General features: G+C 41.2%; 9 protein-coding genes and 1 long non-coding RNA gene across 13 annotated transcripts; 2 read left to right on the forward strand and 8 right to left on the reverse strand.

Annotated features, from left to right (window-relative positions):
• Positions 1-11564: 11564 nt before the first annotated feature.
• Positions 11565-29067, reverse strand: LOC135492128 (ethanolamine kinase 1-like). Of its 3 annotated transcripts, none has more exons than XM_064778328.1 (8): positions 28907-29067; positions 25063-25319; positions 23303-23449; positions 22157-22299; positions 20839-20922; positions 15021-15181; positions 13816-13889; positions 11565-12053 (listed from the first exon to the last, which is right to left on the reverse strand). In XM_064778328.1, the coding sequence occupies exons 1-8, from the start codon at positions 29018-29020 to the stop codon at positions 11981-11983; spliced, it is 1053 nt and encodes a 350-aa protein (XP_064634398.1). In that variant the 5' UTR covers positions 29021-29067; the 3' UTR covers positions 11565-11980. The 3 variants fall into 3 exon arrangements, with proteins under 3 accessions (XP_064634398.1, XP_064634400.1, XP_064634399.1); XM_064778330.1 differs by lacking the exon at positions 28907-29067 and adding an exon at positions 27743-28694; XM_064778329.1 differs by lacking the exon at positions 28907-29067 and adding an exon at positions 28232-28693.
• Positions 29068-31967: 2900 nt separating this feature from the next.
• On the reverse strand, positions 31968-44731 carry LOC135492110 (tetraspanin-9-like). 2 transcript variants are annotated; one of them, XM_064778299.1, is made up of 9 exons: positions 44632-44731; positions 43423-43528; positions 42731-42922; positions 41706-41780; positions 38865-38969; positions 38117-38201; positions 37415-37563; positions 36927-37010; positions 31968-36044 (listed from the first exon to the last, which is right to left on the reverse strand). In XM_064778299.1, exons 2-9 carry the CDS (start codon positions 43510-43512, stop codon positions 36000-36002), a joined length of 825 nt encoding a protein of 274 aa, XP_064634369.1. In that variant the 5' UTR covers positions 43513-43528; positions 44632-44731; the 3' UTR covers positions 31968-35999. The 2 variants fall into 2 exon arrangements, with proteins under 2 accessions (XP_064634369.1, XP_064634370.1); XM_064778300.1 differs by having other exon boundaries at positions 44625-44725.
• Positions 44732-44841: 110 nt separating this feature from the next.
• On the forward strand, positions 44842-76541 carry LOC135492739 (uncharacterized). The gene is made up of 5 exons (XM_064779357.1): positions 44842-45634; positions 66771-66908; positions 68434-68563; positions 75105-75359; positions 75859-76541. Exons 1-5 carry the CDS (start codon positions 44967-44969, stop codon positions 76075-76077), a joined length of 1410 nt encoding a protein of 469 aa, XP_064635427.1. The 5' UTR covers positions 44842-44966; the 3' UTR covers positions 76078-76541.
• Positions 76542-83349: 6808 nt separating this feature from the next.
• LOC135492945 (uncharacterized) lies at positions 83350-86101 on the reverse strand. The gene is made up of 2 exons (XM_064779692.1): positions 83506-86101; positions 83350-83360 (listed from the first exon to the last, which is right to left on the reverse strand). The coding sequence occupies exons 1-2, from the start codon at positions 86099-86101 to the stop codon at positions 83350-83352; spliced, it is 2607 nt and encodes an 868-aa protein (XP_064635762.1).
• Positions 86102-97517: 11416 nt separating this feature from the next.
• LOC135492946 (piggyBac transposable element-derived protein 4-like) lies at positions 97518-98783 on the reverse strand. Its single transcript, XM_064779693.1, has one exon. It carries the CDS (start codon positions 98781-98783, stop codon positions 97743-97745), a length of 1041 nt encoding a protein of 346 aa, XP_064635763.1. The 3' UTR covers positions 97518-97742.
• Positions 98784-99984: 1201 nt separating this feature from the next.
• Positions 99985-102270, reverse strand: LOC135492947 (uncharacterized protein K02A2.6-like). Its single transcript, XM_064779694.1, has one exon. The coding sequence runs from the start codon at positions 102268-102270 to the stop codon at positions 99985-99987; it is 2286 nt and encodes a 761-aa protein (XP_064635764.1).
• A 2054-nt stretch (positions 102271-104324) lies between these two features.
• On the forward strand, positions 104325-105305 carry LOC135492949 (putative nuclease HARBI1). The gene has a single exon (XM_064779695.1). It carries the CDS (start codon positions 104325-104327, stop codon positions 105303-105305), a length of 981 nt encoding a protein of 326 aa, XP_064635765.1.
• A 6701-nt stretch (positions 105306-112006) lies between these two features.
• On the reverse strand, positions 112007-114526 carry LOC135492950 (arginine and glutamate-rich protein 1-like). Its single transcript, XM_064779696.1, has 4 exons — positions 114394-114526; positions 112761-113012; positions 112403-112578; positions 112007-112173 (listed from the first exon to the last, which is right to left on the reverse strand). The coding sequence occupies exons 2-4, from the start codon at positions 113006-113008 to the stop codon at positions 112007-112009; spliced, it is 591 nt and encodes a 196-aa protein (XP_064635766.1). The 5' UTR covers positions 113009-113012; positions 114394-114526.
• Positions 114527-116321: 1795 nt separating this feature from the next.
• Positions 116322-120989, reverse strand: LOC135492951 (uncharacterized). Its single transcript, XM_064779698.1, has 4 exons — positions 120596-120989; positions 119507-120493; positions 118950-119117; positions 116322-117136 (listed from the first exon to the last, which is right to left on the reverse strand). Exons 1-4 carry the CDS (start codon positions 120987-120989, stop codon positions 116322-116324), a joined length of 2364 nt encoding a protein of 787 aa, XP_064635768.1.
• Positions 120990-124096: 3107 nt separating this feature from the next.
• LOC135492843 (uncharacterized) lies at positions 124097-142052 on the reverse strand. Its single transcript, XR_010448133.1, has 3 exons — positions 141787-142052; positions 141352-141408; positions 124097-124184 (listed from the first exon to the last, which is right to left on the reverse strand). It is a non-coding gene; the product is annotated as an uncharacterized LOC135492843 (long non-coding RNA).
• Between the last annotated feature and the right edge of the window lie 2127 nt (positions 142053-144179).

Raw genomic sequence — 144179 nt, forward strand, 5'->3', positions numbered from 1 at the left:
CACGAATCCACCTGGGTTCTCCAATCACTAATGATATACATAGTGCATTGCATACACCGTAGTCACATGGAACGGGGTTATAAATTGGGGGAATTTGCCTAGCTAAACCAAGAGTCTCCTTTCAACCCTACATACGTAGGTTGACGGAGACTAATGAAGTTCCCATTCTGCATCACAGCCTAGCTGATGACACTGCAGTCACATACCTAAACTGGGTCAGCGAGAAAAATGACAATGGTTCAACGATAGGGGAGGTTCGCCTAATTTGGACCACCCCCTAAATTGGACCACCATCAATTCTCAGCATTCATTTACACCAGTGAGCTGTGGAGCCATCTAGGGGATGAGTTTCACACTAAAATGGAAATGGCTGCAATGTAGAAAGTTTCTTGGCGGAAATTTTTGAATAAAGGTAAGAATTAGTTTTATGCTCCTCAACTAATAGTTTGCAACCTGGTTTCAGGGAGGGCCACAGCGCCAGGAAACAAGAGAACTGAATCTCTCTGTGATAAATACATTAGTTAGTAGCCTATACACAATTATAAAGCATGGCCTGGAAAATAACTCTTTGCCCCCTGGAATGCATGCAGGAATACACCCACCTGCACGCATGCCCTAATATGGACCAGCAAGCGTGCCCTAAATTGGACCAGTGGTCCAATTTAGGGAAAGGGTGGTCCAAATTAGGGCAACATATTGGAACATCTCAAATTACACAAAGGCTTATTATTTCAGGAAAAGCCCGGCTTAGGCCCCCTTACAGACAGCACGCAGTTGCCATGGCCACCGAAAACGAGGAAACGGGGCCCAACAAGCCAAAAAGGTAAGGCTAAAGCCTACGAGAAGCAGATGATGATAAATGATGAACCTACAGCACTTGATAGACCAATAAGCATGTTTTCCAGCACTTTTAAACAATTGAAAGCCAGAAAACACATCCATCACCTGGGAACATTATCCGATGACCCCAAAGACTTCATTACTGCTCCCCTGAGCAATAAATATTGAATTTGTTTTCAACACAATAGAAAAAAGTACAGATTCTGAAACTGATATAGAACAGCTGTCCTTCTCATTCTGACCCGTAAGACACATTTATTCTTCATCTTTCAGGCAATTTATACTCATTTTAAGTAGATTCCAGCATCGTATGTCAAAAAGTTCTATTTTTGGGAATATTCTTCATAAACTTTGTGCTTTTTTCTTGGCAAGATATTACTGATTCTCACTCCAAAATGGCAGGAAAAGGAAAACGCATTTTCTGACCAAAAATTTTCAGATTTTTCCAGGGGGAAGGCCCCCACTCAAATGCGCCTTCGGTGCCCTGTTTCACTGCTCCCACTCTTGGGAAACAAATTAAATATGACCCTGAATGTTACTCGATTCTTTCAACAATTCAGTTGTGATGTTTGATTTTTATTTTCAGGGGGAAATATGGGAAATGGACCAAAGAAGACATGGAGCGAGCAATCATGTCCTACAACAATGGTGATGCCGGGATCAACGCCATCAGCCGTACATATGGGGTTCCTAAAGCTACATTGAAAAGGCACATGGAGGATAAAAACAAATATGCCAATGGAACAGTGAAAGTTTTGGGGCGTCCCTGTGCTCTGCCAACTGAAGTGGAGGACATGTTGGTGGACTATGCGTTGCAGCTGGAAAACATGCTTATTGGTCTATCAAGAAAATCAATTATGGAAATGGCTTACCAATTAGCAGAGGCTAATGGACTAAAACACTGTTTTAATGTAGAGAAGGAATCAGCTGGGCACCACTGGTATGAAATGTTGATGAAGAGACACCCGACGCTGTCCCTACGCCAATCAGAGGGAACTTCCACTGCGAGAGCCGAAGGATTTAATCGGGAAAGCGTGGGAGAATTTTATGAAAAACTAGCCTCGTTGATTGACCGGTACAGTTTCCTTCCTGAGAACATACATAACATGGATGAGTCGGGGATAACCAACGTCCAGAGGCCGGGCAAAGTCATCGCAAAACGGGGAAAAAAGCAAGTTGGGTCTCTCACGAGTGGTGAAAGAGGGACCACCACAACCATTGTCTGCTGCATGAGTGCTGCAGGTAATTTTACTCCACCAATGATAATATTCAAAAGCAAACGAGAAGTGAAGGGCTACTATAAGCGTGGGGCACCCGCAGGGAGTATAATTGAGAATAGCGAGTCGGGTTGGATCAACAGTGAACTGTTCTTGAAATGGCTGCAGCACTTCGTGGCACATGTCGGATGTACGAAGGCTAAGCCTGCATTAGTGATACTGGATGGACACTATTCCCATACGAAAAATGTCCAGGCCATTCAGTTTGCACGTGATAACGGTGTCGTGATGTTGTCTCTGCCACCCCACACCACGCATCGCCTGCAACCATTAGACAGAGTTTTCTACAAAGCCCTCATGACCCGCTATAATGAAGAGTGTGACAAGTGGATGAGGACAGAGAAGACGAGAGTTGCAGTTGCCAATGTATGCCAGATCTTTGGACAGGCGTATATCAGAGCGGTGTCAATGGAGACGGCGGTCAATGGCTTCAAGTGCACAGGTATCTGGCCATGTGATAAAACCATATGGTCGGATGATGACTTCGCTGCAGCTGATCGACTCCAGGCAGCCTACAGTGCAATCGACCTGGAGCAGGAGGTGCCACAAAGTGAAGCTACCGGTACTGGTGATAAAGACCATGAAAACAGCATCAACCAAAATCCCCCCTTGGCTCCTGATGAGGATCCACAACCAATTTCGAGAGAGTCTGTTGATCATGTTAATTGTGACAGACCAACCAGCCCGCCAACCAGTAGCAAACAAGATAAGGGTAGGCCTACCCGTAGACCTAACTTTGGATGCATCCCAACCAACTCAGATGGTCGATGTTTCTTCCGAGCTGTTGTGATCTGCCAAAATAAAGCTTTGCAGTCAGGAGAAAGAGACGTTGACGGCAATTTGACTGATCTGAAATTAAAGATAATGGAGCAAGCAGCTGCAGATGCCCTGAGATCAGAAGTGGTCACCCACATGCTTGATAACTTTGAGCAATATCAACACTTGGACAAAGGACTCATAAATGCAGACATACCTCAAAGAATCCACTACGATTCGATGGAAGATAGAATTGCATCCATGGCAAATCCCACTGAGATGGTAGGAGAGCTGGAAATCCGTGCAACTGCTGAGCACCTGCAACGACAGCTATCCATCCGTATCGGCGATTCAGAGGATACTAGGCCTATACAGTTTGGGACAGAATTTGAGCAGCATCCTCCGATATCAATAGCATACACAGCCCATGCTGAAGATGTGGGCCATTATGAAGCTTTAGTGCCTTCTGCTTGTAGATCAGTTGACCAGGGACCCATTGTTCATGTTACCCCTGAAATGTTGAGGCATTCCGCTGGTAGATCGGTTGACCGGGGACCCATAGTTACCCCTGAAATGTTGAGGCCTGTCCCAAAACCCAAAGTTGCGAGAGTGAGGAAGCGTCAAACTACAAGAGCTGAGGTAATAACATCAAGCCCTTATCATAAGCAACTTCAGGCACAACAGGGAAAGAAAAAGCAAACGAAGAAAACTATGAAAGGAAAGGTGACAAAGAAAGGAAAGGAGAATACTATGAGTAGGCCTATTACTAGTAAGAAGGGGAAGAAACCCCAAAAGAAAGCTAACCGCAAGCTATTTCATGCAAATGACGACGACTCTGATTGTGGTGATTGGTACTGTGTCTTGTGCGAGGAAGCAAGAAAGGAAACAATGGTCAGATGTACAAAATGTTTCACATGGATTCACCAGACATGTGCAGGTGGTGTACCCCCACATTATAAGTGCGACCTATGTTAGAGACACTGAATAATTCGATGGCTCTGGTTCTGCATAGTGGCTGAAGGTCATTAATTCGGTGATTGTTTATGTTGTGTTTTTAATCGTTACAAAAGTGATTTGTTACTTTTTTGTATTTTGGACAAAGCAGACTGTCCATCAATTTGCATCAGGTTCATTTGTAATGTTCAGTGACATTAAATATTGATGTTTTTTTACGGCAGATTTATTTATTCTTGCAGACAGGGAGTTCTCTCTGTGAATACTATTATTAGTACTAGGAAGAAATGATGACCTAGTAAGGGACCATAACAAAAGACAAAAGAAACGAAATTTAAAATAAAAATAAATAAACGGTTTGAATTAACCACTAGACCTGGAGTTGTAAAATGTTTGTAGCATAGTGTGTAACAATGACACACACTTAGGCTACTACAAGCCAGAGTTTGCAGGGAGATTCCCATTACCTCAGTCAGTAGAATGTTTGTAGAGATCCCCTTGAGAACAAAATTCTTTCCTCACCTTACAAGTGCACTGAAGAAGGCTCTTTAATTATGCATCAACCTTATTCCATCTAAACTCTATAAACAAGAGGGCAAAATGTGTAGAATACCCGATATTGGACCACCCTGCCCTAAATTGGACCACTTGGTTCAATTTAGGGACAGGGGTGGTCCAATTTTAGGATGCTTACCCTAAATTGGACCATTTTGGCAAAAGTTTGTTTTTGCCCTCTTGTGAAAAGTATGAAATGCTACAACTTTATATTTAGCCTGTGCGAAGACCTTCAGGTGCTTCAACATATAAGCTTAATTGATTGTCACAGCAAGCTAAATTAGCAGAGATAATCAGCCATGAAAAAAGTGGTCCAAATTAGGCGAACTTCCCCTAATGAAAAAGCAGTTGATTAACTCAACTATGTCAGTTGCTATTGAAGTACTTCAGGATAGTATCAAGCTGTTCAAAAGACACGTCTTCAACATTAGGAATCAATTCAGGGAATACAGACGAATAAGACAGAATATGCAGGAAAATGAATGCTTGATCCACATAGATTTCTCTGAAAATTACACCAATCAGTATGCCGATGAAGTACAAACAATGCATTTCGGAGGTTCTCACGAGCAGACCACTCTTCACACGGGCTGCCTCTATGTAGGTCAAAATGTCACCAAGGCATTCTGCACCATCTCTGATTCAAGACAAAAAGATCCAGCTGCAATTTGGACCTACCTAGAACCGGTCTTTGAATGGGTCAACAAGGACTATCCACTGGTAGACACGGTCCATTTCTTCAGTGATGGGCCCACAACACAATACCGTCAGAAGAAAAACTTCTACCTGTTCAGCACGAGGCTAGAGAAATTTGTTGGAGCAACTTGGCACTTTTTCGAGGCCTCCCATGGAAAAGGTGCCCCAGATGGAGTAGGAGGAGTACTAAAAAGAACAGGAGACAGACTACTGAAAGAAGGAAAAGATGTGCAAAGCCCACGCATATTTTATAATTTAATGAAGGAAGCTACCACTGTGAAGTTGTTCTTTGTAGAGGCGAGTAGAGTACAGGAGGCTTCAAAGATGTTACAGCCAATAGAGAAGCATCTGAAAAGTTTGCCAGGTAAGCTCATCTATGCTGTGTGGAAAAGTGTAATATTTCATTTCAATGGTATTCTAGTACATCCCATTTGGTACATTTGCTTTTCTGAGATGATAAATGATAGGGACACTCATCTGTGATCATCTTTTCCAGGAACTATGACTATGCACCAGATTGTGAGATTGTCACATGCATCAATTTTCTACAGAGATGCAACTTGTATGTGCAGCATGGGATTTTGTGAGTGCATGACCGGAAAGACGGCAACATTCCCAGACATGCCAAATGTTAACAACAACACTCTGGATGAATCGGTTGAAGAGCATCAAGTGTTGTCTGTTACAGCCAATACTAGTACTCAGTCTAAGGTAAGTTGCCAGAATGAACTAGGATACATTGTATAGAAATAATTCACACATGTGTGCTAACATTCCCTCTCGTAGTCTTAAAAGGCTAGGCCTAACTGTTTTTTCCAAATCTGATTTCTAGACCCCTGCCTTGCTGCAAGAAGGTGAAAGTGTGCCAGGTACCAGTGAGTCTGAGGTAAGTAATGCTGGAATGAAAAGTACTATTAGCATCTCCCCTCACAGTATTGCCAATAATGTTGTTTATCATATGGCTGAAACTTGCAACAGACAATACTGTAGGCTTACGTAGATTTATTTCATTCATTTTACAGGTACCTGTACCCATCACTACATCTGCTTCAAATAGTACGGCTTTGCAGGAGGGGCCAGGACCATTGCAAAGACATCTTAATCCCTGTCACTTCAAGTGATGACCATCTCCTCAATGCGTGGTGCATTGTCATCTACCATTTTGATGGTAAACCATACCCAGGGGTTATCAAGGCCTATGACGAAATTGGTGTGGAGGTCAAATGCATGTCAAAAATTGGCAAAAACCGCTTCTTCTCGTCCGGTACTCCTATGACGACATCATTACCCTCATCAGCGAACCAAGGAAAATAACGGAGAGGCGAGATCATTTCATGGTCAATCCTGTTGTGTGGGAACTTGTTGCGGACTACATTGACAGTGAATGACACTTTGCCATAAACATGAAGTTTGAGAAGTGATCAATGGGCAAGAATAAGGTTTTTGCTGTTCCGAGGGCTATTTTTCCTGTTTTGTAGGCAGTGCCCAAGTAGTTGATTCAATTTAGCATACCGTAATCTACATTTTTTTGGGGTATTGGTAAACAGAGAACTCAACAAATGAAGAACTGGAGAACTCAAATTATCGATTAGTTTTGCCTAAAATGGTACTTACTATACTTAAGAACAACTTGTAAATATTTAACTTATTGTCCTTTCTTTTTGGAGTCCCAATGATACAGAGTCCCTTCACCATTATGATTGGTGTGTAAGGAGATGTAGTCCCAGTGAAGCAGAGTCCCTTCACTATCATGATCGGTGTATAGGCTAAATAGCGTTGTAGTTCCAAAATAGTAGAATATACATGTATATTGTAACTTCAGTAAAATTATTCATTTGGAAGTAAAGATATGAATATAGAAAAGTATCAGTATGCACCATTTCAATCAAATTCACATACATGTATTCACAAAACTTTCTACAGTGTCAGATCAAAGGCATTGAGCTTACACACCGATCATGATAGTGAAGGAACTGTGCTTCACTTGGACTACAAAAGGAAAGGACAACAAGTAAAAAATTTACGAGTTGTTCTTATGTATAGTATAATAGCAGCAGTGTTCATCTTGCCTACTTGCTGCTATAGCCACATGCATCCATATTAGCTGCAAAACTATTGCCAAATGTTACATAAATCTACCTGAGCAGGCCCAGCTTAATACACTGCTGATAATAGTAAGTACCATTTTAGGCAAAACTAATCGATCATTTGAGTTCTCTAGTTCTTCGTTTGTTGAGTTCTCTGTTTACCAATACCCTTTTTTTGTGGTATGACTGGTAGTGGTAGAGATTGGGTGTTGATGTTATAGAGTTATTGTGTTGGAAATTTGGAGCCATGATGTTTTGGCCATGTTTTATGGCCATTGTTAAGTTTGAGGTTTGTACAAGTTAAATAATTAGTCATTACTGTTACCGGTTGTCATTACCGTTACCTCTGTGTCATTACTGTTACCAAGGTATTTGGGTGATTTCTCGCAAAATGAATCAAAATTCTGCAGGTTTTATGACATTGTTATTTTCATCCATTACTATGGTAAATATTTCTAATTGTATTTTTTCTTTTATTTTGGAAGCCTCTGTAAGAAGCTCAATAGAACAAAGTCCATTGTACACCATTGTGTAGCATTTGTGCAATAAAACTGTTTTTGAGACAAATCGGCTGGCTTCTTTTTTGATAACCGCCTTATTCTTTTAATAGGGACAATATTCCAACATTAATCAGTGATGATGATTCTCCTAAACTGTCTACATAATATTTATTGTGAAGGCGACTTGTCCAGTAACAGGAATGACTGCATAAACCTTAGTACAAGGTAAAAATGAACCAAAAAATAATAAGTACTATTACAAACTCCACTGCTGGACCATTTATTAGTCTCCGCCATCGGCTGAGACTTTTGTATTAGGGTATTATTCTCCTCAAGTTATTCTCCTCAAGAAATTATTCCAGCAAACTCTCGTCTCCAGGTGAAAGCTTCATATGTACATGAACACGGCAATGCATTGCAAAACATCGATAAAACGAGGGTGTCCATGAACTAAGAAGTCAATCTGGGTTTCAGCCGCGAAAGTGCTATGGGCATGCATAGCGCAATACATGTAAATTTTTAACCAATAAACCTCGCCATACCGGCACGATGACTGGTGCCCCGCGTTATGTGTATTACATATTGGCTGCACATATGGAGGAACATAATGGATAAAGACCAGGGACGAGTCTACACCATCGAAGCATCTATATCATAATACTATAAGGCGGCTCGCTAAAGTGCCATTTGGGGGTCGTGTTTCGTCTCGAAATTTTGCACGTTTGCAGGTGATATGTTATCCTGATGCAACGTCATGTTTATTTTCGGAAATTTACTTCAGCGGAGCAGTAATGAGGGATTTTTAATCGGACACGGTCAATTCTCCTTATCACTCACGGAAGCCAAGCCATTGCTTTTCAGTTATGCAGGGGATTAATGAATCACCTGCACTCCCTGTGGGGTGACTAACACTACCTGTTGAACGGCTGGCTGTAGGGGGATGATTGGAACAGCCTGTACACGTGTTGACCTGCTGAACCAAGGTTAATGTTATTTTCAATCCACGATTGTAGGTCACCTGATCTTCGAGATTTCGCGGGAAAGAAATTGTAAACAAACGCATGTGTGCAGTTCAAATGTAAACAAAAATGTATTTTGATACTTTTGGTTGCTGGACTTGGGTTTTCCCGCAGTAAGGAGCTGGGGTCAAATTGATGGTCTATCGTATATTGGTACTGTATTAGCCAGAGCTAGCCCTTGATTATGAAGGGATTTTCAAATTAAGGTTACAATGGTATGTTTATGTCCTCACCACAGCTTTCAAAACTTGATGTATCTGAAGAGGCACTCTGAACTTGGCATAGCCTTATCAAGGAGCTGCTCACGGTGCTGAACTTCTAGCTTGCCTGTCGACTAAGTACCTTGCCCGAGATCATGCTACATGTAGGAGGAGCACGCATTTTAAAGTTTTAGTAGTGAAAGTGCAATTGGTCCGAGCCATTTGGAGGCCGACATGTGAAGGCCTATCTGGGTTCTCCTTCATCTCCGTATAAAAAGGGGCATATTGCTGACTAAAGAACGAGGTATATTCACATTGCCTAATCATCTCATTCCGACCAATTGATTTACTTTTATATGCACGCATACAGCACGCCACAGGGTCCGAGTCTGTGGACAAATGGTTGGTTTAATTTGTCTCTTCGATATTGCTCCTTTGATATTGCATTATATTTTCATTGCAATTCAATCTATTCAAGGTATAGCCCATTTGAACCTGCCTGCGCCACGGGTACAATGCTAGTTTTTCTATAATACCGGTATAAAATATAATATAATATTTGGAGTTTATGGGCTATGAAATAAGAAAAAACGGCAGTGAATTAAAGCGGCTGAGTTTCAAGAATGTGTTCTTCACTTCTGGACACTTTATGTTGCCTTGATCAGTCGTATTTCGCACATAAACCATCGCTCCGCTGAAGTGAAAGTGCGATGTTTTTGTTTTGTTTTTGTCAACATGCATGGCTGTGTGCATTCACGGCTGATCATCCATGCACTGGATTTTGGTCGGAGAGCATTTTTAGTTCCTGGACGTATAGTTAGTCCACGTTATTCGGTGAAAATGTGCTGTAGGCCTACCGACGTGGATCTATAGCACTTTCCACAGTATGTGGCTCATATCTTTATTTACCTCTTGCAGTAACCATGTCATCGCCGCCATCATCATCATCATCATCAGCTTCACCCTTGAAGATAACGTACTCCACAACCACAAATTACACCACCCCTTCAAAGTAAACTTCATCACCAACTTCAATGACATCATCCCCATCACCCTTGAAGAGATCGTCCACAAGCTCAAATCACACTACCCCTTCGAAGAAAACGTCGTCGTCGTCATCGTCACCAGCCACGCCAAGCAAACAGGATGTTGTCGTTGGAACGCAGCATAACAACAAACGGGCCATTTCAACCAAATGGCAATAAAAACAATAAAAGCCACCCAAACATTTTCGGGATGAGTATAGGCCTACTGCAAACCTAATCGCAATCATAACTATTGTCAATGATATATATTGCTTGAAATACACCAGCAATCAATAAACCAAATTAATATTATTCATTTATATTTATTCATTCATTCCTTCCATTCATACGAAGCGCACATTCAACTGCGGCTTCACATCCCTTCCTCAAGGGCTCATCTCAAAATGTCCTTATGAAAAAGACGACATAATTCGGTCTCCCCCTTCACCCCTCCCCGCTCTTGCAACCAAACTAAACAAATGTCCCATAATTCTTCAGAACATAAATTTATATCACTCTCAACCCCCTCCCTACCACTAAGACCACATTATTTCGTCTTTTTCCCCTCCAATCAACCGAATCGATCGTCTTATCCCAACATCCACTCTCACCCAGACAATTTCTCAATCCCCCTTCCATTCACAATGCGAACAATACCCCTACAATGAGGCGGAGACTCCAGAGTCTGCTAAGACTCAACTGACAATTCTAGTTAATATTTCTGTAACCACATCTTTACAACCAAACTTTGTTTTGCATACCCCAGTGTAATGACATGGCTCTGACTGACCATTGACAAAGTGGTCAATTACTGTGAAATGACCCATGTATCGTCAATCGTAGTCGTAGGACTTGGCCTGTATTCGAGATTCAAGTAATAAAGAGAGGATTAGATGAACAAAGACGCTTGATTTCGATACTACGCATTGATGAAGCCCGACATCCCCAATTACCCCCGGTCATTACACTGACAATGACAGGAACTGTGATCAAATTTCATTACAGTCGGTTGGTACTATTGTTAGTCAAGCATGGGATGCGGTGGCCCTGAATCCACGGCCAGGGCTTTTCAGGTGGCCGGATTAAAAACCTGAGACCGACTGACATTACCATGATGCACACGGACATGACTTACTTTTGGGTTAGACGAACTGTCCGACGATGAAATGGCGAAATGTTAATTTTGAAGAAAATTTGGTGTAGTAGAAGCACGGTTTCGTTATGCTTGAAACATCTCAAAAAGAACCAATCTTGTTGAAAATGTTAGTTGTGTTGTTACATTTCTATAGGCTCACCCCGAACAAGGAGTGTTTACCTTTCTCACTGCTTTGAAAAGTGATCTTAGTCGGTTGTGGCAATTGCACACATTCAAAAAAAGAGCCAAGAATTTTTAACAAAATCACACCATTATGAGTAACTAGACTGGTGTCAAATTCCATGTCTTTTGTGGAAGTTTTTGAATTGACTGGCTCTGCAGAACTTTACCGGACTCCCAAAAGAACCTCAAATCCATAATATAATAACTTCCCGCTGAACTGGTTCACCACCGATTTATGGAGTACTGCAGCTTGAAATTTAACTTGAAGGCAGGTTATAGGCAGGATCAAGGGGGAGGCTTCCTATTGGGGGGGGGGGGGGGGGGGGGGGGGTCTGGATGTTATTATAATCAATGACTATAATCAACATGCACTGTTAGCGAACTGAATCTAGTTTGAATAAGTGATCAAAATACAATTCCTTATACACAAGTTAATAGTTAGAATAGACTATAAGACAGTGGAGACACTCATTGGTGACTTTTTGTACCTTTATCTTGTCTACCTGACTCCTGCCTACAGTCTATCAAATTGGGCTGCAAGCAGCAAATGAGAAACACTTTGACTGGAGTCAATATGAGGTTCATCTTATTTGCTATAAACATGAAAACACTTTTGTCCCCCAAATTTACCTAAATTCCCTCAGGTAGTAACCATATATTTTGCAACAGACCACCACCAGTTCATTATTATCCTACAAATAAGGCGAAATTTCACCTAAGTATATGGCATAATCGTGTCAAGCCTGAATCGAATCACTCTGGCATCTTTAACGATAAGAACTTGTCCTTGCACCGGAAGTACTCATTCATTCGAACAATTGCATAGCTGTAAGTAGAAGAGGAGAAATCAATAATCAAATGATAACTGATTTTTGAAATGTAGAGTAATGGTCATGGATTTCAAACAGTTAAAAGTCTGTAACTTGGAACTAAATTTTAAACTCCGCATTGAGTTAAATCCACAAACTTAACGACAACGGAACTTAACCCTTTTGCTGCGGGTGACATGCATAGCACGTCATGTACATGATCCCATATAGTGCTTATGACATGCATGGCACGTCATTCCCTCCTAAACGTTTCGTCACCAACACTTCAATTGGTTGCACCCCCTCTTAACATGAAAAACACACTCGGGATGATTAAATATATAAGTTAGCTTCCGGATAGTATAGATGGCGACATTTTTGAATAGTTTTGACCGTTCCGATTAAAGTAAACTCCACTGTTCATTACTGGTATCGACTGTCAGTTGACTTGTTACTCAATTTGAAGACTGCTCACTAGCAAGAAGACAATGTGAGGTAACTTGGTTGATATGTGGATTTTTTTCGATCTTTGCTATATCAGGGCATCCCGAGGAAATCAGGATTTAATGCTTGCTTTTAGGTCACTTTTACACATTGAGATAATTGACCAATTCTAAATGATTATGCCACTTGATGAAGTATTAATGTTAGCCTAATCGGCAAACCATTTGGGTTTTTAGAGGTTTGACTTTTCTTTTCAAATTCACCGCATTTTCGACACGATGTAGCCCCAATAACTTCCATTTCATCAATTAATCACAACTATGTGAAGAATGCTATCAAATTGCAATCATTACCGGTTAAAGGACCATCGGGATTATTATTGCAGTATGTTTGTTCTTCTGTTGGTTTATCAGTAAACTATTTTTCTGAACGTGTTCGATGCTTTTTCAATTTTGTTTCAGCTCTTAGATATAGTAGAAAACGTGTCTTTTGTTATTTTCAGTACGCGCAAGTCCTGGCGCGAAACACCTATCCCACCCACCTGAGTGCACACCGATATCCGAGTTCATGTCGACCCGCTATTAAGACGAGATATCATTTTAACGTATCGTCGCAAATGCGGGGTAATCCAGCGCCAACAACATGATGTCGGAAAAATCAAGGGGTAGATCCTAACTCCAGGAAATGCCTCACAGGTGCATCATTCCACGTGGAAAGAGTCGATGTATGGAGAGCTAACTCAGGTCAAATTGGAGTCAAAATCGAAAGAGCATGATAATTCAGTCCGATTATGAATTTTTCCTTTTTTGTGCAATTTGTTGATGGAAACTACTTATGTAGAATAGGAGGTGACTGGGCAGCCGACAGCTGGGTAATATTGCCCTTAATATTAATAATGCCAATGGTCCCTTAAGACGGAGTTAGGCATAAATTTGATAGCCTGTCGGAAAACCCATTGACAAAAGCAGATCTGATCTTGCACAAGGGATTTCTTCACATGATTCTAAGATGGAATTCCCGCTACCTTTCATCCAATCAGCATTCAGAAATATGAAGACATGATCTCAAATTTGCATAGTTCATTACGGAAACCCACTGCAGACTGTATAGATATTCATTGGACAAATCGTGCTGGTTAAGGAACATACTATAGTATATAGCCGAATGGAAAAGTCTCGGCATCTAGACATAAAAATTTTCTGAGGGAGAACCCCCTCCTAAATATTGTACAAGTAACCTGTGATACACTGCAACTAGTGGACCTCCCCTGAGAACATTCCTGGATGCGCCTACTAGTAATACTTACTTAAGTAATCAAAGTTGATTAATACTCACTCTAAGTAATCAAAGTTGATTGTCGAATACCTGGCTTGAACCAGACCCCAGATACCCCAGAATAGATGAGAGGCCTGCAAATAAGAATGAGTCTCCATGAGATGTTAATGTGACCGAAATCAATCGAAGAGATTTTGCAAAATAAAGATCACCCTCACATGATCTCATATACAATGAAATGAAAATAACCCAAGTCATTTTTCCATTTTTTTTCAATTTGACACACTGCAAATGCAACACAGTAGACCCAAGCTACTAAACGTGCTGATTTACATCTTACGTGATTTGATTGTGAGCCAATTTATCATACCCGGGTCAATTATCGGAGATTCAACTGAAAGAATGAGTTGGAACTCATCCCGAAGAATGTGAATTCACAAGCTGCATCATCCTGATTGTGGCTGTTTCAGAACTTAAATGCCTTGCTGACAAGTCAAATAAACATTCCCGAGTAAGGCCGAAGCCGAGCACTTTGGAATGTTGGTGATGTGAATTTGGAACTTCTACCCATTACCCCCAGTGCGGCCATCCATAGCGGCCATCCGTAGCACACCTGGCTTTTTCTTGCGTTCAAACGGGGCGACACGCGTCGAAAATCAAACATGTTAGATATTTGGCGTTTAGTTGCGGCAACTGGCGTCAAGTCGCGTTCGCCGACGCCGTTCGTAGCAGACTAGGGATTTTTCAGGCGTTCAGGACTCTTGCGGCAAAAAAATGCCTGTGAACTCCGAAGTTGGCGGCTAGTGTGCTGCGGGCTTTAGTGCCTTCCAAAATGGTCATCATGCCCTCTAAAATATTCTCTCATATTTTTCAATACCCAAGGATGAAACGGTTCTAAAATGAATGTTCCAATAGTTTTCAAATTCAAGGCTTGCTCTTATGCTGTGAATTAGGATGTAACTTATGTCATTGATGGCATGATTGCCATACTCTACACAACTTTTTTTGGGCAGAAATAGCAAAATAAAAGAATCAGTGCTAGTGGGGTTTGGCAGACCACACAACTGATTGATCGTTGGCCAGGAAACCCAAGAGACCGCAGGCTATTACTATGATATTCAACCCTTAGGCCAAGGTAAATCAGCTGCCCATCGTGTGTCCACTTTTATGCAGTATCCATCTATTTCTGTAGGGCTCCTGTATGTATGCCGATTTCACACAAAATTAACTGATCCAAATCCAAGGGAAGAAAGCCTTTAACCTACCAATGCTAGCTGATTTGTTTGTACATATAATGTCTGAACATCTTTCTCTGTGACCACATCCTGTCGTTTGACATGTTGGAATTTATACTCGAGAAAACGTCGCAGCCATTTTTTCTGGTACTCTTCATCTGGGTACAATTCATAGTTAACCTCATCAATACCTAAATAAAGATAAAACAAAATGCAATCATAACATCGAACTGCTGTGCCCAATGTACAGGCTGTTAAATAACTCCAGATCAGAGCTCTGAGCTAAATAATGTACAAGACTACCAGTAATCCACAACGGTACTACTGTACTCACTTAAATTGCTTTGGATGTGAAGTGTTGATGAACATCAGTTTATGCATTTTCAGCAAGATGGCCCTCATTTTCATGGATGATAGTACGATAGTGTGAGAAACTGAATCGGTTTGCCATTTTCATAGGGTTGTTACCAAATGCATCATGATTACGATGAAGTTCAGTTATGTCTTCATAACAAAATTAACTTTTTGCAAAAAGTAAACAAAATTCATGGTCCAGAATGATTTAGGAGCTGATATCAATACGAGCAAGATATATTAATACCGCAGTCTGGACCTTTGCATCAAATCCGTTGAAGTTCAGCTTGAGACAAACCAGTCCATTAGATGTATGGTTACGATCAGCCTCCATGTCCCTGCTTTCTTGGGAACCAAGAAAATGTGGCTGTAAAAGCCGGGGGAACATGGATTTTGAAGGACCTGGATAGCTTGCTTCTCCAGTAATGTCGCGACCTCTGCTTGGAGGGCAGAGGCCTTGACTGGGTCCTTCGATGGCTGAACTTGGGTTGGATATATGGTAGTCGGGGGGGGGGGGGGGTACGGTTGAAATCTAGTTTCACTCCATACCTCAACATGTTTGGGACTGGGGACCCCTTGCAGGTGGCCCCGACTACCGGAGTCGGCTCCTTTTTGCGTCGGGAGGAGAAAGGAGGGGGGAGTCACTTCTTCCGACCTGCACCCCTTGGACGAAAGGAGTGCCTGGTCGGACTGGATTCACCCTGGTTAGAGGAAGTATTTTTCCTCTTCCAAGTCCGGCGACCCTCCGCTTCCCGTCGGAAGGATCCAGCAGGAGCAGGCTGACTAGGCGGGGTAGGCCTAGGCAGGACCTGCCTGGCGTACGGGATTGAACCCGATGCCTGCTGGGGCCTCTCTATCTTTCTAGCGTTAGGTAGAGAGGTCTTGGCCCTCTGAGTCGCAGTGGGGGCATATAATTTGTCCCAATCTTTCTGTACTTGAGCCGCCTCTTGTACAGAATCTGCGAACAGGAAAGAACCGTCCATAGGAGCGGTTCTTAAAGGCCCCTTCTAGCTGGGGGGGATCTGATGACATTGAGAGAGCCCAGGGCGGCGTCTCTACGGAGTAGGACGCTATTTGCTGCGGTCTTGGCGGACAGAGCAATAGCGTGCCTAATCGAATGTCACAAGCGATTTTGTGTCATCAGATAGTGACTCATTATCATTTAGGGATCTGGCTAGGGCCAGGTCAGTGTGCTCCGCATAGGAGAGCACCACTAACGTGTCTTTGGCCAGACCCTCTTGTGCTCTAAGTTCTCGGTAAGCCGAGGAGGAGGTCACCTTAGGCACAAGTTGGTCCAGCTGTACATCGTCCTTTAACGTGGAAGTCGATGCTGCAGCTGGACAGCCGGCCAAGCTGACTCGGTAATAGTCAGCGCGGTACTGCCTAACGGGAGGAAGTTGTGCCGTGAACAACTTCCCCCGTTTACACCAAGCTTCCGGTCTGGCTGCCGGAAGGACAGGGACGGAAGTACGTTGGTGGGCGCCATGGGAGTCTTTGATTGTACGCTCCAATAGTTCAGCGACTGCTACCACCGAAGGGGAGGGAGGAAGGAATTCAAGGGCCCGAGTGGAGGCTTGAGACACCTGTGGATTGGGATCCACTTCCTGTCCCTAAAGTAAAAAGGTCGGTGCCGATAAGGCTGGCAGTTCCGGCGGGGTAGGGCACAGATCCTGCAGGAGGTACGCTCTGATCAAGGATCGGAGTGTCCTCATATCCGACAGGATACTGGCCTCCTCTGGTGACAACTCCTCCTGATTGGGGGGAGCGGTAGCCTGGCTGAGAACTCTAGTTCTCAGAAAATTCCTCTAAAATAGAGGAGTCGGATGGTGGTATCCGATGGGACCAGGCGCACCAGAGGAACCGGAACCCTGCTCCAGATGGCTGAGTCTATCAGTAAGACCCGCTACCATCTGGATGAGCTGGGACAGTTGCTGTCCCGACTCGGGTTCAGGGCCCGACGTGCGGCTTCTCTCAACGACGGGCGGTTGAGGAGAGGGTGGGCGCATAGGCGAACCCTTGAAGCCGTATGTACGGCCGAATGGGTCTTCCGGAAGCGGAAGTTGCCCATATCCTGAACAAGAGTTCAGATGTCCCCTCTGCGTAGCTTGTTCCATGGGAACGACGCCTCTGCTACGAGGAGGGGGTGGCACTTCCAGTTGGCTCCACCTAAGAGGTTGGCCAACGTAGGGAGGTGCCTGCATTTCCGGCAGGACGAAGTCCAAAACCTGAAATGCCCATAACTCCTTCGCCGGTATGGAGCTACCAGTTGCCCTTTTAGGAGGAGGTACGGGGGGCGGAAACGCTGTTACCGAAGACGCAGGGCGTTTCGGAGTTGGCATTTTGAGGTCCGTCCCTTCTCTACTGTGTCCGTGAGGACTGGGGTTATTTCGCAGTAAAGACTGAGAAAAACCCCCAGTAGGGTCTTCGGTTACTGATACGCGGGAACCCGCGTCAGCAAACAAACTGCAATCGGCGGACCGGAAGCAGGGTGCTCCCGCGGGTACAAAGGGCTTGTACACGGGGGAGCGGACGACGGAGAAACCGGAAGGTTCCCTGAGGTCCGGGGTATAGTAAACCCTTGGGACCACAGACATTGATAATGTCAGATCCCGCATCCTTCGCAGCCGCGGCCAGAACCGGAACTCGGCTGACGGAAGGGGTGGTGGCGGAAGGTCTGGTAGACCTCCGGGTTTTCTGCCGGAAACGGAACCGGAAGAGGCTTAAGGCGTCTTTGCGGCCCGTTTCCCGCCACCAGACGAAGTCCTTTGTGGTGAGACAAAGGACGCCATCGGAGGGGTACGCCATATAAAAAATGGTACCAATGCCAATAAAAACACTGGGAACCCCAAGTAGGCCAGAAAGGACGCAATTATCAAGGGAAACGAAAACATGCCTACTTGAATTAATCACTATTGCAATGGATCTGATTCTTGTTCATTACAATAGAGAGGAGAATAGCCTACGTAAATCTACCCTACCAAGATCAAAATAATGGAGCCGGGTCGACAAAGCTAGCTAAGAGCGGTCTATAATTAAATAGACTGGACAATACTAATGCCAAGATTAGTTTGGCGGTCTACTCCGTAGGTGAATGAACCCAAAGACCGTCTCGACTTGGCTGGTTGAATTTGGAAAATCGAATTCACGGCAGCTTTGAAAAAACGATGTGCGGCCGAGCTGTTAACTCAGTTCTCCCTTTATAAAATTAAAGGGATACACTTGTGTTTGAGCCCAAATTGAGTAACATGCAAAAGTGTTCCATAGGTCAGTTTGAATGACACAAAATGAGATATTGCACTTTTTCAATTTTGGCTCCCTGGTGGCCAAGTTGAGATTCATATTGGACCGAAATCCAGTGTCAGAGGTTATCTGACCTAGTGGGTCATGCGTACCAAGTTTCAAGTTGTTAGCTTTAGCGGTTAAGAAACGTGTTATTGTTACACTTAAATGGTCAATTTCAGCCATTTGACCTCTTTGACCTTGAAAAGTAGGTCAAATTAAAAACTCAATGGACATGTGATGTATCCTTGCTTGGAGTACCTACCATAAGCGAGATATTGCACTTTTTTGGTTTTGGTTTGGCCTCCTGGTGGCCAAGTCAAGAATCAGTTTTAATCGAAATTCAGTGTCCGAGGTCACATGACGTAGAGAGTCATGTGTACCAAATTTCAAATTCATAGCTTTAGCGGTTAAGAAACATGCCATAGTTACACTCAAACGGCCAATTTATGCCATTTGACCTCTGTGACCTTGAAAAGTAGGTCAAATCAAAAACCCTGTATGATATGTGATGTATCCTTGCTTGGAGAACCTACCAGAAAAATGTTATCACAAATGGGTCACTCATAAGAGAGATATCACACTTTTTAGGTTTTCACTTCTGGCCCCCTGGCAGCCAAGTCAAGAATCAGATCGGACTGAAATTTGGTGCCAGAAGTTATATGACGTAGGGAGTCATGGGTACTAAATTCTAAGTTCATAGCTTTATCGGTTAGGAAACGTGCCATATTTACACTCAAACGGACAATTTACGCTATTTGACATCTTCCGCCTTGAAAATCAGGTCAAATCAAAAACCGGTACGATACGTAATGTATTCATGCTAGGAGAACCTACTATGAAAATTTTGTCGCAAACGAGTCGCTTATAAGAGACATATAACACTTTTTGAGCTTTCCACTTTTGGCCCCTGGTGGCGAGGTCAAGAATCAGATCAGACCGAAATATAGTGTCAGAGGTCACCTGACCTAAGGGGGTCCTGTGCACAAAGTTTCAAGTTCATAGACCTACATTGTATAGGTTAAGAAACCTGGCACTGTTTTTGAAACAGGATAAAGACGACGGACGACGACGACGATGGAGCCACACCCTACAGTGAGCCGTCGGTACTGGGGATTGAACCTAAGACCTTTGGATTGATACAGTCACTCTAGAAGCAGCCAATGGCTTTGAGATGGCAACAATATTACATGTATTTCCAAGATGGCAGCCTTCCAAATTTAAAAAAAATCAAGACAATGTAAGATACATGTACAAGAGTAAAAATAAAAACAAATTCTTTTTAATTTCACCGTCAGTATCAGGGATCACACAACCTTTTCGGGTTCATAAAATACAAAAAAACACAAAAAGGGCAATTGCGGCCATATTTGAATTCCGATTTAGCTGAAATTTAGCGTACACATGTAGGGTACTTATATTCATCCCTACACCAAATTTGAACCTTCGACATAACAACGACATAACAGCACCTGACGATGTCATATGCATCCTCATTGCATGTATCTATGATAAAAATGTGATGATGGAGTCCTTAGTTAGGGAGAAATAGCACTTTTTGTGCTTTTGGTTTTAGCCATCTGGTGGCAAAATCAAGAATCAAACCGGATCGAAATTTGGTCTACCAGGTGTCATTGCATCTATGGGAAACATATTTATGAAGTTACAAGTTGATAGCTCCAGTAGTTACAAAAAGTGCCTTGCTAACAGATGACGACGACGATTGACACCACGTCATAAGATAAGCACACCTCTCTGGAGGTGAGCTAAAAAGCCTGGGCCGACTGAATTGAAACTCCGATAGTGCTGACAGGACATAATAGAGTATAGTGTAATGGTTAAATGCTTTACACTATTCTCTGTTAGGCCCTGTTAGCGCTATTGCCATTGGTGTTTCGATTCGGTCGGCCCTGGGTTTTAGCCAAATTGGTGCCACACTCAAAAGGGAGACCTGCCACTTGTTAGGCAGACACAATAACCATTAGGCCATTGCCTCAGAAATGCATGACACATTGCATGTTGTGAGGTCATAGGTCATTGGAGTCCGTGTACACAATGGGCGATATGAATCAAGGCTAGCAAATGCTTTTATCTACATGTAAGATTTTATGTAAATTTACAAAGGGCCTTTCTTTAGAAAATTGAAATAAAAGCATCTGCTACCTGTAGTCTTTATTTATATCACCTATTGACTGCAACATTTCTAAACACTCACCAGCATATTCACAGAAATGATTTGATATATCATAGGCCTCGGGATTCACGCCACCGTATTCATAGTCTATGAAATAGGCCCGGTCTGAAAATAGAAAGCATGATCTGTCATGTCTGTGAAATACACCCACCATCTGATGGCGGAAGCTAGGAAAGCACGATGGCACAATGGAAGAGCACCTGACTTGTGAGAGGATCGTCGTGGGTTCGAGGCTTTGCCCGAGTCACTCAGTATACTTTAAAGTGTGGCCTGAAATGGTCAAGTGAGTACTCGGGCACTTTGCCCAACATCAAATTTATGTCTGCAAATCAAAGATTTTATGTTGGGCACCCAATGTAAATTTGACATAAACTTACACACCGAATTTGAGCTGGAAGTAATATTTCATTTTGGGTAGCTCCAACATAAGGTCTATGTTGGGCATATTGGGCAACCCTAAAATAAATTAATGTTTGAAAGCTTTTAAAAATCCAAAATAGGTTTTTTCAAAATTGGATAAAAATGAATGATTCAGGGACCATTTGCTCACTTATCTGCATAATGTTTGTTGGATCACATATCACAGATAACAGAAGACACTGACCTTTGACCGTCCAACACTTTGACCCTGTGACCTTGAAATGTAGGTCAAATCAAAAAGCTGGAGGATATGTGATGTATCGTTGCTTGAAGTACCAATCATTTACAAACTTTTCGGACCAGTATAGAAATATTATGATTACAGGAGTTAATGCATATTTTCATGTTATGTTTGGCCCCCTGGTGCCCATGCATGAATCATATAAAGCTGTGATTCGGTCACCCAGGGGTAAGTTTGAGTTCAGTAGCTTTAGCAGTAATGAAACGTGTCACCCATGTCTGGCAGTTTGGCACCAACAGACGCCGGATGCTGCGCCATTGTAAAGGCTCATAGGTGAGCCAAAAATTATAATAATGTGTTTCTGACCGGCAGGCAATAGAAATTCATTATGGAATACATGCAAAAATGCTTTTTACATTATAATTAATTGGCAACCTTTAACATGTTTACGAGAAAAAATCCAACATAGAATCATGTTGCTCAAACGTAAACTCCCATCCTCTCAACGTAAATTTTACGTTCGGTCTCCAATACAGGATTTCCGTAGAGCTGGGTAGAAGCTTTGTTTATTCATGTCATTGGGCATGTATAAAAAATTATGTTGTGTAAGATTTTCATAAAATTTGGGCATATTTGCCAGTGACGTACAGTTTATGCACTAATTGGTTTCTAAACAAAGCTTTCTGGAGTCAACTGGCAATGTAGCAATTCTTATTAGCTGTTACAAATGTAACTCACCATTTTCTTCTGTGATGATGATATTTTTCAACAACAGATCATTGTGAGAGAAGACCAGTGGGGAATTAACATATTCTGCTGCTTTCTCCAGAGTCTCTATCTCCACCAGAAGGCGCTTGCTGTCGGGAACTTCCATTTTTAACCTGAAATCAATGATTTATTATTGAAGGAATGACTGGCTTTTTACTGCAGTATGTTTGTTCTTTTGGTTCATCAGTAAACTACTTTTCTGAACGCTTTTGATCGGGTCAAATCAGAGTCAACAACGAAAAAGCGTGATAATTCAGTCAGATTTTGAATTTTTCCTTTTTTGTGCAATTCGTTGACGTAAACTACTCATGTAGAAAAGAAGATGACTGGGCAGCTGACAGCCCTTAATAAACCAATGGTCTTTTAACCCTTTGAGGGCCAAAACTGCCATTCAATGTTTTTAGAAACCCAACCGTTGAGTGCCAAAACCGTCATTTGATGTTTTGACACGTCTTTAAGATAACGTAAGATGGAGGTATATAGGCTTATGCAAGGCTGGCACCGAAAAGGTTTACAGGAATATTCTGCTGGTGTTTTTGATTCTATGTTTTTTGAGACTAGCAAAATTGAAGAAACGCAATGTAAAAGTAGATTGAGATGAAATTGCTTGAATCAAAGTTTTCTATCAAAAAACGCTACACCAAAGTCGCAGTTTCACAGAACAGCGAAATACATATTAGACGCGAACATTCCCTGGTTAACAGTAATTTATCCAACAACTTCAGGGTGAAGGAATCACCTGAAAATATGAGTTCTGACTATAGATCCAAGCACTTGATTGGGAAGAATGTTTACGAAGACGTCGCGTCACGTCACGTCACAGTACGTCATGTAAAAATGCATCGTGACATGACGACAGGCAACACTATGTTATGTAAACGTTGTTCCCAATCAAGTGCATGGATCTATAGTTCAGAGCAAATTACAATGTAATAGTAACCCCAACTCACAGTTTGTTGAGAAACAAATGATACGTAAAAATAAGAAGCAATGAATTACAAGAACACTGTACATCTGCAGGGAGACCCACACTGTAGTCTGTCAAAACATCAAGACCACTCAACTCTAAACTCTTTATTTGACTTTCAAATTTAAAAGGTATAAATTAAACCATACCGTTCATTTCTCTCTGGCTCAGGAAATTCGGCAGGGATGACTTTCAACCATTTCCTCATGGTGCGAAATACTGTCGGCGTAATGTTGGAATCTTTTAATTCTGGAACTTGCAATGCATGGAAGTTGACCATTTCTTTTGCAATTAAACTGGAGAAGAAAATAATTTGGTTGTCATGATGAGACCTACCGAAATCTCTCATCTCAAGGCATAAAGGCATACGACATCACATTCTTTTCATTTCAATTTTTGTGAAAAACAATGGCAACACATAGCTTTCGCGCTTTAACGGTCTCAGACAAGTTGCTGTCCTTCGAGCATGATGAAAAATCTCTATTTTGTTATATTTTTAAGGACTTGACACTGAACTGGGCTGGGGTTTTCAAATACACATAAGCTTAACTGAGCCATCAGTTTGTAAGAAATTTTCATGGGATTCAAAGAAAGATAAAACTTCTACACAACTATGGTTTATGGTACTGTCTTTAACTGTAGTGGTCTAACCACAAGCAGCAATTCCCTGCCGTTAACGGTGGAAAACACTGACCCCAACAAGCTCAACTACATGTAGTCAAGCTTCAGTCTGATTAAACCAGAGGACAATAAGGCCCAAACATGCTAAAATAACATACTGTAGAACAGAAAAATGTTGCGTTCAGGATATTTTCATGTACATGTATTTCATGAGTAGGTCCTGCTCGCAGAAAAAATATTCTGCCGCAAAAAAACTTGCTTTGTCACTTTTCAGCAAGAATTCCCTATAATTGTTGCCAAGTTTCTGTATAGGCCTACCCTCTTGTGCATCATATAAATTACACTCCACAAACACAAATTCCACACCTCTTCAATGACTTATGCCTTATTAATGCTCATCTTTGTGTTCTATAGCCTTAAATTTCTCCACACAGTGAGACCTGTCAGTGGATATGAGTAAACATCGAGGTTTTGCAAAAAACCATCTCAAAATCATATCCGATACAAATTATGGCAGAAAATCATACCAAACTCTAGATCTTTTGATGATCTTTCGGTTGAACACCATTAGCACCGATTTCAGACTTGGCAAGACAACTTTATTTGATTGTTTCTGTGCGTTGTCAAGCATGGCACCCAGCCATGTGATATTTTCCTCGATCAAATGGTTGTAACGCATGGGTGACCTCTGTGATGTGGTAGAGAGTCGATGTGATTTGACGTCACGCGTCATTGTTGAGGGCTGGACAACGTATCTGTATCACGTGTTGTGGTGAGCCAATTAGAAGGCTGCTTCCAAAATGGTGATTTTTCATGAAAGAGTCATATTTATTCTCGCCACCAGTCTTGGCATGCTGTCCATATACACTTTCGACACAGCGTTTTTGAACGCAGAAGACTTGAAGCTAGGTTGTTTAGATCATGAAAGTGCGCTCTTGGTACAGGCCTTCTGATTGGTTAATATTTGTGACTTTTCTTTATCGAGTAACTTTTTGTATAAATCACGCGTTTTCAATCATAGGCCGTTAACACTGGCAATAAATAGTTCAAAAATTAAGAAGACATATTAAAGTAATTATGAGTTGGAAATTGATATCAATCACAATAGTCTGAAACGTATGATATTAATTGACATGCTAGAAACAGCGGGAGACTTCCGAAAACAAGATCGGCGGTAGCGTGCCATCTAGTGAGGAATAACAGAACCAACTTATACAGGAAGATGGTTGGTGTCCGGGTCGGCGAAGTGGATTCAAGGCTTGAGAGTCAAGATGACAAAATACTGCACCTTCCAATATGGTCTTCTCGCACAGATTTCTCATCAAGGGTCCGTCCAGGAATAAAGCCATATGCTAGACCATTCTTGAAGGCACAGTACAGTGATTTAGCACAGCCATGTTGCTCAAGGAGCTTCATATTCCTTTTCTCCACATCTCTGTCAATGATGATCTCTGTCTTCTCCCCATAGATTCGCACCAGGACGACATCTTTAAAGTCACCGAGATGGCAACCAACCAACACGTTAGTGATGCCTTCAGTGAAAACCTGGAAATAAAGAGGGACCCAGTGTGAGAATAACATTCTCTGAGAGACATGGCTCTAAAAAAGTGTGCAGAAAGAGAGCGAATTCCGATATCAAGGATGTGACGGTGTCCAGAGCGAGAAAAGGAAACACTTTCAAAGTCAAACAGTTCTCCTTAGATTTAGAACTGGTCTTACTTGTTCCACGGAAAACTAAAGGCATAAATGTACATGTATTTTGGTTTTGAAATGGCCAGGGGTCATGTGCTCACCTGTGGTCAATAACAAGAATATGGTTACCATTATGGCTACAGAGAATTTGACCCGAGAGTGACCTCGAAAAATATGTTTACGTTACGTCATGAAGGTACGACGTTATATTTCAACACATCACTACGCATTGTGGTGCATAATTGCAAGTATGCGCCATCCTCCTGGTTGGAAAACAGATTTTTTAAAGCCATTTCCAGTTGCTTTGGGATCCACAATTGGCTTGATGAAACTGGCTGAAAATTTTATGGAACAAAGAATTCGGGCAGTGATATTTTAAATTCGCAATGAAGTTTGGGCAATCCAAAGCAAATACATGTAAGTTTTAAAAAGAACGCATTCTTCCAACCAGCCCGAGTGTGGGTATTGGAAAACTATGGATTACAAAACTATGGATTGGACTTGGAAAGTCTGGACTGACAGTCATCACTCTCCACCGCCTGGAATGAACTGAAGTCCTGTCCCAGCTCATTTCCCAATACCCCATCAGTTGACAAAGTTGTTGAAACAGGAGCATCATGAAGTCAGAAAAAGTGGCAGAATTTCAAGAACAAGAACTCTGTGAACAATGATACGCAACCCCTTTTTAAAGGGACAATATAGGCAGCAGCTAGGCAGGCAAGATAAAGTTACACAAAGTCGCCAATAGGGGTCTTTTACATCTCACAGTACGTCGAAATGATTCATGCTTGTTCGAGGAATATATTTAGCGCTGAATCTGACATGACCCAGGGCCCTTACAGTGGATATTAGTCACCTGAAGATGGCCAAATTAGCCCCTCTGCTCCTGCCTTTAATCCCCCATTTTAAAGGGACTCTATTGGCAGTAGCTAGGTAGGCAAGTTAAAGTTTAACAAAGTCGCCAATAGAGATATCTGCTATCTCAAAGTACGTCAAAACAATTCACACTTGGACGAGAAATATACTTAGTGGTGAATCAAACATGACCCAGTGGCCTTACTCCGCATGCGTCACCCGAAGATGGCCAATTCAACCCCGCTGCTCCTGCTGCCTATGGTCCCCCTTTAATAGCACCATCGATCGAGCCTGAGAAATGATTACGCAATGCCAAAATCCCATATGGCTGCCAATTTGCCCCCTTGTTCTTTTATAGCTTTTAACATACCTTCTTGTTTCTTGTCTTGACAAAAGCTGACCAACACCTCACCACATTTCGTGACCATTCTGCCTAGTGCCTTGCCCTGAACATACACCTCACACTGTGCGACCCTTCTGCATGCCAAGTGCCGTACCCAAGGACCCACACCAAATATTTTGTGACCCTTCTGCCAAGTGTCTTGTCCAAGGACCCACACCTCAGACATAGTGACCCTTTTGAATGCCAAGTGTCTTGCCCAAGGACCCACACCTCTACCTTCGTGACCTGTCTGCCAGTGTCTTGCCCTAGGACCAAAACCTCACACTCAGTGCATGCAGTGACCGTTCTGCATGCCAAGTGCCTTACCCAAGGACCCACTCCCCAACTACCAACATTAGCACATGTTCTCAGCTCCCAATTACCATTTGGATATATCATAATGTTGACAGCACTCAGGCGGTGGAGAGCGATGACTGTCGGTCCAGAATTTCCCAGTCCAATCCATAGTTTTGTAATCAATAGTTTTAAGACAAAGGGAGCCTGCTAAAATGGGGAATCGGGAATGATTGCATCCTTGCTTTACCAGTTCAGTTGGCAGATTCTGCATTCCAGCACTCCCCCATAGACCATATGCCAACTACGCCGGTACCACCTCACTAGGGCGGGACCAACAAACCATCTTTACAATAGGTCTTCACGGTCAATGATGCCAGACAATGCCCCTCGAGCCTGCCATTGTCTGGCGTCTTTTACAGTGAAGATCTATTGTAAAGATGGTTTGTTGGTCCGACCCTGGGTGGTTCCGGCGTATCTGGCAATCGGCCTAGATTGTCTAAACTTCCAGACCAACTTCTTAAAGTGTCATATTAAAATTTATGTGTTCATCATCACATGCTAGCTAATGAGAAAATGAGATGCGATAGCGAGTGATGTAATCAACATTTATGTAAATTGTCATTAACTTATCAGAGCCTTTATTTTTATATGCATCAAGCCCGGATTAATAAGAGGACCACGGGAAGTGGGGAGCTTATTGACCGGACCCCCGTATTGATGAGGCGAGATTGGATCCACCTACCTGCTGAGCATGGGAAGAATGCTCGGCCATTGAGCCACGGCGGCAGCTCTGCCGGCCGTGGAAATTTTGTGTGTATTATCCACTAAGTAATCCTACACTATAGTACATGTAGTATAGGCCTATAGTGCGGCTAAAATTTACAATCCCCGATCGGAAATGACGTAGTTTGATTGCAATCAAATATAAATCTGTGGAACTGAGGTGCTTCTATTATAGTCAACCGATGACCTTTTTCGGCCATGTTCGGGGATTGTTCAGAACCGAGGGCGAGGCTGGGCCGGGGATCCAAATATCCAAGAGAAGACCGAGGAAGCATGCCCAAACCTGGCTTAGACTTAAGTCAATGTAATCACGCGCACGTATGAATACAGTTTAATCCGCTTGCGCTTATGAATACATAGCTATCAGTATCACAGTTCCCCCCTATATTATGGTAACCGGAAAAACGCCGACCGACCGACCGACCGACCGACTGACCTGCCAACCTACCGTCATATGCAGTATCCCTTTCGCTTCTCTATAGCACATGTATCTGTGTAGTGCCCAGCGCAATGGACATGATGGAGTCCGACGTGTCGGACAGCAGCAGGTCATGTGAAATGAAATTGTAAACAAGCGCACGTGCGCTGTTCAAATGACAACAAATGCATATTGCGCGTTGCAGTTCATGCATTGCATCGGTCGAGACACTCGAGTAGAAAAACTACAGTGCATCATGGAGGTATTATTAATAATACCTCCATGAGTGCATAGATTAGGCCCAAATCATGTTTTTATATCCACCGACCATGTAGACAAAGCATATCTTTAGAGTATCGTTATCAGTTCCTTACCGCGTGGGCTCGTTTTCCCGGTATAATTGACTGGAGATGCTGCTGTCAGACACGTCGGACTCCATCACGTCCATTGCGCTGGGCACTACACAGATACATGTGCTATAGAAAGCGAAAGGGATACTGCATATGACGGTTGGTTCGAAGATCAGTCGGTCAGTCGGTCGGTCGGTCGGTCGGCGTTTTTCCGGTTACCCTATATTATAGTGCCAGGAAGTAAAAGGTGTATCTCTGCAGACTGCTCAGCTCTATAGGGCCTAGAGCTGCACAAGTGCCACGTTCTATAGTCTGGAAATAGAGGTTGGTTTATCATTGATTTTTAATTTTATACCTTAAATTTGATATTTTCCTCAGTCCAATCGGGCCTAACATGTTTTAAGACCTCAAAACAACCATGCTTAAAGTTGTCACCATCAACAGTTGTCGATAATGTCACCAAATCCATGCTTTTGTTGCAGTTTATCGTGCCAAATTTGACAGAAACTATTTGATTTTTACCCTGTCTTTCCTGTTACACAGTATGATCAATTCCATGTGAACCGTGATCGGCCCTCGAGCTTTAGAATTATTCACCCGTATTCTTTCACTTCTGTCATGACCCCCCCCCCCCCCCCCATCCTCATAAACCACTGGCCTTCAATATATTCAGGGAAAATGATGTAGGATTTGAATCTTAGGATGCCCCCGCCCCGCCCGGTGGTTGGTGATATGCAAGGTGGAAGCCCTAGCGAACTCGCACAACTGTTTCAGTGAAATGGGGAGCCCCCCCCCAAACCCCTGTCCTTCTGACATGTTTTAGCCATTGCATTTTGATTTTGATGATATTGCCAACCCCAACAATTACGGCCCAGCCTTTTCATGCTATAGCTAACCTCAACCGTCCATGACCCTTCCTTCTTATACTATAGCTAACGCAACCATGACCTTTGATTTTTAAGCTGGTGCTAATTATTATTATTATTATTAAAAACATTTTTATAGCGCTTAACGTTGTTAAAACTTCTAAGCGCTTTACAATTTATAATAAAACATAACATTAATACATGATAGAATAAAAGTCATTACTAAAGAAAACGTGCAAAGGATTCAAAAGAATTTCTTAAAAATATGAGTTTTTAGTGCAGTTTTTAAAACGACCCAGGGTACTCTGGCCACGAACACTATTTGGAAGCTCATTCCATAGCTTTGGTCCCGCCACTGCGAATGCAGAGGAGCCTATCACCCGGTTTGTGCGGATTTCCTTACACAGACCCATTGTACTTGACCGCAGGGAGCGTGAGGGTTTGTAAACTTCCAAGCAGTCTGCGAGATATTTTGGTGCGTAATCATGTAGACATTTGTAGACCATTAGATTAACCTTGTACTCGAGCCTTGCTTTCAAAGGAAGCCAGTGGAGTGCGCACAGAACCGGAGTGATATGATCCCCTCTGGACACCCTAGTGACGAGACGAGCTGCCGAGTTTTGAACCAGTTGAAGCTTACGCACATTGGCCTCAGAGATGTTATATAGCAGACTATTTGCGTAGTCCAACCGCGAGACAACTAAGGTCCGCACTGCACTTGTTGCTGCTGATTTACTGAGCAAAGATCTTATCTTGCTTATACGATAGAGATGGAAATTTGCCGCACGGCATACATTGTTAACATGCGTTTTCATGGACATTTCTCTGTCGAATGTTACACCAAGAATCTTGATGGTATCACTCAGCTCAATTTCAGTATCGCCAATTTTCAATTTCAGATCAGACACATACTTATTCCAACCTTTAACCATCCTTTTCATGCTGAAGCTAACTCCAACCACCATTTTCACGCTATTGCTAATCTCAACCATGTCCCTTCCTTCTCATATGCTGTAACTACTATTACCGAACCATGACCTTTAATTATGATGCTATTGCTAACCCCAGCAATTACCCACCCTTTTCATGCTTAGTTGACCCCAACCATGACCCTTCCTTTTCGTGCTATTACTCACCTCAGCAATGACCTTTCCTTCTCATATGCTATATAGCTACACCAGCCATGACCTTTGATTATGATGCTATAGCTAACCCCAACCATGACCCTACCTTTTCATGCTATTGCAAACCTCAACCATGACCCTTCCTTCTGATAATGCTATAGCTTCCCCAACCATGACCTTTGATTTTGATGCTATCGCTAACCCAAAGGATTACCCAGTCTTTTCATGCTATAGCCAACCCCAACCATGACACTTCCTTTTCATATGCTGCAGCTACCGCAACAGTCCATGACCTTTGATTTGGATTGCAACATGCAACTCCGACAATTACCCAGGCTTTGCATGCTATAGCTAAACCCCACCCATGGCCCTTCCCTAATCATGTGCTACATGTATAGCTAACCTCAACCATGACCTTAGATTTTGATGCTATTGCAATAAGTCATATTTTATTCCTTCTGTCATTTAATTGACACTTATATTGTTCTTTTTTGGTATTAGCCACGTTTTTCCTATTGCGGGCCGGGGAGGAGGATTGCTCCTTACAAGAAGTGTGGTGTGAGAACAAGAAATTCCGCACATGCGTCCCATGCATTCCAAATTTCAGCCGATGAGAGCATGTTTCAGATACAGTGATTGTTTTCAACAGAGTTTCTAAGAAAGATGTAAGGGTTGTTTTTATTGGGCGGTGTAGATTTTGCCCGCCTCGTCCCGCGAATAACCATCAGTTTATTCCAGGGTCAGTAATGTGTAGGGGAGGACATGACTGACTCTAGATTTTCGAGGAATGACTAACTATCCGCACCGCATTATGGTGGTGGCAGCCTGCCAATTTGTTGTGGTCGTCAGTACAAAACCTCTTGTAGTGGCAAGGGCGAGGGACGAAGCCGGTTCACTCCGCCCAGAATGTACCCGAGGCGAGCGCGTGGTTGAAACACAATCCACCATGTTTATTGAGGGAAAGGGCCACCCTCTAAATATTTCAAAGCGTATATAATTTTAGGAATTACCTTTTGGAGAGGAGAAAATGGGGCGTTTTTATGAATTTATAGGAATTTCTTGGGTTCTCAATAAAAGCAGAAAAATGTAGGAATTTTAGGGTCACCAACATGCCTGGGATTCTCCTTGTTTGTAGATTGCTTCTCGTATTACCCTCTGAACCACCTAGCCTCTTTCCTCTATCATTAATTACGAGATTGGACATGAACAAAGTCAGTCCTGAATGAATCGTTGCGGACAATGGTGGAAGTGTAGACCATCTCCAGTGAATTTTAATCCAGTGAGCAGATTGAACTTCATTGTGTTATTGTTAATTGCCTGGATGACTGAAAATATGTTTCATGTTTCACGAGGAAGTTGGCCTAAATGTGTCCTCTTTTTTTCATTGGATGACCCTAAAACAAATATGCACAAATCTCACCAGCAATCATTTTTGGTATGGTAAATTTATTATAATATTCCAGTTACTATCAAAATACATTGTATGAAACATGAATTTACACTTTTGTACAAATATTTCATGGGCGGATCAAAGTTTCTGGAATGAATACAAGTAGGAATGCTTTTTCTTTGATACAATGTAGGTGGCATACTAGTTGATAAAGTAGCAGATGCTAAGTAGTAATTCTCCCAACCATGACACATGAAAAAACAAAAGAAGACTTTGTAGTCTTTAACATGTACATTTGAAGCTAGAACTTGGTTGGTATCAAATGCTCAAAAAGTCAAAACACCCTGGGGAGGTACACTTTGCATTGCGGGTCACAAATATACATCATGTCATCTGTAAACCTGAAAATACACATTAGGTTCCAGTTTGATAAATTTTTAGTTCAAAGCATGAACAACTGATGGCAAGATCGCTGGCCCCCAGTCTGATACTTCATTTGCCTAATATCATTGAGGAGAATCTTTTGGCTATAGTATAGTTTCAGATGGCTGCTTTCAACGTCTAATGATCTGTTATGTCAAGTTGACCAAGCTTTGAAGGATGAAAAGGTTTGCAACCAATCACAGGGCAGCCCAACACCATGTGACCTTTTGCAAACAAAATGTTTTCAAATGTTTAAACATAGACAAGTCTTCATACAGGTGGAGAGCCTAGACAAAATAACTACTGTTATTCTCAAATCATCGATGAAGAAGACAGCTGTGTTGAGACAACTTAAAACAGGTTCCCACTAAGGCCACATAAAAAAATGTGCTTGATTCTCATCAGCGGCTGGGTAAATTTTTCGGCACCGGGTCAATTTTCTAAATATTTTCTATACAAATTATAAAACCTCTGGGTGCCATATTTGCCAGTAACAATGTTAAATTTATATTTTGTAATGCTTAATACCAACATCGAAAAACAGTGAGAACTGTATTCTCTGAATGATGATGGCGATGCTGATCGATTCTTTTTCAAACATTTTCGTCGAGTCTGCTATTCCCCAGAATCAGTATCCCTCAGAAGCCACTTCAGAAGCCACTCGGCATTCCTCAGAGATGCATGGCACAAACTCGCACAGTGACGAAATTTAATAGTGTCAAGATTGACTGGAGTTTTTCATTTTTGTAGCGGATTTTTTATTTTATTCTTCCAAGAGAATCCACTATACCCCAAAAATATGATATATAAATTATAAAATATAAATTGCCTTCGTCGTAAGAATTTTCATCCATGTTCTGATGAGAATCGAGCAATTTTTTTATATGGCCTAATGTTGAGCGATATGTTTTATTGGGTAGAACCAGATACAATCTGCTCCAAGCAAATCCTTTGGTTAATCATCATGTATGTTATTTTGACATTCACAAGAGCCAGAGCGCTCAGTTGCAAGCAAATATTTCTTCTTTACACTGCAGCAAGCACACTATGAATCATCATTAATGCTCATTCTACTTATTACACTAATATCATACTATTACTTTCAATAAGGCAAAGAATTCTACTGATATGTTTTGTACAATGTACCTTCAATGGCAATCAATAATAAATTATACACCAACAGTAACTCAAACCTTCAGCTTGTTGTTATCAAGGCACAGATCAAAATGTGATAGACCACATTTAGGTCTACTGCGATGTATTTTCAATAGCTTGTTTTTTCACTATAGGCCAGGTGGGTTTTAAGTGCCTAGGATTTCACTAAGCACTCATCAGCTATTGGTACATGTATTTCACCCCAAACGCATTAATATTTATTTTGTATTGTTATATTCCCCCAGTCTATTATTTCAGGGAAAAGGTCCCGCTCCACTGGCTAAAGAGACAACGCCTGGCACTGGGTATACTGGAGCTGTCATGCAATCTTGCCACTGCCCGGGAAATGTTTGAGAAGCAAAGGTTTATTTCTGGAATGTATATGAAATGATTAAAGCATGATTGTTTGGTTTTACCAAGTATAGATTCCATTCTTATCTATACTTGGTTTTCCCGACTTTGTTTTGAACATCTATCTGCATATACAGTGTACACGTAGTCAGTACTAAACAGATATTATTACATAAAGATTGGACGAATGATTAATCTGGCCCACTGTCCCACATACAGTGTATAGCAAACAGTATATCGTGGCTTAGACTTACGATCCAGAACAGATCTCCAAATATTGCAGTTATGATAAAAGTGACCCAGAAATATTTTGAAGCAAGCCAAACCCAGTTGACCACAGTCCTTTGAATGAGACTTAAAACCGACTGAGGTTCGTTGTATCTGGTGTCTGCCAGGGAAGCTTAAAGACCCAACCAAGTGAGAAACATGATTAGCTTGCGTGGACTCCCCCGCCTAGGCTGAATGTCCTGGACATAATAGTCAATACAACTGCATTCCAGTAAAAAGGAAGAAGATGCACAGGACATGGTGACCAATATCTTGGTTACTGATAGAGCCAACACTAGGAGCGTTCTGGCAGGCAACACTAGTTGTAAACACATATATCGTGGTCATCCAAATTGGAGACAGTCTGTTCTGACTCTCAGCCTATGATATGTACAGAAAAACTTGTGGAAAAAGACTGGAATGTACAATTTACACATAAGACTACATGATAAGAATAAGATTACATCATTTCACAGCATATACAAAGGCTAAAAATGACTATATTATAGTATAAAAGACATATTTACAATCTCATTTGATGTACATGTATGTTTAAAAATTAAGCGGTTACTCCTTATTTTTTATTCTTAAAGAATACTTTTGATACGTTTATAGAGGAATCAGCCGTATACATGCTTCTCTGATATGTAAAGTTTCAGTATACTAATACCAGTACTAATATTTTTTTAACTCGTGGAAATTGCACTTCACAAAAAAATTGTATTGGGTAAAATTTCAAATTTATAGTCAAAAAGGCTTTAACCTGCTCAAGCAACAAAAACACTGCATACCAAAAAGTGCAATTCTGCCTGGAATAATGGAGTTCTTGCTGCTTAAAGACCATCATTCAAGTGATACTACCATCATCCATATTCTGTGGTAAAGTACAACACTTTTTTTCTTCTTCTTGGCTACCCAATATTTCAGTTAAGTAAGTTTTACAATAAATTTCAGCTTAAGACACATGCATTTTGTATGAAAAAATGAACAAAAGGACCTACAGGCCAAGTCTTTCATTTTCACAACCTTTGGTAAACACTGTGTCTCAATGTGAAGTGAATGATTTGAGAATGATTTCATCCAAAAAGGCTTGCTGACTTGACCTTTTTTATTACAAGACGTCTTCAGAAACAAAAGCATATTCAAATTTGAAATTTTTCAGTTGTTTTCACAACCTAAAAGATATTCCTACCATCACACAGGAAACACTTAGGGAAAGTTGTTGATGTGTACAAAGTTTGATGTCAATAGACATGAATTTCCAGTTGCAAACACAGAAGAATTGCCAGTGATAAATCAATGCAGCAAGTGTTTTATACACTCAAGGGATTGACACATTTTCATTTTGATACCAATACTTAAGAGTCCAGCATCGACACAATATTATTAAAGTGCCAAAACAAGTTGTCAAAACAGTGAACCCTCGCGAAGGAACCATTACATCGCCTCAAATATACAAATTAACCTAAATGGAAGATATCTAGAAATTCAGTAAACAACATTTTCAAGTCTATGTCTGATATTGCTGTCTTTACCTGGAACTGACACCCTCTGATGTGAAAGGCCTGCAATTACAGATTAAGTATGAAAATATGGGAACAGGCGGCACTGTGTTCAGTTCCTTAAAGCATAGATACTTTTAAATGTTCCCATATTTTTATACCCTGCAATTACAGATTAACCCATAAATGGATCAACATGCAAAGGTTGTGAATAAGATGCCCGACTACCTCTCAAGGCTGAGGGTATTAGACACACCTTGATATGTATTGTTACTGCCATGATTACAAACGTCAGCAAAGTTTTCATTGAAATAACTTATGGCACACTTCTTGTCAGTGAAGCAAACAGGATTATCCTCAGGCTGGTCCTCTAGATATATCGTAGAAGTATAGCAGAAAAGATGATGCCCAGCAACTGAAGAAAAAAGAAAAGTTTCATTATAGATACCATGTAAAACACGAGGCAAAACACTGATGAGAAATAACCATCAAATTCAACATAATAACATGCTTAACCCTTTAGATCCTGGACTATTTTTATGTGCTCCCTGTATTTCCATGGAGCAGCAATTTCTACCAAAATGACTCCTCAAAGCACCCCTGTACAAGTCAGTCACTTAATGTCTAAATTACTTCATCAATATATCCCTAAGGCCGAAAACCGGCCTTTGTTTCAGAGCTTAAACATAGATGGCGACGGTGTCGCTCGAGAATAGGTACGTACTGGCGGCCGGTTAGGAGCCGTTGAAGGATATATAGAAGAAAGTCTGTGGTCGGATATCGGCCGGTTAGGATCTAAAGGAATTAACACACAGGACAAAACATCGATGATCTCACCTGCGGAGAGACTTCACTTTCATACAGAAGAGTCTGCATGCAAACCTACCACAATCGCATTTATCAAGATACAGAACCTTGCGGAAGATAGTTTCCAGCATGTTTTGTGTGAACAACTCGTTGAATTCTAGGTGTAATAGAATTGATGCCCAACTGTTGGGTCTTTGTCGGACGAAACTCAAAGCCCACCCTTAACCTTGGACCAAAGGGCCTCACGTTTGGGCCTACACGTACACTCCACCCTCCTGGTCTCCATTTTAGTACAGAGAGCAGCGAGTGCGGTATTTATTCCTTAACCGTATCATAAATAAAACATGGTCAATGAACTCATCTTTCCCTTTAACAAAACTTGTTTACTGGTATTGTCCAGAGTGATGCTGCCCTCTGAGACAGTTATTACTCACTCAAGATTGTGGTAGTTGGCCTACTGAGCATGATGATAAACATGAGGAGGACTTACCAAGATCAGTGCTACCCCAAAGCCAAGACCGAGTAGAATAGCAGCATGTTTTGCCAAGAATTCATAACCTTTGTCATAACAACCCTAAAACAGAGAAATAAACTTGATAATCAATGTCAGAAGGCCAAGGAACAATTCAGGAATGTACAAATGATAGTGGGGGCCTTTCTACAGATTTTTAATTTTGAGATTAATTTTGGTTTCTATTAAAAATTTTCATGTTAATAGATGTACAATTCTACACTAAGGCACTTGTCCGAGCTACCACATGTACCAGGTGTGGCATAGTGTAAAATGTTTCAAATTTCTCAAAAATGTGTAATGATAGGCAGCTGTGTTTACAACCGAACTTCAAATAAAAATATTAAGAAAGGGATTATATGAGCACAAGCAAGAGAGCAATTGATTCACTGTCTATTAAACTATGAGCATTGTGCTCAGATCTTTCAAGAAACTAGGTGAATACTGAATGGGTGCACAGTACTTACATCATAGTATAAAGCATCATTGAACCCTCCTATCATAGTCCCAGGTGGCATCAGTCGCGTAGTTTGACACTGGTTGAGATCAACATAGTTGCCACGATAGTCTCGTTTACAACAGGAAGCAGGAACAAACTTATAACCTGGACTCACACCTGTAAATATTAAGAAAACACCTTTTACTTTTAGAGTCTCTCAGAGGATTAGAGCAGAGCTAGGGGAATGATGAGAACTGCCATTTTAGGAAGCCCAATCATGCTCACCTGTGGTCAAGAGTACCCTTCCAATTATAGCTCAGTCAACTGTTAAAGTGATTATATTCAAGGTTGGTGGTCAACCATTACTTCTCCTCATTGTCATGTTTGTTGTGTCTACTCTTTGCATAGGATTACATTCCTCTCTTCACATTACTACTTTGCATACAGCACCTCCATTACTAGAAGTGGGTCAAGTCAAAACAAAAGCTCATTAAAATTTCAGCTAGTTATTCAATCAGCTTAAATGTCCTACATTATTCTAGTAATACACCAATAACCATGGACAATCATTGCAGAATCTCCCTCTCCCTCAGCCATGTCAGCATATCGTAAGAGATTCTTACAGGAAGCAGGAATTTGGTTGATTATGTTTTTTGTGTTCCCGGACCTTCTTCAAAACGCGCTGTAAACTATGTCTGTGAAATGCCTAGCTATATGTAGGACTACTCACTGTTGAGCCCTGGGTTTGCATCTTTGACCCACTTGGTCTGGTTGTAGAGACCCCATCCTTCCTTGTCCACTCCACAACAGAACAGCTGCAAATTGTAGAACCAGGATGCATATAAATATAAGTGATGACCACTCAAAGCAGAAAGCCAGATGCGGCAGAAGACTTTCACCTACGCTCATGACCAATTCAAGCTCTGCGTTAATGAGTAATGAAATATGTTGCATGGTCCATGGACCATGTCATTCCATTCCTTTGTCATTCTATCTATGCAATACCCCAATATTTAAATTTTCACCATTGATCGATGTGACTATGAAAAATGTGTCTAATCAGGAACCTGTATTATGTGCCCTCTCTGGATTAAACATGCCATAAAAATTTGGTGATATTCGGACCAATCATCAAAGAGCTGCACTACAGCATTTTTGTTTTTTCATTTTTTGCTCCTTCATTGTCCTTGGAGGCCAACCCAAGAATCAGATCGGACCCGCAACGAAATCTAGCCTAGAACTTAAAATACCCACATGTAACATAACATTTAAGTACAAAGTTTTTAAAAGTTCAAGTTCATAGTCTCATTGGTAACGAAATGTTGATTTCAAGGTACTATATACTTCCAAGCTCTTCACAGTCTTTTGAATTCGTTTTAAAAGCCTTAGTTAAAAAACCTTAAAGCTACAGTACATGTACCTTACCCTGAGAGTAATAAGTTTGGACAGACCAGTCAATGAGAATGACCACAACTTACCCTGCTCTGAGCCAGATCCCACGCATCTGTCACAACCTGCGAGTAATCATCACCATACCAGTCAACCAGTGTCCGCTTCATTCCAGACTTCATGGTTTCACCCATCTGAAATAATAACCACTCATGAAGTAAGAAAGGATATTGCTAGAGTGAATCAGTGAAAACAAATCAAGGCACTTTTGACACAGTACCCCAAAGCAGCATATTGTCCTTTGCCAAGCTCCGCCATTAACCACCTGCAGGAAACTTTGGTGGACTTGTTCAAAAATACTTCATTATCAACTGACAACTTCAAGATACGGACTATGACTATTCCCAGGCATTATCTTACAACCACATCATCAAAGCTGTCCATTGAAGCATATCGCAAGGCCAGGAACAACAGGTCTAAAAGCTCAACAAGTGCTAGCTTATTCAAATTATAAAGCACAATTTTTGAGACGCCAGTGTCGAGGTTGACCATCATCAGTGGCAGTGCAGGTACATCTTAGACTTCTTCCACAAAAAACACTACAACTTAAAAGAATTGAGAGCAGTAGTCTCAGCCATTGCTAATTTCATAACTGGTTGCATTTTAATGAAATCAGAATGAGGACTTTATAATTATAACCCTCTTGCTAACGAGCCAAATCCAATACATAATCTCTGCCCCTAAACCCGGACTTTTCCGTCTTATGCAGGTGTTGAGAAATGTCAACCTCAAATTGTCTAAATGTCTGCAGGAACATGACTATAGTCTATACGAAGGAATATAGCACATCAATTCAAAACAATGAGTCTTGCACAGCGCACATAAGAAGAACAATGTAAAGCCAATTGGCAAGTGTGGTAGCAAGAGGGTTAAATACATAGAAAAGAAAGGGGTACATCTAGTCAACACACAAAGCACTGAAAAATATGTCATGCACACGACAACGACCAGAAATATTTTCATGCTAACCAGATCGACAGTGTTCTCCAACTTCATCTATCTCTTGATACTCACAACAACCTACTATAAGTGCAGTTCTTTTGATGAGAAAATGTTATGAAATGAGAGCTATCATTTTTTATCAATATTTCAAGAGCTCAAGAATTGTTGACTTAGAATACCAATACCATCATACTAATCCTTTCAAACTGGTGGTTTTTTAAATACTGAATAAATTTTCTGAGTTTTCTGAAAAGAGCCTTCGGGTATGTATTCAATTCAACAAACAAACAATGCCAAAGTGAATCTTGTGTAAAGATATGATGGACCCATAATGACTGATAATTCCAAAATCTGTTGAAATTTACAACCCCCAGTTGCAAATAATGTAGTTTGATCGCATTCCAAATAAAAATCCATTGAACAATTACACTTATTATTTGGGGGCCGTAATCGGGCAAGCTGTAAACTCGTTGCCCTTATTCCTACGGCATACTGAAACTCTAGTCTAAGCAACAAATTCAAGCTTAACGTTTTGAAAGCATATTGAACACTTCATGCAGCACATAATCAGTGTCGGCAGACAAAAGCTAAACAAAATCAGCAAACAAGAAACAAATAACAGGGTTCTGTCATTGGTAGCCTGGTAGCTAAGAGTTAGATTATGTCACACAAAGTCACTGATAGGGGTCACTCCTACTGTACTATTATATCCCATATATTCACACTTGATTGTATGACGAACATAATTATTGCTGTCTGTGCATACTAGTCACCCCAACACTACCAATTTCAACCCAGGTCATGCCTACAACTCCCCTTTTACGAGACCAAAACTATTGGCTGAAAACAATGATTCCTTTGTTTTGGGAATGCGTGGAACTGCTGGGATTACATGGTACATCTACATGTACATGGTGTGTGGTATCTTTTTGCTATATTTAAGGTTATGGATCAGGATAAGTTTATCAGCTGAAAGATCTTCGCAGGGCTGGTTGGCAGAGCATCTTGTTGTTTTTTTGCCCCAACATTTTTTTCACAGATTGCGAACGCATTTCTAACAGCAGGGTGCTGCTTCAGACTGAGCCTTGCTTTTTCAGATTGCTAGCTGAAACAATGAGGATAATGATTTTTTTCCACAGCACGAGTTCCAAGAGGACTTGGGACCCTGGCACGAGGACCCATGCTTTCCTTTGAAGTGTGACTCAAATAACTAAAACTCTTTGGAGTTGGATTGGGTTAAAACGGTTGCACTTGCAGGGTGGGAGGGAATAGGTTTGATTCCTGAAGGAGTCTTGTGTCCTTATCCAATCCTAATGGAGGGACAGAACCCCGAGGCAAAAGTATCTAAAAACACAGAAATGATAAAAACCTAAGTAACCCTACCATCTGGTGTGAACAGAAAATGCAGAAAAATTAATATTCTAGAGTGATTGTATAAAAGTAAATGAAATCATGAAGAGCAATAATGTCCCTACCATAAGCTGATAGTTAAAATGGAAAGAAAACATTTGAAATTGTGTTACAAATTCAACAGGCAAGTTTGTTAAAATACCACCTATAAAAATATTACACTTGTCCATGCTGTCAGTCATGGTACTTTTAAATCAATGACTTCAAAATAACTGAAATTCTAATTGTTCATTTTTGGAACTTGTTGTAGTCAATCGAAGAGTATCTAAGGCCATTTCACTTGTAGTTGTAAGTAGAGGATTACTATCTTACGTGCCTCACTGCGTGATTAAAAAGTCAAGTAAAAAAATGCTTCTTCTCACACTATCGATGCATCAAACTATTTCTACAACATAATCTTTTCAATAGTTTCAAAAATGACAATTATTCTGAAAATATTTTTGACTTGACCAAAGTTTAGACTTGTAATAGCATGTTGCTGGAGTGTAAGCTCCTGCCAAAGGCCACATCCTACATACCTGATCCCTGAATGCGACTGCAACCGCACCGGCCACCACTAGTGCTAGGAAGAGGAAGATTAAGAAGAGCAAAAACTGAAATAGAAAATACACCAGGGATATAAGTCAACGAGATACAACTCAATTACATAGAATAACATGTCAGTAGTAAACAAGGAAATCATAATTGGTCATTGTTTCATGAAATTGCAACTTTGGATGATATTTTTTTTATTTCAGTGTTTTGACAACCTGGCATTTCAATTTTTTCCTGCCATATATATACGAAATCTTAAAAAGGAAGATAATAGTATCACACTTCTTAGGCTTTCACTATCGACCCATTGTTGCAAAGTTAAGAGTCAGATTTGACCAAAATTCAGTGTCCGAGGTCACCTGACTGAGAGTGAGAGGGTCCTGTATTCTGATTTGAACTTTTATAGTCCTAGTGGTCAAGACTAAGAGCCAGTTTTAATAAGAATCAGGCGGATTTCTATTCGAGGGTGATATGTTGCCTGAAAATGTTTTTGGTAAAAGGCCTTGTATAGAAAAATTCCAAAATTCCAGGTCCCTATTAGGGCCTCTAGAATGATCACTGTTTTGAGGGTCAAAATCAAGTTGAAAATCTCAATGAGCCAGTCACTGCCCAGCTCCTTCAGCCATATAGACTGACATCAATCAATAACAAGCTGGGCAGTCACTGGTGCATTGAGGTATTTCAACTTCAAAAGGTATTTTTAAAGAAGGCCAATTTTGACCTTCAAAATAGTGATAATTCTCGAGAAAAAAAATGTTGGTTTTAGAGACCTGGAATTTCGAGATTTTGCTATATACCCATAGGCCTTTCATCCAAAACAATTTCAGCCAAATTTGAGACGGTCATATATCACCCTCCCCCCCGTCTGAATCTTATACAATAACTGGCCCGAAACATGCCACTGTTGAAATAGGATAGAAACACTGCAGTACTGGAGACTCCCCTACGGTGTCGTGAGCCAACAATAATCTTTGGTTTCGAATCCGATATCATTAAAAAGAATACCTACCACAACAACTAGGCATTTATTTTCAGTTCTGGCTCCACAACATCCAAAGAATGCAATGACGATGATGATGATTCCAGAGCCAATACAAAGATAAGCAGCTGAGGCAAACAACTCGGCACGGAGCAGACTTGATAGGAAGTTTCTGTCGACGGATATCCAGATTCCTACGCCAAGCAGAGTCAGACCACATAACTGAAAAGAAAAGGATGAATTTGGTAAATTAAGATTTTTCAAAATCTGACCTGCAGTTGCACCGATTTACCAGCAGTCAATTCTGACATTCCAACATTTTGAAGTTTAGAAAGTAGAACATTGTCACCCAACATTTATGTTTCCAGCAACAACTGGTGCTACTGCTATGCGTTGGAAACATACAGCCATTTGTGTAGCTTAGCAAATCCACACTTATTCTGCTTGATCATGAACATGTTAGCTGTCGTAGTTACTGCAGCCAATCAATCAGATTCTTTCAAACCTTGCAAATATATCAGTTGTAACTATTGAAGAAAATAGATACCATGTTGATGTTCTCCATGTTGTGGCTTTACAACCCTACTTGGGGTCGCAATGTCGTCAGATCGTCGCCGAACACAAAAGTTACGACTTGTGACGGGTCAGTACGTCGCATTGATTTCAAATCTGTCAACTCGACGTGAAGGTAGATGACATGGTCCAGTAATGTTGATACTTACAACAAAAAACAGATTAAAGATGAACACGGCCCATTTAGTGAAGAAGCCACATCCTTCTTCAGTCTCACTCTTGCCCTTTTCTGTCGCCATGTTCTTTTTCTTGTTTCTAAAATGTATAAAAATAGCATTGCAGTATATGTAGGTCAAATGACGCCATGATGACTTTCTGCCATGATACCCAACTCATGAGTAATAATGAGAAATTCATTTCAACTTTCATTTTTAGACAATGGGCGATATGAATAAAGACTAGCAAATGCTTTTACTTCAATTCTGTACAGAAAGGCCTAGTGTAAATGTACATAAAGTTTTAGATAAAAGCATTTGCTAGTCTTTATTCATATCACCCACTGGCCCTGCTTGGCCTCTTGCCTGTCTCATCGTTCGGTGGTGCATTTAGTAGTTGAGTATTCTAAAACACCTGGATTTAGAATGAACGGCACTTTACAACATATGCACTGTGCAGACAAAGCCTCGTGTTGAATTCAGCGGTTATGGTTTGGCAAACATAACTGCTTGGCCAAAAGATGTGGTGCAAAATGTGGAAGCAGTCAACAAGCTTTTTTTGAAGACCACATTGTTCGTCATTTGATTTGAAGTTGAAATGTTAAAGAATAGAAATTGATAGGCCTACCTCACTGTCGGTATTGATGGTCTCACCAAAACCTCACCCCAGGTGGAGCTAAAATGTTGTTCAAAACCTTTGCGATTCAATATTTGTATTTGACCATAACAGTTGACAGCATTACCCACGAGCTCGCACCCAGGTGGAAGGTGAATGAAATGGAACACTGGTTGGTATGATAGAATTATGCCATCAGCCTGTAGATGAGATCCTTTGACTTTGTTGATGTGACCTGTATCATCGAAAACTACAAGTCACAAGCGAGATAGGCCTATTGGCATTGCCCAGGGCCAGGGGAAAAAAAAGAACTGAATTCACTTCATAATCATACCACACCCCACACTGTACTGTATACCATACATTAACAACTACACTACAGCATGACAGTCAACATGGTCTACGCAGTGTAAACATGATTCAGTACGGGTACTAATACTATACGGAATACAAATGCATTGGATTCACTCATTGCATGACCTAGTTAGTTTGTCAACTTCAGCAAGCCAATTTATGAGGTAAAACTACCATTTAAAAGAAATATCATAAGAGTTGTCATAACTTAATTATTTGAACAAACCATTTACCAATTTCAGTATCAGAAATATTGCTTGAGTAGATGGATAATTTGAAAAACAATTACAACTTTCCAACCAAACCGGTTCAGGTGTGGCGTCGAGAAAATTGTGTGTATTGTAACGAAGGTGCTGATTGGTTCATTGGCTATCGAGGCTTCAACAAATTGGTTTCCCACGCCACCGCTGAGACAAGGCGGTGTTGGTCCATGTGGTCGTGTCACGAATGTTGGTACAGCTGTAACCGCCATAAAACGTAAATATACCGGTAATAGGCGTGGCGTAGGGGCCTATGTCAGTTCGCATACTGTTCTTTGGTCAAATTGAATGAAAATCACAAATCATTTATGGCAGCCCAGTTCTGTGAGGAGCAAAAACAGTTTGATGCACATGATGTAGAACCCGAACTGGCTGAAGGACTGGCAGTGGGGAATAGGCCTAGGCCTACCCCTCCAATCAGTCCAACTCCAAAGCCTTTGAGATTGGAACTAAGGCATAGCAGTTCATGGGAGGGTACGGATGCTGAAAACATTGGTATATATTACCATGGTCCAATGGATCGTGTGGAGTGGCAAGCGATACTGAAGCAAAAAATCATGTTGACTGGTTATTGGGCCGAGTTCTATGATGATACTTGGCAGTCGGTGGTCGAAACTTACTGCGACATGATGGATGACATGTACTGTCATGAACATTCATCTGTTGAGCAAATACTGGGGATTTTGGCAAGTAAACCACCTAAACTCCAACTTGTCCCGGGTTCAGACTCCGTCACAACAAAGACACTGCGAGATGACGAGGATGATGATGATGATGATGATGATGAAGGGGATGTCGATGGTGGCAGCAGACTTTACTACAGGATAGCAAAAAAGATGAAAAAGGAACTGGACTCGGACATCAATCTTGACAAAGAGAAGACATCCTTAATCAAGAAACAGTGTGATGCGCTGAAAAAATCCATTTCAAAACTGACAATTAAAAAGGCACACGTCAAAAACCATAAAGTAGATATGTAAGTAGCCTACAGTCATCAGTCGTGGACGTCAGTCGTCACTATTTCTGAAGAAGAGGCTTTCCGTAGGGGCTCGGCCGATTTTGTGGGGTCTTCTGCTCGATTGAAAAAGGGCAGAACTGAGCATGTGTCACTGTCAGTGTGGGGGGGGGGGGGGGATCTTAAATTGGTAGTCTATAGTAATTTATCAGCTATAGCCTAGGATGTGTTATGCAAGACAATAACCTGTGTGGGGATACCTTTGGTTTATTGGGGAAATTTCAATTTTTTCAGGAAAAAAATCATTTTTACTTAGGTGGGGGCAGTGCCAGTGGGGGCTATGGCACGCCAAAGCGGAATTATTTCAACCCTGAAAAAATATTAGCAACTGCAAATTTCTTGGCAACAGAGAAGAAATACTATTTAAACTTACAAAAATATACCCGACAATCTTTTAAAAAAGATAAATTTTTTTAGACTCATGTCAACATTTTGAAAAAACAAGCCAACAATTTTTTTTTCGTGATACTTCGAAAAATTCGTTTACATTTTTTTCTTCTCTTAAAAATATTTTCCACGCAATTTTTTAAAAAAAATCTTGACAAAATTTTACTGCAACATTTATTTTCGTTCAAGATTTTTTTCTTGGCAACTTTTTTTTCGTTCAACATTTTTTCCGTTCAACAACGAGCGCCACCTATGAACTGCTAATAGAACTCGCACGCAGGGACGAGGTAAAGCTGGGAAGATCTCCGCAGTTCTCTCAGCAAATCTTCGAAATCGCTAGCATTCGCTAGCAAATTTAAATTGTTTGTCATGATTGTAGGGGTTTAACTTATGTAATTTAATGACAGTAAAAATCTGACACTGACACATTCATGACGAGTGACAACCACGTGCGTAAGATATTCGTGTAAAGAAACATGCCAGAAGTACCCCGTAGCTAAACCTCGTCTCGAGGGGATATAGTTCAATTAGTTGTTCACAGGTGGCGCTCGTTGTTGGACGAAAAAATTGTTGACGAAAAAAAATGTTGCAAGAAAAAAATCTTGAACAAAAATAAATGTTGCTGTAAAATTTTGTCAACATTTAAAAAAAAATGTTGGCTTGTTTTCTCAAAATGTCTGATCTTTTTTTAAAATAATGCTTATATTTTGTACAGGGTTGAAATAATTCCGCTAATGTTGGCTTGTTTTCTGAAAATGTTGGATCGTTTTTAAAATGTTGCAGGGTTGAAATAATTCCGCTTTGGCGTGCCATAGGGGGCAGTGGGTAATAATGTAAATTTTGTTCTGGTTTCCAATTGTTTACCAACTGATTGCGTTTTCTATCATTCAAATACATCCAGAATACAGCATGCAAAAGAAAAATTGCACGAGGCCAAAAAAGTTAATGTTATGTTTCTCGGTTCCGCCCGCGTCAATTCCAACCCGCACGTCAGTATCTTTTTATTTTCCTATTCAGTAGCCAAGCAGACGATATCCTACACCTGAGGCTGAGGGCTACATGGCGTTTATTTGAACTACCACATATTATACGCATATACTCATCATTGGAATTTCCCACAGGCGTGCATTGATTTGTATTGTATACACTGTTCAGCATTGTTTGGCCACACGCCGCTATGGGTGTAAGTAGGGACACGCCACGTGAGCATTTCATTGTATTGATACGACAATGTCACGGCAGCTAATTTCTGTTGCCATATCGTTTGGTACCCAAAATTCTCCTACCGTATGGAATGGTATTGTGGATATCGCCAAAGTAGCTTACTAAAAGTGATAAAAATTATCACTGAAAAAAAACCCCTGCATGACCGCATCCATTTTCAGTTGACCATGAAACCAGAAACATAACATAAACTTTTTTCGGCCTTATATACTAATTTGTTTACAAAAATCCAATTTTCCTCTTTTAAAATTTTTTTTTGTTCTGAAATATGCACAATTACCATAGCAATCAATATGTTTTTGACCATTTACCTAATGGTAATTGCCCCGTTGGAGGTTTTCTTTGAATAAATCACTTGAAATAGAGTCACAGAATATGTTAATTATGTCACATGACCTAATTTGCATAAATTTGCATATGTATTTTCCTAATTAGAAATCAAAGTTTAGTTAATTGGTTATTAGTTGCAACTGATTAACTTGTCTTTATCTCATCTGCTTACGGAGCACCAGACTTGAGAAAAAAAGCTCCAAAAATCCCTTAATTTTGCTCTACACTAGGACTGGCACATAGCTGCAGTTACGAAAGGGTTAAGAAGTCCAGTTTTGAGTGAAATTTGACTCTCCAAAACAGTGACTATTCCAACCATGCCAAAAGGCCATAGCAAAAATACTGTTTGGATTAGGCAAAAAAGGTAATTACTAATGTCATGTTTCTGGTTTCTGCCCGCTTCAATACCAACCCCCACGCGTCAGTATCTTTTTATTTTCCCATTCAGTAGCCAGCAGCCTGTACCTGAGTGCCACGTGGTGTTTATTTGAACTACCCTATTGCATGACTCATCGTTGGAATTTCCCTCAGGCGTGCATTGTTTTTAGCTCACCTAGAATAGATGGGGAGCTTAAGTGGCGTCCGCCGTCGTCCGTTAGCAGAGCATGTTTCGTCACCGCTCAGGCTAGAGAGCTAAAACTTTGTGTGATGGTAGCTTTGGGCAACATGCTCAGACATATTTTTAGCTCAGCTGACAAAGTCAGCGGAGCTAGTCAAATAGCTAATTGATTGGTGTTTGTCCTTCCATCCTGCCATCCATCTAGCCATGTTGGGCATTTTGTAACCGTACAGCCGAGGCACTTCAAATATGGTTTTGTATATAAACACCGCAGAAAATGTTGCTTACAGAAAAAAATTTGGGCGATTCGACTCAAATTCAGCTCCCCAGGGGGCAAAAGGCGTAAATGAAAAAACAATTTTTTGACGCTCTATTCGAGCAGATAAAAGCTTGAAATAAAGTTGAAAAGGTCTTCATGATACAGAAGTTTTGATATAAAATAGATTAGTGTGGATTTATATCACCAGTTGGCGGTAGTGAGCAAAACTGTTGTTTGACCCCAGATGACCCCGCTTTAAATTTCCCGCTGCGAACTGACATGAAAACCTCGAACCAGGGAATACCGGACTGCTGGTATTGCCAGTGCATCCACTGTATGAACGGCTCGTCTGGGGTAAATTGACGAGGCGGCTCGACCCTCCACTGCGTGGTCGAGGTTACCTGGAGTACTATCATCAAGAAAATGGCGGTGACCTTTTTATTTCTACCGGAGCGATGATTTTGGAAGTGACAAATTTTCTTATTTAAGCCTTTACGGAAATGTATTTTGGTACGAATCTTCACACGTTTATAGAAAAGATCAACGAGAATGTGTTCAAATGCCCTCATAACGATGAGTTCAACGGAATTTGGTCAAAACAACCTTCGAATGGAGTCAACTTCCTTTGCGAAATTGAAGCGACGACCTCATTATTTATCGTAATTTATGCAGATCTGAGTCCAGCTGATGGGCAAAATTAGCGATGGTTTCAAAACAGTCTCCCAGACATGGGGCAATCTCTTCATTATCATAATGGGATTTGGAGGCATGTTTACAGATTTTACAAGTTCGAGACCTGTAGGACCTAAAACTCGCATAGATCCCCATAGATCCCCTCTATTTGTCGAGTAATAGCGCCCCTGTAAAATCATGCATTTTCGGACACTAGAACGAAATCTTTCTGCGGATATCGCGGTTTCGGTGATGATTTAAGGAGAAATTGACTGTTCTTAGAGTTGTAGGGACAGAAATGAGTTCATACTTCATGAATACATGAATATATTATGATATGGGCGGGCTTCTAAGTCAAAACAATAACAAACTCAACTGCATCTCTACGGTGTATCGCGTAGTGCATTGCCTAGTGCATGTAGTGTATTTCTTAGTGTATTTTTATAGCCGAGACATTATTTCCACACTTTGGCCACGCCAAACGTCTTTTTTATTCGTGAAAGTTAATCTGCTCTGTAAATTTTATTTTACACAGGAAGAATCCATACAAGGTATTGCAATATTTCATGTCTATTGGGTGTATTTGTGTACAGGAGCGCACCAGACAGTGAGACGTGGAGATGTGTTCAGTGCTGGTGCTGTCAGTAGACTGAATCTGATTGGCCATAGCGATCAGTAATATGGGTCGTGATCACGTGATGTGACGTCACCGCGGTATCCTCCTTGGCTGATGGGTGATGTTCTGAGTTGTGTTCAAACTATTGGAAACTTCGGAAATTAGTTCTATTAGTTCTACTATTCTGCAGGAGTATATTATTATTATAGCCATTGATGCTGACAGCTAAAAGCACGAAAACTTTGTTTATTTATCAAACTGTATCGAGTGTTATCGAATCGAATGGATGTGTCGATCGTCGGGGCGGATTGATATGTGGTTGTGCGTCCAAGGCGATTAGGTCATTCAGTTAGTTTGAGAAAGATCATGATCATGAAGATGCGTGTTGTGTTATCATAACCGGAAAATAATTTGAAGTTATTAGTGGTGTTGTCATTGCCATTTTTTGCATGGAATGATAGTTCGAGAGCTCTCATCGACGTATTCAGCATTGACGGAAAGTAGGTCCGGATTTAGCAAACACTGTACAATCACTTTCCATCTTGACGTCTTGTAAATGTAATAATCTTTGCCAAATCAGTGATTCTTATATAATTTACTCCATGATTGCAATCAGCCTTTGTTAAATTCCAATCACCTGCAGGTCAGGTCAATCTTTTAACAATAAAGTTAATTTTCTTAAGCACCTCTTCATCTTACTTCTTCACATACAGGGCATCCCAAACACCTTGCTAAATCCACTAACCCCCCCCCCCCCATTTCAAGTTGGTATTGCACCAGACCCAAATCATGTAAGTGTCCAAATACCTTTTCAGGACATACTAGTATGAGGACATCAATTTTGATACCAGAAGGAAAACCAATCCTGTCTGTGTGTCACTGTGACATAGATCCTGGCTCTATTGGAAATGTCGCACTCGCACTGCATTACTTCATGTGATGTCACTAATACATCTTTCACTGTTGAGTTGACAAATTGAAGCATCCATGGTTATTGTAACTATATATAGTCCTTGCCAAATCTATCTAAAAGTATCAGTAAAACTGCTAAACTATGAATTGTATCTGCTTACTCAGCTGAGCGCCAGGCCCTTGGGCCTCTTGTTCTTTTTCGTGATATGACCTACTTTCTGGCCTCCAGGTGGCCATCTTGGAAATTGTTTTTTTGCCTTTTTGAAGCTAATTGTTGTACTTAGGGTGACGACATTTTTATGGTGGGTGTATCTAATAAGGTTAAATGACATATCACCCGGGTTGTTGATTTGACCTACTTTTCAAGGTCACAAAGGTCAAAGTTAACTAAATCACCGATAGGTGGCACGTTTCGTTTCTATATTTGAGCCAGAAGGTTCTAAACTTTTGAGGACATGTATCTAGGGACCCTCTATCCTACCCCAAAAATGTGTCCTGCTCGGACTTCAAATTATGGCTGCCAGGGGGCCATCTTGAAAATTAAACAAAGTCGAATTGCAACCAAATTTCATGTGATTGTATCTACTATGTACTCTCTACAACATCCCTGACTTTCAGTCATAATCAATCTACCAATATGGCCACCAGGTGACCATCTAGAAAATTAAACAAAGTCCTCTACTCCGCAACTAACGATCAGATTGCAACCAAACTTCATGTGATTATGTATCTATGTACTCTTATCAATATCCCTAATTTTCAGTCAAATCACATGACAAATATGGCCACCTGGCCGCCATCTTGAAAATCGAAAAAAGTCATCCTGAACTGTTGAACAGATGTCAAGCAATTCCATGTGACATGTGAGGGGTTCAGGTGCAAAACCCAGTAAGTCCACAATACCCCTATTGTTTTAAAACAAGAATTTTTGTTTGGGAGTAGGTTCATTGGTTACTGGTTTACTCTCATTGTAATCAAATAGTTTTTTGGTTGGTAAACAAAAGGCCAGAATTACAAAAATTAACCTTTATTATGAAAACTAGTTATCAAGCAATTTTGATTGATATTGGCGGCAAAACTCTGTAAGTCCAAATGCGTTATTTTTGCAAAATTCAGTAAGTCCAAAAAATCTGTGTTTGCAAAACCTATCACTGGAAAAATATGCATGAAAATGTAACAGAACACAACACAGTTAGCAATGTACTCAAATTGGATTAATAAAAGAGCAAATTCCAGTCTGTGAATAGTTTTGAATGTTAGTGTTTTTTGCCAGGAGTCTGTAGACCAGAAACTACCGACTGTCGTCACTTGGGAGGCCAAGCCATCCTGCTGTGATAAGTGAATGAAATCAGTACTGGGTACCACAATTTAATTAAATGCCTCCCATAAAGCCAAACTTTTAAAATCCAATTTATTCATCTTAATTTTGCGTAAATTCAGCAGAAATTGACAAAAAAAACGCTATTCTACAGCGAAAGCCTTGCGAACGTGGGCGCCGCCATTTTGTGCGTCATGTGACATGCAGTTCATTAGTGATTGGCTTACAGGGACCTACGTGTTTCTGCACCAATATGGTGGTGGCGTTTACTGGGTTTTGCAAACAAACTGGGTTTAAGGTAGGCATTTACAATGGGACTTACGGGATTTTGCAACAATATGATTTGACTAACGTCATCTACATGCCAAAAGCTGTACATTGGTACAGCTATCTCATTTTTCATAGGAATGGCGTTTACGGGGTTTTGCGCCTGAACCCCTCATGTGCACTCTTTAGTAACCCTGAAATTCAGTCAACTTTATAACCAAAATGCTATACTTAGATGGTACCGGTAATTTTCTTTGGTGCCATTGAGCCGAGAAGCACATGGTCCCTGGACCATTTCATTATGTCACGGCAGCCAATTTTCATTCTTTGTGAATCTGTGCTGTTTTTACCTCTGTTTTAGTTGATTGGATATCGCCAAATTAGCTTTAAAAATTAATAAAAATTATCACAGACAAAAAACAAAACCCGCATGACTACATCCATTTTCAGTTGACCATGAAACCAGAAACATAACATTAACTTTTTTTGGCAATCTGGCAAGCCTCGCTATGTATTATTATCAGGATAGTCTCTTCAAAAATGGCGGGCGTCAGCGACTGGTCATACATGTCCGTGTAAATCCCTTGCTTATATTTTACAATGACTAATAATGTACATAAAAGGCAGGTAAATGGGTCCGGTTGTTCAAAAGCACAAAAGTCGTCTTACCCCTAACGGTTCCGTCAGGTATCCTCAAGGACGTTATCTCTTTCAGTTAAACCCACTGAAATTTTCATGTTAAAAGACTTTACGTCTCCATTAATGCTGACGTTGTTTTGAACAACACAGTCCTGATTTTTAGCTCAGCTGAGGAAAGTCAGCTGAACTAGTCTACAAATTTGTCCAATAGCTATTCGAGTTGTGTCCATCCTTCATCCAGATGATCCATCCGTCCATCTGTCCTTGGACACTTGGGGCATTTTGTAACCATAAGGCCTGCATGTAGGCACAAATTTTCAAATCTGGCCGTTGTAAAGGACAGGCCCAGAATTGCTGCTGACAGAAGATTTAGCATGACTTGATTCGAATTCTGCTCACTAGGGGGCTAAAGGCGTAAATTTTAAAATTACAAAATTAGACATTTTTTGTCGCTTTATTCCAGTAGATAGAGACCTGAAACAAAGTTGAAGAGGTCTGCATGTATGTAGATTTTGATAAAATAGATTAGTAATTTCGTAGGCGGCCATCTTGCAAATCGTTTTTTGCTCACCTATCAGGGGAGCTTATACGACACCGAGGTGTCCGTCGTCCGTCATTAACTTTGGAGTAAAGAGTGGCACGTTTCTTAACCACTTCACCTAGAATGTTGGTGTGTGGGTGCCCTGAGGCAAGACCTTCTTTCAAAATGAGAGTTAGTGCAATTGACTGCTTGTCTGCCATATAGGTGGCACTCTTTGAAAAAAAAATTTATGAATGGTGCTAGCTAGAATCATGAATTTTCTTTTTTCCATATAATGGTACTTGAAATGAACCCAGGTTTTTCATTTTACCTAGTTTTCAAGGTCACAGAGGTCAATCAAAGCTCGCTATCGGCATCGCCGTTAGGCCAATGACCTCAGAGACTAAATTTCGATGTGATTTGATTCATCAATTGGCCACCAGGGGGCCCAAGCCCGAAACACAAAATTGCTATCTCTCCTAAACTTAAGGCTGGATCATTTCCAAATATTTATCATAGGTACATCTAAAGGATACATGACAGAATACCTGGATTTTTTATTTTGACATACTTTCAAGGTCACAGCTTAGGTCAACTTTGATAATTTCAACAAACACGGCACGTTTTCTTACTATGCCCAAACACCCAAATACAGTCCGGATTCGATTACAAATGTGGCCACCAAGGGGCAAAGTTAAAAAATCATGTAAGTCTATTTTTGTCAAATGTGGAGCTCTGATGTTGATCATATGTATGTGGTGTGAATGTAGCCACATGCATCGGATCTCCCTTCCATGTGACAGCTGAGCACAATGGCCCTGGCCGTTTCATTGCAATTTTAAAAGCATTTGGCAATAGCTGGAGTGTCTAAATTTTTATGGTTGGTGTTAGTCTCCATTACATATCAGTATCACTGAGGTTTTCAATCTGACCTACTTTTCAACAAGGTCATATGGCTCAAGCTCTTAAATTTCACTGATAAGTGGCATGTTTTATCATTACTTGTCCAACTCCAATAGTCTTTTTGCTTTCAGTTTGGTATCGCGTGATAGGCATAACATTGTTAACAAAATCAAGGTTGAAAGAGACCTACCTACCTGCCTACTTTCCATTGTATCCATGTATTTCAACTGAGCACCAGGCCCTTGGGCCTCTTGTTGGCTCACCGGTACGGTGAGTCTTAACAACACTGCAGTGTCCGGCGTCCGTCGTTGTCATCGTCGTAGTCGTCCGTTGCCGCCAGTCGTATCCTATTTCAAAAACAGTGGCACGTTCTTAACCCCTAGGGCTATGGACTCAAAACTTTGTACGCATGACCCCTTTGCTCAGATGACCTTTGACACTGAATTTTGGTCTGATTCTTGACTTGGCCACCAGGGGGCCAAAACTGAAAACATAAATAGTGTGATATCTCACTTATTAGTGATTTGTTTTTGATGAAATTTTTATGGTAGGTACTCCTAGCAAGGATATATCGCATATCTTACGTGTTTTTGATTTGACCTACTTTTCAAGGTCAGAGTGGTCAAATGACATTTCTTAATCAATGAAGCTATGAACTTGAAATTTGGTACACATGACTCCCTACATCATATAACCTCTGCCACCGAATTTCGGTCTGATCAGATTCTCGACTTGGCCACCAGGTGGCCAAAACTAAAAAAGGTAAAAAGTGCAGTATCTCGCTTAATAGTGACTTGTTTTCAATTCTATTTTTATGGTAGGTACTCAGAGCAAGGATACATTATATATCATACGGGTTTTTGATTTGACCTAATTTTCAAGGTCACAGAGGTCAAATGGTGTGAATTGGCCGTTTGTGTGTAACTATGGCACGTTTCTTAACCACTAAAGCTTTGAATTTTAAACTTGGTACACATGGCCCCCTAGGTCAGATGACCTTTGACACTGATTTCGGTCCGGTCTGATTCTTAACTTGGCCACACGGGGGCCAAAACCAAAAATTTGAATAGTGCCATATCTCGCTTATTAGTAATTCATTTTCAATAACATTTTTATGATAGGTTCTCCTACTCCTAGCAAGGATACATCACATATCATATAAGTTTTTGATTTGACCTGCTTTCCAAGGTCACAAAGGTCAAATGGCGTCAATTGGCGTAAACTATGGCACGTTTCTTAACTACTATTTAAGCTATGAACTTGAAATTTGGTACACATGACTCCCTACGTCATGTAACCTTGGACACCGAATTTCGATCTGATCTGGTTCTCAACTTGGCCACCAGGAGACCGAAACTAAAATAGGTAAAAAGTGCAATATCTCGTTTATTAGTGACTTGTTTTTGATGATATTCTTATGGTACTTACTCCAAGCAACGATACATCACATGTCATACCGACTTTGGTTTGACCTACTTACTCTAAATGTACACTGTTTCTTAAAACCAGGATTCCAAAGCACCAAATATCTATACGGTGAACACAATGGCCCCTGGCCGTTTCATTGATCAATCTTGGCAAATGGCACAGTGAGACATGTACCTTTACACGGCCTGTACGAACATCATACCGACAACATCAATGGGTAAGTTCAATTCCTGGCAAGTGGCAATTGGCAATTGGCAATGTATCAAATGGAAGTTGGATAAGCTGCAGGCCAGATTTGAGACATCCTTCAGGGAAATTCTGTTGGATAGATTGATGGACTCTACCATGTCTACACTACAGTAATGAGATAGTAGTGATGTGGAACAGCTCCTGTGGGACAATAAAATATGAGATTCCCAAAGACCGTTAATTTACTTAAATTCGAATCAGTCAGGCGGCATTCCAACAGTGAAACATTCCCCATGTACACACACGATCTATCATAGTGCCTTTGGCGGGAGTGCTAGCATCGAAAATAAGCACCACCCATACATGTACATCCAATCAGAGCCGATCATGTATACAATCAACAGATTGCATGGTTGGGTTTGCCGAGTGGTGAGAGTTGGCGGGGATCTTTGCCGGGATTTGAACGATTATCTTGGGGTGAATGGAATGGTGTATTGTAGATTATAACCTACATTTAGAAGTGGTCAGGCTGCCGAGGTAAGGCACTAGTCCGTCGTGCTAGTTCCTGAAAGATTTTATGCACTTCCTGCTAGCTCAAGTTAAAAAGTGGCTCGTCCCAGGCTTCGGACTAGTCGATTTTTCAACCCCTGATCATTTTAATCCAGCCCTCCAATCGAGTCTTAGATAGGTTATCAAAGTCTGTTAAGATATCGCAACCATCGATTTTCCAGCGAGTAGAAAGAAATGTCTTTGGTGTCTGCAGTATACAGCCATCACAGTATAACCATAAAGGCGCGGTTTGAAATTATTTTCCAAAAACCTGATACCATTAGGCCCTGTGTGGTGGCGCTGAGGCGGCCGCTGTAATGTAATCAAGAGAGTGCTTGAGTCACTCTAATATTTCAATGACATTGATTGACTGAATGAATCTGTGTCACCACATTGTCAATGCGGCTAGAACTAACATGACATATTGGTCAACAAGACCAGAGTCTTTCAAATAAAGTCGTCTTTGACACTATCTAAATAATTGTGCAGAAATCAACATGAATTTGAAGCTGGCATTTGCTTTAAAATGGTGCGTTTGCTATTGCCATGTTCAGCTGATCGAAGAATTCTTCAAGTTCCAGTTGTGTGGAATTGGCTGGGGTGTACCGCGTGACCCAAGAGAGCTCTGTCCCAACGTGCGTCTTTTGGAACCGGCTGTTACTTTGATGTTGAATTCTAAAATACCTTGGTACCGTAAAGTCAACTTTTAAATGGAAAATGCATAAGCCTCGTTCTGAGAGTGGAGTGTTTTGGACATGCAACCAAGATGCTCTACCAAAGTTCCCTCGGGTTGCACTAAAATGTGGAACCATGCACACAGCTCACTTCAGAAGTTTGAGGCTCTCAAAACACTGCTTCAAACACAAATCAGTCAAGGAAGCATCAACCACCCTAAGTTTTTTAATGAGCACTACACATATTTGCTGAGAAAAACGCTCCAAATAGCCCATTTGCGCGGATTTTAGCGTCACTTGAGCGAGCCGATCCGGACTTCCTATACGGGCTGCCGTAACATAATGTAAACAACGGCGCTACCGGCGCTCCGGGCAGGCGATGGATGGAATTTGCCAAATTCGCACATATTCAAGTTATTTCGTGGCCTATCTTTTTAAGTTTGAGGTATTTTAGAATAGAAATTGAACCCTCGGCTTCGGACCTTGGTTGAGTTACCAAGACACTCTCGGGTGGAGCTAAAATTTCGTCCAAACCCTCGCCTGTCGGCTCGGGTTTGGACTGTATTTTAGCTCCACCCTCGAGTGTCTTGGTAACTCAACCAAGGTCCTCCGCCTCGGGTTCAATTCCTTAAACCATTCGTTCTCTAGTTGCCTGACTGGGCTGGTTTGCCTCGTTTTTTCTGATCACCTCTAACTTTGAAGGGTTTCTCATGTGACAGATTGAATTGAAACTAAGGCTTTTCGTTAAAGGAAATCCAAAAAAAACGAAGATCTGATACTTCACAATTTTTGGAAGAAAATGCCCCAATTACGTAATTTGTAGTTATACCTTTATGTTTATTCCTTTATGCTATAATCCATCATTAATGGGGTAGGACCAAAACTGGGTAGGACTACATCAACAGCGGAATTATTTTATTCGTACACCCCTCTATCTATCAAGTGATATCGGTACTTTTCTCTGGCCTTGTATAAGTTTACATATCTTAAAGTCGCAATGATTTCGTTGTTTTCGCCTGGGAAGCGCAAAATATGTTGAAGGGTCCCGTCACCATAAGCGTAGCGGAATGAATATGCCCACATGCGGCTGGTATAGCCGCCAGTTACCCGTATGCTGAACCCAAGTATGACATTTATTTTCTCGGCGTAGGAATTATGGCCTTGGATGATACCATTTTTGGGTAGGCAGCTTATACGGACTGCTGATAATGCGACTCTAGGAAGACATATGTTGATGACGATTTGGTCCCGTTTGTTCCACCTAGGGAGACACTGAGATCTGCTCGATGCGTCTTTCGGACGAATGTTAACGTGATTCCAGTGCGATTTCTGGTAACTACCGCGCAGCGTGAACAGAATAATCGTTAAGCTATCCATAATAACAACAAGATCATATTTCAAAGTGAAAAAATGCGGCGCACTCGAGCGAGAATCTACAGTTATCGGGTTGGAAAGAATGAAATATTGCGTCCCGTTTTCTGGAATCCATTCGACGTCATAGATGAGTATCACTTGTAGTTTTGTATGGCAGTCAATTATGGCTTTCCCCTGGTGAAAGTAATGGTGGTTCATTCTGTTCATTGCACAGGGGTCATTCCTTGGAAGATAAACCTTCCGAGAATGATGCCCAGTTCTTATATCATACATTGCGAAATGATTTGTCTTTTTATTCAGTTTGTCCGCATCGCATACAGACACTAAAGACATATTCATGAGGACGATTGGAAGTATGATACAATTTTTTAGGCGGGTTGTGTTGTATGCAATTGTATACACACTTTTGTTCCCATTGAGACGATAACCAAGCACGGTATCCAGGGGGTTAAAGTCTCCACCTGATATAAACACGACGATGAGATCAGACTCTGCATCAGAAAAGAAATCACCATCTTCCTTCAATGCCACGGGAGGAATGAAGGGTAACCTCTTGTGGAAATGGTATCTTAGTATATTGCCTTCCTTTAGGGGAATAAAGAAGTAATGTGGAAGTCATTTCGTTGTTAAGGATATTTGAACGAGATTGCATTAAATCCCAGCCAGGCCATCGTATCGATACAGAAATACTCTCTCCAACTAGGTCAGGGACGTGGACAGCCGTCAGAATGATAAAGCAGCAGTGTAGCAAGTAACAGCCATCCTTCTGACCTGAACTTCGTGGAACAACAGTGCTGTATAGATTGAGAGGCCGTCTACTTGCTGAATGCTTTTGCAACCAATGTTCCAATGTCCGGAGTCAGTATAGGTCTGTGGAAAAGCAACTGACGTACATCACCAAATACGGTTATAGGACGAGCCTATAAGCACAGCGCACAGCTAACTACAGCTTGAAAGTGCCCTAATTCAGCTGACAGAGCCAGCAAATAACATAACATTTCTACCCTCGTTTGTTGGGATCTCGCGAGACAAAGAGTGGATGCCCTGCATTTTTCTCCTTGCCAAAACTGGCCTACAACATCCTTCTGTAAGCGTACAGATGCGTCATTTGTTTGACATAGCCACCCCGTTTTGGATTGGTTGGATGTGAAAACACCAAGTGATAAAGTTCTCCAGTCGTATCAAGGATAAAGTCACTCTTGAGATGTGTGAGCACCAGCGGTAGAGCTACACGCAAGCCTCGGAGTCGTTTCCCGAAAATATAATTTTGAGTTTTTGATATGTTTGGGTTGCATTCCATCTCAAACGCGTATGATATTGTTGTTTTGGCCCCAAGGAGGCAGATTCCTAAGTTATAGCGCCAAACTGGAGATTCCTGGTGCCTTAAGTAGGCCAGGGTGTGAAATGTCCGGCTGTAGTTAGACGCACCGTCATACAGAAGCACATTGTGATATTTCCCTTTTTCGTTGTCAAAGTACAGGAAGTCAGTGTTGTGCAAAAGAAGAGCATACCCGAAACTTCCAAAACAATGTGGTATGTTTACTTTTGTACCATTTGTAAGACTGTACACAATCTCTTTCTCACTTATCACAATACTGTAATCGTATATGATGAAACTAGAACACTGACATGAGAAAAAGGCCTTTGAAAGTAGCTGTAATTGCACACCGAGCAATTCACTTCGATGACATTGGTCTTTTTCAGGGAGAGAAATGCGCCCAACAAGCCTCCCTCTCTTGACATCATAAACTACAAACTTCAACACCCTTCCTGGGACCACTAACACAATTATTGTACGGTGTATAACTGTTAATCGCATCCCATTTTTCCGGTAGAAGAGTTTACTTTCGAAGTTGAAATTGAATGTACGGTTGTGCAGTTGAAGCGTATGCAGAGCTATGTGTATGTATTGACCGATGAAGTAAATGGTTTCAATGAATCCTGGGTAATCCGGAACAAACATTGAACAGTCTCTCTTTTTCAACATTATTGGGGGTATGATAGTTAGTTTACTGCTGAACCTATATCTGGCTATTGTGGCCTCCTGGTGAAGGAATACGGTTAGTTGGGAGAGGGTGTCATGCGTTGACATCAAGTTATGTATGCCTTCAGGTCATTCGTAACAAAATATGAAAAAAATTAATAATGCAATAGTGCTTTATGATACAACATCCTCCAAGCCCTTTACCCCAGAATAAGCTGAAACCTTTCAATAGAACTCATTATGAGCTGCTCAAATAGCTCTACAACCTTAGCATTTCCGTCTGGTACCCATTTAAAGACCTGGGTGGAGTAAGGCATAGGCAAAGAGACCTACCTAGAGTCACACATCGACAGCGGGGATCAAACCATGCATGGACCTAATGACCACTAGTCAGAGACCGGAGCCACTTCACCACCATTGCTCTGCGTATGTGTATTGTGTTATACGAATAAAGACTAGCAAATTCTTTTACTTCAATTTTCAACAGAAAGGCCATGTGTAAATTCACATGGAGTTTTTGAGAAAAGCATTTGCTAGTCTTTATTCATATCACCCATTGTGTTGAGTTACTTCAAGTAAGTTGGTCCTTGTGATCTATATGACGCTGACATTACAACAGTGATTCACGAAAGCAGGAGCACACTGCACTCGCGCCCCTCAGCGCTCCTCGACTTGTTGTGAGGCGCGTGATTGACCGCACTCCTCACGATTTACGAGAAATTGGGCCCCTCACGATGTTCACAATGTCAACAGGTGCGCTCCTCGGTGATCCTAGTAATCTATACTTGGATTCCCGCCTTCTGGACTGTTTACAATGTCGCTGATTGGCTTAATTCCATGTTATGTATATGAAGCGTCATCAACAAAGCGTCATTTTAAATGAATATTAATGAATGCAGCAGTCTTGCGCATTGCCAATTACCGCTACGTTAGCATTTTAGATCTCACTGGTGAGTCACTAGCCAGTGGTGATCAGGTCTGGATTGAACCCCCCCCCAAAAAAAAAAGTTCTTCAATTTCGAGTGATTACAGATTATCATGGATACAGATGGGCCTACTTTATCCCTATTGCTACTTGTTCCAATGTAAATGTCCAAGGTATTTTACGAAGGAGTAGCTCTGATGATTATTTGAGGAAAATACCAGCAATTGCATTCCTCAAGCTGCTTGAGGAGTAGGAGTGCACTCCTCATCAAGGTTGGGAGCTTAACTGATTGAGCAAATTTCTTATATGAAACACTGGTTACAACTGAGAGTAAACCACCTGACAATCATCTTTGAAAAACATTGATATTGCCATAATTGGGAGGTTGTGTAATCCAAGGATACATGGGATGCAGACAAAAACATCGACGATTTGATGAATTGTTTGGATTGATATTAAAGTATAGCGGTAAATCATGATATTTTGCGTAATTTGATTTCTTGACACTTTCTGATTCATCTTGACCCTCAATGTGTTGGCATTGCTCAGCTTACAGTCAACACTCACGGAGGAAAACCGCTGGAAGAATGATTCAGATTGGACAAATCAAATTTCTGAAAGTTTGGTGAAAAAGACCCGACTATTTACTGACTCCGACTAACAGCTGGCTGTTCGGGCAACACGTCATGTATACTGGATGAAGTCCATTGGTTCACTAAATCGGCTGTCACAAACTTGTTATAAGGTTTGAATCAGGCCTGCGTCATTTTCCCGGCAGGCGAAATACATGTGAAACCTAGATTGAATCAACGGCTTTTGTAGGTATTCTGATTGAATGGACTAGGGAACCATCTCCTGATACAACACATTACCTTTCTCCGATATAAGCGTGATCCGCGTTTCGTGAAGACCTCTTCCTTCTCCAGACATGTTCCCTTCTTGTGACTGATCTGACAAGCATACGCTTGGCCATCCGCCCAGAGAACCATGGTCATGCAGCCACTCACCCGGAGGCAGAGCACGGCACATCTTAGGTACGACACCACAAAGACATTACCAAGATCTGATCTCATCAAAGCATTACCATCCACAAACTTCTTGAAAGTGTTACAATAAACCATTTTAAGGCTTGTTTTTAAAATAATTATCTGGTGAGCGACAAATTTCTTAAGAGTTACAAATGAACCATTTAAGGCTTTCTTGAAGCAGACTGCACACAAGCTTCTTGGAAGTGTTACAGTGAACCACAAGGCTTTATTAAAAGGACTCTTTGAGCAGCAGCTGGGTAGGCAAGATAAAAATACACGAAGTCACCAATAGGGGTCTCGTCCAACTCATTTTACCACCAAAACTATTCAGGCTTGTATGACGAATATTTATGTAGTGCTGAATGAAACTTGATTCATGCAGTGCCCTTTTTGCGCAGATTAGTCACCCGATGGCGATAATGGCTAATTCAACCCCCTGCGCCTTCCTATAGTCCTCCTTTTTATTAAAGCAGACTGCATACATGAGGGGTTTTGAAGGAGTTACAATGAACCATTTAAAAGCTTTGTTAATACAGACCATACATGAGTTTCTTAAAAAAGTAACGATAAACCATTTCAAAGCTTAAGTTTTAAGATATTTCAGCAGGCAGAAACGTAACATACATTTCGTGGCAGATGCATTCCTGAGTGCTGACAATATTGAAACTAGAGGAAAGATAGTTTTGAACGTAGCAGCTGTTGATACAACAGCCAAGTTGATTTTTCTTCGTGATATCAAGTATAGATTACTCCATACTTCGTGATATCAACAGCGGCAGATATAGTTGACGCTACACAAGGGAATATTTTGGTCACACGTAGCTTTGACTATGTATCTGCTCCATCACCGTTGATAAGCGTGTTAAGGCGTTCGCTGCCGAGCTACGAATATACTCGAAAGCTGGTTCCTGCTCCATTGCCAAGGTACGAGTTTTCGTCACCATTGCCAAGGTACGAGTATATTCGGAGCAGTCTATACATTATTCCATGTATTTCAAATGACTGGCGAGGGTGAATACGCTTCTGTTCTGTAAAGCATTATGGGATACTTTTATTTTAGTGTGTTCATTATGCACTAGGTATGCTCTAGGCTCAGGGCCTACACTCGTGGTGTGGTAATGAAGCAAAATGCAAAACCTGGCAAACCTGGCAAATGGCGGGGCGCTCAAAAGAATGGGGCGGCACTGAACGTTTGAGGAATTTAGTTCAAAAAATCATTGTGCAACTTGAAGATAGGATGAATTCCATTGCTGCTAAACGGGAGGGCAGCAGGACCAGGCAGAAATCACACCAGAAATCCCTGTCTCAACCCTCAACGACGTCCCTATATAGTGAGGCTTCCCTATGCCTTTCTGAGAACATCACTGAGAATGGCATGTTTTTGTGTGTGACGTCAACAGTTCCCGTTCTCGAAAGCGGATACCATGAATCAGCCCTTGGAACCTGCTGGCTCAGTCGCAAACAAATGGCAAATAACAGCATTAAATGACCTTTTTTCTTCACATTTGATTGACTAGATACGGTATTTATAAAGTCTTTTGACAAGTCTGTTGAGACAGCGTGATAGGCCGTATGTATACACCACTAAAAAAGTCGGTCGAAATGCTGAAAAAAACAGCCACTGCTGGATCTCGGTCAGTTGGCAAAACCCGTTCTTATTTATCCGATAACGGAAACGAGAACAAGTACCTTTCTCGGTGAATTGGTTCTTCTCGATACAGCATAGTGAAACCTCACTAATGATGTTGCTGTTAGTGTTACGACACGCCAAGTCTAAATGGAGGCATGCGCAGTGATCAGTACACCCTGAGGTGTTTGCGCATCTGACAATACCTATTGATATACCTGTATTGTGATGCAGCTTCTTATTATATCCTGGACTCCCAATTGTTTCTAACGTCAGTTTTCTCACAAAGGATCATAACACGTTCATTATATGTAACATTGGTGTTAATATCATTGTGTTTTTTTTGTAGCACTGGCAGATTTGAATTAACCCTGTTCGGCCTTGAATAATATTCGCCCATGTGCATATATAGATATATCATTTAGAGGAAACAAGTTTCGACGAAGGAGTTGCAGTGCATGAGGTGTCCTACAAAACCTATTTTGCTGGCAGAAGTCAAGTTATATATTGCGTAGTTTTAGCTTCCTTCCGAGCCCTTACACTCTTATGCTCTTCAAAATAAAGGTTTTTGAGCTTTTGAAAAACCTTTGAAAGTTTTGCGGCCAACAAAAATACGCACCCTGTCGGGGCTATTTCACAGTGAGTCTTGGTATTGGTTAATAGAAACAAGGCCCTCCCATTACAGTGTTGGAGGGGTACAATTGGACGAAAATAATAAATGCGGGCCTTACAGCCCTCAAAATCATCCTGAAACTCAGACCAACACTCAGCACTAATGACCAAGCTTTACATGTAACGTGTGCAAGGGGAGGAGGATACGACAGACTCTTGATTTCTGAGGGTGCCTCAAAATGAACTAATCTTTGTATGTTTCTTTTGTGTCGTCATTCTCTCTCCAGGTAGGCACGTATTTTTCTCAAAGGCAAACCCATACCTTTAGCCACATCCTGTCATAAACAGTGGTTTTAAACATACTCCGCCTCTCGATATTTCAAACAGCGTCCAGGCTTCCCCCAAGCGACGTCATGTACATTTATTTAACATCCAACACAGGCACGTGGAAATAAGAGCTCCATAGCCCCCCAATTGACAGACAAACACCCCCCCCCCCCCTCTCCCCCACTACATGTGTATCGGTAAAAGACTTTATGTGTGTTGTCAGTGGGGAGGGGGAGGGGGGTGCTAGTCAGTCGATTGGGGGGCTATTGAGCTCTTATTTCCAAGTGCCTGTGGTAAGGGTACAAATTTGATAGGTCTATTGGGACAATCAGATTGATAGATCAACTAAGTTACATCGTAAGGTTAAGTGGTAAATACCGTTGTATCCCTGGTACCTTACCTTACCATGTAGATAAGAGGTGCCAGTAGGAACTACTTGGGCATGGGATTTACCTAGCCATGAGGATAATGACCGTGCTTACCACCATGCACTGCCACTTTTAACTTATATTATCATATCTTATTAGTTTGTGAACCAATCAGAGCGCAGTATTCAGTACCACGTGACCGGGCGATAAATTTGACTATTGTGTGACATTCTATAAAAATTGCTGTGTGAAGGGGTTAGTTCAATACCTGGCAATTGGCAATGGCAATCTGCGAAAAGTATAACAAATGCTATAAAACAGGCTTGATTTACTACAACCACAGGAGCCGCTCCATATTTTCTGGTCCCAGAGGAGATGTTTGGTGTTCCACATCACTACTATCTCATTGTTGTAGGGTAGGCGTGGTAGAGTCCATCAATCTATCTTCAATAGAGAAATTACCTGAAGTCCCCTGAAGCATGTCTCGAATCTGGCCTGCAGTTTATCCAACTTCCATATTTGATATACTTTCGGCACATTGCCATTGCCAATTGTCAATTGCAGGTATTGAACTAACCCACTTCAACTGCTATCTATAGACGTTATGACATGCCACGACGTTAAGTCATGCGGTATGAGCGTCACGTGTCCAACAGAGCCAGCCATACCAACTAACAGAATGACAGAGGGAGAAAAATATGTCCAAATGATGCACTGGATCTTGTGATACTTGATTGGTTTCACCATGGCCGTTTCACTTCAGTTGTTTTTCTGATATTAAAACTGAGCAGGCAGACCTCTCATGAGCTCTGAAAAGGCACACAAGTGACTGCGCCCCCTAGCGGAATGGACCAAAATCACCCCAAGCCCAGAAATTAACACGGTCAACCCACAACGAATATTTCATGGTTTGAAGTCTGATTATTATTTGGCTATTTGTCCTCCGGGTATTACTTTCATCGGAGTGTCTGGGAAAAATTATGAGCTGCTAGACATGCTAGATGTCGCCAAATGTCTGAAATGGTTGATGCATTAGAATTTTATTCCTAGTGTGTATCCCCCCCCTCCCCCGTACCCAATGCATTTCTTGGCCTGCAAAAGAAGTGTATGTATGTATTTGTCAGTCACATCAACTCTAATCTTAAAATATATTTTGCCACAGATACCATTCCATTCCACAGTGAAGTGATGCGGTCAATACATAAATCAAATAATGTCCCAGATGGTATCAGACATGCTTCTTTGTCAGACTGATCATTCTGGTGTCTGTAGGGTAATAATTTTGGCACTGTCAAACATGACTATCTGAGTTTGTGGGCTATAGATATGCTATAGTCGATATGAATTATACGTATGTATTCTTCAAGTCAACATTACATTGACTCTACTTTTTTCTTTTCTTTTAGCATTTCACGTATCATGCAGTTTCTGGATGATTTTGGAAAGATTTTGGTATTTTGGCTAAAAAATGGTATCGCCGCTACTGAGGCAGCGTATGAACGTGTTTTCCAAACCTTTGCCGCTATATTCAAGATACCATTCAGGTACAGTATTCCTGGTCGACTCAATCATGATTGAGCTTTACCCGCTTTTAAATTTTCAAATCAGTTTTCTATCTTTTTGCCTTAGATAGTTGGAAATACTTTCAGTACAATAAGAAAACCACACGAGGCTGTGTTTTGAGTGGAAATATCACATGACAACCACGAGTGTGATATTTTCGCTCATAAGTCAAAATGAGTTAACTCAGAGTTAATACTAACACTAACACTAACCCCAGTGTTAACCATGAGATTTGACCTCTTGACAAAGTGTTTAGCTAACCCATGCAGAGTTAACCCGAAGTTAAAACTTTTTTGGCCCTGCAGTTTTGTAATGTTGGAATAAGGGTAAATAGATATAACGATAGACGAGTACTAAAATATGAAAATACGGTTGTAACTCTGTCATGCTCTTCGACTCCTCTTTTTCGCGTGTCGTCAAAACATTACCCCCGCGCTCTCTATTGCGTCAAGAGACTCTGACATAGGAGACGCTTTCTGTTACGTCAGGATGGACTGTGACGTCATGTCTCCAAACCACAGTTAGTGTTAACTCCGAGTTAACCCAGGCACCAGGTGTTATTGAGGCAAATTTGTATTACAAATTGCACTAACACTAACCCCCAGAGGTATAGTAACTCTGAGTTAACACTTTTAAAGGTCAAGTGTCAGAGTTAACTAGGCAGCCAATTCAGTCAATTCTATTGTGATAAATAGAACAATTTTTATCGCAAAATTGAGGCAGCTGCTATGTTCATGTGTGTTTTTTTGGTCCAAGTCCTGCATTTGTTCGATTCCGCTCCTGCCATATTGTTTTTTGTTTGTGTCTTTGGGGACCATTGGACTCAAGGGCTCACCAAACGATTTTATTCTGCTCGGAAAAGTGATTACACAGTGTTAGTCAGGTGTTTACCCCAACCATGTTTTTTTCTGGCTGCAGTTATCACTAACACTATGTTTTTTTCTGGCTGCAGTTATCACTAACACTAGTGTTAACTCAGCACTTGACCTTACCCCCATAATTGTTTACGAGTATTTTAAAACTTAAATGCATCATTGCATGCATAAAGCCCCCAGCGGCCAAGTCAGAAAACACAGGGCGAGGTTGTCTGGGACCCGAGGGTTGATTAGGAGTGTCATATGAGATTACGTCATGTTTAAAATGCTTTTGAGAGAAGAGCAATTTAGGCCAAAAATAGTTTAAATTAACCTTCTGGGCTTCCGTACCGATCCACGGCCCAGGACCACTCCTCGCGCCTGAACTCGGCTGGCCACATACCCTGGACCAGCACTTGAAACATGATACATTAGACACCCAGTGACTGGCCTCACTTGACTGCAAAAACAACAAGTTCATTGACGAGACAGGTCACAGCGTTGGCGCTCTCGGGAAAAAATGAAATACTGAAAAATATTCAAAGCGGGTTTGAACTTTGGACCTGTCTCTTCGAGGTTCACCATAACCATGAAATGCCCCATGTAGCAAGTAGCCCACAACTGGTTTATTGCTTTTTTCCATTCCTTTCAGCACAGGCCGTGTGTTTGGTGTACGTTCGGTAACCATATTTGGAACCGAGGTGGCATGTGTACCAGATCTTCTTTATACAGAGTCCTCCTATGATGAGACCTCAAGTAACTGTGTAGTTACAATTGCAGAGGTAGGTTGTCATGATAACTGATTGGTTAACGAAACAATGGTCTGATTGGTTGGCTAGCCTTGTGACATCAAACTATTTTTACACCGAGGGTTTTCCTGTCTTTCATCGTGGCTTAAGCTTAAAGGCCATGACTCATGCTTTTATGATTGCATGACATGTACAAATCCTCAAACACTCGACTTAAAGCTCCGCATTAAATCAAGTTTGATCAAAATTGAAGAACCCAGTCCAGAGATATAGCAAATTAACGGCTTTGTTTACATGTTATGTAACAGCCTTGGTTAGGTTTCTAAGTAAAGTCAGGCGGCAGGTTTACTGACATAGATCAGGCTGACGTTGGATTTCTTACTATAAATAGTATAAATTTGTCTGTATTACAAATTGATGTATTTGATGCAATTTTCTGTAAAAATAATCGAATTTGAAAAATCAATTAAGTTCTATAAATTTGCCTAAATTGTCTAGAAAACCTAATTGGACCATATTTGTGGGGTCTATGTTTTTTTTGGCATTGATTTTGTTTCCCCACTTCATGAATTAGCTCAAATAACACTTTTTAGATGTGAGAGTTGACTTCTAAATAAATATAACCGGTTTTCCAAAAAAAATTAAAATATTTTTTGGAATACAATAAACTCATTTATTATGGGCAAAGGTATGCTTTCATACTTGAACATTGAAAATGTCAATGAAAAACAGACTTCATATATCAATTTTAAGAGCATTAATTTATATGTGTCCTCCCAAGTAGGGCAATAAGCCTGATCTACATCACAATTTTGGTGAACCCGCCGCCTGGCTCTAACAAGCCAGTTGCTAGCCTGATTAGGTGATCTAGTTGTCAAACACCTGAAAGGCTATATCTTCAAAATGGATGGAGCAAATTGCATGGGGTTTTCTGTATTATATAAATTGATAGGTGCACTTTTGAAAACGTCTTACAGCAGGAAAAGGCAAAATACCTTGAGTTATGGCCTTTAAATGCGTTTGGGCTGGAATTCCTGGCTTTTTTCGAGATAGCACATAGGCTCGATGTACAGCGTAGCAGATCAAGGCTATATAAAGGGCTAATGTAAACTCTGCGATGGCGGAGCAAGTTGAGGGCAGAAAAAAATTAAATTGAAGTGCGCAATTTTGTTTCTCCTCATCGGAGGGCGGAGAAAAATTAAAAATTAAAAAAAGATTCTTTCAAAAATGGGTCTTTTCAGCATAGGCAGATCCGCAAAATGCTTAATTTTTTAATTTTTTAATTTTTTTTCGGTTTTCAAAATATTATTGTCGGCGGATCCGCAATACAACTTTTTTTATTTGTTGGTGCTTGGATCCGCCGACCTCCCGATGTCCGAAATAAGAAAAAAAATAAAATTTTTATATCTAGCCAGTCTCGGATCCGCCGATTCGAACATTACTGATTTTACAAAAAAAAAAAAGCTCCGACGCCCGACAGTAACTTAAAAGATTAAAAATATTTTTTTCAAAATCAAAATTCAACATGATTGAATTAAAATTAGCTACGTCGGATTGATCATTCGAATCGAAAGTGCGAATGCCAGACCAGCTCTGCCAGACCTAGACTGGTTCTTGTCCTTTCCTAATGCATCCACAGTACATATTATGACGAGAACCAGTCTATTGTTAGGAGTCTGGCTGCTGACTGTTCAATGTGTGAAAATGCACTACTTTTTTTAGGAAAAATTTTTAGTTTTATCCTTCCCTCCGACTTTGAGAAATCCTATCGATTTTTCGAGACCATGAAATCTTTGGAAAAAAACATTTTTTTTTGTTTTTGTTTTTCGTCCTCCTCAAAAATATATTCCTCCAAAAATCCGAGCACCAACTTATAAAAAAAGTCTCGCCCAAGGAATAAAAAAAGTCTGGCCTAAGGGTGCTTAAATTATAACCCGAGTTTTTGATTTGACCTACTTTTCAAGGTTACAGAGGTCAAAGTTCGCTCTCGGCATTGTCGTTAGGCAATAGTGGCGCCTTTCGTAACCGCTGTTGTTACTGACTTGAAATTTTGTACATATGTACCCCTATGACCACAGAGGCTAAATTTCGATGTGATTTGATTCATAGATTGGCCACCAGGGGACCAAAACCCAAAGTGCTTTTTCTCCTGAACTAAAGACTGGATCCTTTCCAAATATTTATATTAAGGTACATCCAGTAAGAATACATGACATGATACCCGGGTTTTTGATTTGACATACTTTTTAAGGCCACAGATGTCAACTTTGAAAATTTCAACAAACATGGCACGTTTTCTTACTATGTGACCTAGATCGTTCTAAACTTGTACAAAGATGCCTCTAGGCTACTCCTACCCAAACGACCAACTACAGTCTGGATTGGATTACAAATGTGGCCACCAGAGGGCAAAGCTTAACAATCTTGTAAGTCTATTTTGGTCAACTAGAGCTCTGATGTTGATCATATGTGGTGTGAAGGTAGCCACATGCATTCCCTACTTTAACGACCCACTTTGATCCCAGTCTGATTATAAATGTGGCCACCAGGGGGAAAAGTTCATAAATACTCAATATCCATTTTTAGCTCACTTGGCGATACTGCTGTATCCGTCGTTGTCATATGCATGATTGTCTCCCTGACATTTTTTATAACAAGTTCTTCTTCAGGTTCTCCCTTTCGTGTCGACAGGTGAGCACAATGGCCCTGGCAGTTTCATTTGGTCAAATATTTATGGTGGTTACTTTTACTAGCAAGGGTTCATCACGTATGTACCTACGCTTCACACTTGGTGACCTTTTTGTCAAGTGTCTTGCCCAAGGACCCACACCTTGCCACACCTTTGCATCCTAGTCTCTGGACCATTTTATTTTCAAAACAGGGGCACGTTTCTTCACCGCTAGATGGTTCTTCACCGCTAGGGCTGTGAATTTGAAACTTTGTCCACTTGACCCCCCTAGGTCAGATGACCTTTTTGGTCTGATCTGATTCTCAACTTGGCCACCAGGGGACCAAAAGTGAAAACATAACAAGGAAAGTGTTTAAAAAAACACAGGGCGTGATGTGGACGTGTATCATTACTGGGATAAAGGTTATTCAGGACTGGGAATAAAGCATGTCATGTCATGTCATTGCAATTTGTAAGGGTCATCTATTTGATAATGGTCAAATATTGGTCCTTGGTAATTAGTCGAAGAATGATTCCGGCTTGGGAGTTTGGTCTACAGACAATTCAATGATTGTCATCGTCAATTTGGTGATGGAAGATATTGTGTAGCGCCAAATGAATGCGTTACAAATTGACAGTCCTTTCGGTCCTCAGTTCCTATTCTTTTGGGATCTTCTGTACAAATCCCGTCCCCGTGTTATTTTCATATGTGAAACACCAGCCTCCCATGCACAATGGTGAAACACATGTAAAATTGACGTACAATATGGTGTTGGTGAGGTTTTCAAATGATACACCACTTCTAGGCACGTCAAAACACCTTTTGCCCGGATAACACCGGTTTTTAGCTCACCTCTTAGCAGAGATGAGCTTATCCCATACCGTGGCGTCCGTCGTCCGTCGTCGTCGTCGTCGTCGTCGTCCGTCGTCCGTTAGCAGGGCACGTTTCGTAACTGTTAGAGCTATTGAGTTGAAACTTGGTACACATGTACCCTTATGTAATGACACCTTGGAGACCAAGTTTCGGTCCGATTCGTTTCATGGTTTGGCCACCAGGGGGCCAAACGTTAAAAGTGAAAATAGGCAATATCTCCCTTAATAGTAGTCGGGAAATTTTGAAAAAAATATGGTAGGTACTTCTAGCAAAGGTGCATCATATATCCTCCGGGTTTTTGATTTAACCTCCTTTTCAAGGTCACAGAGGTCAAATGGTGTAAATTGGCCGTTAGGATGTAACGATGGCACGTTTCTAAACTGCAATGACTATTGATACCAAATTTGGTACACATTTACCCCTTAGTCAGGTGATCTCAGGGACCGAAGTTTGGTCCAATATGATTCACCACTTGACCACCAGGGGGCAAAATCCAAAAACCTTAAAAATGTGATTAATCCTTAACTTCTTGCCCGATTGCCACCAATTTTATATCATGGGTACATCTAACCACCATACAGTATATGTCACCCAGGTTTTTAATTTGACCTTCTTGTCAAGGTCACAGAGGTCAAATGGCGTAAATTCGCCGTCAGGCCGTAACTATGGCACGTTTCTTAACTGCAATGACTATTGATCACAAATTAAGTACACATGTACCCCTTGGTCAGGTGATCTCAGGTACCGAAGTTTGGTGCGATCTGATTTGCCGTTTGGCCTCCTGGGAGGGAGCCAAATCCTAAATTCTTCAAAATGCCATTATTCCTAGTAATGACTTGCCCGATTGGCACCAATTTTATATCATAGGTACATCTAATTCTAACAACCATTCAATGTGTCACCCGGGTCTTCTTTGATTTGACCTACTTTTCAAGGTCACAGAGGTCGAATGTTATGTAAATTGGCCATTTTGGGGAAATTGTAATTGCTTGGACCTACATCAAACCTAACACTACATGACACAATACCATGCTCTTTATCCATCTTTCCTCCACATGAGGTGAGCACAATGGCCCTGGCCATTTCATTCTGTGGTTGAGATCGAAGTTTACATGATATGATTAAGTAGTGAGAGGTGGCTAAACACTGCGACCCTTCGTATCATTAATACATGGCAAGATAATCTTCAGGCGGGCAAAAATGGCGACTCTCAAATTCCACAATGCACTAATACACTGAGCAATGTATACTGCGCAGCCCTGAACAAACTCATACACACAGGATGATGACATGTGAGGTAGAATATCACTAGTACTGATGACATACTATGTGATTTTGTTGAGAAAATGTTACTGTCCAAGAACAGAGGGCGTCAGTAATTCTGTAGTTCATTATCTGTAACTTCAGACTCTGAATCCATAAGTGTGTCATCTCTCTTGTTAATGATCTATTTTCAATAAAAAAATTCTGGTAGGTATGTTGCATCGCTTTGTCGGGGGGGGGGGGGGGGAGATTTTAGCTCTCGATCAACGTTAAAACGTCTTTCCTGTATCAACTTATTACTTCTCTTGTACAATCCGACACAGATGTAGAGCAAACATGCTCTACACCCGTGATTCCGATCACTGGTTATTCTGGACAATCTTTCTGGGGATTTCTGAGGTTCTCTCTTGAGGGAAAGAAATCCCCCCCATATTTATACATTGGTTTGTTGTTAACATGTGTCTAAGGCGACAGTGATATCTCTCCTGGTACAAGTGACGTGGCGGGCCCCTTGAAACGGCCTAAGTTTGGTATCGGTCACGTCAACTTGCATCATTCGATTTGTGAATCAATATCGCCTCCCTCTAGAAGAAAAACTCAAACTCAATAACCTCACATACAGTTAACAATTTCAAACTCAAAAGTACACATTATAATTAGCTTGTTTCCTTCTCCGTTTACCTTCCCTCGGTTACTACAATTCAAAAGTTGCTTTTAGTATTTCCCTTTAAACATGAATGGAAATCAATTGAATTACCTTAATTTGAGAGGCCATAAACTAAGTACTTTTACAAGGACTTTTGACTTCAAAGGTTAACTGGAGTCTATACTTTTAAAGGAAGTACCCAACATTCTCACAGGTACTCCTACATTACATATCGTACAGGTTACAGTACAGTGATGTACTTTTCAAGGTCACTGACGTCAAATGTCGTAAGCTGGCTGTAAGGCTGAAACTATGGCATGTTTCTATGAAACCGCAATGACCTTCGATCTCAAATTTGGTACACATGTACCCAATAGTCAGGTGATCTCAGGTGTCGAAGTTGGGTTCGATTTGATCCACCATTTGGCCACTAGGGGGCCTAGTCTTAAAACCTTAAAAATGTGATTATTCCTTAAAGGCTTACCTGATTGCCACCAATTTATATCATGGGAATATCTAACCACCATACATGTCACATGGATTTTTGATTTGACCTACCTTTTAAGGTCACAGAGCTCAAATGGTGTAGGTTGAGCTTGAGGCTATAAGCATGGCATGTTTTGTAATACCAATGACCATTAGTCTCAAATTTGGTACGCATGTAGCCTTTGGTCAAGTTATCTCAGGTGGAAATTCAGTCGGACCTGATTTTCTGATTGGCCACCAGGAGGCCAAATCTGAAAACCTTAAAAATATGATTATTCCTTAACTACTTGCCTGATTGCCACCAATTTGATGTCATACATGTAACAACTATATACAGTATGTTTTTTACCTGTATTAATAATTTGACATACTTTTAAAGGTCACAGGTCAAATGGCATAAGTTGGCTGTCAGGCTGTAACTATGGCACATTTCTTAACCGCAATGACTATTGATATCAAATTTTGTACGAAGTGCGTGTACCCCATGGTCAGGTCATCTCAGGGACCAGCTCGATCCACTCTGATTCTTCACTTGACTATCAGGTGCCAAATCCTAAAATATTCCCTTAAAAAATTTTCACCTTAAAGACAGCTATCAAGTGCTCTATTCATGTCTTTTGTTATTTTTGTTTTGTAGGTGAAACCGGCTTGCAAACACAAGGAAGGAACTCCTGATGTCAAATCGATACGTCCTACAACTGCCACTGCTGCTTCCAAGCCTGCTGCATCACATCAGCCTCTGCCAACACCCACTGTTTCAACTTACTTTCCCCTTCCTGATGGTTTAAAAGGTCAGCATGCTACACAGCTACTCCTTGATTTACCTGCTGCCCTACCAGGGCCTAATGAAGCAAAGAAGTGCATGTTAGGATTGATTGTGCAGGCCACCAAGGTGAGTGGAAGTTTGTCTCTACAATTCGACAAATACACTTTACATGGCTCTGTCGTCGATCCCTAAACAGGGGAGGTACAGGGTTTGCATTGACCGCTGCATAAAAAGTACTTGTTTTCTGGCATGTACAAGAGACAAAATAAATAAATGCACTTGCAGTGGAAAAGTTTTAACTCTTTCACTGCCAGACTGGGTTTCTGCCAGAGGGTTGGGTTGGTATGTTTTACGTACCCAGGGCTTCCGCTAGCCCCTCGCCACGCTAGCCATGGCTAATATCCATACTTTGATCACCCAACTTTTTCCCATGTCAATTGGAATAGCAATAACACACTAAAATTTCAGCCTCAGGGGATGAATATAGTATATACGTAGTATGTATCTTGATGTTCTGTGATAATAGAAAAACTAAGCATGTCAAGTAGTCGTATGATTTGAACCCCACTGCAGTATTGATATCGGTTGCTGACTGATTTTATACTTTTTATCATTCTAAATGTAGGTTCGTCTGACTTATTTTGAGATCCACTCTGAACATGTTCACATACTTCAACAACCAAAGCCAACACATCTGAGGGGTCACACGTCTTTGATCCGTTACTCTGAAGCCTACGACATGTTTGTTAAAGAGGACAGGAAGGAGTTGGTACACATGATGCTAGGTTTGGCTGCCATTGGAAAGGACTGTATGAATACACCCTTTATGAAACACTTGGTTTGAGATTGAAAGTGATGCTTGCCCAACAGGGTTGATGCCTTTTAAAGGCTGAAAGCTCAAATAAAGAACTTTTTTGACAATCATTTCTGACCCAAATTTAATAACCTGTCGTTAAGTTCTGATGACATATAGGTTTTATAAGCCGGTTTATACGTATGCAACAAATAGTAGAATTATTAGCCAAAAAACATTAAAAAGTTATAAGAGTACACACAAAAGTACAAGTAACATCACGATTTGTGTGTGACATCATATTTGGGTCACCGTAGGGGAGTAGTTACAACACTGCAGTATCTGTCGTTGTCGTCGTCCTCGTTGCCCGTATCCTGTTTCCAAAACAGTGGCACGTTTCTTAACCGCTTGGGCTATGAACTTCGTACACTTACCCCCCCAGGTCAGGTGACCTCTGACTCTGGCGTAAATTGGCCGTTTGAGGGTAACTATGGCCCGTTTCTGAACCGCTGAAGCCATGAACTTGAAATTTTGTACACATTACTCCCTAATTCAGATAACCTCTGACACTGAATTTCAGTCTAATCTAATTCTCAACTTTGCCACCAGGGGACCAAAAGTTAAAACCTGAAAAAGTGATACCTCGCTTATAAGCGACAGCGACTCGTTTTTGTAAAAGTTTTCATGGTAGGTACTCCTAGCCAGGATACATCACATATCATACGGGTTTTTGAGTCGACCTAATTTTCAAGGTCGCAGAGGTCAAATGGCGTAAATTGGCTGTTTGAGGATAACTACGGCATGTTTCTTCACCGCTGAAGCTATGAACTTGAAATTTAATACACATTACTCCCGAACCGATAACCTCTGACAACGAATTTCAGTCTGATCTCAATCTTGACTTGGTCACCAGGGGGCCAAGACAAAATGAAAAAGCCAAGGGCCATTGTGATCACCGTATAGCTATTTAGTGGTGAGGAATTCATCCGGGTTAAGAAACATGCTAAATGTGTAGTATAAAGGTCAAACCAAAGTCGGTATGACATGTGCTGTATCGTTGCTTGGAGTTCCTTCCATAAAAAATATCATCAAAAACAAGTCACTAATAAGAGATGTATTGCACTTTTTCCTTTTTTAGTTTTGCCCCTGCTGGTGGCCAAGGGAAGAATAAGATCAGATAAAAATTCGATGTCCAAGGTTAGATGAGGTAGGGAGACATTTGTACCAAATTTAAAGTTAAGTGTCAGTCCATGATACCACCATGCAGAGGGTGGCAAGGTGGGGGTCAACCGTTTTTAACGAGATTAGGTATGCAAGATCCTTCCACTAAGACATCATTACACAGCAATTGATGACTCTCAAAAATCACTAGCAACCGAGTTAGGGGCAGGCCTAGTTAGGGGGCTTGTTTTAGCTTTTTTCCCCCTATTTTTTGTGTATTTTAGGGTCAATGTTGGGCACTCCTGCAGAGACTAAAAAAAATAGCTGGATTTTCCCCCTTTGTATGATGGAAGTATTTGATGAGATCTTCCATTCTGCAACAGGTCATTGAGTAAGACTTCATACTTTGGTTGTGCTAGGCCTAGTAATTATGCATACCTAGGGGCAGTGCTTAGGAAGAGCTCTCTATCGACGCTCATATCTCCAACACTGCAGGTCTTTGAATGCTGTGGCTTGCACATGATAAAGGTAATGATACTTACTTTCAAAATCAGAAATAAAATTTCCGGCCGCTTTTACTGTTTTCCCAGGATAAACCAAGGAAAAAGTGCTATTTTCCACCAAAATGACACTCATTGGCTAGTGCTGCCACCTTGTGTACACTTGATGAATTATAAAATAAATGCATAATGAACACATAATTTATGCTTGGTGCTGGCCATGAGGATTAGTAGTTACTGTCAACCACCATGATCACCCCCCCCCCCCCCATGCCTAGGCCTACTAACCTATTTTAAGTAGGCCTACCGGTTAATAACTCCACTTGCATTTTCCCCCCAAAAAAAGAACAAGCTCATCACTACAAATTTGCCCTTGATGAAAGCCCTTTGGGGAATTGGGCCCCATAGGTCCTGAAATGCTGATTTGAATTTCAAATAACATTTCGGCCTTGGCCTACCTGATGGCAACGTAATTGAATAAGCTACATGTAGGCCTTCTTACAGTCCGAAAACCTAAAGAAACCCCCCTGTTGGTGAGGATGCTAATGTTGACCCATTCATTAGCCTGTGTCATGCTGCCAGAGCATGTTGTAAGGGTTGGACCCCCCCCCCCATGGCTAAGGCACCTGAAGGGCATGTGGTATGACCTTCTTATACATCTTTATCAACCCATGCAGGGATCATCCTGTTCCTAAGAACCTTGCAGAAGTGCTCATTTCACATACTAGTAACACCTTCCATTGCTAAGGAGCCAATTGACCAAAGGTGCAGTTCCTACTGTAATTACTGTTTGATGAGGACAACCCTGCAGTTGGCTGCAACGTCAGAGTACTGCTATTGGAAGTTTTTAGCTCCTTGGTTGGCGGTGAAATGTTCTCCTGGAGTTGCTCTAGCATTGGCTAAATTGTACATATACATGTACTGGAATGGAGAAGTTTTTCATGAACTGAGTTACGGTACTGTCCAGTCCCTTAGGAGAGATCACAACTTTCCACATGCTACACTTGTACCTGTCTGCAGAGGACAGTGCTGACTCCTAAGAAGCAGGGATACTTTTTTTTACAAATGGGTGATTTATTTACAAGCTAATATAATGATACATAGAAAAAAGGCTATTTTGCAGACAATAGCCAAACCACTACTAACCACTACTAGGGAGGGACCAATACTAGTAACACCTCATTTACGGTACTACATGTCAGGCCCAAGTGCAGGATAGTATCAGGAGAGAGTCCCACTTTCCAGTAGCAGGCTTGGTTGTTCAAAACTGACATTAGCGCTACTAAGTATACTGACATTAAAAATCTATCTTGGCATTTACAATTGTTTACTGAAAGCCAAAGTTCAAATTTATCCCAAGATATCGCTATAAAATCATTTTTTAACTAAGCCCCGCATTTTACCTGATGAACCATCCGCTAGATATACTAGAACATCAAATCTGGATGTCCTTCATATTGCAGGTTATGTTAGTCAAGGGAGACAAAAACACAGCATGTAACAGTTTTGGAAATTCACCATGTATTTTTTTTAGAAAAAGAGAGATGTATTGTAGAATGCGAACAATGCATTTGCAATCAATGGCGTGGAAAATCGCAGGTCAAGCCTGATGAATGTACATCCAATAAAGTCGTACCCTTTCATTCTAAATCAAGAATTCTTGATGTGTAGCTGACAACTTTCACTGGGCTAATTCTGCCCAGTCATGACTCAAAGACCAACATTTCAGAAAATCTGTCTCCACCCTCTTATCATTTCTCTCTCCCAGCTCAAGAGTGCTTGACCAGCAGTCCTTATGATACTGTTGCAACAACATTACCCATCAAATTATTACTCATCTGAGATCATCTTAGATGATTATTATTCGGAGTATGTTGCAAAATACAAATAATACCTCAGTTCGATTATTCACAACTAGACTAGGCAGTTTGTCTCAAAACATCCAAATACATGTAGTACCTTACGAATCCGCAAGGGACGCGTTAACAATAATGTTGCAAAATGACTGTAAAAAATTGGTCGCACTGATCGTAAACATTGTCTTATTTTTCAAGATGAGAGTATGTTGATGATAAGAAAACGTACACCACAAATAATAGACCAGTATTTTTTAAAGGACCAGTATAGTAACTAAGGGCAATATTACCAAGCCCTCGGCTGCATAGTCACCTCCTATTCTGCACAAAGTTTCCATCATCAAATTGCACAAAAAATGGAAAAATTCAAAAACTGACGAAACTATCATGTATATCTGACTTGAGAGATTGCCCTTCTGTCCCGTCTGCTGAGTTTTCTAAGGCGTCGGCTGGTTGAACAGAGGAAGAGGCAACAGCGGACTGAAAAAAGATATTGATGGAGAATCAGGTTTGGCTTAGAATCCCTCATTGCCAAGGAGATGGGAGCCAAAATGGCATCAAGGTTTTCAGCTTAGTCCCTCCTCTCTCATCAGTGACCTTCTTACATGTAAGTCAGTCGCTGCAGGCAGAATTAACCAATATTCACTTTGGCTTGCCCCGAATCTTCTCCCCTTTTTTTTCATTCAACTCACCTCTGTATCCACGGGTGCTGGTTCTACTTCTGGTTCTACATTTGCTACAGATACTCGATGTTTAGCCTCACATCCTTTACACAGAGCTGAAAAGGCACCAGATTATGGGGGTAATGATAATATGATGTGCAATATATAATAGTGTGAGGACATGATGATGATGATAGACTTGTTTTGATAATGCGACCGGCCATGCTGATTTTGTACGGCAGTGAAGCATGACCTCCAGTGGCACTGGCAGGGAATCATAACTGGGACTTCCTGATCATCAAGCCAAGGCTCCAATCAACTTTCTAGGAAGAACACAAGTGAAGTGGTAAATCGTTATCACTCAGTTGGTTTTGCACCAAAGTTAGGTTTAGTCAGAGTGGGTATCATTACAGGCCTACTGCTTCTTTTCTACTTCAGTGATTTTGAGACTGATCCCTTACCTGAGCCAACTGGGACAAAAACTCCCCACTTGATGTATATTTCCCGAGACATCACTCGATGAACTGAACCACCATCTTTTCTGGGCTTCCGACTTGTTTTAGAGGGTTGATGAAGTGGGTGCTGGCATCTCCTTTGCTGATTCCATGATAAACTCAACTTGTATCGGTGGTTCGGGCATATTGTGGTGTCCAGAACTGGAGAACTCATATCAAACACGCCAGCACGAAGTGCTATGAGCTCCCATTCACTTTTGACTTGACTGGCTTTCCTGGAGGACATCCAACGCATCAAATGGGAGTGCACGTCCTTCTTACATTGTTTCAAGGGGATCACACTCTTGTCATTGGGGTATGAAGCGTCAGTACCACACTCGATATCCTTGGATATGACAGCAAATCCACATTTCAACTGTGATTTTTCAGGTTCCATTTTCAATAGACTATCACACAATGTACACGTGCATGTACACAATGCATTGTAACTGTAACTGTTGTTGTTGTCGTTGCTGGTGTACGTTTCCGCCTAGACCGTTAAGCCTCCACAGGGGTAATAAAGGCCTCTAGGTTGTTTGAGGGAGTGTGTGGGAGGGGCAAGGGAGAGGGGGGTTCACTAACATCTAAAAATGTAATTTTATTTGGAAAGCATGTGTATTTCGTCAGTTATCTGAGGGAATGGGCAAAAAATGGGCACCAGTGAGAAGGGCGCGACTCGATGTAACGACCTCGGAAGTTAGGACGACGATAAATAATGGCCAACATAAGACACGAGTTGCGACTGATCCCGGAACTACTTTATTATAATGATGTATCAATACGCAATACACTACATCTCCCTTTCTTTGAAAAAGAAGAAAAAGTTAGAAGACATACAATAACAATGATACATGAAGATGGAATAAAGATAAGACCATTAGAGGATTCAAAGGTCTGTAAATAGATTCAAGAATAAGTCACTTTAACTACAACAAAGTAACAAATTGAGAAGGGAAAAAAAAAACACACCAAATGTGATAAAAAAATTTAGAAAATTACTGATTTTACGTTTTGTAAGTTTCTCTAGTTTCCACACTATTCCAGATTACTCAGTTTTCCAATACCACTATTGAGTAGAAGACTCAAAACTTATACCAACATGAACCAGTCTAGTTAGCACGACACTCTACACAAGTACACATTTACTTGACATAGTCTTTCAGGTGGTTTGGAGCACTTGAGACTCTTCCTGTTCTCAACTGTTCTGGAGGTTTAGAAGCAGGAGTAGGAACTGACCTGACTGGAGCTGAACCTGGAGGACCAGAAGCAACAGGCCTTGGAGCTGCAATAGCAGGAGTTTCTGGTGGCCTGGGCTGAGTAGCAAGCTCAGTTTTCTCATTCATCAACAGATGGCGCCTCATGGGCTCATAGATTCCAGATTCTCTCGTTCTCAGAATGTGTCTCCTGTTTCTAACTATGGTCTTGCCAGAGGGTGTGACCAACTTGTATGACCTTGGACCATCAGCCTCAGACACAAATTTGGCTGGTGTCCAGGTTTTACCAGTTCTGTACCTCACAGTATTATTTCTAGTCAAGTTTGGAAGTGGTTTCACATGCTTGTCATAGTGTACCTTGTTTCTGGCTTTACATTATTGCAACCTGCCAGTCACTTGCTTTGGGGACAACAATTTAGGCTTCAGCAGTGACGGATTTGTAGGCAATCTAGTCTGTGTCCTTCGTCCCATACACCTTTGTACAGGGGAACCCAAGACATTGTCTCTAGGGGTGTTCCTATAGTCCAACAAAGCCAACTGAAAATCTGTGCCATCTTGCCTACACTTCTTCAGCATGTTTTTAGCAATCTGAACTGACTTTTCTGCTAGGCCATTTGCCTGTGGATTCTTAGCACTGAATGCCTTGATTTCAAACCCCCACTGGGTACTGAAATCTTTCATATCACGACTAGTGTACTCCGAGCCAGGATCAGAATACAAAGTCCTGGGGATGCCATGGGTGGCAAAGACTCTTTTCAGTTTGGATATGACAACAGGTGCACTATGATCAGGTTTCAGTTCATCCACTTCAAAATACCCAGAATAGTGATCTACAGTCACAAGATAGAAATCATCATCTAGTACAAACAAGTCTGATGAAACAGACTGCCATGGTAGAGTTGGCACAGGAGTGCTCATCATAGGCTCTTTCTGCTGTTGACTTCTACTGGCTTGGCACAATGGACATTTGCTTACAGCTTCTTCAATCTGCTTGTTCATTCCAACCCAAAACAGAACGTCTCTAGCCAGCTGTTTTGATTTGACAATCCCTTGATGCGAACTATGTATCAACTCTACCATGTCCTTATGCATCTGCTTGGGTACAATGACTCGCTCTCCTTTGAAAAGGATACCATCATACACAGTGATCTCTGCCCTATAGTCCTAGTATGGCTTCAGAACATTTTCTACCTTGGCTCTGTAATCAGGCCAACCTTTGACAACCTGGTTTCGCAACTTCTGCAACTCAGCATCATTCTCAGTATTTGTCTTCAACAACTTCAGTTTGGAATCAGAGAAAGCATGTACAGTAGGAATCTCCATAGCACAGACTTGGTAGTCATGCATGTCATCAACTAGGCCTCTGTAGTGACAATCTTTCAATGGAGCTCGGCTCAGACAATCAGCAACAGGAATATCTTTCCCTGACTTTCCTATCAGTTTGAAACTGTATGGTTGCAATTTCAACAACATCTTCTGTAATCTCAAGGGAACTTGTCCCAAGGGTTTCTCAATGATGTGGACAAGAGGCAAATGGTCTGTCTCTACTGTGATGTCATTTCTGCCATACAGTAGGTGGTGAAATTTCCTACAAGCAAAAACTATGGCCAGAAGCTCTTTTTCAATCTGTGCATATGCTCGTTCAGTCTGAGTCAGGGTTTTAGATGCATATGCTATAGGGTGGTCATGTTGCGTCAAGACCGCACCGAGGCCCCCCAACGAGGCATCGCAAGAAACCACTATCGGCTCAGTCTTGGAGTAGTAACTCATGACCGGGGCTTGTATCAAAGCCGCTTTGAGCTTCTTAAAAGCTTGTCGCTGTGGCTCATCAAAGTGAAATGGCTCTTCAGACCCTTTGCCATCTTGTCTCTTTTTGACAACCTCTCTCAAGTCACTTGTCACATCAGAGAAGTTAGGAATATACTTGGACAAGTATGTGGCCATTCCTAACAATGTACGCACTTCTTCTTTACAAGTAGGCTCAGGAAGTTCAACAATGGCTCGAACCTTCTCTGGCGACACAGTCACACCTTCATCAGTCAAAACATGACCAGTGTAATCTACCTCTGGCTGCGCGAACATGCACTTACTCAACCTGAACGTCAAGTCGCTTTCACGTGCTGTCTCTAGTGTTTTCCTCAGTACTCTACAATGGTGCTCAATGTCACCTGTGTGCAACAAAATATCATCGAAGATATTGGCGAAGTTTTCCATCCCAGCGAACATTTCTTCTATAGCCCGCTTGTATATCTCTGGAGCAGACTTGACACCCATAGGAAGACGTTTGTACATGTAGCGCCCCCAAGGGGTAGAGAAGCAAGTAAGCAGTTGACTCTCATAGTCCAACTGTAGCTGGAAGAAACCTTGATTAGCATCAAGTACTGAAAAGTACTTGCTACCCTGAACCTGAGTGAGTACATTTTCAAGTGTTCTAATAGGATGGGTCTCTCTGAGGAAAGCCTTATTCAAGAACTTTGGATCTATACACACGCGTACTGACTTGCCATCCTTCTTATGCACTACATGCAGTTGACTACACCAGGGTGTTGGGACACCGGGTGGTACCTTGGAAATAATGTCATTACTCTCTAGGAAATCTATTTGTTTCTTGGTCATATCTCTCAGAGCTGCTGGTATAGGTCTACTACCATATGACACTGGACCATCTTTGTACTCTGGATCAATGGACAGATGAAACTCACCAGGTAGCTTGCCAACCCTTTCATCAGGAAACCTGTCTGGAAAGTCCCTAAGTACCTTCAAGATAGGTTCTGGTACTTTCTCAACATTTGAAATGCGCTTCAGGAATTTGTCATCAAACAATGGCTGGTCTCTGACATGGAATACACGCTTCACTAGGCCTAACCTTTCACTATCCTTTGCACCAAGAAGATTTGGCACATTGCCAGGTACAACCTCACACTCAATTGAGTGTGTTTCACCCTTCATGATGACATCAAATGTTGTTTTGCCAACAGGCACTACAGTAGTGTTACCAAAGGCAGTGATGGTAGATGCTGTGGACTTGAGCTGCAGGTGACCATGCTGTTGCATTCTGTCAAAAGAGGTTTTGGACATGGTGTTGCAATGAGCCTGTGTATCTATTTTCATTCTAATGGCACCACGTCCATTTTCATAGGGAGTATGCAGCAGTACAGTCCAAGTATCACCTGCACTGTCTCTAGTAGTTGATCTAGTCTTGATAGAGTATATGTGGAGGGAGTCCATCTCCTCAGTGGGCTCATAATCATATGACCATGACTGTTCTTCATCATAGTCACATTCACCATCGATGAAACACACGTTCTTTTTCAAGCACTTTCTCTCGAAATGACCATACATGTGGCAATGTCTACACTGTTGATCATAGGCTGGACACTGTCTAGGGGCATGTTGATGACCACACTTTTGGCATGACCCATGATACTGATTTTGGCTGTGGCTGCGACGTCCACGACCATACCCGCGTTGCTGAGCTACTCTTGGGGTTGAGCGTCCACGTCCATGATGTTGACTCACAGTGGCACCTCCAAGGGGATAGTTTGTGTACCCGCGACCCCGTGATCTAGATCGACTACCACCACGCCCACGATAGGCTGCGTTCACTTCCTTATCACCAGCAGTGTTGTTATGCTTTTTAAACAACCCTGCACTTTCAGCACGTAGTTCCAATGTCTGGCACTTTTCAATCGTTTGCTGCAACGTCAGATCCTCGTCCCACAGCTTCTTCCTTAATACTTCGTCTTTGACACCGTTAGAAATCTGAACAGACATCATTCGGTCCTCTTTGTCACCGAATTCACACAATTTCGCTAGGCGACGCAGGTCAGTGATATAATCTGAAATTGTCTCATTGCTGGCCTGCATCCGCTTTTGAAACTTGGTAATGTGGCTTTTAACCAGTTTCTTTGGTTCAAAGTACTTATCAAACGCTGAGCAGACCTTGTCGTACTTGTCCTTGTCAGCGTCTGCTTCGAACACCAGTTCATTTTGAAACACTTTAATGTACTGCTTCCCCATTTGATACAGCAAGAGGGACACCTTCTGTTTCTGTGCTGCTGTTCCTTGCCCACTAGCAAGGAAATATAGATCTAGTTCGTCCTTGTATTCTCTCCATGAAGTGGCGAGCACTCCCATGTCGTGAGAGGCGGGGGTGAACTTAAGGGGAAGTATTCCCTGAACGGCCATTTTGGATTCTGCTGTGGTGAATGTTCAAATGCACTACGAATGTACAACGATGTTCTCGGGCACTGATCTTGCCTCGACTAAAATCAGGCGGCACGCATAAATGTCAATAGGGGAAATCGAGTTTCTCACTTCTATTGATTCACCGATACTCTGCCTTTCTTTTCATGTCCTTGATTTGCGAATCCCACTTCTAGGACACCATGTAACGACCTCCGAAGTCAGTCGCAACTCGTGTCTTATGTTGGCCATTATTTATCGTCGTCCTAACTTCAGAGGTCGTTACACTCGACCCCCTCACCGGAAAACCGTAAGGGCGGCCGGATTTTTTTCTTTTGCAAATTAAAAAACAGCATTCTGACTTCCTTACCTGGAAGTGGCATCACCTAAAAAACTGCAGTGTTGGAGCTAAAGGAGAGTTAAAATTGCCTTTTTACTGAAATTTGAGATTGCATTGTTTTTGGGACGTACTGTACCTGTCATTAAAATGTACCTGGGGCAAAACAAAAGGCATGAAAAGGTAGCTCAGATCATGTACTTTCAATTTCAATAGGCGGTGTTTAGTGATAATTCTGTTTGATGCACGAAAATTGACAAAAGACTTAGCCTATTTTGAGGGATAATGCATGTTTTTTTAAAAGGAAAATGAGTAGGAAATGGTTAACAGCCGTACCCCAAAACTGTGGGGTTATTTTCGAAACCAATCCACCAGCCTTCATAGTACCCTAGGACAGGTCTGTGGTAGAAATTACAACTAGATCTGTTGACCCCCCACCTTGCCACCATTTGCATGATCCTGCATGGTGGTATCATGGACTGACACTTAATAGCTTTAGCGGTTAAGTAACGTGCCACGGTTACACTCAAACTTCAAATTTACACCATTTGACATATGTGACCTTGAAAATTAGGTCAAATCAAAAACCCATACGATGTCTGATGTATCCTTGCTAGGAGTACCTACCTTAAAAATATTATCGACAACAAGTCTCTAAAAAGCGAGATATTGCACTTTTTGGCTCACCGTTGGGGGAGTCTATACAATGGCCCTGTGTTCGTCGTCCGTCGTCGTCATCCGTTGTATCGTGTGGCACGTTTCTTAACCACTAGTGCTATGAATTTGAAACTTTGTACACATGACCCCCTAGGTCAGAGATACTCTGATACTGAATTACGGTCCGGTCTGGTTCATGACTTGGCCACCAGGGGGCCAAAACTAAAAACATAAAAAGTGTGATATGTCTCTTATTAATGATCCGTTTTCAATAAAAATGTTATGGTAGGTACTCTTAGCAAGGATACATCACATATCTTACGGGTTTTTGATTTGACCTACTTTTCAAGGTCACAGAGGTCAAATGGCGTAAATTGGCCCTAAGGATGTAACTATGGCAAGTTTCTAAACTGCAATGACTATTGATCCTAAATTTGGTACACATGTACCCCTTAGTCAGGTGATCTCAGGGACCGAAGTTCGTTCCAATATGATTCACCACTTGACCACCAGGATCAAAATCCAAAAACCTTAAGAATGTGATTATTCCTTAACTGCTTGCCCGATTGCCACCAATTTGATATCATGGGTACATCTAACCACCATACAGTGTATGTCACACAGGTTTTTAATTTGACCTACTTTTCAAGGTCACAGAGGTCAAATGGCTTAAATTGGCCGTCCGGCCGTAACTATGCCATGTTTCTTAACCGCAATGACTATTGATCACAAATTAAGTACACATGTACCCCTTGGTCAGGTAATCTCAGGTACTGAAGTTTTAGCCAATGGCAACCATACGATCCAACTCATCCTTCACTTTGTCGCTAATTTTGTGTGGGACATTGCGCGGCGGCAATTGGGTCAGCGTCACATTTGGATCAACATTGATCTCATATTCATGGTTCTTGAGACACCCAAGGCCTTCGAAAAGATCCTTGTTCTTCTCAAGTAGTGCCATGGCGCGTTTGCTTGACTTGTGGGCAGTTTTCTGCGATTTTGTCAGTTTACCAGCAGTCTTGGCTTGTTTGGGCATAGGAGAACCAGTACCTACCTCTTGCACTCTACGAATCAGGCCTAGTCGATCACATGTATCTTTGCCTAGTATGGGGGTTACATTCCCTTTCACAACCTAAAATGAGACAGAGCGATTAACCTTTTTACCGATTATTTTCGTTCGGCAGTCCAATGTTATTTGCCCTATTGGCTTTATTATGTGATTGCTGTATGATTTCAGCCTGATGGTGCTTGGTTTTACTGATTTCATGACATCTTTTGGCATGATGTCAATGATATTCGACGGGATGATATCGACTTGGGATCCAGGGTCAAGTTTGAAAGTTACAGGGAAACCATCGACAAGACACTCCTGTGTCCATTCTTCTCGATGTTCACTTTCTACACTGTCTATACATAGTTCACCTATCTCCCAGAATTCGTATGGTTCACTGTCGTCCTCCTCCTGTTCAATCGCTTTGACGGAGTGGTGTGCTGCTCCACGTCCCCTTGAGCTTCTTCCACGGCTTCTGCCATGTCCTCGCTGGTGTCTTCTGGATGAGTGACTTTGTTCGCTGGAGACGAAGCTTTTGCATTTGACGCAAAGTGATTCGGCTTTGAGCATTTAGCACATGTTTTTCCTTTCGCAGGGCACTTTCCATATTCGTGTTCATATGGACAGCATGGGCAGGGGTGTTTTCCTTTCGGCGGTTGTGATTTCGTCTTGAATTTACCCATTGCATGGACTGATGAAGTGCTACTCGAGCTGGCCTGCCCGAGAGTTTTCATTTGGTCAGCGTTTAGTTCAGCGATCTTACACGTGTCTATGGCTTGTTTTAGGGTGAGTTTGTCAACCCTCAAGAGTCTCTCACGGACCTTGGCATCTCTGATGCCACACATGATACGATCTCTGCGGAATTCTTTTACCAATATCGTTCGGCAATTCACAGTCTTTTAACAGGGTTCGTAAAGCTGTGACATAGTCTGTGAAACTTTCACTCTCCTTCTGTTGTCTGCTATTGAACAGATACCTCGACACCGTAGTGTTTTTCTTGGGCTCGCAGTAGGCCCCGAAGCGTTGGGTTACTGGTTTTATCTTTGTTTTGTCTGCTGCGTCGGCGAATTCGAGTGTCTCATACACTTTTTGTGCTGGGAGGCCAGCCACATGTAGGAAAGTGGCCACCTGCACTTTTTCGTCCTTTTTATACAGCTCACCTGCAAGGGAAAACATTTCCCAGGCACGAAAAAAGTCTTTCCAGTTCTGTGCTACATCACCCTCGAACGAGAGCTGTCCAGGGGGCTTTAATTGAAGCTGGGCCATGGTTTATTTTGCCAACTTCTGACACCATGTGATATTTTTTAAACAGACAAAGGAGGCCATGTTGCTCGAAGTGCATTGTGGGTACTTTTATTAGTCTAACAAACATATCAAGGTGGCAGCACCAGACGGTGCTACAGGGTGTTACAGAATACATTACAAGGGGAATGCATGATTTCCTTTCTGAGTATCAAGTCATAGCCATATTACTTTACTCTGTGATGTCCTTTGCTTATCACAACTGACACTACTTGCTTCCATTGCTCCTTCAACATATTATAGTATTGGGGAAAACAGGCATGCCCAAATTCAAAAATGCACCTCTCATTGCCCTTTCCCAACACTTTCCTCATTCCCAATACTCCCAATACTTTCCCCAATACTATATATGCTTGACGAAAATATATGAACCCGAAACTAGAAATAACAACACACTCTTTTATTCGACCTGAGTTAACAAGGATATTACACCAATATCGTTTAGAAAAAAGCATTTTTACGATTACAATCGCTGTACTTCGTAAATAGAGCCTCAACATGATCTGACCTCTGCACTGACTCTGCCAAGCGCCCCGCAACTACTGCAGCATCAGTCATTGCGTTTACTCGGGTATAATACCTAGCCGATTCGGCAGTACTCCAACCAACATGTGCCATCATCTGTTCTTCCGATTGAACAGCCTCTGTCATACCCAGGAGAATTGAACAACCAGCGCGCAGGCTGTGAGGTGTTTCACCCTCATATATTCCAAGAGTTACTGAGTATTCCTTAAAACGAAGATACATTGTTTGATAAGTGACATTATTATCTAACACTCTCCCAGATTCATCCACAATTCTGAAGAGGTATCCGCAAGAAAGATTCACCCCCCACTGTGAACACCATTTGACATATCGTTCTAAACCAAAAATTGGGCAAATATCTAGATCATCACAACGTTTTATCACAAATCGGTTTGCATTGCCTTTTACACCCCTTATTGTTTTAGTAATGGTATGACAAAAACTCATGCCTGAATCGTCTTCCAAACGCTTAGCCTCCTGTGCAGGTACAATGGACAGATCGGATGCCCGATCACCCGCAAAAAACTGGATTTTAAGGAAGGCCTGGTCCCGCATGAGAACAAACATCTGTCTAGGAAATAAATCAGGCCTAGTGAGTTGATTATCAATGTAGTTAAAGATACTGCGGAGTTTACCGATAAACACTGGTTTAGCCTGTTTAGGAAGCACGTGAGATTTAGCCTGCTCCAAAGCTATCTGCTTACAATAATTCTTTATTGAGAGAGCACATGCTGGGTTCCCACTATTCCGCTTAATATCCCATATGCGCCCCCTCCCTGCCTGCTCAAAAATATCTACCAATTTCTGAACTAAACCACTCACTGTAGCCGCAGCCAAACGCATTGGGCACGAACAATCTATTCTCAACTTATCTCCTAAATACAGGCAAGTAATGTGATGTACTTTAGTCTTTCCAAAAGAATCCTTCCAGACCAAGAATCTACGAAGTTCTCCAGGATCACATGATGATATGGACGGTTGGTGGGTGAATTTAGACAGAAACGACTGCAAACTATTGTGAACGCTATTTTGTCGCTTTTTCTTATTCAAATTACTCCACACGCTGTCGAGATATGATATTCTTGATTCGATAGCATCCATGTTCATCCTGGGATCTCGTTGATTCTTGGTCTGCTGGAAATACAAAAATTCCTGTTGTAACATTACACAAACCATAACCTATGGGCAACTAACTGTTGGCTAAGCCCTACTCTATCAGAGACAAAACCCCTCTTTGATGGAAGCATAACAACATCTTGTTGACCACGTGACCCTAAGCAGAGAGAATGTTTTGAATACATTGACAAGGTTGGCTGCCATATCGAAGACGATTCTATCTTTGGTACTACCATAGTGCAACACTTCACTTTACTCTGAACTAGAAAAGTCAGAACCGGTAAAATCATTGAAGATGGGGGAAAAACATAAGGGTTCCCTTCCTTAGTGATATCCTGTGCAAACACATTGATACCAGACGTTTTTGGACTAGGAGCTGGAGTAAAGTGCCTACTCATCATAGTATTGCTATCAAGAGCCATCAAATCTACTGTATGTGAGCCAAATTGCTTCTCAACACTGGACCAAGAGCTCCTTGACAACATTACATCAGACATATTCAACGACCGCGATGGAGCATCCGCTGGATTTCGAGATGATGGAATATGAAACAAGTTGAGTTCAACATTTAATGAAAACACCACAGTGAAGATTGACTTGATGAGATCATTCAATGCGCTACTTTTACCCCCCTGGTTCCCCAAAACATCCACCAGAACCTTACTATCAGTCAGTATATCAACCCTAGTATCCCTGATTTGGGGCGCCATGGACTCCAAAACACGCAAAAGGGCATCGGTCTCCTTTTGATTTATCGATCTGTCATCATTTTTATCCCAAAAATCTGAGAATTGTCTACCACTGTGTTCACCTGACAAGACCACCGCACCATACTTGTACGAAGAGGCATCGGTAGCAAGGATTAGCTGTTTATGACACTCACTCCTCCAAGACATGTGCCCATCCCATTCGTCCAAGAATTCCCAGTGTTGAATCTCGGCAAACAGCTTCGGATACATCTCCACCTTCCCACTATTATTGATACAGAGAGAAATCGCCTTCGCCACTTCCCTCGTATACAATTGCGCCCCTGGTACCGCTAGCGCCATCGAAATACACTTGCCTAGAAATCGTTGGAGGGTTTTCAAATCGATTTCACGTAACTGAAGGATAGATGTTCTCAAACATTTAAACGTTTGCTTCTTATGTACCGGTAAAATATACGCGAGCCTATCAGAGTCCACAATAAAACCTAGGTGTTTGAGGGATGTGATGCCATCAAAGTTACTCTTATGCAGCGCAAAGAAATAGCCTAATCTTGTTAGAAGCTTCAGTAAAGCATAGCCAGTTACCACAATACCACACACAATCTGGCCAGTGATTTGGTTAATATTCTCAACGCCAAATCTATCATCAATATACTGTGTAGTACAAATGCCTTTCTTCCGTAGACACACTGTTGGCACCATTCCAATCGTTTGATATACATAGGGAGATGCCCGCCATCCAAAAGGGAGGGTGTTGTATTGCATTACGTAACCGCCAAATTGGATGCCAAAATTGGCCCTACACTCATTAGACAATTTCACATGGTTGTAACCAGATTTTTCATCAAGTGCTACCATCTTAGCTCCCTTACCCACAATCCTATGTATGTCTCTCAATGTTTCCATTCTGAAGGGTGTGTGTTTAGTCCATAAATTTAAGAACCTTTCATCATGACAGAGTCGTGGCTTCGTTGGCTCAACCGTCAATGGCATTATAACACGGGGCATCGCACACTCCCCTACATTGCCTAGCAAACTTATGGTACCATTTATTATACCTTCTTCAAGCTTTCCTACAATAAATGACTCAAAACCAATGCATGTACTAGAATTTGGGAGAAACGTTTCCGGTGGCACAGCAGAATCATACATCTTCCCCTTAAATTTACCTTTGTAGGGTTTAAAGAATTCCCTGGCATCCACCCCATCTTTTAACCAATGCCTTATTCGATCACATGGAAGACCTGAATCCTCTACTTCGTTCAAAACACGGTGCCAATCCTCATAATGGTTATGGATTTCACCCGCGACAAACCTATCAGGATCACGTAATGGCAAGGATTTAACATCTAATGGCACATTACCCTCTAACACCTGCTCAAACGGTATCGCAGGGGTTGGAGATTGAAGGCTCTTTCCCGAATTCAATGTAGTCCAGTGCACTCCCTGATTTACACTCGACATTGCCGTCACCGGGTCAAATGGACACTTGAACTCCCAGTGAGGGATATCGAAACCACAAATGCTCCTTCCCTGAAACAGAGCAAATCCGGAATACAGTTTTTGGAAAGAACCTTCAATCCCAACCCACGCAAGATAGAATCTCACTAGGGACTTAGTATCCCCGGGTTCGGATTGTCCAAAAACAGATATGCTCATGGCTGCCAATTATAACTTGAGTTTTACCAAACAAAGCTTATCACTTATTCATCAAACCTTTATTTTAACCCTATTCCTTGCCCTTTGCCTGCTTCATTTTGTCACAATCAACAATGTAATGGGAGGGTGAGTTACAAAAATAACATCCCTGACCAGACTGGGACTCCCCCCAACCCCTACCACGTCCTCTATAATAAGGCCTTGAATACCCTCTACTTTAACCCCGGCCATACCCACTGTATGGCTGATAAGGATATGGTTGAAAAGCACTCTGCGGGGGTACACACTTTCCAAGGGTGATGCACGTCTCTTTCTTGGACTAAAATCGGAGTCATCATCTTCAACTACAGGCTTCTTCGGCTTACATGACTTAAGGGACTTCGACAACGCCTTTCCCACAACATCCTGGTCACCACCAAGAACGCTTAAGACTAATTTTGGCAGATCTATCTTCCCCTGGTTGTAACGGGCCTGGCACGACACTAATTGATACATAGGAGCCTCTTTCACACCTATCAATAACGCTAAAGTTTCAAGCTCCTGCAGAAGCAGCAACATCAACGATTCATTAGGTTCAACCTGTGTTGCTAGTGACCTGACCTTTTGCTTCATCACCTCCACGTCATCGTGCTTGAGCTTATCTGGTAGAGTAGGCCTAACTGTTGCCGCCGCTCCCTCTTCCGACCTACTTTTCTTTACCGGGGGTGCATCACTCGTTGATGGCTCCTGTAAACAAAATAACTCATGTGATACACATAACCAACTGGCCCCACCGCGATACTTTAAGTAACATTACTAATACTAGACACGAGAAAAAACCGAGTCTACCAAAAATTCTCAGGAGAAAACTTACCACTAACTGCTGACCTCTCGGCTGTCCCTTCTCATTAGCATAAACTATTGCCAGGTGCACGAGCAATCTCCAATTGGACGTGTTCGGTTCCTTCTCCGCCAGTTCAAATATATCCTGGGGTGGGGAGTCTATGAGCCCACTTACAAACTGCTCCATCTCCATCTCCGTAGACTCCTCGGTCACAGTGTCCAGATCCGGTCTTGCGAACTGCTTCACCTGCTCTACGTCTACATCCCTGAGCCTCTTTACCAAAGGCAGGAGGTTCACCCCTCTCAGGCTGTGCCTCCTTTTCAGTACAGTTGGGAGAACCATTGCCTGAAATTGTAAAAGGATATAAGTTATTCCATCAATACCAATATCCTAACCTGTTACAATTTACAAAGCCACCAATGCACCAACGAACCCTTAGTATGCCTAAGATCATTAGTGAAGACCACTGCCAATTAATATGCACATGTTGGGCCTACAGAGCAAATTCAATTCCATGAACATGATGAAAACACCCCAATACACACGATATTCAAATAACTTATAACCTTCCTAGGCTATACAAACTATTTCACAGCCAAACCCACATTACACGAAACTAGTACTCCCCATATGTACACTTTAACAAAGGCGCATATTTACTTCCAGTTCGCCATTCATCATGTTCATGCCATTGTATGTAAGGCCGCCCTCGACTCGACACATTCCAAGATGGCGTCCTGCATGGTTACATAAGCCTACGTATGGCCAGCATGGCCTCCCCTTCAAAAGACTATTTCTATTCTCGTAATAGTGTTCTCTGGCATACTTGCCACTTTATTGTGCCATACTCGGCCTTGCCCCCCGGGCTTTCCTTTTGCCATACTCGTCTTTGCCCCCAGGGCTGTTCTTTCGTCATACTCGGCTTTGCCCCCCGGGCTTTTCTTTCGCCATACTCGGCTTTGCCCCCTGGGCTTTTCTTTCGCCATACTCGGCTTTGCCCCCCGGTCTTTTCTTTTGCAATATTCGGCAGCCATATTCGGCAACCATTCTCGGCTTTCAAATCAAGAAATTGGTGAATTGACAGAGCTCCTTGACTTACCGATCCGTTCTGGCCAAGCGTCTAACACCGAATGATCGAGCAATGGTTTCGCTGCGCATGCGTCACTTGTGATGTTCCTTCTGTTAATAGGTTCGCAAAATCTTTCATTTGAATGACTTGGACTTTACTGCTGTAGGGGATGCACTTGCCACTACCTTGACAATTATTGAAAATAGGAAAACTACTGAGAGAACACACTTGGTGTCACAATGTTGCACCATGAGACTCAAAATCATCTTGATAGCCACGGCAATGCTCCAGACCCCTGGGACTTCTTTGAAAGTAAGGTAAAACTGCCCTTCCTAGAGAATTTGTCTGCCATCTTAGAAAGCAGATTTTCTGAATCAGTCTGTGAGGGGGGTACTGTATATGATAAACAATTGCATTAAATTTTTCTTTAAAAGTTACTGTTTCCACCCACACACAATGTAGCAGTTAAGAAAGGTGTCACAACTGTGTTGGGATAACCAATATTTGACTCTGGACGACGGTTCCTATGTTCCTTACAATTGAAAGACAATATTGAAAGTGTATAAAATTGCACAAAACATTGCAGACTTGTGGACAAAGACACAATCGGCAGGTGCTGCCACCTGGCATTAGAAATCTAAACTAAAATATGCCAGCCTTGGCCAGGAACTGTCTTAAAATTGTCACAACCAGAGACAAACTTAGCTTGGTCACATCTCTGATACAAAGACATATCTATACATTAATATGAATGTACTTGGAATGGATGATATAACAGCAAAATAGGTGCACAACAATTCCAACAAGCTCAGCGCCGCATGTGACGCACATGGTGGCAGTAAAACTAGCCGCAACAAATGTCAAATTATGTAGGTTTGCAACAGCCGAAGACAAAAAAACATGACACATCCAAAACATACGCCACCTATGAATAGTAAAATACTCGATCTCACGTCTCAGCGCGGGTCAAGGTCAAAATCGTCATCGTCTTCATCAGTAACAGCCTGCTGGTTGTTGGTTGTGTTGCTGCCGCCGATCATCATATCGACAATATTGCGAGGGTTATGAATGGGACGGTGTCGTGTCCTTGGCTGAACAAACTCACATAAAACAGATGTAAGAAACCGACTCGAGATGTTTATTGTGCCGCCGTGATTCATCCTCCTGTTCCGGTTCCTAGCCCGGGTACATATATAATATGAATACAGAAAAGGGAACGAAGTTCCACCACATCTCCCCTGATTAGACAAAATGTTTACATTTTAGTTCACAAATAAAACCTGCAAATTTTACCAAACTTCACTCAATGATTAGTTAGAGTTATACAGAGTTACACACTGTTACAGTGGTGTATTTCTAAACATGTTAACAAGTTTCAAGCAAGATAAACTTCAGAATGTTTATATTTTACATTCTCACAAATTAGGACAAGAACATGTCACAACCAGTGTGCATGGTCAGCATCAACTTGTGTTGAAGATTCAAATTGGTCTATTTGAAAGGCAAACTGATACATAATCATCCAAATGTTTTGGTCTTTCCCGATGTCTGGATGACCTTCTCAGTGCAACCTCACTGCCAGTACCAACATTGGACTCAGTGTGGTCACAACCCTGATGGGGTTCTGTGCTAACACCACTGGAATCACTGTCAATCTGTCTAGACTTGATAACACCGTCCCCATCTGTGCTATCAGTGGGACTTGTAATTTTGCCCTCCACAAATCGCTTTACATGCCCAGTAGACCTGAACCTTGTTGCTTTGGAATTTTGCAAAGTTAAACCACCACCATCTTTGTTCACAACTTCATACGGCTCTGGTTCAAAGAAAGGTTCCAACTTGTTTTCTCTAAATGGCTTCTGCAATAACACCTTTTGACCCTCCTTAATGCTAGAACTCAGAGCACCCCTCTTCTCATCAGCATAGGTTTTGGAAACTAGTTTGGACCTAGCGTCCCTCTCCCTCAGCTTGACCTGCCACTCGGCTTCTGTTGGTCTACCATGTTGCAACTGGAGCTTTGGCAATTTATCCCTTAACCCTTAAACCGCCGAATTAACATATTATAGGTAATTTCCATTGCCGAATTAACAATAGGTAAAACAATAGATTACGTATGTATAATTCAACTGCAAATTAGAGTTAGTTATGTTAGTAGTATCAACAAACAATGTATATAAAAGTTGTTTGTTCTAACCTAAACTTTCAATCTGCAAACTTGGTTTTCTTGAAAAGGATTCCAAATTAACCCCTTGTGGTCCAAAACGTAAATACAATGGTAATATCCACTCGTTATCGAATAAAGTTCAGTTCTTTTTACACAACACCTTGTTATTGTCAGTTTATTGTATGCTTATTCTGTTTTCCAGTTACTAACTAACAGAATAAGCTATTCCCATTGTTACTGCTGGTTCCTTGCAGCATCCCGGGCGTCATATTTCCTTTGAGAAATGGTCCTACCAACGCGTCGATAGTCCTGCACCGTGTGATAGACCTCAAAGCATTCTGGCCAACACATAGGCTTGTTGCAGTTTTTGCAACCATCTGAAGTTTGCACCCTCTTTATCTTTCTATCACAACAGACAGAGCAGTCTGGCTTGTAGTTCTTGGTAGGGGTCCAGCCAAAATGTCTCTCCGTTAGGCGGAGATCCCTGTCAGCTGCAAGACTTTGACGGCCACGGCGCTTGCGGGTTGAAGCCAAACCTTGTACCAATCCATCAATAACCCCTTGTCTGAACTTCAAATGTGTCATCTTGCCCTGAGGATTGACTTTCTTGTAAAGAATGAAGCCATTTACAACTGCAACTTCACGAATACGGTGGTAGATGGGTGTATACCACTTGTGGCTCCAATGAGGGAACTCATAGTACTGAAGCAGCTGATCCATCAGGTCAACGCCCCCCATATACTTATTGTACTCAGAAATGCAAACTGGTTTATGTACTTGTCTGAAGCCTGTAGCATCTTTCCTGTCCCTGACCTGATTGACATTCACTCCAATGCCATGGATTGTTGACAACACATTCACACGCTTATTATCCTGCCAAGTGCATGCCATGAGGTTCCCTGACTTCTTGAACAGAGGGGCTGCACCACGAGCCAGGGGAATGTCAGTAAAGTTTCTTGGATATCCAATGCGGTCAGATCTGATGGTACCACATGTTGCAATATCATGATCCATCATTTGCAAACTGAGAAAAGGTGAGGAATAAAAATTGTCATAAAACAAATGATGTCCATATGCATGAAAGTTCTGTGTGAGGGCGTCGATAACATCGTACCCAAGTCCTAGTCCTGTCACGTTTTGTTTACCTGTGTAGGGATACCAACCCAAGCAGTAACCACTGGTGCTTTCACACAAAGCCCACACTTTCACTCCCCACTTTATGGGTTTGTTGGGCATATACTGCTTGAAAGATAGTCGTCCTTTGAATTTCACCATACTTTCATCAATTGACAATTCTCGTTCTGGAATGTAGTGCTGCTGATATGTTGGACCAGTAATATCAAGCAGTGGGCGAAGCTTATACAATGGATCATACCCTGGAGTATCTCTGTCTGGCTGCAACGAGTTGTCACTGAAGTGCAGGAAACAAGATATAAGTTCGTATCTGTTGCGTGTCATGTATTCAGTGAACCCACTCGTACAAGTCAGCCAGAAATCACTCCAGTAATCTTCCAGATTTGGTTTTGAGCAGAGCCCCATCCCTATTTGTATTGCTAAAAAGATCTTCACATCTGCAGCAGTTACATCTTCCCAATCATGGAAGCGGGAGCAAGTAGGAAAATCAACTGGAGTATCAAAAAAATGCAGTGCATATCGATTTGTCTCTGTAACAATCAGATCAATGGCCTCTTCCGGAAAGAACAGAGAGAAAAAATCATAAGGAGTCTTTCCCTGCAACTGTCCAGTAGCTCCATGTTCTCTGGTATACTGAGGGCACCATAGCGGGACTATTCCATCATGGTCACGCCACTGTAGATCACGGATCCTTGGGTCATTTCTGACTGCATTAGCCCCTGGTTGAGGTGGCGGAGCATTGCCTTGGCCTCGACCACGCCCCCTACCTCTGGCTCTGCCCCTGCCTCTGGCTCTGCCCCTGCCTCTGCCTCTACCTCTCCCTCTTTGGGGGGCAGCTGCCTGTTGCATAGCATCATCAGAATCAGATAAGGCACTGTTTGGGTCACTAGAACTTTCCCTTTCACTAGTAACATCATCAACTGGTGGGGGGACATAAGCCCCATCATCATCATCAGAGGATGCAGCATCATTGGGACCCCCTGTAGCATCCTGTACATTATGTACACCGGGCATAGAATCATCACTGCCACTCAAATCATCGTCCAAATACTCATTTTCAGAGTCAGACTGGGCCACAAGATCAGCCACAACATCGTCTACTGTCATCCTTCTATTACTCCTGGCAGCCATTCTTCCTCAAATTTACCAAAACTTTGAGATCAAAATGCTCCGAGACTTTCTACACATCAACATACAAGAAACACTTGTAAACAACGCCTAGTGTATCGATCTACACGGAATACTAGCGCAGGACAAGCATGTGCTGCCTCCTGGCCTAACACAGTGGACCTAAAGTAGCAATAGTACAATTTCGACGATCGTCGCCTCTGGCGGTTTACCCCTATGTTTCAACGATCGTCGCCTCTGGCGGTTTAAGGGTTAACTCTCTACCCATCAGTGCTTGGGCTGGGGATACTCCAGTAGCAACATGGGGGGTGTTCTTATATTGGAAAAGGAAATTTTCTACTTCCTTTTTCCAATCTTTCTTCTCAAGTTTGGCAATTCTAATGCATTTTAGCAAGGTTTCATTGAACCGTTCAACGTTGCCGTTGCTTTGGGGCCAGTATGGCACGCTGGTTTTGTGTTCAATTCCAAGGTACTCCAGAAACGCATCGAAACCTGCAGCGTTAAAAGGAGGTCCATTATCACTTCTAACAGAAAATGGGAGGCCATCCGTTTGAAACATTGCATCCATAACCCTTGTCACATGACCTGTGTCAGTTTTTTTGAGTAAAACCACCTCAGGCCACCTGGAATAGTAGTCAGTGGTTACGAGCAAATGCTCGCCATTGCACACTTCCAGCAAATCTACTGCTAAATCAAACCACGGTCCGTCGGGTAATGCGGTGGACTTTATTGGTTCCGGTTTGGCACGTGCTCCAACCAATTGGCACGGGTGGCAGGCTCTGATAAAGGACTCGACTTCCTTATCGATCCCTGGCCACCAAGCCTTATTTCTAAGCCGGGCTTTGGTCCGTACCATGCCCTGGTGTCCTTCATGTGCCAGCCTTATCATTTTGTCTCTCAATTTCTCCGGAATGACAATCCTGTCCCCACGCATTACGAGACGCCAGTACAACCATAACTCATCTTTTACAGCATGGTAAGGTGACTGACTCAGATTAGACCAATCACTAGTCAAAATACACTCTTCAATAGCCTGTAGGGTTGCATCATTTGTAGATTCTTGCTCAATTACACTGGGTGTGATGGCAGCAGGCACTGCTTCAGTCACCACACTACGAGCAAATTCTTCAGTCTGCTTAGTTTCAACCTCAACGTTGCCAGAGTCCTCTATGGGCAGCCTACTCAACACATCAGCATAATTGTCTTTCCCTTTTATGTATTTCACCGTGTAGTGAAATTGCTGCATGAATAAAAGCCATCGTTCAATTCGAGCAGAGGGGGGCTTGGATCCTGGGCTGAGAACCCTTAACAAAGGCTTGTGGTCGGTCCGGATTTCGAACGTGGCCCCTAACAAAAATAAGATAAACTTCTCGCACGCCCACCTGACTCCAAGCGCCTCTCTCTCGAATTGAGAATACCTAGACTCCACATGAGTCAACTTTCGACTGGCATAATGCACTGGCTTGAAACTACCATCATGCTGCTGTTGTTCTAAAATCGCACCCAGACCAACTGGTGATGCATCCGTTACTACACGGGTCCTAGCACCCTGCTTAAAGTAAGCCATTACTGGACTTGAAGTCAACTTAGATTTTACATCTCTGAAAGCTTTGTCATGCACAGGCAACCACTCCCATTTGACCTGAGACCCTGTTAAGTCCCACAAAGGACTTGTGATGATAGCAAAATTCACTACAAATCTGGCACAAAACTGTGCTAGGCCTAGAAAGCTCCTAAGTTCTGCTTTGGTTTTAGGCTTAGGTGCCTCCACAATAGCTTTCACTTTGGCATCAGATACCTTCAGACCCTTTGAAGTCATGTTGTGGCCCATGAACACCATACTGTCTCCCACATTGCACTTGGGGAAATTCAAGGTGAGTCCATGTTCATGCAATCTCTTGATAACCACTTCCACTCGCTCATATAGCTGGGCATAGTCCTCAGCTACCACGCGGATGTCATCGTGCAGGTTGCATGCCCCTGGACAACCCTTTAGAATTTGCCCGATGATACACTGGAATTTCTCAGTCGCCATATTCATGCCAAAATTAAGGCGTTTGTACCGATACAACGAATTGGGCCCAGCAAATGTAGTTATATCCCTACAGCTTTCATCCAATTCAATCTGATGAAATGCCATGTTTAAGTCTAGTTTACAAAAAACTCTTGCTCCAGAAATCTCTTGGAGCGTCTCATCAACCGTAGGTACAGGGTGCTTCTCTCTTTTAATGGCTTCATTGGCCCTTCTCATGTCCAGACACAACCTGATGTCGCCACTTGGCTTTTCGACAACCACCAAGGGGTTAACCCAAGAGGTAGGACCAGATATTGGCTCAATCACATCGAGGCCTTCCAACTCAGCCAACTTGTCACATACTTTTGCCCTCCGATTGAAGGGGATCCGTCGATGCTGGGCTACAGGCTTGACATTCTGGTCTATATGCAATTTCAATTTGTAATTCTTAAGTTTCCCTAGGCCAGTGAAAACCTGTGGATACATCTTTCTAAAACTATGCAAAATTGAATGCACTTCCTTGCCAACATCGCAGGCATTCACTTCATACCCTACTTTCAGCAAATTCAGGTTCTCCGATGTAGGCCTACCCAGCAGTGTTGGCTGGTCCCAAGGAATTACAATGAAGTCAGCAACACAACAAGCACGTCCCGCCTGCAATCTTAGGGCACATTTTACCAAGATTGTCAGTGGCTCCGTCGCACAATATGTGAAAACCTTGCTATTGGAAGCACGTAAATGCACATCTATGTCGGCAGTTACCAATTTGAATGTATTTTCCGACATTAAGTTGCAAGTTGCTCCTGAGTCCACGACTACATCAGTGCCAACGTTCCCCACTTTAACGCGCAAAACGTCACTTCACAAATTTCTCCTTGGGACGTCACTACCAGTATCCTCAATTGACCTGAATGCATAGTATGCTGCCTCGTCATCCTGGGCCTGGTTGTTAGAAAGCATGTTAGCTGGTAACATCATGTTGACATGTCGTTACGTGTACATCGATGCACACAAAACAACATGTCAACATTATGTTACCAGCTAACATGCTTTCTAACAACTGGGCCCTGGTTATTTTCGGACCCGGAGTCAGACTCCTCAATCTGATGCACCCTGTCACGTTGCCTACCACCCCGACCACCACGTGTACGATTACGACCACGACCACTCTCCTTGGACTTGGGGACACAATCCTCCCATTTGGCACGACACTCTGAGGCTCGGTGACCCAATCTGTCACATCTAAAACACTTGATGGTGCCGCCATCTTTAGCCCACTTATCAGCACTGGTACCAGTCTCAGCACTGGTACAGTCCTTTGCAAAATGGCCTAATTGACCACAGCGGAAACAACGTACATCGCCACGTGACTTGTTTTGGCCCCTTTTGTCTCTCGGGTTACTACCGGCCTTTACAAAATTGACAGACTTATGGTCACTCGGCACCAAAATCAATGCATCTTTGTCGTGATACGTTCTTACAATGTCAATTACTTTCATCAACGTTAGCTTATCTTCGCGATAAAGTTTACTCTTCAGCGGTTTATTCTTTATAAACAGCAACACTCTATCGCGGACCTGATCACTCGTTGTATCAGCGTTTCCGAACTCACAAGATTTAGCCAGCTCTTTCAATCGGGTCACGTAATTGTCGATACTCTCCCCTGGCTTGGGATCAGCCGTGAGGAATTTTTGTCTCGCAAGTGGCACATTTTTTTTAAACTTAAAATGACCATTGAGACAGTCCTTTAACTTACCGAAATCGTTTTCCTCTCCTTGCTCATCAGCAGTTTTCGTCCGGAAAATGTCTCGGATACCCTCTCCGGCTATGTGGAGCATTAGTGCGCGCCTCTGCGCTGCATGCTGTACCCCCGACGCCGCCACAAACAAATCAAAGTCTTGTATCCAGCGCTCCCATCACTGTGCGAGGGCCTCCGGCTCTCCAATGCAGTCAAATGCATCCACACACGGCAGCCCGCTCAGGGCCGTTGGCGCGGTTACTGGTGGGGCCATAACGAGATTTCCGACGGGGATTTTACAACTTTCGACACACAATCAATTACTTTCGAGCGTTTCTACTGAATGTCTAATCATTCATTGTTTGTTTTCATCCTCGTCGCCAATTTATGTCGTGTCCTTGGCTGAACAAACTCACATAAAACAGATGTAAGCAACCGACTCAAGATGTTTATTGTGCCGCCGTGATTCATCCTCCTGTTCCGGTTCCTAGCCCGGGTACATATATAATATGAATACAGAAAATGGAACGAAGTTCCACCACAGACGGGTCCCAAGAACCTTGTTTAGAATCTCCCATTCGTCATCAGAGAGACCCGGGGCCAATTCCATAAAAGCATTCTAGGCTTAGTTGGTTGCTAAACTTTATTCCATCTCTAGTTCCATGCTAATTCTATTCCATAAAACCGTTCTAACCTTAGCAAGGTTCCTAGTTGCTTACTATTCCTAGAATAGGTCTTGGGTACTTCTAAGTCTTTAGCACCATTCTAAAGTCATTTCACCTCTGGACTTCGAAGAGTAAGGATGACGAGACGGATCCTGGAACTTGCTGAATTGCGTAGAGCAATGCGAAGAGAACGCGTTTTCCGTGATCGTCGAAACCCTTTGGACATTTTTGGTGATGCAGAACTTGTTAAGAGGTGTCGATTCTCGAGGGAGGGGATAATGTTGATAACGGACATTGTTGCCCCGGATATTGAACATCCTACAAGGAGAAACTTCGCCCTACTCCCTTCTCAGCAGGTGTTGATAGCACTTCAATATTATGCAACTGGCACCTTCCAATATGTTGTTGGGGATCCTCTACCAGTATCTCCGCAAACTGCTTGGCATGCTATTCATCGTGTGACTGATTCTCTCGCAGAGAAGATAGGTGACTATGTGAAATTCCCTGATGCACGAAATATAGCCCAAATCAAGGATGGATTCTATAGGATGAGACGTGTACACTTTCTAGGAGTGATAGGCTGCGTGGACGGAACTCATGTTTGGATGTGTTCTCCACATGAGAACGATATCGACTATATCAACAGAAAAAGATATCATTCAATTAATGTGCAAGTCATATGTGATCACAAGGGGAAATTCATCAACATCGTGGCAAGATGGCCTGGAGGTGCACACGATAGCAGAATATTGAGGACAAGTCAGGTTTGTGATCTCATGGAGAGTGGTGCTATTGATGGGTTCATCCTTGGTGATAGCGGATATCCGTGCCGAAGCTGGCTGATGACACCACTTCTGAATCCGCACACCGCTTCTGAGCGGCGTTACAATTCAGCTCATAAGCGTACTAGGGTTTTGGTTGAACAAACGATTGGCAGGTGGAAACGTAGGTTCCATACCTTACACCTTGAAAGTCGTTTGAAAAATCCAGAGGATACCTGGAAAGTAATTGCAGCAACAGCTGTGCTGCACAATATCGCAGTGGACAGAAACGAGCCTCAGGTTGATGATGTTGAACCTGGGCGTCAACAACCTGATCTGGAGGAATATACTGTGTAGCGGCAATGATATCTTTAGTCTTTAATAATCATGCCGTGGCTTGTTTCATCCACCCTTAAATTACCGGAAGACAACACCAACAAGCTTGATTTCTTTTCCCATCTATTCACCACGTAATAAACTGAAAGATACAATAATTGAACAACTAAGTACATATTCGTTACAACAAAGAGACAATCATGGAAGACAATAGTGTTGTGAATGACATCATATAGCAGCTGGATGGAGGATGATATTATATTATGAGAGATTGGACGGATAAAATATATATAAAAATCGACAGAATAAAATCAACTCTTCATTCTCTTTTAATAGTAACACAGGAAGTAGAAACCTGCTTTATTGCACATGCGCTGTAAACATACAATCAACCAAATACCGGAAACTGAATAGCGAGGTTTAGATCCTCAACACCCCCACTTAAACACAGCTATCCAAAACTCAAAGATTTACATCAAAAAATTCAACTCAAATAATATTCACATTAAAATACAATTAACAATACACGTAAACTCGCATTTAAAATGCACTTCAAATAATTTAACTTTTTTTTTCCTTTTCTTGTATAGAATTCAAACTCTAAAACTGAACAAATTTGAACAACACACTACAAAAACACATCAAGTGATAAAACATCTTAATTCCTGCACCACAAAATAGGGTGTCACAAATTATGCTATTGTCCATATATCACAAATTAGTCGATATCATCCATTGTCACAACTTAATGTATGATCACATAAGACTCACATAAGACTCTCTGAACTTAGCTACTTTTCCTCTGGGCACTGGCTTAGTGAACACATCAGAAATGGTCTTATCCGAGGGCACATATACAACATCTAAAACTCCTCTCTGGATTTCATCTCTGACAAAGTGATATCTTATGTCTATGTGTTTAGACCTTTGATGCAAAATAGGGTTTCTGGACAGAGATATGGCGCCCTGATTGTCACAGTACAGGATGAATTCATGAGCCTCAGTACTACCTGTCATATCTTGCAGCAGGGCCTTCAAGAAAATCCCTTCCTGTGTAGCTGCTGATATTGACATGTACTCGGCTTCGCAAGTTGAAAGAGCCACTGTGGCTTGTTTCTTTGACTTCCAAGGAATCAAGGGACCATCTACTGCAAGCATAAAACCAAAACCTGTCACACTTTTGCGATCTTCTGAATTGGCCCAATCTGCATCGCAATAACCAACCAAGTTGAGTTTATCATCAGATTTTCTGTACACTAACTTCTGATCTATAGTGGTTTTCACATACCTGAGAACATGTTTCGCAAGAGCCATGTGGATCTTAGAGGGAGCTGACAGATACTGAGACAGTTTAGAAACAATGAAACACAGATCGGGTCTTGTACCCATCATTACATAAATGAGACTACCTATTATTTCTCTATAGAGTTTCTGATCAGTAGGTTCGCCTGACTCACTGATGTCACATTGTGTATATTTTGGCTTACAGTTCTCCATGCCAAATTTAGCTAACGTCTTCTCCATATATTTTCTTTGTGAAAGAGAAATCACACCTGCCTGTCTGTCATGCACAAACGCAATGCCTAGATACCATGCTATACAACCAAAATCCTTCATCTTAAACTTTCTCTTTAAACTGTCCTTTACACTCTCCAAAATAGGATCAGAACTAGCAGCCACTATAATATCATCAACCCAAATGACAACTACAGTAGTCTCACTACCAGAAATTCTGGTGTACACACAAGGGTCCACCTTTGACTGTGAAAAGCCCTGTTCAATGAGATGTGAGTGGAGCAAATTGTTCCAATTTCTCCCACTCTGTTTCAAACCATAGAGCGACTTTCTTAGTCTATACACTAGCTTTTTATCAGTTCCACTTTTCACTTCAAAACCTTCTGGCTGTTCAACATATAAGTCACAATCTATAGGCGCATTCAGATAAGCAGCCTTTACATCTAGTTGGTGTACAATCAAATCTTTCTCTACCGCTAATTGCATCAATGTTCTTACAGAGGTGTGCCTAGCTGTTGGTGCGAAAGTCTCATGGTAATCTACATTTGGTACCTGGGAATACCCTTTAGCCACAAATCTGGCCTTATACACTTCCTCATTGTCTGGTCCTAACTTGACATCATAGACCCATCTTCCCCCCACTACCTTTCTACCAGGGGGCAAAGTGGTCAGTTCAAATGTGTCGTTATCATTTAAAGCATCAAACTCAGTGTCCATTGCCTTTTTCCGAGCTTCAGAATTACAATCAGACATTGCTTCCTGATATGACTTAGGAACACTACTAGTCATACTGTAACAACTATGTATAGTGACATTTACTTTCTCATTTAACTCGTCGCCCATCACATAATCTCCATACCGCTTGGGAGGTGCCACATTACGCTTTGGGCGAGTTCTATTCTCATTCCCAGGTTCAACTCTAGCACCACCTACATCAACATCAACATCTGTGTCTACTACAACTACAACAGGCATAGCGCCTGGTACAATTACATCAGGATGAACAGTTACATCTTTATGACCTTCAGGTTTCTTTCTCAAAACTAAATCTTCACTACCTTCATCTGAAGTATCATCTACTGGACATTCTGGTTTCTGAACTACACTGGGTTCACTTGTGAACTTCACACACCTGACCTTTCTGACCTTTTCAGTTTCTGAAAAATACACCAGAAGTGCTGGACTGTCTTTGTCATAGCCCACAAATATACCTTTCTCACTCCGATCATCCAACTTCTTTGGGTTTTGTACCAAAGCATAGCATGTCGAACCAAACCTTTGCCTGTGAGCAATGTTAGGCTTAAAGGCCATATATCAAGGTTTGAAAACATGCTTGATACTCATGAAATATGTTGAGGGTTAAAAAAACAAGATCCCAGACATTAAAAAAATTCTAATAATAAAGTCATTATTTAGTTATTTCAATTTTCAATTTTAAACTATTTGAATTTCCCACCACACACAACTTTAGATTAGTTCCACATGTGGCCGCTAGGGATTTTTTGATGACGTAGATCAGGTCAGTCAGAACAAAGCAAGATGGCTTCCGCATACAGTTCAGAGAGTGAGAGCAGTGAATTTGAGGATGTTTTGGTCGATACAGAAGGATATTTAAACGTTGAGCCGTACATGTTCGAGCCATTAATATCACTAGATCATAATGAGAGTGATCATTCGGACGAAAGTGATTAGAATTTGTGGTTAATCAATTTGCATGGCAGACCTGCCGATATAGCAAAGAAGACATTGATAGACGGTTGCAGATGCATAACATGTATGATTTTTGAACAGACTAATGTTGCACAATATTGTTTCGCCTCGTCAGTGTTGTATCGCCAGTTATGTCATGACGCTGAACTACTATTGAAAAGTGACGGTATTATGCACAATCATCTTGACGTGACGATATAATGCCGTGCAACGTTAGATAGGCCTAGATGTCAGATGACAATAATCTGTCATTGACAGTGGCTGTCACTGACACTGACCTGTGTCGCTGTCACCTTGCTATGGCTGGAACACAAGAAGACACTTTGGGGTATCACAGGCCCCAATAGGGCCTACACATTATGTATAACAACCGACCTCAGCAGCCTCGGGCATTAAATGCAATTGACATGGTTGGAACAGCTGTTTTTAACAAGTGGCATTTAATATTCAGTTGGATGCAGATATCCGGCTTCATGTGATAATCCGTATCGATAAAGTGATCACTGCAAAGTTTGGCCGAAGGCCCAGGCTTCCAACACTCCAAACGTTTGCACTTCCGAATCCACAGCTTCCTCCTCTCTCGTTCAACTGGCTTTGGAAATTCATGAAAATGGGTCCCATCCGTCATTCGATTGTTCTTTGTGCTATCCTTGACACAATTCGGAGCCACACAATACACCATAGTGAATGAAACACATTACTTCCAGGTGTGCATAATTAATTAAGGCCCTCCTGCTTTTATGGTTGCATGACATGTACAGATGACCTGATCTACATCACAACTTTTGCTGAACCCGCCGCCTGGCTCTAACAAGCCAGTTGCTAGCCTGATCAGGTAATCAAGTTGTCAAACACATAATTGGCTATATCTTCAAAATGGATGGAGCTAATTGCATTTGGTTTTCTGTATTGTATAAAGTGTTAGGTACACTTTTGAAATCGTCTTACAGCAGAAAATGGCAAAAAACCTTGATATTTGACCTTTAAAACCAGTGAATGCCTCATATGCTGTACCTTTGATCCTAGGATTGTAACCTCTATTTCTGGTGTACGCTGAACACATGAGTGCATATGACCACAAACACTTTGGCAAACCAGCTTGTAATAACAAACACCGAGCCATTTCAAATAATGACCTCCAAGATCGCTCTACTGTACCATTCTGATGAGGTGAGTACGGAGCTGATCGTTCATGTTTGATCTTGCTACTGATGAGAAGGGATTCAAATGATTCTGATGTAAACTCTCCCCCCTGATCACTCCAATCCGTTTCACTGTACCATAAAAGCTAACATCAGCAAGAAACTTTTGTGTTGCACGCAAAGTATCACTCTTGTTCTTCAAAAAATACAACACGATTAAACCAGAGTAGTCATCCACACACCCTAAGACATACTTTCCTTAGCAGGGGTCTACAGGTCCTGCCAAGTCAAAATGTTCCAATTCTACAATAGAAGTTGCCCTTCTGTCTGGTGTCTTATTGATTATCTGAACCATCTTACCAATAATGCAAATACTACAATCAAATTCTTTTCTATCTTGAATTACCATACCATCTACCACATCTTTCAGTTTCAACACGTCCTTGGTGTTACAATGTCCCATGATCTCATGCCAATCTTTGAGAGAATGTTTAGCTGACTTCTGTGACACACTAGCAGCACTATTCAAGTAGTACAGTTTGCCCTGCTTTTTGATTGAAAATTGGACACCCTTTTTAGCTCAGCTGACTAAGCCGCCTTTTGCACCGCAATCTGAGCCCGAACTTGGGTAACTGAATCTACATTGTCAACATCAATGTCGTCATGAAGGTCATGACGAATGTCACTGAACACACCATCACTGTGACCGGACAGCGACACATGGTCCTCTTCGTTGGAGCCGAAAGCGAACAACATTGATGGGAGTGTTTGATCCTGACTGAACGAATACATGATGTATTAATATACATACACTTGAGTAACTTGTCGTCACGATCGAGGAATCGTAATAGAACTTATGTTGGCGAAGATTCTTTGTTCCTGTCCTTAAAAGTTACACAACGATATAGAGACACATATATTCTGATTTTCTGTCTTTAATATGTCGATCTTTAATATGGTTCTCTGAAAGTACAAGATAACAACATACTGTCAAAAGTTTGCTAACAAACGTACATGTACATAGACATACACTACACACGTCACAACCATGAACGTCTCTTTTGTCTCAATCCCAAACTGTCTCAAGTTCTTTATCAAGCTATCAAACCCTTACATTTCTTATTTATATAAATCATCTAAAACTCGACTCACATTACGTTGATCCCTTTTTGCATTAAATCAGGAACAAATCATTTAAACTTGGCAACTTTATCACAAAACTACACCATGCGGTTCCCGCTTCTTGTCATCCATGTTTGCGCACGCGCAAACCCACGCCCTCTCGTTGCACTGGCGCGAAATTCGAAATCTGCAGTTACACCAAATACAATCAGCGAGCCTGTTTCAGTGGCCACAAAAGATATTATTGCATCAAGTTTCAATCAGTAGTGGCACCAAATGGGTTGATTGCTAACCTCTTTGGTCCAGTAGAAGGCAGGCGTCACGACTCAGCTATGCTTAGGATGAGCAATCTGATCCAGGACCTCGAAGAAGTGGATTTCCGGATGAACGATGAGGACAGGACACCAATGTGTGTGTATGGGGATCCTGCATATCCCCTAAGAGATCAATTGATTGGGCCATTTAGGGGAGCTGTGCTGACTGATGACCAGAAGAGATTCAATAAACGAATGAGTTCGGTGAGAGAGAGCGTCGAATGGCAATTTGGCAAGATAGTCAAAGATTTTGCCTTCCTTGACTTCGAGAAAAATTTAAAACTCTATCTTCAACCTGTTGGGAAATTGTATATAGTTGGGGCGTTGCTGGCGAACTGTCATACATGCATATATGGATCCCAAACTGGACTCTTCTTTGGTATGGAGCCACCTCCACTAGAAGACTACTTGTCTCTTCAATAGGGCTACTTCATCATAGTAGGAGGGTACGAAGAACAGGAGCCTCTTCATTTGAAGAAACCTCTTTATCCAACTAATTTCATTTAACAGTTATGAAATTGGAATCTTGACTTGAGGTCCTTCAGTTCCTTGAAATTATGGGTGTCTCCTTACTTTGCCCAATATCCACTGATTTCTCTAGGCAGGCTTATCAATTTGTTGTTGTCAAATGTAGTTATTGCATTTTACATGTATATGTAATTCAAACTCTCACTGCAGTGCCTCCTACCACTTTGCTTTTCATCCACTCGGGCAGATGGAAATAAGTGAGATGAGAAGCTCTGCTATGGGAAAGTGGACTTTTTCATGAATCAAACCCTTGTATATGAATTGAAGATGTGTACATGATGAAATGGTCTGAACCATGTCCTCATCTGTTTACAAAGGACATGAGGGGTGAGCCAAAAAGATAAAGAGTTTTCAAGTACAGTATAGCATCAACTTTTATTATTTCATCTGACTATTTGTTACAGAATTTGAGAAGGGCCTCCATGAAACCCCTCCTCTCCTCCCTCTCAGCCTCTTGCTTCTTCTCCTCAAGGGAAAGCCTCCTTTCCTCAATGTCCGCCTTCCTCTCCAAATAATCACCCACATCAAACTTGGCTTTCTTCGTTGGTGTTGGATTTTCTGAAATGAAACAAAATGTGATACCAATGTTTCTTTTTATTCAGGAAAACGTGGATTTCAAAGGCTATTTTTGGGAGTCAGTTCTTCTGAAATGACAAAGCCAACAAATATAGGTATTTGTAAAATATATTTTGTATTGCACTTTGATTCAAATTTGACCGAGCTCATAATTCACATTTATTCATGTACGCCATTGCTCAGTTGCAACAACTGGCCGTATTTGACTTACTTGTAATGCCCTCCATTGCCTTCCGACAAATTTCTTCACCTTGACACTCTTCCTTTTCCTTTTTTGCGGCCTTGTCTGCCTTCTTCTCCTTTTTCACATTCTCAGCCTCATTCTTCAACTGCCTTATTTCCTGCAGTAGCTGCTCCCTTTCATCATACTCCTCCTCTGTGCCTGATCTACAAGGACAATGAGAAAGCTATCAATTTTTACAGCACAATTCACCAATGAAACGTTTAAAAATGAGTATTTTGGAGATTCTGTTTTAAATTCAGGGCTTCAGTCTTTAATCCTGAATTTAAAAGAAAAAGCTACTGGAGGCGTTTTCACTGGACATGCATGCTTTCAATCAATTTCTTACCTCTTAAGGGAATCCATGTCTTCTTTTATATAGGCAGCTAGAAGCGTTGCTAGTCTTTCCTTCAGTGACCTCTCTGTGAAAGCCTTTGCGTCACGGCGAAGGAGGGCAACAGCCGCATTGCTGTTGTCCACAACTTTAGTCCATTTGGTAGGATTGTCGTGTGGGTTTACCGCAGCTATTTCTCTTAAAACTAAGATGTCTATTGCTGGTGTGAAGCGAATAAAACGTTTTGGGCTGGGTGTTGCCATGATTCTGAAAATATACAAGAACAAGTGAGAAAATTTCATTCTCATCCAGTATCCACAGCATGGGGGTTAAAAGCATGTTTTGTACCAGTAACTATTTATAAGAAGCGCCGATGATGACCAGAGTCAGACGGAGGGAGAAAGGGTAGTAGGCCTAGTCCCAGTTTAAGAAGCTTAATAAAGGCCTAGGCCCCATGCTCAACATGCAGTCAAGTTTCAACGCTGTCAGAGTAGATTATGAGCTGTCAGATCATCAGCTAGTCCGGCTGTTATAAAACGCGGATTCCGCGGAAATCCGCGGAAAAATCTAACTTGGCTGCAGGGTGGCTACCTGAACCGCAGGTGAGAGTTTTTCATATTAGTAGTGTGCATTGTACTCCTGGTGACAAGGTCTTTGGGAATCCCCGTTATATGGTGCGCTGTATGCGCCGTAAATCACAAGCACCTTGGAGTTTGAAATAAACTTATACTCTAGACGGGCCGCGAAGTAAGTTTTTGTGATTGCTTAAAATAGACTCCAATGTGCAGTCGCATATGGTTGGTTAGGTTCGGTTGGTTAGGTTGATTGTCCTAAAAAAATTTCGTAGACCAGAATTCAGTTCATCATCGACTTATATTTGAAGGAGGCATATACCGTAACGTACATCAATCCGGGCAACAGTTACACTTGAAAGCAGCCTCGTAATGTGTTCCGTTATAGGGAAGGAACCACGGTGGTGTCGAGATAACATGCAAAGTTTATCAACACCAAGAAAAAAAGCAAGAGGAAAGGGTCGATCGGAATGGCATGAATGGCGCTCCAGAGGATTAAAATCTGACCGATGAAATGTGCAGATACTGGTAGTTCTTGCCTCCGATTTATAATTTATGTTGTTATTTGTATAATATAATTATCATTAAATATTATGCGTGTATTTACTGGTGGCTTTGTGATTTTTCCGCGTTTTATAACAGCCGCAGCTAGTCCTTGCTCATTGACATGGGGGGGGGGGGGGGGAGAGGACGTCATGGTCATGGATGGCAGGCGTCTCATCCGTCGCCATGATCAGTGAGTGAATGAATTAGAGATCGTTTTATCAATTGCACCGCATCCGAGTTCCAAATTTTAAATGTATCATATTTTGGGACCTCACTCAGGGGAAATTCTATGACTAGGGCCGGGGGGGGTCTTGATACGACTGGAACACAGATACACGTATGGTTGACCCGCATATGGAGGGCGGGGGGGGGGGGGAGTACCAGTAACATACAGTTTGCTCTTGGACTGTGTGTCCGTGTGTACCTAGTATGTAATGCATGCATGTAGGCACAATTTAGTACACGATTCACAGATCTTGTCATGGTCTGTGAACGGCACTTCACTTTACGGATGAAATGATCATAAATACCATGAAATAATTGCGCAAACTGCCCATTCACTATGGTCTTCATATGCTTATCTAACTACTTAGCACTTCAAATCAGGTATTTTAATTCACATAAAGAAGAAATTTAGGAAAACCCTGCGCCGTTTGACACTTGGGATACAGCTGATTTTTCTCGGGTCACGGCAACGCGATAGATACAAAGTGCGCGCGGATCGATGACGTCACGACATTTTATGATGACACGGCGCTGCGCTATCCCGGAGCTGATCTCGGAAACGGATTAGCAGAATCTGTCTAATGATACTGATTATAAACGGCGATCACTAAGAACACACATGAAGATGACTTCTAAAACAACACAATGCGGTTTCTCTGAGGGTTAATCCTCCTGAAGAATATCACAAATCCGTGAACAGAATCGAATGAAGGTCTAAACTAGAGGCCTGACGGCCTGGATAGCTCCGCTGGTGGAATAATTAGACATTCTGCTTGATGAGGGGAATGTGGTGCAGAAAATGTAGGAGGTACCACTGTTGTACCAGTGTACATTGCTGGTATGTAGTAAATGGGCTGAATGGAGTCTCGCCACTAGTCTCTGCCATGTGCTCATTACAGAGACTAGCAAGCCAATGCATTTTTCTCGTTGTGAAGCCATACTGCAGGTGATTGCCGGAAGCAATTGTGGAAAGAGGTTGGACTTTTTGACTTGATTGATGCGAGATTTTTTATTCCACAGACATACAGACATACATTGCACACAAGCATATGTTGTTGCAGACATGCAATACTTGTGTGGGCTATGAATGATGAGGAGTCATGTTATAGACCCTGTTTGCAAGAGGATGGGTCGCATCCTGTGAGGGCAAGAAATTCGTTCTACCGGTACATTAGGTTTGGGAGTGTGTCACTAAATTACTGGATGGGATTAAAGAATCTTGAAAGAGCTCAGCTGACACCTTGTTTTACTTTGTTCTGTTGAGTATGAAATGACATTGATGTCCAATCACTGCATAGGTTTTTGCGAAATGATATAATAGTGCTTTGAATGATCACAATGGTTGGCAGATATTGAAAGAAAATTTTGTTTGATCTTTTGGCGACCGTTGTGTCGATTGAAAGTTGTCGAAGGAGTATTGAGCATGTGCCAATGTGACACATGTGGTAATGTGACAGTTCCGGAGCTAAATCAAGAATCTGCTAAGAAATGAGAAGGAATTGAGCAGATGTGTAAAGTTAACATTTATTTATTGAAAATAATTGTAGTTGTCCAGCAACTGATTGAAATTAACATACTCTGATTTGTAATCATAGGTAAAATTAATGTAATCAAAAATGAAATAACAGCAGTGATGAAGTTGTGAGTACAATGTTTGGAAATGATGCCTTTCCAAGGATGCCTTTCCAAGGATGCCTTTCCAAGGATGCCTTTCCAAGGATACATGTAATACTACAGGTACAGGAAGTATTCGCAATGATTGAAATTACGAGATGGATTGATACAGAATTATATCTAAGCAAGGGTGATATAGAATGAAATATTTCCAATGATTGAAATGATAGATGAGAACATATGAAATAACAGCAGTGATGAAGTTGTGAGTACAATGATTGGAAATGATGCCTTTCCAAGGATACATGTAATACTACAGCTACAGGAAGTATTCGCAATGATTGAAATCAGTAATGTTAAAAACACAGATCAGTTATGAGATGTAATATATAAAGTAACACTAATGATCTAAAATGCTGAAGATTACAAATGCGTATGCATGATGATAATATAACACTGAAGCAATATCTGCTATGACAAGATTGAGAATTGCTAAAATGAAATGTAGACATGTCGAGTAATTTTGCTGGTTGCCCTCTTACAACGATGCAGGCCTGTGATGCAAAATGTTGTTAACTGTTCAGGCTATTATGCATGTAGAAAGGTACAGGTTGCTGCTTTATTGACTGGTTGTGAGAGTGGAGATTATATTCGTTCTAGGATAGTATGTGACGGTGAAGTTGTCATCGTATTCAAGAAGGAATGACTCAATATGCTCAGCTGACGGCATCTCATCATGTTCTGATGTGGATGACACTGTGGATGCTTTGATAGCATCAAGAATTTCGTCCAAAGTATCAGATCTGAATGCAAGTTTGTAAGTTTCCTGAGTTTGTGTTTGAAATGTGCCATCGCCCTGGAAGATTTTTTTGGCTTTAAGTGCAAGTTGCTGGTTGCCACAATGGTCACAACGACATCTTGTGCCAGTATTAGAGATGAAAGCATTTAGGTGACTGCATGATATACACTGATATTTTGTTGTTATTTGTATGGCAACAATTTCGGCCTGAATAGTTGCAGTTTCCAATTTGACATAATTGGTTAATGGTGGAATGTTAGTGATAGTGGTTTGTGGTGTAGTTGACAGGTGCTTTTCTTTCTCAAAGAATTTGACAGACACATTTTCCAACCTGTAAGTGTTATTGACCTGAAGCTGATCAATATTTTTGTCCCATGTGGACAGGTTAGTGATACCAGTGTCATCAGCAACATACTTTGTTTGCATTCTTATTGGTCCAGAGGCGACAGTTTTAGTTTCACATTTTGGGTTTTCACCAAGAATGACAACTTGAACATTGATTTTAGTATTTGGTGAAATGGTGGCAATTTTTTCAAGTTCTGTTGTAAACGGTGTGGGTGGTTTGTGCTCATAATGCAGCTGGTGGGATATTGGAGTCATTTTGGATTTGGATGTGAGTTTGAGATCTTGTTGACCTGGATTCAAACGAGATGGAATCAAATTGTAGTTTTCAATCATGACTGGATTTTTTTCCTGCACAAGTGTTAACATAACAGTCCCAGGGCTGCTCACCCCAGATTTTTTTTGTGTGTATTGTGACCCCCAGAATTAAGTATTTTCCCTCTTAATTGAGTATTTTTGATATTTTGAATGAAAGAAATGAGTATTATTTGCAATAAATGAGTATCCATAAAAACACCTCTATTTTCAATTATTTTAATGCAATATTGAACACAGAAAATACAATGAGCGAACGAAACCCACTTTTTGTATGGTTTTTCAGACCAAAACATTGCTGATTTGTCGACACAGCTATACAACCTAATACCTTCCATTAAATGGATGCACACTTGGCGCTTTGACTGCAACTTTCACTTTTCAGACACACACATACACAACATTCAAATCTTACAGGCACGTTTAAGTGCTTTGAGGTATACATAAAAGTCCAAAAAATCACTGAGTGGCCTTTTCAAAATGTTCCAGCAGCAGCCAATCATTAAATTTGATTTAATGTTGAAGAAATAAAATAATCACCAAGGCTTGAAATAAGAGGTATTGCATAGCAATTATGCTGCCTAAATGTCTTGAATTGCTCCACAATGGATGAGTGTTGGATCAAATTTGCTACACTACCGGTAGCTTTTGGTCAAAAGGAACAGTAGAACTGCTACACAAGACTAGAAAAAATTTAATCACAGGCAAACCATGCCTAAAATAATCATACAGCAGCATCTTAATCACTTTTATCAAAACATATAGTACCCTAGGAAAGATTGCCACATTCCAGATAGCAGCACCCAACTTCAATTGAGTAAGAAATAGCTTCACACAGAATGTGCTGTGACCTGAAATGTATGGCGATCTCCTTAAGGTACTTTACAGTCATGAAAGTTAAGCCTATAAGGACAAGAAACTAGAATAAAAATATAGTTACAGGCAAACCATGCCTAAAATATCCATATAAATAAACATTATGCAGCAGCAAGGTCAGAACAATATTGACTAATTACTGTAGGGCATTTCAGGAGATTATCTGCACCTTTCAGATGGCAGCAGTTGTCCTCATGCCCAGACTGTGCTGCTACCTGGGAAGTGTTGATCTCTCTTGAATATACCTTGCAGTACATGTACATGTACATGTAATTACTGAACTGAACTAGACGAAGACTAGAAAAAAAATGTTAATCACTTATCTGGCAAACCATGCCAAAAATATTCAAGAGATCCACTTCAAGGCCAATACACAATTTTGACCCTCCAGGGCAAAACCATTCTTATGGGGTCTCTGAACTTGGCAGGCTGAGATGGACTGTTTGTTCATTTCCTGTTGTCTTCCTTTTGTGAACTCTGAGTTAATCAATTCTGAACAGATTTCAGAATTGGGCCTACAACAGGGAACTGATCTGTCTCAACCAGCCAAGTTCAGAGAGTCCATAAGACTGGTTTTGCCTCACAATTGAATTAGAAGTTATTTAATATTATCTAAGAAAAAAGTCAGAAAAGCATTTTTGTCCATGAATTGAGCAAAGAGTCATTTGAGTAGACCAAACCAGCTGTGTTTGAGCTACTGTTTATTCAAATGGTGCTGGTAGTAGGCAGACTTAATCTGCTTTAGTTTGTTTGCAGAATACACTCGGTTGTGGGCTTGCCCTGGCCTGGTTTTCATCAATATGAGTGCTTCAGTTGTTTCAGGGGCCATGCTGCTCCTATTCCAGGTTTTATTCTGGTGAACTGATGAAAATACACGTTCACATTGTGCATTCGAATGGGGTATCGTCAGAATACCCAAGATGACATGGGCCAGGTTCTTGAACATCGGCACACCACCTCCATCCTCCATCTTTCCGATTTGAACCCATTTCTTGTCTATGTCATCAATGCCTTCAGCCACTGGGATCTCGGTCTCCGATTGATACTCGGCGAACTCAAGCTCCACTGTCTCTCTTGAGACACCTGGAATTAAGAGGACAGTACATTACAGCAGCATATGAATCAGAGGTGAAACTAGCAAGTTGTGAATACCACCTTTTTAAGAGAAACTCTGAATAACAGTAAAGCTTTAATATTTGAGTCACTTTTAGCTAGTCTGTCTTTTCCACCAAGTGGCTTTTATAGCTAATCCATTATCGAAAAGAAACATCACACATGTCAGAACATATCAGCAGCAGCATAATTAGACAATGTTAGAAGCAGTAATCAAACTGATTTGATATCTGTAGCCCATCATCCAAGGACCTTCAGAGAGAAGTCTTTTTCTGCAGGCATCATACTTCTATACTGTGGCTCACCACCTGTGGAGGAAAATGCCATTACATGTTTTAATGCTTCAACATTGCACTCACCTTCTGGTATCAATGCTGGGAATGTATCCAAGAAATATCCGAGGTCAGCCGCTTGTGCACCATTTATCCTCTTTTTGGTGTCAGCAACCTCAGCGTGCTTTAGGAGTGGTTCCTGAAGGGGTAGCTTTTCCTTCAGGTAACTGCAGGCAGCGATGAAGAACTTGCGGACACCAGAGAAGAAGTCTTTGATACGATGGCCTCGGAGACCATTATTGTCTTTATCAGCAATGAAGTTCCGTGCTTCTTCCCCGATGAAGAGGTCTGCATCTTGCCTCTGCCCCAGTTCCGTTGTCACGTTCATGTTTTCAATAGCTACATGCCGTATGGCTTCTGGCATCTTGTATCTAAGTAGCAAATCTCGCACTAGCTTGTTCAAATCTTGTCTCAGCTCGTGGATAAGGGGAGCTTGCTGCTGAAGACGCTTGTTTGCGTTATCGAATATCTTCATGGTGTGGACAAGGAACAGGCAAAGAAGCTTGTTTGTAGGTGATCGATAGAACTTGAAAAGCCTGCGTTCTCTGCAATCTTGGTCTTCTGGGAGGGATTCACTGGCTTCCCTGAACAGCTGCTTGAGAGCATCCCAATTCTCAAGTACCCTCTTTAAGCACATTCCTACAGATAACCACCTGACTGAGATGTGTTTCAATATTGTCATGTGTTCAACCTCGTAAAACTGCTGCCATTTTTCTAATTCCCCCAGGCGGGTACTGCTTTTGTCGAAATAATAGTAAGTCTCCACCAACGCATCCTCAATTCCAACCGGAGTAAATGGCAGTGCTGCAGCAGCCTTCTTTGCTCCAATGGCCATTAGGTGACACGGGCATCCCGACAGATAAATCTTTGGCTGCTCCTTGCGAATTGTTGCAATCGCCCCATTGACCTTGCCAACCATGACTGGAGCATTGTCAGAGCCAAAGGAAATACAATGTGCCCATGGCACGTTATGCTTGTTTACCTCGGTCACGACAAGTCCACCAATGTTTTTGCCTGAAATAAAAAGTACAAGTTGTAGAAAGAAAATTGACCATATTTGAGTACTACAAGAAGGAATCATACATGTCTAGTAACTTATTATTATTATTGACTCACCAGTAGACTTATCCTGCAATGGCAGGCAGGGAATCCCCAACAATCTCTGCTTGACACCATCCTTTAGACTCGAGGTGAAGACAACCATCGGATATTGTTTCTCTTTGACATCGTTGCTTCCATCTGTTGCAATGGAGAATGGCCCCCTCCTTATTTCATCAGCCACGCCCATTGCCTCGTCACGACCAAGGAATTTCACAATTGCCGTAGTTTTGTCACGTCCTGCCATGTATCTTTGTGCAATTTTAGAATCTGGGAAGGCAGCCTTATTAACCTGGTTCAACTTGTCGGCCAATGACAGGGGCAAGTTATTTTCTGCAATCAAATCAGCGTACGCAGTCTCGGCCCTGATCACCTGAGCATCCAAATCATTATCAATGTTTTTTTGGGGCATGAAGTTAGTAATTGCAGTGTTATTCTTCAAGGACTTAACAGTCTTCTGATGACTCCGATTGGCTTTATGGCGGGTAATGTCAAACTTATATACTGAAATCCACATCGCAGTATGTACACCGTGCTTTGAACACAGATTTCTTTGATGCCTCGATACCTGGCATTTTGGTGTACTCAGGCAAAAATACTTGTTTTCTCTTTCTCTTTTTTTGGGCTCGAGGGCCACCATCACCTGCCGAATCTTCACTGTCCAGGACATCAACGGTAGAAGAGGGACAGGGACGTTTCCTATGTGGACTTGGAGCAATTTGCTCGTCATCGCTGTCAAAATCGGAATCCATTGCATTTTAAGATCTCAAGCAACGCCTCAAGCAAACCAAACCTCCAGATACACCGCACACATACACAGCCTTTCGAGTACAGCGAGCGAGACTGGATTGGTTCGATTGTCTGCTGATAGGCGCCACTACTAACTTCTTCTAGGGCGGGAACTGGCAGGCGGGAATCGGGAAGCTTTCGTTGGACCGGGGGCGGCGGACCGGGGCGGGGTTTGAAATCGTTGGGGGTTGTTAAAGAAAACGTACAAAGCACATGAAATAACGTACAATTTTAACAAACATCAATGCGTATTTTGAAAAATATTTGCGTACTTTATTCATGAAATGAAATGCGTACAAATTCTTACAATTACGTACTTGCGTATTCAGACATCACAACGCGTACCAAATACGTTAATTACGTATGGGTGCGAAGCCCTGCAGTCCTGAAGATGTCGGGATCAAAGGTAATGCCATGGCAATACTGGTCCTGCTGTACTTGAAGCTCGAATGTGATGAAATTTTTTCTCTCCTGAACAGCATGTAGGTACCCTTGCATCTGATTTTGTGTGTGATCTTTTTTTGGTGTTAGTGCAGTAGTTGAACTTGTAGAAACCTTGGTACCTGAAAATACAAGGTCATTCTGAAGATAAGTGAAGTAGAAACAAAGGAAGTGATGAATATTTACAGATATTATAAGGAAAAAGGATCCAGAATCTTTCAAGAAGAAGTAAGGTAAAGAAGGACTTTTACCAGAAGCGTTTTTTTTTATTAACCTTTGCTGTCACATTGAACATAATTTTTCTTGGTGATGTACTTGCAAAATGTGCTTCTCCTCTTAGTCTAGGAATAGGATCTACAGCTTTGTGGTGTTCTATCTTCTTTAATTCAGGTATAGTTGTTCTTTGCTTCTCCTCTTAGTCTAGGAAAAGGATCTACAGCTTTGTGGTGTTCTATCTTCTTTAATTCAGGTATAGTTGTTCTTTTAGGACAAAACACTTTACCTGATAATGTTGTTGTTTGTTCACGTTTGTTCATAGCTGTGGTAGAAGTTGATGGAAGGGCTGTAAAAATTTAAAAAGTAAAATTCAAAACTGGATTAATTTGGTAATAATGCTGACAAACCTGAAGAAAAACCCAAAAGAGGTAAGGCCCAGTTTGTTTTCAGTTGCTACTTCTTTAAAAAAGTTTTTATAGATCCTCCAATTTCTTATTACAGGTCTCTTCAAAACCCTCTGCTGATATTGACTGAATTATTGCTGTCATTGACATTTCAAGAGACAACACTTACGTGATTTTTTGTTTATTTTTTCTGGGCTGAATAGTATCTTCTGTTTTGGTGGAGTACAAATGGATGGAGGAGCTGTAAAATAGGGACAAATATATAAAAGAATAGTCTTTTGACATTGTATAAATACAGAGTGAAATGATTTTATGTTTCTAAGGTGTGTCATCAGCTTTTAGCCTGTTCGATTGGATAGTCTGAATTCAACCCCACATAACGCCTGTCACCAAGTATTAGCGACTAATAATAAGTTTGTAAGATGTTTTTCAAGCACCTTAGATGAAGAGGGAAAATGGGTAATGGCTGCAGTGTTCTGATGTCTTTGTTCCATAGATGAGGTATTTGACAATGTCATTAGAAGAGTAGAAAATATTGTAACGATGCAGCAGAGTGAATAAAAGAATGGTCTCCAAGAGTGACTGTGTGTGGTAATTGCAGTTATTTCCGTTTTTTGTTTGAAATTCGTTGTTTAGGGTTCACTCTAAGGTATTTTATGGGTTCAAAATATACCTGTTGTTTCAACGTGGGTCTTCTGCTTTTTGGGAGAAGGGGTGGGCAGTTGCTTCTTGTTTTGTTTTCTTAGAATAGGAGATGCGATTGCTGAAATCATGAAAATACTCCTAGGTTAACAGGCAAATGACAAGACAGTTGACGCTATGGAGTAGATAGGTCAGATTTTACAATTGGTATCTCTTTCATAACTGATAAAATTCATGATCATCTCTTGTATGAAGGAAAAGTAGTCATGTTTAGAAATAAGGCACTTTCATGACTTTGCCAAAAGAATGGAAATATTGGATGCTAGATGTGGGCTTCCAGAAGAACGAGTAAGAAGACTTGGATATTGGATGTTATAGAAGGGTTTTTTTGTTATTCCACCGGACATTTTATCTTGCACTAATGTGGAATAGAAGCTGTTGTCTGAGTGTCATATTTACCTACCTGTGATTTTTGTATCAGCTTTTCCTGTTTCAGGAACCACTGCCACTGCTTTCGTTGAGGTGTGAGCTGGAGATATATGTGCATCTGAAACACGAGTTGTGAAGGAGTTATACTCATATGATTTAAATATGTCAGATGTTACACTAACATGACAAATAAGTTAGATCTGTTTCAACTGTGAATCAAGTAATAAGTAAGCGTGTTCAGTAGACATGAAATATAACTACGTTTTAAGAAGATTATAAAGGTATTAGGCAAATGTAAGAGAATGATTTTTACTTTAAGGCACCTCAAAAAGACAGGAGTTGAGTTAGAGATGCAGTATCCTGCAACAGTTTTGCAATGCCTCATATACAGCTTCTAGAATCTTTGTTCTCTACAAAGAAGTATAGAGTTGGTAGAGTGTTAAATTTTGGTCTGGGGTTTAGAGATGTTATGTAAATAGGCCTTTTATTTAGGGTACTGTACTGCTATTGAAGAGACCTGTAATAAGAAATTGGAGGATCTATAAAAACTTTTTTAAAGAAGTAGCAACGGAAAACAAACTTGGCCTTACCTCTTTTGGGTTTTTCTTCAGGTTTGTCAGCATATTATTACCAAATAAATCCAGTTTTGAATCCATATTTACATCAGCGATGGTCTCATTTGATAACTGAAAAAAGAAAAATATTGCAAATTGAGTAAATTTTTTCTACAACTGATGGCAAATGCTATTGATTTCATGAAAAGAAGACCAAGTCTATCGTCTGCACCCTGAATAAACAAAAACATAATCATTATGTGTATTCAAAACACATTGGCAATCAGTGAGATAGACTGGGACCCAAAACCGTTAATACTGAAAGGACAAGCATTTGCATATTGTGTGGAGGCAAGTTGACCAGAAATCACTTCTTTACTTGTGACAATTTAGGAACATTGCAGTGATAATATATTGTGATCAGATATTACTGATGTGATGACTTCAATCTTCGGTCTCATGTTAGTAAATGCCCAGTCAATAAGTGTGTTGTAGATGGTTGTTGGTTGCACAATAAGTTGTGGGCTACAAAGAATGGATTCTATTTTTGAGACTGTGGAGTAGTTTGTAGCAAGTGAAGCATCTATATTGAAGTCACCAACTATGACATATGGAAAGTCATAGTTAATGCAAAATTTCATTTTTTGCATTGTTGTTTCGAGGGTCGGTATTGTGCAATTATTTGATTTATAGAATACAATTATTTGAATATATCCATTTATTGGAGATAGTGCAGATACAATGGAGTATTCGAATTCATTGTGAGATACATGGTTTGTATATAGGATGCTGTATGTTTTTTTATATTATATAAGTATAGGGCTATACCATGAGGTGGGCGTACATGAGTGGATTGAGTTTGGTCATTTCGGATGATATTATGGAAATTCGGTAATAGGTAGTCATCATTGCTGTCAGAAGTTCTGAGACGAGATTCTGCTAGAGCTACAGTATCAGCACAGGTGTAATTTAGATCAGGCTGTATATCTTTGTAGTGCAGATGCAGTGAACGTTTGTTCTGGAATAGAATGCGATGCTTATCAGGTGACAATTGCGAGACTGGTGTATAACAGAGTTGGACCTGTTTTTCATTTCATAATCTTGCCATTTCAAGAACCACTTTGTTATCCAATGATATTTTTTTCTCATTTAATTCTAGTATATATAAATTTTGAAGCTTAGTAACTCGACTAAGAGCTGTGTAATGAATATGTGAACACTTTTGGAGGCCTAGGTGGATGACAGCTGTTGGTACTGTATATCCCTGGGTTTTATGTATTGTCCCGGGGCCAATTCCATAAAAGCATTCTAACTTAGTATGTTACTAGGCCTTAGCAAAATTCCAAATGCTTAGTTGGTTGCTTGTTATGCCCGCTGTACACGATCCCTTAAAATTGGATGAAAAAAATTTGACCGAAAAGATTGATCGTGTATGGTGGGAAATTGGATGAAATATTTTCCATCAATCAAAGATTGATGGAATAGAGCCGGTCCTATTTTTGAATGACGAATTGATAAAATTTGACCGTGTACAGCGGGCATGGATATTTATTGAACAATTAACCCTATTGAATTGAATTGTTCGTGGGTTCACCGAAATCAATGATCGTCCATTCCTCCTTCATGATGACGGTGGTTATGCAATTTGACGGATTTGTAATGCAAGGCCTAAATTCCACAGTTTGCCTCTCATAGACGACAACATGGGCAGGACGCAGAGGGCAGTGGAAATCATGATAGAGTCGTATAGGGCCCACCCAATCCTATACAACACCAAAGATGCCCTGTACCACAATCGCGTTAAGAAGGAACTGGCCTACCAAGAGGTACTTGAGGATGTCTGCAAGGAAAAGAGTGACTGCACGGTTGATGACGTGAAGAAAAAAATGAACGGGCTACGTAGAAACTTTGCTAGGGAAATGGAGAAGATAAACAAGACCAAAAGAAGTGGTGCTGCGGCAAAGGATGTGCACAAGCCAACCGTATGGTGGTTCCAGAAGCTGCTCTTTCTTAAGGACCACGTAGAGGCGAGGCCCAGTTCTTGCTCAATGTCGAGAGGCACAGATTGCAATGAAACACTTGACAAGGTAATTAATTCTTAACATCATTTTATTTCTCTGACTACAACAGAATTATTCACTGACTGTACACACACAGTTATACAAGAATGGCTGCCTCATTCTACGCTGCAAATTTACCTTGCCACGATACTCGACCAATATTATTGATATAGGAGCAAAGGTAGTCTCTCTGAGCCTGAGCCGCATTTGTAGACCTGTTGCCAGCTTGAGATGAGATGCGTTCATATGCTACTTCCGACTTTCTCACCTCTCTCCAATCACCATCTGTTACCTGGCCTCTGCTCGTGTCTTCTCTATCCATGGAACTAGGAGGGAAGTACCGAGCAGGGCTCCTCGTGCGGAGATAGTTGTGAAGGGCGCATGTAGCAAGGATTACTCTCTCTACCTTATCGGGTGATAATAACATCGGTGCAAGAAGGACTCTGAAGCGATTTGCCAGAATCCCAAACGCATTCTCAACAACGCGTCTCGCCCTGCTCAGCCTGTAGTTAAAAATTCTGTGGTCAATATCAAGGTTTCGAAACGGGTACGGTTTCATCATGTAAGTATGCAGAGGGAATGCATCGTCTCCTACCAAAAAATAAGGAATTGGGGCGGTACAATATTTCAGGGGTTCAGCATCTGGAAAATCTATACTTCCGTCTACTATAGCCTTGTTTAGGTCACTTTTAGCAAAAACACCCCCATCTCCCACACGGCCATTTGTCCCTGCGTCAATCATAAGAAATTTATAGTCTGCATCAACCAAAGCGAATAGAATCAAACTATGGGTATTCTTGTAGTTGAAAAAGTACGATCCACACTTCAGAGGTGGGCGAAAAGTCACATGTTTGCCGTCGATAGCTCCAAGACAGTGGGATAGATTCCATCTGTACTCAAAATCTCTAGAAACCTGAAGCCACTCTTGTGCGTTCGCTGGCATCTGAAAAAAGGAAAAGTTGCAATGTTAACCTCCACTTTCAGGACTCCTCTGCTAATGACGACTCCGACCAAGAGTTGCATGATGAATCACCACGTCCTGGAACGCCATCGGTAGGATACTCAGCAAAACCGTGCACATCCCAGGAACCGAGTAGACCTAAACCAAGGGCGAAAAAGAGTCGTTCTGTAGAGGAGTCGATGTTGCACACAGCAGCTGATGCTTTGACTGAATTGAAAGATGCTGTTGTCAGCTCAAACATGAAAGCACTAGTACACCAACGCAGAACGAGGACCAATTTGATATTTTTGGTAAATTTGTGGCTTGCGAAATGCGCAGCCTGCAGCATGCTGACATAAGGCAAAGTGCAAAAAGGAAAATAAACATGGCGCTTCTTGATGCGCAAGAGTCTGAGTTGGGCAGAAATACTCAGTTGACTAGAAGAGTCCCTCCGCAGCACATTAATAATGCAACAGTTCCTCCTGGAAAACATGGTTACAACCAGCAGTGTTCCATCATGACGTATAGCGGTCAGCCTAGTCGTAAAGATTTTCCAAATGTAACAACTTCAAATGCATGTAGCATGGGGAACACCGCTGATATTCTTGGTAATGCCATGATGCAAACATTTTACAGTACTGAATGATTGTGCATTTAAGTATTTTGTTATTGTAAAGTCAGCTACAGCAAGAAATAAAAAATGGTTAAAAGGAAAACATTGCAGTGTCATTTTCATAGTGTTCGTATTACCTTTATGAAATCGCCTTTCAAAACCGTGTAGAGGGCATCGCACATCTCTGGAACAATTCTACCTATCGTGCAGGCGCTAATCCTTGTTGAGAACTCTAGACTTTGGAATGTTTCTCGAGTTGCCAAGAAACGCAACGTCACCGCTAAACGTTCGGCAGGAGTGATTGCCTGGCGCATATTGGTGTCTGACCTATAAACGTATGGAATGACTCTATCAACGAGATCAACAAATATCTCTTCATCCATACGCAGATAGTTTTTGTAAGAAGCGGGGTCTTCCAGCCTGAGCTCCTCGTTTAGCATGGCATATGCCCCTTTGGATGCTCTTCGAAGGATCCATGGCCGTGTCCAATATCGGCGTCGTCGTCGTCGTTTCTTCTTCAATGCGGCCATGGCTATTGCCATAGCAGCAACGGCAGCTGACGCAGCAACGGCCACAAACAGTCTTGACTGCACGGGAGCCATTTTGTGAATGATTGGATGAAAATGATTGACCGTGTATGGCGGGACCCTCTACATACAAATTTGACCAAAAAGATTGATGAAAAAGTTTGATGAAAATGATTGACCGTGTACAGCGGCCATTAGCAAGCAACTTAATCGTATTCCATAAAACCATTCTATGAACCATTCTTACTAGTTGCTTGCTAAACATTGGCTGGAATGGTGTGTTCATTACGAAACCACAAAACCACATTGGTCAATTTCATTTCACAATGAGGAAAGGGTTCAATTCAGGACATGGCGTTAGGCCTAAGCATTTGGTGTGTATTCAGAATAGGGCTGGAGAGCAGACGCTTCAAAATGGCAACTGCAAAAGTTGTTCAAGCTGGAAAGAGACAAAGGAACCTAACTACTCGGCCCAGGAAAACCTTTTTCTTGCTGAGTGCTACGAAGAGTTTAAGGATATCATAGACGCACCACACAGGGATGCCAATATCAACGCGAAGAAGAACGAAGCATGGGACAATATCTGTGCACAACACAAGGCAAGTTTCCCGCATATTGAACGTTCTAAGGATGATCTGAAACTGAAGCTTTCCAAACTGAAGATGGAATCTCGAGAGAAGCTTCTGGAGAAAAAGAAATCACGCAACAAGACAGGGGGTGGAAACCCACAACTGAGCCCAACCCAGCCCAGCAGAAAATCCTAGATCTATGTGAAGAAACCCCTGGGTTCAAGGGGCTGAAGGGTGTTGAGACTCCTACTACAGTGTCGGCATCCCAAGACCAATTATCATCCGATGCAGGTAAGTCAGGACTACCTTTGTTTACAGATGGCTGGAAGAAACACACACTGCAAGAACACTACAGAATAACACAGTTTTTAAAGTTACATACCATTTAATATAACAGACAAATTTGCGACCATACAGTTGAACAGTTGTAATGTTGGAAATATTTCTGTCACCTTTCATTGAAAAAGTTCTTTTTTCAGGTTCCGACAATGATGGCGACCAATCGAATGAAACTGCAGAACCAGCAGAGGAAGCGACAGCAAGTGCAACCACAAGCCATACCGGAACTCCGTCGTCAAGCACGATTCCAAGGAAATACGCCTCATTCGATGATTTAGTTCACATTGAGAAAAAAAATGAACTTCTCAAACGAAAAAATCTTAAATTGAAAAGAAAGAAACTTAAGTTACAGATTCGACTTTTGCAGCATAAAGTAAATGAAGTGAACTCGCCCAAAGACGATGGTCAAGTATTCTTTCACCTGTGAGCCATACTCGGCAACGGCAACTTACTCCACAACAACTACTATTTACATGTATAGGTGATATTTTGACAAGGCATGGGAGTAAGTTCTCAAAATAAAGAGTGACCATACTACTCTGCATCTTCTTGTTTATTAATGTTCGAATCTGTTCTGTATCAATAAGGCACGTGCTCGGTGTCCATTTGCTTGTCCAGTATATTCCTCCAGATCAGGTTGTTGACGCCCAGGTTCAACATCATCAACCTGAGGCTCGTTTCTGTCCACTGCGATATTGTGCAGCACAGCTGTTGCTGCAATTTGCAGGTATCCTCTGGATTTCTCAAACGACTTTCAAGGTGTAAGGTATGGAACCTACGTTTCAACCTGCCAATCGTTTGTTCAACCAAAACCCTAGTACGCTTATGAATATGAGCTGAGTTGTAACGCCGCTCAGAAGCTGTGTGCGGATTCAGAAGTGGTGTCATAAGCCAGCTTCGGCACAGATATCCGCTATCACCAAGGATGAACCCATCAATAGCACCACTCTCCATGAGATCCCAAATCTGAGTTGTCCTCAATATTCTGCTATCGTGTGCACCTCCAGGCCATCTTGCCACGATTTTGATGAATTTCCCCTTGTGATCACAAATGACTTGCACATTAATTGAATGATGTCCTTTTCTGTTGATATAGTCGATATCGTTCTCATGTGGAGAACACATCCAAACATGAGTTCTGTCCACGCAGCCTATCACTTCTGGAAAGTGTACACGTCTCATCCTTTAGAATCCATCCTTGATTTGGGTTATATTTCGTGCATCAGGGAATTTCACATAGTCACCTATCTTCTCTGCGAGAGAATCCGTCACACGATGAATAGCACGCCAAGCAGTTTGCGGAGATACTTGTAGAGGATCCCCAACAACATATTGGAAGGTGCCAGTTGCATAATATTGAAGTGCTATCAACACCTGCTGAGATGGGAGTAGGGCGAAGTTTCTCCGTGTAGGATGTTCAATATCCGGGGCAACAATGTCGGTTATCAACATTATCCCCTCCCTCGAGAATCGATACCTCTTAACAAGTTCTGCATCACCAAAAATGTCCAAAGGGTTTCGACGATCACGGAAAACGCATTCTCTTCGCATTGCTCTACGCAATTCAGCAAGTTCCAGGATCCGTCTCGCCATCCTTACTCTTCGAAGTCCAGAGGTAAAAATTGATTTTAGAACGGTGCTAAGGATTTAGAAGTACCCAAGACCTATTCTAGAAAGAGTAAGCAACTAGGAACCTTGCTAAGCTTAGAACGGTTTTATGGAATAGAATTAGCATGGAACTAGAGATGGAATGAAGTTTAGCAACCAACTAGGCCTAGAATGCTTTTATGGAATTGGCCCCTGGCTGCTGAAGGGCAAAGGGGAAATTGTTGGCGTGACATCATGCTACGAAAACAAGAGAAAGCTCTGGTAACAGCAAATATTGGAAGCCATTCACTGCTAATATGTTGTTTATAGAAATGTTTGTGCTTGGAGCGCCATATGCGACCTATCTCAACATCATTGAATTTCACCCAAATTATAGCTGGTTTTTCTTTATTGTCTCTGAACTCAATGTGTTTTATGATACATGAAGCTCCATTGGTAAGGCCATCTTCCACATCTAAATTCACTGTGCAGTCATATTGAAGACCAATTGCCAATTTAAGGTTGGTCATCAAGTTACCTGTAAAAGTCATTTTTGTGTATTTTTCAGAATTGGCAAGATGCCAGTAAGCTTTTTCCTTCATATTGTTAGGAACATTGCCTATTATGCCTGTTTTTGAATGTACTGTGATTTTTTCTGTCGTTGCCAATTCATATATAACTTCGTTGAAGTTGTTTACTTCTTCATTTAATCTGAACATGTGTGGAGCTTGTAAAGGATAATCAGGAGAAGATTTGGCAATTATTCTTTCCTTCAATATGTTAATGTCTTCAGTAGTTTGATTACCTTGTCGGAGTCTGTTTAACAGTTCGGCATAAATTCTATCATCTTTCTGGCGCATTATTTCAGTTAATTCATAAATGAAGAAGTCTTCCCAAAGATGAGTTCCCAAGGGACAATAATTTTCACTGAGAATTTCAAAAATCCATCCATATGCACATGGTTTTAGTTGGAAGAGGTCACCTACAAGGATAACATGGAGATTACCAAAGAATATGTGTTTTTGATCTTTTTCAGGGATTTGTTTCAGTTGGTTTAATCTATCACTGATCTGTTTTAACATCATATTACTTACAAGGGAAATTTCATCAATCATAACCACAGATAAATGCTTATATTTGTTATAAGCAGTTTGCAATTGCTCAGTACTGTATGGCTGAAATGGCTGAAATGGCTGGTGGACAGGTATATTAAATGCACTGTGCAAAGTAAGCCCTTCAATGTTAAATGCAGCAGTACCAGTTGGTGCACATTTGAGTACTCTGATGTGGTCAAGATCACCAACTGTTTGTGTCACAAGATATCTTTGCAGTGATTGGTACAATGTGCGAATAAGAACTGATTTTCCAACTCCTGCTCCTCCAGTTAAGAATACACGCAATGGTTTCGTTTCGTTTCGTATCGAATGGTTTATATGAATGAAGACATCTCTTTGTTTACTATTTAGTATTCGCAACAAAGCATAATAATCCTCATCTGGAATACATCCTCGTAGCAGTTTATCATTTACAGTAGTTCCCATATGTAAGTCATTGCGTATATCGTATTGTTGTTGTTGTGTTGTTCGCTTTGGGTCGAAGAAATCAAATTGGTGACTAGGCGTAGAGCATTCCAATTGATCATCACATTCTTGTTGTGATGTAGATGGAGCAATATCTGCTTCATTATCTGATTCATCTTGTTGTGGTCTCTGCATGGCTATATCTACAGCATTGGAGTGGTTGTCATATTTCAATTGTTTTGGCAATATTCGAGTTTTGATACTATCAAAATGTGCTGAATAAGTGGCATAGGTCCCAATCAAATCATTTATTTCATCGCGCCAAGGCCAAAAAAGAAGGAGTTGTTCTCGAAAGTAGTTTTCAGGATCATTTTTTTCACTGTAACGAACATAACGTATAACCTTTGCTTTATCTCTTGATTTTATTTGTATACCACTAGGTAAAGTAATGTTAACATAATCAAGTGCATCTTCTTCTTGAGTGGAAAGGTTAATGGAACTGTTGTCCATTTCACAATCTAAGCTGTCTTCAGTATTATCTTCATAAGGATATAAATCAGTTTTATTCATGGATTTAGGATATATGATATTTAGAGTTGCTATGTAGTCAGCTAAACAGTAACGATTTAGATCTTTTGGACGTTTTGAATACCTAATAATATCACTGGAAGAATAGATATCTGTTGAATCTCCTAGTTCTTTAAGTACTGTTTCAGATTTCAGTAGGCGGGTTCTATCTTCTGGAGGAGAGGTATTAATAAAGACAACCTGTCTAGTTTTTTTAGTTAGTGGTAATTGCAAGGTCAAGTAAGCTGCTTCTTGAGCAGATACTTCTGTGGCATTCAGAAATTTATTTCCAATTGATCGAACTTGTGTTCGGAGAGTGCTATTTCCTTGTCGCGCTTCTTTACAAGCATTGTGTAATAGTGAACTCATTCCTCGTTGACTCTTGGAGATATATTCAGTTATGTAGACTGCACAGCTGAAAGGATCTAGGATAAATTGGATGTCATGATTTGCTCCCCATGCTGTGATTAGATTTTTCATATAAGGATTTATTCTTATCTCCTGAAGACTTCGTTTTAAGAAAATTTTTGGACTTTTAATTGATGTTCGAATTGCAAGGATATAATCTTCATATGTACAATTCACCTCATCCAAGAATTCCTCAAAAGACTGATCACAGCCATCTTTTTTTGAATCCAGACTTATTTTGATTCTTTTATAGAAATCAGTATATTTTGCAGGGTCATCTCCATCATATGGTTCAAGCAAAACTGTTCTAGGCATAGGTGGGATAGGAAAACCAAATCGGCACAATGCTTTTCCCTTCTTTCGACAAGATCTTGAATGTTTATGTTTTTGCATGAGTATTAGTTGTAATATTTCTTCTGAGACATTAACTGAACATGAGACATGTTGATCTACAAACTTTACTATGTCAGTGTCTGAATCAATGCCATATCTAGGAGCATTTCTTATCCAAGTCATCATGTGTATGTGAGCAGATCCTCTATGCTGGAACTCAACCCTATATACAAAATCATCAATAATGCCTAGTGGGTGAAATGGGCCTCGTAGCACATTTTTAATGAATTTGTCTACTCTGTCATTAAAATAGCGAGCGCATGTTACAGGATCTTGGCTTATTAGTCTAGTTTTATCTTCCCAAGTTAGTTTATTTTGTTTACATTCTTCTGTATAATCTTTTTTGTCATTTAAAGGCCATATATCAAGGTTTTTTGCCATTTTCTGCTGTAAGACGATTTCAAAAGTGTACCTAACACTTTATACAATACAGAAAACCAAATGCAATTAGCTCCATCCATTTTGAAGATATAGCCAATTATGTGTTTGACAACTTGATTACCTAATCAGGCTAGCAACTGGCTTGTTAGAGCCAGGCGGCGGGTTCAGCAAAAGTTGTGATGTAGATCAGGTTATCTGTACATGTCATGCAATCATAAAAGCAGGAGGGCCTTAATTAATTATGCACACCTGGAAGTAATGTGTTTCATTCACTATGGTGTATTGTGTGGCTCGGAATTGTGTCAAGGATAGCACAAAGAACAATCGAATGACGGATGGAACCCATTTTCATGAATTTCCAAAGCCAGTTGAACGAGAGAGGAGGAAGCTGTGGATTCGGAAGTGCAAACGTTTGGAGTGTTGGAAGCCTGGGCCTTCGGCCAAACTTTGCAGTGATCACTTTATCGATACGGATTATCACATGAAGCCGGATATCTGCATCCAACTGAATATTAAATGCCACTTGTTAAAAACAGCTGTTCCAACCATGTCAATTGCATTTAATGCCCGAGGCTGCTGAGGTCGGTTGTTATACATAATGTGTAGGCCCTATTGGGGCCTGTGATACCCCAAAGTGTCTTCTTGTGTTCCAGCCATAGCAAGGTGACAGCGACACAGGTCAGTGTCAGTGACAGCCACTGTCAATGACAGATTATTGTCATCTGACATCTAGGCCTATCTAACGTTGCACGGCATTATATCGTCACGTCAATATGTGCGGTGGCCCATAGAGGACATGCGTTTATTTTCAATATAATAGAAAATTTTTCTTTTTACAATGCGTTTTTTTCTCTCGAATTACAACCGCCGTCGGATTTATTTCTCACCGCCGAAAAAATAATTTCCACCGCCGGGTAAAAAATAATAATTCCCACCACCGCCAAAGAAAATAATATCCACCGCGGTGGAAATTAATATCCACCGCGGTGGAAATTAATATCCACCGCGGTGGAAATAATATCCACCGCGGGAGCTAATTCGTTATTGACACCGGTTGGATATTATTTCCACCGCGGTCGATATTAATTTCCACCGCGGTCGATACTAATTTCCATCTGCAACCGTCTATCAATGTCTTCTTTGCTATATCGGCAGGTCTGCCATGCAAATTGATTAACCACAAATTCTAATCACTTTCGTCCGAATGATCACTCTCATTATGATCTAGTGATATTAATGGCTCGAACATGTACGGCTCAACGTTTAAATATCCTTCTGTATCGACCAAAACATCCTCAAATTCACTGCTCTCACTCTCTGAACTGTATGCGGAAGCCATCTTGCTTTGTTCTGACTGACCTGATCTACGTCATCAAAAAATCCCTAGCGGCCACATGTGGAACTAATCTAAAGTTGTGTGTGGTGGGAAATTCAAATAGTTTAAAATTGAAAATTGAAATAACTAAATAATGACTTTATTATTAGAATTTGTTTAATGTCTGGGATCTTGTTTTTTTAACCCTCAGCATATTTCATGAGTATCAAGCATGTTTTCAAACCTTGATATATGGCCTTTAATTTGCCAAGTATGATAATGAGGTCATGCCATTTGGTATCTGCCGAACTGAGAGATATAAACCACTGTGGTATACCAAGTTGGCGAATCATAGCTAAATATATTTTTTACAATGGCTAAGGTAAGGAGGGGAGTTTCTTATAGTGCGAAAGATATAATAACCCTCGTCAAGTTTAGCTATCTGTTTTTGTGTTTCTGGTTGCAGTATTTCCTGAGCGCTGTACCATTCTCCTTTCCTCTGTACACATCTCATTGCTAATGTACCTTTATCACAGACTTGCTTGATTTGTAACTTCTTTGCGTTGAAAAATAGATTAGGGACATTCTGACTAACACGACGATCTTCAGCCCGCAGTTGCCACTTACAAACATCACTGTAGTGCAGTTTGGGATTATTTGAGTTCTTTTCTCGATCATGTGGCATCCTTTCACCACAAAATATTGTGGGAAAGGATAAATATTCAGCATCTTCATCTTGAATGAGACTGAGAAGGACTTCGATCTTCACCTGGAGCAAATGTTAAAGGACGAACACGTTCAATGTTTTGGTCATCTAGCATTGTGTCAAGGTTTCCAGAGGCTGTTTCATCTGGATCAAATTCACTAAATGTGTCTGATATATCAGAATCAACATCATTATCATCATTTATATGGGAAATATTATTTGTCTCCATTTTGTCAGTGTCTGAAGAATTCTTATTTATTGCTTGCATCCAAAGGTCATCAATGGTAACATCAGCATCTTTGTATAGTTCTTTGGTCAGAAGATAATGCAAAGCAGCTATGACTGCCATTGGCCGAACATTCTCTTTATATTGATTTTTCTTGTACACTAATCTTTTTTTTAACGATATTGGAATTGTCTCAGCCATGTCTAAAGTTCGAGGTAAGGATCTGATAACTGGTGCTATGTCTACAGGAACATTCACTACTGCACCTTGTAGCTGTAGTTGATTACCTCTAACTGATAAATTGTCATGAAAGGAATTCGAAGTGAAATTAGACGTTCTTCTAGAGGATGCAACTGTAGCTCTGGAGGTTTTCTTGGAAATTGGAAACCATTTATGAAAGCTAATTTTGGTATCTTCTTCTGTTTCAAGGCGTTATGACAAGTATTGCACAACCATTCACATGAATCAACTGATAATTTGCGAGTGAAGCATTTAGCTTTATAATCATCATCAACTGATTTGAATGTTGCAGTGATTTTGATTACTGAATGAGAAAACCATGTCTGATGACAGCAAGTGCAAACATATATTGGTCCAGTCAAGAGAGATTTGTGGAACTTGTCGATACAGACATCTAAATTTGGCCCATATTTTTGCAAATCCTTTTTACTATTTTGATTGCTTTGATTAGGTACATTTTTATTAAGAGTACGCGTACACTTTTGTTTACAACATCTATCATCATCACTGATTTTCCTCTTCATACCTCGAGATTGTATTTTGTTGCTTTGCTGACAATCAGCCTTTGTTATCACTTGTGACTTCATAGCTGGCAATGCTGGTATATAATTATTGTCTTTATAAGTCTGCAGTTTCTTTGCTTGGTCATGAAAATAATTGTCTATGTTATTTGTAATTGCTGTGGTTTTTATAATATTTCTGGTAGTGGTAGTATTATTGTTATAATTATTAGAAATAGTTTTTCCCTCAATAATTTTTGCTGAAGTTGTAGGGGTCATATGAGGGCAAGTAAGCACCGCACTATTCGGTAATTTTTCTTCTGCTGCAACAGAGTATGTATGGATAGATTCAACTGATGTGACGAATTCATAATGATTCTGTTTATTTCTAATATATAGCGATTTTTGTCCAACTATCACACTAGAATCAACAATTGTGGGAGTATATCGATGCCATTTCCATTCAGCATCATAATCATTTTGTTTATAAGTATAGATATCTGTTTTTAGAAAATGGGCTGTTCCAGTAATTTCTAGACTAGTTGCCCATGTGCCTGATAATTCCATCAGGGTGTTTTCAATTGTTGAACATGACAAAGGCAAAAGAGCAGTAAAAAGATGATTTTGGAGTTTGATGTGATGAACTACTTTTTCTCTGATCAAACGATGATGTTGCTCAGATCCAAAAACTGCATATGATACACAACGGAAAAAGCAGTTACCATCTGGTTCTATTGGTTGGACAGTTCTTGGTCTGCATTGTTGAAGATGAGTATGAGTTTCTTCACAATACCATGTTTGTATTAATGGAGGCATTGATGTAAAAAGATACTGTTTTTGCCATTGCCATATCGGATCAATGGCATGGAATGTGAACATCTCAAAAGACGTTCTTTTAAATATTAGACTACTGCTTGGGGAATCTTTGTACAAGCTCAATTTGTCATTTTCATGCTTGTTTATGATTGATTTCATTCCAATAGATGTTGAAGTATCTTTTAGTACAGGTGGTTTACCATTTGCAATTGTATTCTGAAAGGATGAAATTAATGGGCATGACGAAACATCTGGAATGTTAAATATAGGCTGTGAAACGGAAGCTTTTATACGAGGTTTTTGACATTACTCTATTCGTTTGATGGGAGTAAGTTCAAATGGTGCATGCACATCATTGGTAACAGAAGATGATATCTTTCTGAGTTGTGCACATAATGAATTAAATGAACGGAACAGTAGCAAAACACATTTTCCATTTGAATCTAATAGACCTGAAGTATTTCTTGCATGAGAATCAAACAAGTAGACGTCATCATGAGAACTTTTTATTATGGCTATACTGGAATCTTTTATACATATAATACAAGAGGCATTATTGTCACCAGACTCTAAGGCCAGGTTGAGAGCTGTCTCCAAGCTGTATTCCACACCATTGTCATTTCCATTCATACTGCCTATAAATGAAGTACTATATTTGATAGATGTATATTTTTGTTTTAATAAGATAACTTTAGGCAGATCATCTGGACACAGCAGATCATGTGGATTGGTCATTCGAACATGACGGTACAATTCATCACCAATGTATAAAATATTATGGATATCATCCATTATCCACTGATTTACTGATTTAATATGTTGATACAGAATAGCTGTCATGGCATTTGGTATACACTGTCTTCCACGAGAAAAATCTGGAAATATGGAGGACCCTTGATGATATTGACCCTCAAGTAATAATTGACACTCATTTGGCCCGGGATTGGTCTCAACATCATTAGACAGCTGTAATAGCAATTTGGAATAGACTTCATTATAAATATGCCAAGTCAGAACAGTCATAAATTTTACACAGGTAGAAGTTTTTTTTCAGTCGAATCTGGTAAAATACCATATCGTATAGATTTTTATAAACATTGGAAAATAATATCATGTTGAATGACACTTTGCCTTTCTGTAATTCTTTGCCTAGTATTCTAAGGCAGTGTAATCCAATGGACATCCTATATTGCTGCAGTGATATTCCCATTTTTAGCAATGTATAGAAAGAAATAAGTGAAATTTAAAGGAATTATTTGTTTTTATTTTGTTTTGTTTGTCTTTGATATTCTTGCTCAAGTCAAAAGACTCAACTGGCAAAGATATAGCGTTTAAAGTCCAGTAGACTATTGTTGATTGAGTCTGAAGACTCCACAAGTAAGGATTTTAAGTCCTGAGGACTGTTTTAAGTCCTGAGGACTGTTTTAAGTCCTGAGGACTGTTTTAAGTCCTGAGGACTGTTTTAAGTCCTGAGGACTGTTTTAAGTCCAATGGACTTTTTCGTTTTGTTGGAGTTTCAATCCCACTCCCAGTTGCTCAATATAGTGTGAAAAGTCCTTTTCACATTGATGGACGATTCACCTCAGTTAGTGGAAATATTTTGTGGAATTTTGGTCACAGTTACGATTGACATTGAATCTGAAATAATAAGAAAGAAAAACAAGCATAGCGTAAATGTCCCTGTCGCCATGGGCATGGGTACTCACTGACACTCACTATCAAAAATGTGTTACCAATACCAGAATCTCTTGTTCTTGAAATCATAGACCAGGAGGCAATTTTCATGATTTTTACAAAGCGCTCCAGGTGAAATTTAAAACTCGAGTGATGGAATTCGGAAAAAATTGGATGAATATTAAGTGAGTTCTAACACTTTATGTGTTTTTGGTTTAGGCCCCCTAGTGGCCAACTCGAGAATAAAACTTGACCAATATTATATTTTGACACGACACACTTTTGGGCCACCCTCTATCAAGACACTAAATTTAAAGCCAAAAATGTCGTTCAGAAGTTACAGAGCTGAAGGGAATTTTCATGATTTTCAGAAAGCGCCCCCTATGATCCAGAAAAATGACTGAAACTAAAAACTCTGGCGATATACCGTGCACCTTTGTTAGGTTAGTACACCCTAAAACTCTGGTAAAGATGAGACAAATATTAAGCGAGTTCTGACACTTTATGTGTTTTTGGTTTTGGCCACCTGGTGGCTAACTTGAGAATCAAATTCAAACTTGACCGATTTTTTGACTTGACTCATAGGTCGATTCCATTCTCCTCCTAGGCTTCTTGTTGCCAGAGTGGCAGACAGTGGCGGGAAACGTCTAATGGGGGGGGGGGGGTAGGGCAGAACGTCTTTGAGGATGGGACTTAATCCCTGAGGTAATATTTGGGGACACTACATGTAGTTACAAAGAGAGGCTCTCGGCAGGGAGTTGGTGTATTCTTATCTTATTGATTCTCGTGGGTTGTTTGTTGGGTTCATGGCAAAATAGGGGGCTTAAAGGCCATGACTCCTGCTTTTATGATTGCATGACATGTACAAATCCTCAAACACTGGACTTAAAGCTCCGCATTAAATCAAGTTTGATCAAAATTGAAGAACCCAGTCCAGAGATATAGCAAATTAACGGCTTTGTTTACATGTTATGTAACAGCCTTGGTTAGGTTTCTAAGTAAAGTCAGGTGGCAGGTTTACCGACATAGATCAGGCTGACGTTGGATTTCTTACTATAAATAGTATAAATTTGTCTGTATTACCTTACCTTATTATAAGGTATATCGAAGCTTTAAATTAGAAATACATTATGATAGTTTAAGTATTGTATAAATTGATGTATTTGATGCAATTTTCTGTAAAAAGAATCGAATTTGAAAAATCAATTAGGCCCTAAGTTCTATAAATTTGCCTAAATTGTCTAGAAAACCTAATTGGACCATATTTGTGGGGTCTATGTTTTTTTTGGCATTGATTTTGTTTCCCCACTTCATGCATTAGCTCAAATGTGAGAGTTGACTTCTAAAATAAATATAACCGGTTTTCCAAAAAAAATTAAAATATTTAATTAAAATATTTTTTGGAATACAATAAACTCATCTATTATGGGCAAAGGTATGCTTTCATACTTGAACATTGAAAATGTCAATGAAAAACAGACTTCATATATCAATTTTAAGAGCATTAATTTATATGTGTCCTCCCAAGTAGGGCAATAGCCTGATCTACATCACAATTTTGGTGAACCCGCCGCCTGGCTCTAACAAGCCAGTTGCTAGCCTGATTAGGTGATCTAGTTGTCAAACACCTGAAAGGCTATATCTTCAAAATGGATGGAGCAAATTGCATGGGGTTTTCTGTATTATATAAATTGTTAGGTGCACTTTTGAAAACGTCTTACAGCAGGAAATGGCAAAATACCTGGAGTTATGGCCTTTAAGTTATTGTGCCCCACGCGGGACCGGCTGATGCAACGAAAAAATCAATCCCTTACTCACATTTTTTCGTACGCTGATGTACTACACATGTTATGATTCAAGAGTGAACCCCCCCCCCCCCTCCCCCAGGCCTAAGCCTACAGTGCCACAAACGTCTCACCTTTTTTCCACTATGATTTTGACTACCAGGTCATGAGTATGATGAGGTGATTGAAAACTAAAAAGACAAGAACAGAACTGATTCTGTGGAACTGTGTCTTTTTTTTCTGTTTGTAATGAATGGCTCACTGTATATAAATTGAAAAATACCCTGACCCTTTTCAACACCCTGCTCACCGTACCGTACCGGTGAGGCAAACATGACAAACATGCCCAATCGATCATGGGTACAGCCATTTGATATTCATGTAAAAAAAAAAACTTTGTGATCGTTTGACTCGTCATATTAAACGAAAAGAAAGCCGAAAACGCCAGCGTCTCGCCATGAAAGTAATCTAAGAGATTTGTTCTACAATATGATTCAAGAAATGACACTTGCCACAGGCAAAAGCCGTAAATAAATCAAGATGAATACAAGAACATAGATTCTTCTCACCTCTCCAGTTTCTTATTCTAGCGATTCTGCGCAGTTAATTTGGCCCGTTGCCAAAACTTCTACTCGGCACTACTTTACATCAACGTAACTTAAACTGCTGCGTTAAATGCACCGAATGTCAATAAAAACACACAAACCGTCTTCAAATAACTTATTACATGTTTGGACACTTTAAAACGCATCTTCCTCAAATAAACAAACAGCCCTTTATCACTTCTGAAGAACTCGGATATCAGTCCGCTAATGATTTAATAATATCGTGTGACGTCGTGCATGACGCGGGGCTACTAATATCCTATTATCCAATCAGCAACGAGCAGGCCGAAATAGTTGCATCAGAGGTAAACAATCGTTCGCATGGACATGCACATTACTATGCCAGCCATCTTTCATGTAGGCAAATTTGGCTGGACAAATTTAACCAAAGGAAACCTGGATGACCGGCAGTGTAATCCCATGTGAGTAATCCAAGGGATTGACTACAATATGATTCAAGAAATAACACAATAGAACTACATTTTTGTACACAATAGAACTACATTTTTGTATTACATTTCTGTGCGCCTGCTGATTATGACCCAATTGTGAGCAAGCCCATGCAGAATCCAACCTCGGCTACAAATGCTTCGACATATCCCTATGTGCAGCAAGGTCAGTGCATCATAAAAACAGGCTGAATCGTGGTTTTTATTTACATTTGATCAGCTGTTGAGCAGACGATAAAATCTATCAATTAAGTTATAAATCATAATTACGGTGCTTTTAGTTTTTCTCCTGTAAATTGCAAAGCCTATCGAAATAATGCTTCAGAATAGTGACATCCTGGCACATGTGCTGCTGAAACTGAGCAGATTTTAGCTATTTTGCAGAAAAGTAGTTCTTCCAGCCCCCCTATCAAAAAGAGCCAAAGCATAAGCTACGCGGCTTATGCCCAGCGTAGCTAAAAAGCACTAATTGAAAGAGCAAACGCTTATCCCATGAAAGTCCGCCATAACTTTTTTCTCCCCTCTCTCTCGCTATTTTTAGCTCATAATGTAACCATGACGACGTGACCCAGAATCAGCTCAGCCGTCACTCGCCCCAACATAGATCTAGGATTTTCTCCTGGGTTGGGTTGGGCTCAGTTGTAGGTTTTCCACCCCCTGTCTTGTTGCGTGATTTCTTTTTCTCCAGAAGCTTCTCTCGAGATTCCATCTTCAGTTTGGACAGCTTCAGTTTCAGATCATCCGTAGAACGTTCAATATGCGGGAATCTTGCCTTGTGTTGTGCACAGATATTGTCCCATACTTTGTTCTTCTTCGCGTTGATATTGGCATCCCTGTGTGGTGCGCCCTATGGTATCCTTAAACTCTTTGTAGCACTAACGCCATGTCCTGAATTGAACCCTTTCCCCATTGTGAAATGAAATTGACCAATGTGGTTTTGTGGTTTCGTAATGAACACACCATTCCAGCCAATGTTTAGCAAGCAACTAGTAAGAATGGTTCTTAGAATGGTTTTATGGAATACGATTAAATTGCTTGCTAACAAGCAACCAACTAAGCATTTGGAATCTTGCTAAGGCCTAGTAACATACTAAGTTCGAATGCTTTTATGGAATTGGCCCCAGCATTCCGACCAGAGGTCCCTGATCGCGACAGGTTGTTCCTAGTTTTCACCCAGTTGCCCCTAAGGGCTTTTAACTTAATACGACACTGTTCTGTCATACGTTCGTAGCCCTGCAGGGCCAGCAACTCAGCCACACGATAGTAGACATGGGAATTCCGGTGATTCCCTCGCAGCTGCCCTTCAATGTCTTCATTTCGCCAAATGTTTAGCAAGGCCAACCTCTCTGCTCTTGACCAAACCAATCCGCGATTATTTCCAGCCATATCGTTCGACAAATGGGCAATTTCCACTTTTATAAGCAGCTGTCGGACAAATGTCAGAGCCCACGTTTTCACCATGCGATAATGTTCTATACCCCTAAGACCTGGTCCCCTAGCGGGCACGGGCGGTAAATTGACTTTAGGCGGAGGCCGCGATCTTGCCTACATTGAGCCGTAGAGATACTCAAGGCTGCAGTCAGAAATTCAACCCAAGGATTCACATGCAACGAAAAAAAAGAAGTAAATCGACTTAAACTGGTTTAATAATATCGGAAAAAGGATAGTCGAACACCTACCTTGTTTGTGAGTTTGGGAATGATTTAAAAGAGCTAATCCAAATTTGAAATAGGCCTATGAGTTTTCACCGATACGAGGTTTTTCACATGAGTTTACGCCTAGTCTAAGTCTGCTTCTGTCTCTCGGTTCGAGTCTGCCCTTTACCTCCGACTCGCCGGGTTTATATACTATCTTGGACCTGACAATTAAACCAACTCGCAACAGACAGAGTTACAAAACCAAGTTTGT

This window comes from Lineus longissimus, chromosome 8, assembly GCF_910592395.1.
Source record: "Lineus longissimus chromosome 8, tnLinLong1.2, whole genome shotgun sequence".
Classification (NCBI taxonomy): domain Eukaryota; kingdom Metazoa; phylum Nemertea; class Pilidiophora; order Heteronemertea; family Lineidae; genus Lineus; species Lineus longissimus.

What these genes read in the sequence shown, in the direction of transcription:
- LOC135492949 (XM_064779695.1), top strand. Translation starts at nt 104,325, where the DNA reads ATGACGAGACGGATCCTGGAACTTGCTGAATTGCGTAGAGCAATGCGA.
- LOC135492950 (XM_064779696.1), bottom strand. Translation starts at nt 113,008, where the DNA reads ATGGCAACACCCAGCCCAAAACGTTTTATTCGCTTCACACCAGCAATA. An exon ending in GACATGGATTCCCTTAAGAG is followed by an intron (nt 112,579 to 112,760) that starts GTAAGAAATTGA and finishes TTGTCCTTGTAG; the next exon opens with ATCAGGCACAGAGGAGGAGT. An exon ending in GGCAATGGAGGGCATTACAA is followed by an intron (nt 112,174 to 112,402) that starts GTAAGTCAAATA and finishes GTTTCATTTCAG; the next exon opens with AAAATCCAACACCAACGAAG.
- LOC135492947 (XM_064779694.1), bottom strand. Translation starts at nt 102,270, where the DNA reads ATGTATCCACAGGTTTTCACTGGCCTAGGGAAACTTAAGAATTACAAA.
- LOC135492945 (XM_064779692.1), bottom strand. Translation starts at nt 86,101, where the DNA reads ATGGCCGTTCAGGGAATACTTCCCCTTAAGTTCACCCCCGCCTCTCAC.
- LOC135492951 (XM_064779698.1), bottom strand. Translation starts at nt 120,989, where the DNA reads ATGCCCCAAAAAAACATTGATAATGATTTGGATGCTCAGGTGATCAGG. An exon ending in ATTGCAGGATAAGTCTACTG is followed by an intron (nt 120,494 to 120,595) that starts GTGAGTCAATAA and finishes TTTTTATTTCAG; the next exon opens with GCAAAAACATTGGTGGACTT. An exon ending in CCCAGCATTGATACCAGAAG is followed by an intron (nt 119,118 to 119,506) that starts GTGAGTGCAATG and finishes TCTTAATTCCAG; the next exon opens with GTGTCTCAAGAGAGACAGTG.
- LOC135492739 (XM_064779357.1), top strand. Translation starts at nt 44,967, where the DNA reads ATGGCAGCCCAGTTCTGTGAGGAGCAAAAACAGTTTGATGCACATGAT. An exon ending in AAAAACCATAAAGTAGATAT is followed by an intron (nt 45,635 to 66,770) that starts GTAAGTAGCCTA and finishes CTTTTCTTTTAG; the next exon opens with CATTTCACGTATCATGCAGT. An exon ending in ATATTCAAGATACCATTCAG is followed by an intron (nt 66,909 to 68,433) that starts GTACAGTATTCC and finishes CATTCCTTTCAG; the next exon opens with CACAGGCCGTGTGTTTGGTG.
- LOC135492128 (XM_064778328.1), bottom strand. Translation starts at nt 29,020, where the DNA reads ATGGATTTGGTGACATTATCGACAACTGTTGATGGTGACAACTTTAAG. An exon ending in CGAGAAGACCATATTGGAAG is followed by an intron (nt 23,450 to 25,062) that starts GTGCAGTATTTT and finishes TTTCTTCTCCAG; the next exon opens with TTTAATTGCAAAAGAAATGG. An exon ending in TCATTTCTGTGAATATGCTG is followed by an intron (nt 15,182 to 20,838) that starts GTGAGTGTTTAG and finishes ATCTTTATTTAG; the next exon opens with GTATTGATGAGGTTAACTAT.
- LOC135492110 (XM_064778299.1), bottom strand. Translation starts at nt 43,512, where the DNA reads ATGGCGACAGAAAAGGGCAAGAGTGAGACTGAAGAAGGATGTGGCTTC. An exon ending in TCTTTAATCTGTTTTTTGTT is followed by an intron (nt 42,923 to 43,422) that starts GTAAGTATCAAC and finishes TTTTCTTTTCAG; the next exon opens with TTATGTGGTCTGACTCTGCT. An exon ending in TGCAAACCCAGGGCTCAACA is followed by an intron (nt 37,564 to 38,116) that starts GTGAGTAGTCCT and finishes TAATATTTACAG; the next exon opens with GTGTGAGTCCAGGTTATAAG.
- LOC135492946 (XM_064779693.1), bottom strand. Translation starts at nt 98,783, where the DNA reads ATGGTGAAATTCAAAGGACGACTATCTTTCAAGCAGTATATGCCCAAC.